Source organism: Lagenorhynchus albirostris, chromosome 11 (assembly GCF_949774975.1).
Source record: "Lagenorhynchus albirostris chromosome 11, mLagAlb1.1, whole genome shotgun sequence".
NCBI classification, from domain to species: Eukaryota; Metazoa; Chordata; class Mammalia; order Artiodactyla; family Delphinidae; genus Lagenorhynchus; species Lagenorhynchus albirostris.
This window is the reverse complement of record NC_083105.1, coordinates 98,839,576-98,983,754: the sequence shown is the minus strand read 5'-3', so window position 1 is coordinate 98,983,754 and position 144,179 is coordinate 98,839,576. Positions and strand designations below refer to the sequence as shown.

The window sequence follows — 144,179 nt, the reverse complement described above, 5'->3', positions numbered from 1 at the left end:
GAAGACCCCACATGCCGCGGAGCGGCTGGACCCGTGAGCCATGGCCGCTGAGCCTGCGCGTCTGGAGCCTGTGATCTGCAACGGGAGAGGCCACAACAGTGAGAGGTCCATGTACCACAAAAAAAAAAAAAAAAGGGGCAGTACCCTGCGGGGTACAACACTTGATTCACATTCTCTAGTTTATATGTATAAAATAGATAAACAACAAGGTCCTACTGAATAGCACAGGGAACTATATTCAATATCCCATAATAAACTATAATGGAAAAGAATATGAAAAAGAATATGTATATATATATATAATATGTATATATATATATAAAAACTCACTCACTTTGCTGTACACCAAAACCCAACACAACAGAAATCCATATAAGTAGGTTTAAGCAAAAATGAGCATCATTGGAAGGATACTGGAGTTCATAGAATCCACGAAGAAGCTGACCTACCCAGCTGTCCAAGAGCTGGAGGCAGCTGAAGTGTGTGGACACACAACCCAGTGCCGTGCTTTTGAGGATGCTGACTCATCCCCATCTCCCAATCCTTGGTCCTAAGGTCAGTTCTTGAGAAAGATGATAGCTCTGTTTCATCTTCAGTCTGGTCGTCACCCCGCATCTAACTGGTGATAGTCGTGGGGTTAGAGTCATGCAGCAGACCCATGGCTGCTGATCGGGCACCTCTGTGGACAGGGTGTTTATCTCCAAACTTACCACGTCCATGAAGCTTCTATTGCACCCTTCGTATCGTCCTTAGCAAAATACCTTTCCATCTCTTCAGTGTTTATCTGACTTCTTCAAAAAGTTACCTACCACCTTTATATCCTTTCCCTCCCACCAAACTTCCCCTGTTAGATAATTCTCTATATTGACTGTAACTCCTATCTGACTAATAAGAGTCCTCCAAGAGGCTTTGCATTTTAAGAGAGCTTAATGCAATACAATCCAACCAATACTGATGGAGCATGCTTGCCAGGGAGGAGTCCTGAACAAAAATTGTCCCTCCTGCTTTAAAGGGATTCAGAGATGGATAAGGCTCAATCTTGCCCTGCAGAAGTGTACAACTGACTGGCTTCAGTCGAAAGAATGAGTCTGTAACTGTAATAAGGGAGATTTGGGGGAAGGAAGTGCCTTTAAAGGAAGGGTTGGCTCCTCAAATCATGCCAGGAGGTGACCAGTTGTCTGAGTTGTCAGGTTCTCTCGGTTTTCAATGATGCAGAATGTAAGATGTTATCCATGACCACAACAAACTCAAAAGACGAGCTTATGTTTAAGGACATGGGTAAAGCAAGGATGTCTAGTTAGACCATGGGAAACAAAGGAATGCCACCCAACAAAATAAATATTTTAGCTGGGACCCCTTAGGAAATATGCCCTTTGGGGCCATTTGGGTCCACGTCATGGAACATTCCATGGTAAAGGCCTTGTCTCCCATGGGGTGCCTGCCAGGACATGGTTCAGTCATTCACATACCCGAGGGAGGCACAGAAAAGTGAGGGAGTCAATCCTCATTCTCATCAGATCTACGACAGTACTGCAGTGAAGGTAGGAACAAGTTTGCTGGCATTAATCATCTTGCCTTTCCACTACACAGGAGGTCCTAAGAAAATCGTGAATAGACTTGGGTCTAAACTGTATCCTGATCTCTACCCGCTGCCTCTTTCTTTTCTCCTGATGATGCTCTCCCTATAAGTTTCTTAGGGCACCTGCAGAAGCATCCTTTCTGGGCTTGTTCAGCTTAGATAGGACCATGATCTGGACACTCTGATGCTTTCTCATTTCCCTCCATAAAAATGCATCGTTTCCTTAACGGCCTGAGTTGTTTACCGACGATAAAGTGATCTACTCTAAAACGTTCGTGACTGACACTCACATCTCTTTTGGGTTTTCAAGTGTTTTATACTTGAAAAAATGTCCAAACTCAGCTTTACAGGTGGTCACCACAACAGGCAGCAAGGGAAATATTTGGAGGCAAAGGGCAGGGGATTTTCATGGTATGTTTCAGAACATATCATATGAGCAACTGCCTACTTCGTTTCAGTGAAAAGCATCTCTACATAATATGTTAGTGACTAGGGAAGTTATGACACGGCCTTGAAGGAATTGTAAAGAGTAAGAGAATCAATCATGCTCTGTTCAGCCTTAAAAGTCAAGAAGTTCAGTTCCACACTTTTGAAGACTTGAAGCAAATTTATCTCTGGATTCTCCCAGCCACCCCCTAATACATTTATAATTAATCAAAAATTCTTCAAAGCTATTTTACAATTTAATTCCATTGTGATTGAAATCATGTTTTGTACTATGTTAACCCTACTAAATATATTGAGACTTGTTATAGGGCCCAGAATATGACTTATTCTGGTAAATGCTTATGTGTCCTGAGTGTGTATTCTGCTGTTGTTGGGCAGAGTGTTCTATAAATGTTAATTAGTTCAAGTTGGTTGATAGTGTCATCTTCAATATTCTCATTTTTTTTCTACTCATTCTATCAATTGCTGAGAGAAGAGAGTTGAAATATCTAGTTACAGTTGTGCGGTTTTTCTATCTCTCCTTTTAGTTCTACCAGTTTATGCTTCTTATATTTTGAAACTCTGTTATTAGGTGCATACCCGTTCAGGATTGTTATGACTTCTTAAGGGATTGATTCATTTATTATTATTAAATATGCTTTGTCTTCATTGCAATCCTTTTAATGAAGTCTACTTTTTGATATGAACAGAGCCACTCTAACTTTCTTATGGTTGGTGCTTGCGTGGTGTATATTTTCTATTCCTTTATTTTATCTGTGTCTTTATATTTAAATTGGATTTCTTAAAGAATATATTTAGCCGAGTCTTGTTTTCCTTTCCAATCTCTGTTTTTTAATTGGAGTATTTATACCTTCTATATTTAATGTATTTAATGTTTGGATTTAAATTGATTATCTTGTTATTTCTTTTCTATTTGTGCCACCTATTCGTGGTTCCCTTCCTCCTCTGTTTTGGTCCTCTTTTGGGTTCACTGAGTATTTTTATTGTTCTATTTCAACTACAATGTTAGGTTATTAGCTATACCTCTTTGCTTTAATTTTTTAAGAGGTGAACTCTAGAGATTTCACAATAATCATCTTCAATTTGTTAGAGCCTGCCTTCAAATAACATTATACCATTTAATGTATACTCTAAGAATATTCTAACATTATATTTCCATTCTCCCTCCTCAACCTTTTGTGCCATTGTTGTCATGTGTTTTATTTCTATACATGTTATATACACAATAAATTATCAACTTTGATTTAAAGCCAATTTTCTTTTAAAGAGTAAATCTATATTTTAATGTAGAATTCCTCAATTTAAAATATTAGCCACCAATTCAGAAAAATCAAACGCAAAGTGCAGGACGCATTCCGTACAAGTCAAACAACATGCTCTATGGTTGAATATTATTATGTTGACTATATCATCTGCAACTTGGTTCTCTCCCCACTCACTAGCAGGAGGTGTAGATCTTCATTCATTGGTACCCTCTCTTTAGCTGTTGCATAATGTCCCTTGGATAGATACACAATGGCTGGTTTAGCCTTCCGCAAGGTGATGAGCAATTAGATGTTTTCAGCCTTTTGCTATTACAAACAGACCTACAATAACCACTCTTATGCAGACCTCTACACACATGAGAGTATATTTCTGTAGGGTCAATACTGAGAAATGGAATCACTGGTCAAGGGGTAAGACTGTTTTAAATTTTAACAGGAACATTTAAATCAGTCTTTGAAGTGGCTGTAGGTAGTTAGATCTCCGCCAGCTGGGACTAAAGACATCTCTACAGTGCTTATGAGGCTTTGTGTCAAGATTTTTACAGTTTTTTAGTGTTACAACACTATAGAAAAGCATTGAATATTTCCTATGGGCATATGAGAATTTCATTTTTGGAAAAGAGCCCTGTAGCCACCATTGCTGAAAAATGTCCATTTGCAGAAATTAGTGGGCAGCCTTCTTAGATATCCTCTGTCAGGGACTGGGACAGGGGAATTGAAGAAGAAATGACTGCTTCAAGCAGCTCTTGGAATATTCACTTTGCAAGATAAGTTTTCAAAGAGTCTGTTCCACCCAATTAGTGATCACCTCTAACTCAGTAATTTTTATAATTTCAAAAATAAAATACATCGAATATTCTTCCTAAGACTGACCTTAGAAATCATGTAATTCATCCTTCCCACTTTTCAAATAAAAAAAATAATGAAGCCTAGAGAGAAGTTACTAGCCCACCTGGATCTTGGCATAATCATACTTGAAAACCAGATCTCACGGTTCCCAATCCAGGGTGTTGATGTGGTGGAAAAACTAGCCCAAATACAGAATCTTTGGGTTGGAAGCAGTCTTAAAAAGGACCTAGACATCATACTCATCTTAATATAGCCTCCCATGCTATAGAGAAATCTTCCCAATAAAATACCAGATGTATCTTACAGCTAGAATTAGAGCATTTTCTTTGAAAATTAGTTCATTAATTTATGAGAAAAAGATAGACCGCTATCGGGTAGCTTTGATTATTAGAAAACCTTCCGTGCTGAAATCTGCCTTTTTGTAATTTCTGGAACCTCTTGAACTTTCCCATTTCTTGGAGCTTCCATGAATCCGATTCCAGGCTGTTCACCACCCCACTTCCGGCCCTCTGCATTCTCTCCTATTCGTCAATGTCCCTCTCAGAATGTGGCATGCAGAACAGGACAAGGCAATAGTCCAGCTGTGGTCTGCTTAGTGCAGGGTGCAGTGGGGCCATTGTCTCCTTTGATCTGCTCTGTATACTTCTATTAATAGAACCCCAACATGTCTGGCTTTCTTAGCAGCTGTAGGCCAGAGCTTATGGTCAACGGGAACACCAAGTTTGTTTGTTGTTTGTTTTAGCTGACGACTATTATGCCCACCCAGCCTCCTTCATCTTCTTTTTATGTAACTAATGGCAGGATTTGGGATTAAAAATTCTACTTTTTAGCTTTAAGTTAAATACTCTTACTTTGAGAATGTTTGAATCTTCATCTTGTTATCTAAAGCGTCCATCTTTCTCTGTGCTATCCTTCACACAAATTTGATAAACAGTCCTTCTATACTTTTGCAGAAATCACTGAAGAAGAGACCAGCAAAGCATGGGGGGGGGGAAGGCCCAGATCATGGCACAAATGACCTTGGTACAAGTTGAATGATGACCCCTGTGAATTCACACCCAGGACACGGAGACAACCTTTATTTCTCTTTTTTTGGTTGTTGTTTTTTTGTTTTAATATGGCTACGATGAAAGACTGTTTAATGCCTTTCTGAAATGAAGATACTCTATATAACTACAGCATTCTTCTGATTTGCTGCCTGGTAACCATTTTTAAAAAGAGGAGATGGGGTTTGTTCCACATAACCCATACTGGCTTTTAGTGATCATCTCTTTGCAAATATTAACTTACAGATCTCCTGAAGGCAAAGAATTAGGGCACCCAATGACAAAAACATAATGCCCAAGCCAGAAAAAAAAGAATTTTTTGGAAGCAGAAGGAACCAGTTTTCTTCCAGTGATTTACTGTTTAAACCTCTTTCGATAGAGAAACACACAGCACTGTGTTTAGGGGAGAGGAGATAGGCAGATTGTATAAGCCAAAGGCTTTTGAAGGTCTTGGGAAGAGAGTGAGCAGAGTCTTTGTGAATAATGCAGGCACCCTGCAGGACAGCCCGAGACAGGCTAGGACTTGCAGCAGCCCTGGCCTTCCCAAAGCACCCACCTCTCCCTCCCTCCCACTCCGTCACTTGTCACCATTCTGCCTGCAGCCCTTGGAGTCAACTCTAGCCTTTTTTTTTTTTTTTTTTTCCGGTACGCGGGCCTCTCACTGCTGTGGCCTCTCCCGCTGCAGAGCACAGGCTCCGGACGCGCAGGTTCAGCGGCCATGGCTCACGGGGCCCAGCCGCTCCGCGGCATGTGGGATCTTCCTGGACCGGGGCACAAACCCGTGTCCCCTGCATCGGCAGGCGGACTCTCAACCACTGCGCCACCAGGGAAGCCCTAGCCTTTTTAATAAGATGGTTTGGAAGAGAAACAAGCCTTTTCAGTTTGAGAGATAAAAATAAAAATGTCAGGGATCAGAATTTCCACATATGGTCTCAAATGATAGATGAAATTTAAAGTTGGCAATCATCCTGAATTAGAAGGACATAAGCAGCGAGGATGGAAAAAACGGTTTAGGGTTTTGTTTTGTTCTTTTCCCCCAACTGATAATGGACCAACCCCAAACACGGCAAGTTCTTTTCCTTTTTGAGGGGAGTGAAAGTTGCCAGCCGACCAGTTCAGACACAGTTTGCAGCCCCTCCTTCACGTCTGTGAATAGGTTTTCCCAAAATTCCAGGAGGGAGTCCTCCACAGACTGCCCATCTGTTCTCAGGCACGCAGGGAATCTGGGTGACAATTACATTTGGGAATCACCTGTTGGAGCTCTGGAAGAGAGACCATACTTCTACTCCAAGCCTTCGGAGATTTTTTTTTTTTTTTCTGCAAGACACTTCTGCTTTGGGGTGTGATTAGAGATTAGGAGGAAGAAGAGAGAGGAAGGGATTTGTACCTCAGCAGAGAAGATCAAAGCACAAGAAAGGTTGGTTTTTACCCTGACACGAGACACGAACATATTTCCAAGGCCAAACCTCCTGGGAACACTCTGATCTATACTCTTAGAGCTCAGAATACGAACCCATGAGACACAGGCTCTGTGAGGAATGTACCATATCTCTGGGCAAATCGTTCCGGCCTCAAGTGACTCACCTGAAAAATGAGGAGGATAGACAATATGATATTTTCAAAGACTTCCTCTTTTTACAATTCTGAAACCACACAACCCAGGTTGTGACTTGAACCCACTGTCTTTTAATTAAAATCACACACCTGGTCTCAGGACCTACTGAAGTTTAGGGTCTTTATGTCTCAGTACAGAAAGAATTTAGTGAGAGACAAAGCAATAGGCAAGAAGTGGATTTATTTAGAGAGATACATATTCCATAGACAGAATGCAGCCTGTCTCAGAAGGTAAGAGAGGCCCTGGGAGAAACACACTCCACAGAGTACGGGCCATCTCAGAAGGCGAGAGGCCCCGAAGTATGGGGCAGTCAGTTTTTATGGGCTGGGTAATTTCATAGGTTAATGAGTGGGAGGATTATTCCAACTACTTTGGAGAAGCGGTGGGGATTTCCAGGAATTGGGCCACCGTCCACTTTTTGACCTTTTATGGTTGACCTTGGAACTGTCATGGCGCTGGTGGGTGTGTCATTTAGCTAATGTATTACAATGAGTGTATAAGGAGGCTCAAGGTATATTGGAAGTCGATTCTTCCACCATCTTGGGCCTAATCGGTTCTAACCAGTTACGTCGTATCTGCAAAGGCTATATTATTCTTTTAAAGATCGTGCCCTGCCCCGTTCCCTCCTGTTTCAATTCCATTCCAGGTTCTAACTTGAAGAATTCCAAGGCTAAAATACGTTCTAAAATATGGGCCAGTGGTTCTCACCTTGAGATCGGTTGCGATGTGAATCAACTGGAGAGTTTGCTAAAACCTAGATGTTTGGACCTGATACATCGATCTATGGTGGAGCTTTAGAATTTGCCTTTCTGCAAGTCCTTGGAGGATACTGATGCTGCTGGTTTAGGCACCAAACCAGGTTAGCCAGCAAACATGGGTGGGACTGAAACTGAAAGCAGGTGAAAAAACAGATGGGCCTCTAATTAGACCGAATCTCCCCAACTGCCTTTTGTAACCATCACGTAGAGAGACAATCCCAGCAATAACAGCGTTAGAGAAATTATCAAATGATCGCTGCTAATATCCTGGAAACATGCTTCTCAGTCTGGGGACACCCGTTCAAAGACAATGTCCTAGAATCACAGAGGGAAAGTGACAATGAAAAGAGGGGAGGGTGAGGCCAGCTGTTCCCCTTTGTGAGGGAGGCAGGGACAGGCAGGGTTATTAAAAGCTCCGTGACATACTTTGGCTTTGGTGGTGAGGTTATGTCTCAGCCCTCGGATCCCTCCCTTCAGAGCGGATCAGGAAGATATCAGGGCCAGCCTGGTGGAGTTATTCATGTCCATGGGCCCTAATCCTGCTACACGTGTTCACTCTTTGATAAGGGTCTGTCTTATGTCTCCAAACTTGAATTCTCCATTCCAGGCGGGGCAGAAAGAATGATTCCTCAGAATCTCGGCAGAACTGGGAAGCTTCCCCACATCCCTTCCCATACATTTCTCCAGGCAACCTGAAGCAGCCTCTTCCTGTCGCCCAGAGCTCCACACTCCGGAGTGAAGTCATTGACTACGTCTCACCTGTGTGCCCTTCCACTCAATGCTTCTATTTTATTTCCTGTAGTCTCGTAATATTTTCTTTCTATGATGAGTGAAATCCCTGTGAACGATTGTACATCAAGAATTTAATGACTGCTTTCGACTTCCGGAAGCATCTTCCTTTCCAGAGGTGTATGTAGCTTTACACACCTATCACTCCAAAGGAGGATTCTAGTAGGGCAGAACTTCTGCCTCTGTGCTAGGTAAATGACATGATGGTTTGGGCCAGATCATACCCGATGGTATCAATGCCTACGTTAGTCCTGCCCTGATCCACCTAACAAGGGATGGCATCCGATCATCTACCAGAAGGTCCAAGTAGGTGTATCAAGCATAGGCTGTGCTCAGCTCCTTTAATGGGGATAAGGCGAGGTCACTAAAATGGCCGCAGCTCTTCCATTTTGTCCAAAGACCAAGAATAGACTGAGAGAAAAAGAGATGGCAGGAAATTTAAGGGTGTGTGACTGCTAAATCCTTTGCTGTGAGAACAGTCTGGCAGGGAGGATGGGAAGCAGGGTTTGCCCAGGACCTGAGCATCCCTTATGGCTCAGACCTGCCTCATCTGTGTCAGAGATGCTCCAACCTGGTTTGGGACTGAGACACACCCATGATACTGCAGTGTTCTCAGGACACACCTGCCCCTTTTGACCAACACACACAACCAGCCACTCTCAGACCCATCACCTCCCCTCTGCTCTACCCAATCCTGAGCAGGGCTGAGTGGCGGAGGATGCCCCAGAACGCACAGAGCGATAATAACTATAATAGCTATGACTTATCAAGTCCTTACTTTGCCCAGCTGCTGTACACAAGGCTTCATGTATATGTGATCTCATCTCATCCTTGCAACCACCCGTTCAGTGTTGCATTGTTATTATTCTCATTTTAAAGATGAGGAAACTGAGGCTCAGTCTAAACAACTTGCCCAACCGCACACAGCTAACAAGTGGCTGTGAGGGTGGAACCCCATACACTAGGAATCCAAAGAAGCTTAGCTTTCCCTTAAACTCCACTCCCTGGGAGCTAGTTCTTCTTCTCCATCTCAGCTGAGTTGGGCCACAACCAGTGTGCCCAGGTGTGCGGTCTACATGGCCACAGGGATCTGCAACCAGATTCACAGTAGGGCCAAAGAGGTCTCAAATCCAGAAGAGAAATAAAGACCAGCAGATATTTTCAGTAGGCTTTAATCCTAAGATTCAGGATGTTTTCCTTTCTAGAGGTAAATGCATTTGATTTCTGGCTGCCTTCTCACCAGAAAACTTGATTTGCAAAGGATAGGAAAAGACCATCAGGATAGATGTGACGGGGCAATCTCAATACTTCCTACATGGCTCCACGGGGGAGGCCCTTTTAGATGCTAATATTCTGTAAACAGTTGCCCTTTCCATCCCAGACTTGGCATCTTCATGAAGCTATGTCAACAGACAGTGGGAGAAACAGGGGCCCTTCCTTCCAATTTTAATGTAAATCTTTACTTGCTTCCTGACTTTTCGTTGAGTGCACCTAACTTATACTCAAGGTCTGGAAGCCAGAACTGGGATTAGTTACTACCAAGAGCAGAGCTGAGATGGTTGTTGCCACCATAACAAGAGAAACACAGTCCAGAGGGGCTGCGTCTCCAGCTCCTCTTTCACACCCACCACCTGACTTCACTCAGCAAAGCCTTGTGATGAAGAATTAAGAATTAAAGAGGCAGCAGCTCCCAGAGGGCTAGAGCCAGAAATGATACCCAGATTCTACCTGATCCATTTATTTATTCTAAGAACTTAAAATTCATCTTGTTGCATTGAGTTTTGGGTGAATGCCAAAAAGTACTGGACATAATCCTCACCCTCAAGGGGTTACTATCCTGTTGCAAAGATAAAAATGTTAAATAAAATGATATAGACATTGGTAAGACCAGGTTATTAAAACATACAAGAGTGGTGAGAATATGGCAGGAGTTCAGAGCGTTCTAGTGTTAGGAGGGATTTCGTGGAAGAGAAGAGCAGAGCAGGACCAAAGAAGAGGGGGACGGGAAAGGTGGTCTTTAACCAAACTCCCTTCCTCAGGCCAAGTTGCTAATTCCATTGTTTTGGGCTTACACTGCAGCGTCTCCTAATGCACTTTCTCCCTCCTTCCCATCTTCCCTCTCTTCTATCTCTTCTTATCTTCCTATCATGTGAGTTGTTCAAATCTTTTTCATACTTCCATACTTCAGCTCAAGTCCAAAGTTGTTCTTGAAGCCTTTCCCAGCAATTCCAGACGGTGCTGAATTTTCCTTTACTTATTTCTTGTAACGGGTAGGTCTGTACCATGCCTTGGGAAAATTAATTATCTGCTGCCTTATATCGTTTGCTTCTTATGGGCAGGGCTGTGTATGGCATTTCTCGTGTACCAGCACTTTGCTAGATACATAGCAGGTGTGCAGGAATGGTGGTTGACTGACTCACCATCCAGGGTCGTTGGTTTCTAGTCTCATTTGAAGTTCCACAGGGGGAGAAGCTGCAGACTGTTCAGACACTTGATGACCCAGGGAGTGATTTTCATGTCCTTCCAGAATACCTTGTGTTTTAGTTAAAGCAACTGCTTCATATGTGTTTCATAAAACCGTTCATGTCTTTGTAAATACCACTAGCTCTCACAGCTCTTTGCTTAATAAACTTGGAATCTCTTGCCCATTCTTTATGGCCCAGGGACAGCTTAAAACGTCATCGTTTCTTCAGTGACTGTTGTATAGTTTCAAATAATTGATTGAACCCATGTTGGCCTCAGTTTCCATTTTGTTCAGATCATTAGCGTCATTTTGGCTCTGGACACACTTGCTCTGGGCAGGGCAGAAGCCTGTGCTTGGGTGAGTCGAGTGTCTCTCTGTGTGCATGCTCCTAGCGGCTCTGGGGTTACCTCTGCAGGCACTGATTTCTCGACAGAGAACCTTAAAGGGCAGAGCTGGTATCTCTGTGCTTCCCTGATCTCTTCATTGTCATCACTGTGTCATCAAACCATTGACCAAATACTCATCTGTAGTGCAGGAAATGGGCTGAAACCACTGGACCTGATGGGGAAAACATCAGATCCGACACTTTAGTCCCAAAATAAAGGACACAAGCAAAAGGATCGAAGACGACTCTGATAAAGAATCTCATGTGAAAAAGAGCTTGTGGGTTTCACAGGTTGTAATATGTGAGTTACCTGTGAATACAGTTGCCACAAAAACAGATGCAAATGTATATTAATAATAATACACTGATACTAATATAATAAGAAGGTACTATCCTGAAGGAAGGTGAAGCCCCTCTCTACTCTGCAGACTTTTCAGTACTAGTGCTAGTATTTAGAGAAGCTGGCAGTGTGAAATGTGTTCATAGCATAACCAGGGTGGCAGAGAACTTGAAACCATGCCACACGAGGAGCTTTTGATGAAGCGGAGGGATCTAGTCTGGAGAAGGGAAGCTGTAGGTAATGCTAGATGTTGGTCTTCAAGCTTCTGTCATGTGGAAGGTATAGTGTGGGTGCCTAAGGGTTTCAGTGAAGTTTGCAAACTTACAAACTTCAGCTTAATACATTGTAGACTTTTTAGGACTAGTCAACTTGTATGGAGACTGGACAGCCACTTGTCAAAACTACAAGGGGGTGGACGAGAATGGGGATAGGATCCAGGAGGGGGCAGGATTTGAAATAGGTGGTGCTAGATGATTTCTAACAACTCCTGTGATGATGGCATTCAGGCAGGAGGGGAATTATTATTCCCATTTTTATAGCTGAGGAAACCAAGTCCCAGAGTGATTCAGTGGCTGGTCCAAGGTCACGCAGATTGTCAAGATACTGGCCTCTTGATGTCAAGTGGAGTGCTCTGGACACCACGCTTCTAGCTGCTATTGTCAACCTTCCCCATGATAAATACTCTCCTCGCTGGATTCTAGAATAGTCTCTGAATCCCTAAAGCACTCAGCAGAATAGAATCAGGGTGACTCCCATCGGGGAGTCAAAGATCTGGCTACCCTTCCCTACAGCATCCCATCCCTGGAAGAAAGAATCAAAGACAACGAACCTCTCCTCCAACCCTTAGCTGGGAGAATATCCAACATGAACTCATGTCTCTGGCTCACTCCTCCTGACTGTGGGAGAAGAACTCAGTGTAAACTTCCTGTCAGGGGTGCAGACAAAAGTGGGGAGATGAAAAGAGAAAACTCAATAGAGGCCCTAAGATAGGGCTGGCTAGGCTGCCCCTGTCATAAAGGCGGCAGAAGCTCACATTAGCAACGGCTCCTGGAGCAGCCTCAGTTTGAGAAAATCACATATTTTTAACAAACAACGTTAAAAAATACATAAATTGTATTGGGAGTACGTTAATTCACTCACCATGCCGCAGACCGGCTGGGCCCGTGAGCCATGGCCGCTGAGCCTGCACGTCCAGAGCCTGTGCTCCGCAACGGGAGAGGCCACAACAGTGAGAGGCCTGCGTACCGCAAAAAAAAAAAAAAAAAGTAAAATATTTGTTTTATGATATATTCATTGCCTGGTTCCTCTCAATAGTCTGTTTTCTTCCTCTTGTGCTTTCTTTCTGCCTGTGATGGCTTTTAAAAAAAATAACAGCTTTATTGAGATATAACTCACACACCATAAAATTCACCTGAAAGTGTACCATTCAGTGACTTTTAGTACATCCACAGTCATGCAGTCATCACCACTACTCATTCCAGAATATCTTTATCACCTCAAAAAGAAACCCCTTGTCCATGAGCAGTTTTCCCCATTCCTCCCAGCCCTAGGCAACCACTAATCTACTTTCTGTCTCTGGATTTGCCTGTTCTGGAAATTTCATATAAAGGGAATTATTTATACAAGATATGGTCTTTTGTGACAGGCTTTCTTCTCTTAGATGAATGCTTTCTAGATTCATCTATGTTGTAGCATATGTTAGTACTGCATTCCTTTTTATGACCAAATAATATTCCATTGTATGGATATATGAGACTATGTTTTGTTTATCCATTCATCAATTGATGGACATTTGAGTTGTGTCCACTTTTTGGTTATAATGCATGCCAAATGGCATGGACCATTTAAAATACTTTCAGCCATGTGTGAAAGTAAACATCCTCACCATGCTTGTTATTTTCTATCTTTTTGACTATAGCCATCCTAGTGGACGGGAAGTGGTATGTCTTTGTGGTTTTGATTTCCATTTTCCTACTGGCTAAGGATGTTGAGCAACTTCTCATGTGCTATTGGCCATTTGTATGTGTTCATTGGAGAGATGTTTAATCAGATCCTTTGTCCATTTCTTAACTGTTTTGTCTTTCTATTCCCTTCAGTGTTTTTGAAATCAAGCTTCATTGGCAAAACCCTTTACAGGAATGGGTCCACTGTGACAACATCAGTCTTAGATCCAAGCATGTCTGGCTTGTGAAGAGGATGATTGTTGGGTACACTGTAGCCTTCCCTAGAGATGGCAGAATAGAACGTAGGTGACTTCTTTTTTTCTTTTCTTTTTTTTTTGGCTGTGTTGGGTCTTCGTTGCTGCGCGCAGGCTTTCTCTAGTTGTGGCGAGTGGGGACTGCTGTTCGTTGCGGTGCGCAGTCATCTCACTGCCGTGGCTTCTCTTGTTGCGGAGCACGGGCTCTAGGTACACAGGCTCTAAGCACACGGGCTCAGTAGTTGTGGCTCGTGGGCTCTAGAGTGCAGGCTCAGCGGCCATGGCTCATGGGCTTAGTTGCTCCATGGCATGTGGGATCTTCCCGGACCAGGGCTCAAACCCGTGTCCCCTGCATTGGCAGGCGGACTCTTAACCACACCACTGTGTGATCCCAGTCCAGACACAGAGGAGCTGTGCAGCCTTCCCCTTCTGTTTCCTGATCTTTTAAAGAAATAAGTAGAATTGAATGATTTCAAAGATCCCCTCCAGCAGTGCCATTCTAGGATGACTTTATGAAATCTTTATTTCCTTTTCCCCTCACTGCTGGGAACAGAGGAAGGAAAGCATAAATGCCCATGGGAAAGATTAACGTTAAGGCAAAGGAAGAACTTTCCAACCTCTGGGGTCACACATGACAGAGGCAGGGCTTGGAGGGGAGCTGTAGGATCTATTTCTCTGATATTTGAAAGAATAGAACCTACTAACCTAAGGTGGGATGCATTTGAAGAGGCTGGAGGCTGAGAGTGCTGTGTGCAAAGATGGCGTTCACCTGTCAATCAAACTCTTTCCTCTCTGGTTCAGCTCTGGACGTGGCCTTTCTGCCTTCAGTTATCTCCTCCCTTTCCCTTCAAACCAACCTGTATGAACTGCTTAGTGCCTTCCTTCCATCATGTCATTTTTCAAAAATCTGACTGTATTTTCACAACAATTTGTCCCTTACAGTATTGCGTCTGATTCCTCTTCCTGACTTCCATTTCTCCATAATGTGCTTCTGCCACTTATAAAAATACTTTTCACTAGAACCTAGTCTATCCTATAAATACACCTGGAACCCAGGTCCTAGACCATTCCTATTGTCATGGTTTTGTTTATTTTTCTTCATATTCTGAATGTACTTAATCTCTCCAAGCTCCACGGAATTACTGCCTTGTCCCTGAAATGTTCTCTGACCCATCTAGCCCTTCCTGAACTCTCTGACTCTCTTTCCCACATACAGCTCATTATGGTTGATCCTTAGAGATTTTTCCCTCATGTTTAAAGCTGTATTGAAACCTAGGGTTAGGTACTAGGAAGCCCTCCATAAAGGCTTGTTGGATTTGAATACACTTGGACCTTTTCTTTTCTGTGATGAGCCTGGAATGGGTCATCAGAGCAGTCTCCCATAAGGCTGGCTTCTCTGTGTATACCTGCCTACATAATGCCTGGGTTGTTCATGATACTTTCGGGTGTCTGCACCAAGAATGGCTCAATTACTGGTCTTCTGATTGCTTGACAGGAAGGTCCTGGTAGAATGGATCTTTCTTGTATGCCGGGTCAGGTATTTCTTACGAGTAGATTTATCCTAGGAAAACAACCTGAGTATGGCTTTGTTCGGATGGCCAGAGTGGTCTGAAAGCTACCCTGGGCCATTAAAATTAGCTGCAACTGCCTGTCTCAAAAAGAAGATTCTGATCCAAAGTACAGGTCTATTTCATGCCATAGAGGTATTAAATCTTCCATTACTCAAGAGGGAGTGTCAACAATGTAGAATGAAAGATTATCAAGTTGAGCAGCATGGGTTCTGCCTAGCTCTGCCACTGGTCCATGAACGTGTTAGGGTGAGCCGGGAAGAACCACAGTGCTCTCAGTTTCTGTACATATAAATAAGAGGTTTGCATGAGGTGGTCACTAATGTCCCACAAGCTCTGACGTAAAATCTGTGAAGTTGTCAGAATGCTGCTCTCCATTCTTCAACAAGAGATGTAGGGAAGAGAGCAGTATCACTCTATAGAAGTGAAGATAAAGTTAGCCCCAGGTCTCACCCATCTATCTATCCATCCTTCCACCCAACAAATATTTATTGAATACCTACTATGTGCCAAGCTCTGTTCTAGGCACTAAGGATTCAACGAAAAACAACAACCAAGTCTTTATCATGGAGCTTACATTTTAGTGATGAGAGACAGACATGAACAAATAAACCAGTATATACATAAGACGTCCTCTAAAAAGAGACCACTGCACATGGCCACACAGGCTGTGCATGGCATACTCCCAGGTGGTGGCTTCACCTAGCTTATAGCCATTCTGGGTGGTGATGGGTGCTATGAAGAAAGGAAAGTGGGTTGGCAGATAGAGAGTGATGGAAGGTGTTATTGAAGATAGAGCTTTGAAAGAAGGATTCTCTACTGAGATTTTATTTAAACAGAGTCTTGAATGAAGTAAGAGAGAAAACCACACACATAATGTAGAGGAAGGGTGCCGCAAGGGCCGTGAGAACAACGCCCTCTGAAGGTCCTGGGGTGGGAGTGGGCATGGCCTGTCTGGGACTCTAAGATGTTGTGATCCTATAACTGTCTCCCAGACAGCGATGGGACCAGCAGTCCATTAGCAAAAGAAGGAATTAGACCTTGTAACAACAGGTGTCAATGCCACGCCCCCTGGCCACCCTCTCACAGGGCTGCCCAGCTCTTGTTTTTTTTCATTTTTTCATTCCTTTAACAAATATTTAGTAAGCACTAACATACTGCTAGGCACTGAGGAGGTTTCCTTGCTAACTTTTTTTCGCTCTCCTAGGGTTACATACCCATTCCATTCTTTTCTTAAGGTCAGAGTATAGAGAGTGTGCTAGAAAAATACAACAAAAAGCAGAGTGGAGCAGGGCCCAGCATACTTGCCTTAAGAAGATCATTTGTCACTTGTCCCCAGCTTTCAACTTGGAGAACATCTTGGGAGGAGATGCTGCATCAGTTTCTAGCTTTGATTTCACCACAGATAACTTTTGCTAGAACCTGGCTTTCCATTTTATAAAAGGTGACTTTCACTGTCTACTTCACAGAGTCCAAGAATGAGGATGCGGAGGCAGTTTAAAATGAGGAATAAAGGGACTTCCCTGGCGGTCCAGTGGTTAAGACTCCGTGTTTCCACTGCAGGGGGCACGGGTTCGATCCCTGGTCGGAGAAATAGGATCCCGCATGCCACACAGTGCAGCCAAAACAAAAAAAAAAAAAAAAAAAAGGGGGAGTAAGGTTCAACCAGCAATAAATTAATCAATGCATGGATTCTGAGGGAGGGCAGAGTCCTTTCCTTAGGTAGGAAGACAACCACAGAGATATTGTCAGTGAATTAAAACATGGTGAATGCTGAAGGGCCAGGGCTGCGAAAACATGCAGAAGGAAGTGAAAGGAAGGAAATCACTGTGATCTGAGTTGATTAGAAAAATATTCTAATATTTTATTCTAATATTTTAAAATATTCTAATGATATAATTATAATATTCTAAAATATTATATTATTTTAAAATATTCTAAAACCTGGGCTTGAGGATGGGCAGGATTTTTTCAAATAGCATTGAGAAGATGAAAGGATGGGGATAAGACGTGCAGATGAGAAAGCCCACGGCAAGTTCAAGGCACTAGAGAAGGGAATAAAGAGTCGCAAAGCAAGAGAGGATCCGGGAAGAGCACTGGGGCCAGAATTCCAATTTTAGATATTCAGTTTGTTTTCATTATGCCCTGGAAAATTCTAGACACCATATCTGAGGTTTCTCTTAGGCAAAGCTGGGCAACCACCTTCTCCTTCATTGTCAACCCCATTAGGTTCCATTCAAGGGCTTTTCTGCCAGCATCTCCTATGGTAACAATAGCAACAGTAATTCATTGTCATCGTATATTCCTCTGCAAATTACAAAGTGCAGTATTTGAAATTTCACAAAGGCAGGGGCCTTATCTGTCTCCCTTTATCTCCTCGAACCTGACTCAGAGCTCACCACCTGGGACACACCCAGTAAACTCTTAGTCAATTGATGAAAAAATAGGGGAAGCAACTACATCATCTAATTTGAGCCTCCTAATAACCCTCTGGGGCAGGAAAGCCAAATGTTCTTATCCTGATTTCACAGAAGAGAGAAGGGAAGCCCAGAGTAGGTACATGGTTTGCCCTTAAATACTGTGTTACAGACTTTGTATTAAAAATTGCACTGAGCTGGGAGCCAGAGGACCAGGAACTAGTGAACTAGGAGCCTAGCTTTGTCATTTACCTCCTCTGGACCCTAGTTTTCCTTGCCTGTTAAATAGGCTTGGAACTAAATTTCATTGATTCCAAGGTACACAGACACACACATTTATTTAATCACATTTTAATGTCTCTGAAGTTGGAATATATCTTATCACCAATTATGTGCCCTATTTTAATTTGCAGCATTTTTCTTGCTTAGTTTCTAGGAAATATAGTAACCTCTGACCTGTCTGCCTGCTGAAATGTGAATGTAGAAGTGTGTTATAAACTGGGAAGCTCTGTACAAAGAAGCAATGGCCGCTGGCCTCCCTCAATCCCTGGTCCCATGCTTCCGAACCACTCTGGAGAAGCCAGCCCCCAAGTGGGTTCTACTTGGAGTCCCTGAGCAGGCTCTGCAAGAGAGGGGATTAAGTGGCATTAATGCAACAAACAATTGCTGGCATCTCTGAGACACCTGGTACAAATCTTCACTATTGATTAAAGGAATTAGTGGTCTGAGAATCTATGAATAGACAAAAGGAAAGGAAATGCAATCCTTTTCCACAAGCCCAAGCACAGACCAGACATTCATTGATTTCTTTTTTCACTGTTTGTGCATACCTGTGGTTCCATAGGGCTGAATTCCCAGAAGGACCCCCTTTGACACAGGGACCCTGCTCTAACAGAAGGCCTCCTCCTCAGCAGAATCTCCTCCCCCTGCCACTCCACACCCTCCTTTGTCTGCAGCAGCCCCTGGCCGGGTGGGCAATGCACGAGGGACCATTCGTTAGAGGGCTGGTGATGTCTGCTCTGAGTCTGCGGCAGGCACGTGGCGTTGAGAGCCACTGAACTGCTTCAGTTGTTTACATTCGGCCTCTGTCACCCACATTTATGAAAAACAAAGAAAATTAAAAATGCTGGCATTTAAGGAGGGGCTGGGGAAGGACGAAATGAGCAGCAGAGTTGAGACCAGGGTGAGCTAAGTGAGATATTTTGGGAGCAAAATTTAAGGGGGAATACACTCTCACTGTCAAGCTTGTGAGTAGCCCAATAAAGGCATTTTTTTAGTTGTTTGTAATACTTTTTTTTCTCTTATCTGATTTAAAAGACAACTGTGAAAACACTAATTATTAACCTGAGTTGATGGACACCCACTGCGTAGAGATGTCACGGTGACTCTAACACATAAGAAGAGGATAGAACTATAAAGAAGCAAAGTCTTTGTATACTATTAAAATTAGGTTGGTATTAATATATTCCAGATTTTTATAAACTAAGATGTTAATTAAAATCCACAGAGCAACCACTAATAACTCAAAAATATATACTAAGAGAAACAACAAGAGAATTAAATGGAATATTAGATAATATCTGTTTAACAAAAGAGAAGGTAGAAATGGAGGAATAAAGAAATAAAACACATAAGACATATATAATACAATAGCAAAATGACAACTATAAACCCTACCTTAGCAGTAGTTACATTGAATGTCAATGGATTAAACACTACAATCAAAAGAAAGAAACTGGTAAATGGACTTTTTTAATGATCTAACTGTATGCCGTCTACAAGGGTCATTCTTTAGATTCAAAGACACAAATAGGTTGAAACTTGAAAGTATAGAAAAAGAAATACCATACAATAAGTAACCAAAAGAGGACTGGAATGGCTTTATTTATATCACAAAAGTAGACTTTAAGAAAAAAATTCCTACTAGAGACAAAGAAAAATATTTTATAATGATGAGAGAGTCAATTAATGAGAAAGAAATAATAATTATAAACACATGTACACCTAACAACAGAGCCTCGAAATGCATGAAGCGAAATGTGTCAGAATTCAAGGGAGAAATAGACAATTCAACAATAATAGTAGGGAGTTCAATAAAGCACTTTCAATAATGGGTAGAAAAGCTAGAAGAAAAAACCAAGAAAATATAACACTTGAACAATACTATAAATAAATTAGATCTATGAAACTTCTATAAAACACTCCACCTAACAACAGCATAATACACATTTCTTCTCAAGTGCATATGGAATATTCTCCAGAATAAACCATACATTAGACCATAAAGCAAACCTCAAGAAATTTAAAAGGATAGGAATTTTTTGAAGGACATTCTCCAATCACATGAAATAAAATTAGAAATCAAAAAAAGAAGAAAATTTCAGAAAGTTACAAATATGTGGAAATTAAACAACACATTCCTAAATAACCAATGATCTGTTATGGACTGAACTGTGTCCCTACAAAATTTATATGTTGAAGAACTTATCCCTAATGTGACTATATTTGGAAATAGGGTCTTTAAGGAGACTATTACAGTTAAATGAGGTCATAAAGGTGGGAAAATAATTTGATAAGACTGGTATCCTTATAAGAAGAGGAAGAAACCCCAGAGATCCCTCTTTCTTCATACAAGTACAGAGAAAAGAACATGTCTTCTGGACAGGAAGAGAGAGCTCACCAGAAACCAAGCCCAATGGCACCTTCATCATGGATTTCTGGCCTTCAGACTGTGAGAAAATAAATTTTTGTTGCTTAAGCCACATGGTCTGTGATATTTTGCTGTGACAGCCCTAGCAGCCTAATACAGAGTCAAAGAAGAAATACAAGGGAAATTTAAAAACACTTTTAAATGAATAAGAACAAAACCACAAGATACCAAGATTTATAGAATGTAGCTAAAGTAGTGATTAGAGGAAAACGTATAGCTGTAAATTCCTATATTAAAAAAGAAGACAGATCTCAAATCAATATGCTAACCTTCCACCTTGAGAAACTAGAAAAAGAAAAGCAAACTAAACACAAAACTATCAGAAGGAAGGAAATAATAAAAAATAGAGTGGAAAAACATGAAATAGAAAAGTAAAAGTAATAGAGAAAATAAAGTCAAAAGTTATTTATTTAAAAAGATTTTTTAAATTGACAATCCTTTAGCTAAACTGACAAAAAGAAAAAGGAAAAGGAAAAGAGTAGGGAGAGAGATTGGGGGAGGGGGAGAGAGAACACTCAAATTATAAAAATCAGGAATGAGAGATGGAAGAGTGGACATCACTACCAATCTTACAAAAATAAAAGTACTATATTATTAATAATATGCCAAAAAAAGATAACCTAGATAAAATGAGTAAATTCCTAGAAAAACACAAACTACCAACGCTGACTTAAGATGAAGTAGAAAATAGGCATATAAAAAAGAGATTGAATTAATCAGAAAACTACTCACCAAAAAAGCTCAAGACCTGATGGCTTTACTGGTTAATTCCATTAATCATTTAAAGACAAATTAACATCAACGTATGTCATAGTTATAGATTAAAGGACAAAAACCACAGGAACATCTCAAAAGATGCATAAAAAGCATTTGATGAAATCTATCACTCTTTTATGATAAAACACTCAACAGATTAGGAAAAGAAGGGAACTTCCCCAACCTGATAAAGAGCATCTATGAAAATCCCACAGCTACATCATGCTTAATAGTGAAAGATGAAATACTTTCCCTGAGATCAAGAACAAGACAAGGATTCTCATTCTCACCACTTCCATTCAACAATATACTGTAGGTTCTAGTCAGAGAAGTTAGACAAGCAAAATAAATAAAAGGCATTCAGATTGGAAGAAGTAAAACTAGCTGTATCTGTACATCATATGATCATCTTGTATGTAGAAAAATCCTGAAGAATCCAGAAGAAACTGAAAACTATTAAATCAGTCCAGCAAGGTTTCAGGATACAAGATCAATATACAAAAACCAATTGGATTTTTATTCATTAGCAGTGAACAATTTCTTTTTTTCATCAAAAAAAGAAATTAAAGAAACAATTTCATTTATAATAGCATCAAAAAAACTAAATAGCAAGGAACTAATATATTAAAAAATGTGCAAGACTTGTTGACTGAAAAATATAAAACATTGTTGAAAGAAATTAAAGAAAACTGAAATAAATAAGAAGACCTCCTATGTTCATGGATCAGAAAACTAAATTTTGCTAAGATGGCAATATTCCTCCAAGGTGAGCTACAGATTCAACACAATCCCAATCAAAATACCACTGCCTTTTTTCAGAAATTAACAAGCAGATCCTAAAATTCCTATGAAATTCAAGGGACCTTGAATAGCCAAAACAGTCTTAAAACAGAACAAAGTTGAAAGACTCACACCGCTCAATTTCAATACTTACTTCAAAGCAACAGTGCTAGTACTAGCATAAGGACAGACATATAGATCAATGGAATAGAACTGAAATTCCCAAAATAAATCCATGTATCTATGGTCAACCGATACTCTTTTTTTTTTTTCCGGCTGTGCCGAGTGGAATGTGGGATCTTAGTTCCCTGACCAGGGATTGAACACATGACCCCTGCAGTGGAAGCATGGAGTCCTAACCGCTAGACAGCCAGGGAATTCCTGTATGATCAACTGATATTCAACCAAAGTGCAAGGATGATTCAACTGGGAAATAATAGTCTTTTCAACAATTAGTGTTGGGATATCTAGCACATACAAAATAATGTATTTGGATCCCTTCCTTGCACCATATACAAAAATTAAGTTGATCATAGATATAAATGCAAGAGCTAAAACATTAAAACTCCAGGAAGAAAACAATGGAATATATCTTTATGACCTTGAATTAGTCCTTGAAAGACTTCTTAGATGTGACACCAAGAGAACAAGCAACAAAAGGAAAAATAGATAAATTGGTCTTTTTCAAAATGAAAAATTTTGTCCCTTAAAGGACACTATCAAAAAATGAAAAGAAAACCCACAGATGCAGAGAAAATATTTGAAAGCCATACATATGATATGGGACTTTTATCCTGGAGATGGATAGATAGATAGATGATCGATAGATAGATAGATAGATAGATAGATAGATAGATAGATAGATAGATAGATAGATCAATCTTGCAAATCAACAATAAAAGGACAAATAACCCATTTTTTAAATGGGTAAAGGACTTGAATAGATATTTCTCCAAAAAAGAAATAAAATGGCCAAAAAAGGCCATTTGATCAACATCTTTAACCATTACAGAAATGCAAATCACAACCACAGTGAGATAGCATTTCACACCCTCTAGAATGGCTATAATAAAAAAGATATACAATAACAAGTGTTGATGAGGATGTAAAACTAGAAACCGCATACATTTCGGGGAGGATGGGAACATGGTGCAGCCAGCTTTGAAAATTGTCAGTTCCTCAAAAAGATAAACACAAATTTACCATATGATCCAAAAATTCCACTCCTGGAGAAATGAAAATGTATGCCCACACGAAAACTTGTATACAAATGTCCGTAGCAGTATTATTCATAATCACCAAAAAGTGGAAAGGGAGACAACCAAATGTCCATCAACTGAAGAATGGGTAAACGAAATGTGATATATCCATACAGAGGAATATTTTTCAGCAATGAACAGGAATGCAGTACTGATACAGGATACGTAGAGGAACTTTGAGAGCGTCATGCTGAGTGAAAGAACCAGACACAAAATACCACATATTGTATGATTACATTTGTATGAAGTGTCTAGGCAGCTTCATAGAGACAGAGAGTGGGTCATTGGTCACCAGGGTCTGGGAGGAGAGGAGAGTGAGGAATAAGTGACAATGAGTATAGGGCTTTGCTTCGGGGTGATGAAATGTACTGGAATCAGATAGTGGTGATAGTTGCACAACTCTGTGAATACGAAAAACCACTTAATTGCACAAATTTACTCAAAATATCCAAAATATTTAAAATACCTTCCTTCTATTTTGAAAACATGTCATATCAATGAGGTAGAACTCTTTCGACTGCAAGTAATAGAAAATCCAGTAACTTGCTTAACGAATAAAAGGTACAGAATTTGTAGGCTCATATAACAAAGGGCTAGTGCTTTAATAGTGACTTATGTCAGGTGTTTTGGGCAGGCCTTATTCTGCCCCCGTTGTGTTGGTTTTGCTCCTTTTTCTTTCTTTCTTTCTTTTTTTTACATCTTTATTGGAGTATAATTGCTTTACAGTGGTGTATTAGCTTCTGCTGTATAAAAAGGTGAATCAGCTATATGTCCCCTCCCTCTTGGGCCTCCCTCCCACCATCCCTATCCCAACCCTCCAGGCGGTCACAAAGCACCAAGCTGATCTCCCTGTGCTATGCGGCTGCTTCCCACTAGCTATCTATTTTACATTTGGTAGTGTATATATGTCCATGCCACTCTCTCACTTCGTCCCAGCTTACCCTTCCCCCTCCCCATGTCCTCAAGTTTAATCTCTACATCTGTGTCTTTATTCCTGTCCTGCCCCTAGGTTCATTAGAACCTTTCTTTTTTTTTTTTAATATTCCCATACATATGTGTTAGCATACGGTATTTGTTTTTCTCTTTCTGACTTACTACACTCTGCATGACACACTAAGCCTTCACAGAAACAGTCTCCAATCATCTGAGGTTCAAGTCTCAAGGGGAAATTTCCCTGCCTCGCTCAAAAACCCTAGCAAAAACCTCACTGGCTGATTGGGTCATATGTTCATCTCAAAACCAATCACTTTGGCCAATGAAATATATGACTGGCCAGGCCTGTGTTACGTGTGTCACCCTCGTAGCAAGGAGTTTCCTGACTGAGAGAGGAAATTCCCAATACTAGTACCAATGGCAGAACAGAGATGAAATGGACACTCAGGAGCCAGAAAACAAGTATCTACTAGGAATAGTTAGAAAAAAAATTGCCAAAATGGGAAATCAGTCTAGGGGCAGCTCATAATCTTGGTAGAGTAAGTACTCCAAAACACATAGCCTCTCTCAATTTTAGCTCTTTATCCTTTGAATCTAAATCCTGTTTGAGTTACAGTCTACATTCAATGCTCATATTCACTTTTCAAAACTTGAAGATGAATCTTCCACCATAACATCCTATTAGCTCACCCTCTGTGCAGTGGATTGGACGGTGGCCCTCAAAATGCTATGTCCACATCCTAAGACCTGGGTCCTATGAATTTTACCGTACACGGAAAAAGTGCCTTTGTAGATACAATTAAGTTAAGGATCCTGACATGAGGTCATCTAGGATTACCCAGCTGGGCCCTAAATCCAATGATAAGTGTCCTTATAAAAAAGGCAGAAGAGGAGCAGACATGGGGGGTGGGGATGAGATGTGAAGACAGAGACAGTTTGGAATAATGCAGCCACAATGAACACCCAAGTCCACCAGAAACAGGAAGAGGTAAGGAACCGATTCTGCCCCAGACCCTCCTTGCTGACTCCTTGATCGCAGACTCCTGCACCCCAGAACTGTGAAAGAATACATTTCTGTTTTTTGAAGTCACCACGTTTATGGTAAGTTGTTATGGCAGCCCTAGAAAACTAATGCACTCTGATAGAGGCAGTCGATTTTGAAAGGATTGGGTCTATTTCACAAACTTTGATTTTTTAAATATTTAAATAGACTACAACATTGATTTAACCAGATATCATATGGCTTTTCTTTTTCTTTTTTCTTTTTTAAAATTTTCTTTCTTTCTGTCTTAACTTTATTTATTTATTTGGAGCAGAGGAGATTTTATTGAGGGGCCAGACAAGAAGAAATGGGCACTCATGCTCAAAACCCCTCAATCTTCTCATATGGCTTTTCCGTAGGAGCAGATAGATGAAAAATCCTGTTTCTTTACTTTTCCATGTCTTTTCTCATCCCTAAAACAAAACAACGCCAGAAACAAATAGCAAATAAAAGACTGGGGGGGGGGTGCCTTCCCTGGTGGCGCAGTGGTTGAGAGTCCGCCTGCCGATGCAGGGGACATGGGTTCGTGCCCCGGTCCGGGAAGATCCCACATGCCACGGAGCGGCTGGGCCCGTGAGCCATGGCCGCTGAGCCTGCACGTCCGGAGCCTGTGCTCCACAATGAGAGAGGCCACACAGTGAGAGGCTCGCGTACCGCAAAAAAATAAATAAATAAAAACTAGAGATATTATGGTCAGGATGGCTGCAGGTATTGAGGTTTCAGATAAAGCGTGAATATGAAACTAAATACAAACAGTAGTCTTATAAATTCTTATGTTAAGATTTTCCAGATAGAGCCACTAAGATTAAATTTCCTTTGGGTGATTTTATTTTCTGACAATCCTGTTCCCAAATGTGTATAGCATAGATCATAAGAGTATAGACTTTTAGAGTTGGAAGAAGAATCCTATGCATTAAGTTTCTAAAAAACTCTCCTTTTTGAAAGAAAAAATCTGAGGTAGAGTATTTCCAAGGGACGAGAAGTCTCAGGATGAGGTCTGGATGAGCAAGGCTGAAGCAGAGTGGAGATTTCAGTCAAGAGAACGCTGAGGATCCAGGCATCTTTCACATCAGGAGGCAGCATAGCATAGGTTTTTCATATAATACATTTAAGGGCACAGACTAAAAGCCAGGCTTCCGGGGTGAGAATCCTCGATAGACCACTTAGTAGCTGTGTGATTTGGGGTTTATACTTCTTTTTCCTCTTTTGTAAAAGGAGAATAATAATGGCACCGACCTCCCAAGTTTGCTCCCAAGACTAACTGAGTGAATATTTGTCACGTCTCATTACAGTGCTTGGCATTTGATAAGCCATTTTTACAAAAATATTGCGTAGGTGATTCTGTATCTTCTGAAGAAAGTTTAATGTGAAGATTTTAGGCATGATTTTAACTCACTTATTTTTGTTGTTGGTTTTTGCACACCGAAATCTCAGAGAAGCAAGTCTGCCTCAGAACAGAAAAAAGAATGCAGGAACTTAGCTCCCAAGCCAGTACCAAAACCCAACGATCACGCAAACAAAAAAAACTAATGACCTCCATCACCCCCGTTCTCCCCACCCTGGGTGCCCAGCCACCCGTATCCCCAGAGGGTCACCATTTCTCAGAACACCTAGCACCTTTAGAAGTCACTGGAGGACCAAAGGAGCATGTTGTTCCTGCAAAGCAGGATTCTGGTGGTCCCAGATCAGAGGCTCTGGGGTCCTGCTGGGGGCAGGGCAGCCCAAAGATGTGGGTTGTTCAGGCAGAGATGAAGGAGACTGTGTCCCAGGACCTTCTCTCTCTGGGACTCTCACCTACAGCTCCTCCCTGCTCTGCAGTCAAACATGTCGATTCCATCAGAGGAAACCCTCCCATCTAATCACTAGGCAACAAAGCCATGTTATCTCAACCCATCACTGTTGAAGGGAAACCATGTTCGGTTCCTGAATATGCTGCCCAGAACCATCTCAAGGGCTTCTGTGGTTACATGTCAGCAAGTGATAGAGCTGGGATTTCAACTCAGATCCCTTTGACTCAATGAGATGACTTTCAAGCAGCCGAAAAAATATGTAACAAGGAAGCATATGAAATAGATAACTAAGGAACCTTCCTGGGAGATGTTCTAGAGCTGGGAAGAGGCTTGAAAGAAAGGACAAACCCTGCTTTCAGGAGAACCTCGGAGTTTGAGGCTTGTTTCGACAGGCTAAGTGGCCAAGTCATCACCCCATTCTACGCACTTTTCTTAGGTAGCGCAGTGCGGGGGTTGGGGGGGCACAGTTTCCAAGATTATCAAAATGATTTCAGTGAAAGAAACAGAAAAGTAACTGGCTCACCATGAGAAGTTTTACTGATAATCAAGAAGATCAGGAAGACCCAGAACCTGGATGGCTCTTCCCACCTAAGAGGTCCTCCCTGCCCCTTCCCCTCCCTGCCCATCTGCACACAAAGGCACCGGCAAGAGATTACCTAGAGGGCCAGGCTTCACCCACGGAGATCCAGTCAGAATTGTTGCAATGACTTGCAAACCTGTTCTCTAAAGCAGGATAATTTTCATGAGGCAGAATAAATCCTTCCCGTGACAATGAGTAATTTTTATGGCCTTTCTGCAGCCATCTAACTAATTGCACATCGTGCATTTTACAATTTTCCCTCCCCCATTCATACAAGAGTAGGAGTTAGCATGATCTTGGGCTCTTCTCCCTCAGAACCTATTCAAAATTGTTAGAAGGGGAAAATTACATATCGCTGGAGGCTACAGAGACCTTTCTCCTGCTGTTTCGCAGTCCTTTGTGGCTAAATCAGCCAGTGGTGGTTGAGCGCATGTGCATTCTCTGAAATGATTGGGCTCTACTGGAGGCAGTTAGCCCTCCTCACCCCCATTCCTGCCATTGCCCTTTTAAAAATTTATTTCAGCAAACTTTTATAAATGGGCTAGGTTTGAAAGATACAGGAATTCACAGACATGGGAGTGGAAGGGGAAGACAGACCCATAAACAAGATAAGTGTCTATTAGTGAGATGAGGATAACTCAGCTAGACCATGGGGCTCAATGGGGATTTAAAGAAGGACACCCGGGCTTCCCTGGTGGCTCAGTGGTTGAGAATCTGCCTGCTAATGCAGGGGGCACGGGTTCGAGCCCTGGCCTGGGAAGATCCCACATGCCGCGGAGCAACTGGGCCCGTGAGCCACAACTACTGAGCCTGCGCGTTTGGAGCCTGTGCTCCCCAACAAGAGAGGCCACGATAGTGAGAGGCCCGCGCACCGCGATGAAGAGTGGCCCCCACTTGCCACAACTAGAGAAAGCTCTTGCACAGAAACGAAGACCCAACACAGCCAAAAATAAATAAAAAGAAATAAAGAAATAAAAATAAAGAAGGACATCCTTACTCTCCCAGTGGGCAAGAGGGGTGATTTTGAGTTGAGTCATGAAACTGAGTTGAAATTCTCCAGGGAGAAAATCCGGTGGAGCAGCAGATGCGATGGTTTACAACAGCTTTGCGAGTTTAGAGGACCGCAAATACTACAAATGATATAGCTAGCTGTCAGGGAGTTGGTGTGGGTGAGACCTTGCAGGCCATCCAGGGAAGCTGGGACTTTCACCCGAAGTCAATGGGAGAACTTCAAACGTTTTTGTTTTTTTAACAATGGAGCAACTTTGTATTTTGGAAGATAACTGCCTGCAATGTGGAGCAGGGGCAAACCAGAGGAAGGTTGTTCCGTGAATAGAGGCTGAAAGGGGGGAGAAGAGGACCAAATCTCAGAGAAATGCAAGTGTGAGAGTCAACAGAACATAGCAGTTAATTCATTTGGGTGGCGAAGGAGAGAGGAGGACGTGGCTTGAGTCCCTGGATGGATGGTGGGACCATTCATCAAGATAAGGAGATTTGAAGAGGGAGATAGTAAAAACAGTTTTAGACGTTAGTAAAAACAGTTTTAGACGTATGAAGTCAGAAGTGTTGATAAGACAACCTACCTGATAAAAAATGAATTAATTAAAGGAGCTCTCATTCATTCATTGCTGGTGGGAATGTAGAATGGTAGAACCACTTGGAAGACAGTTTGGCAATCTCTTACAAAATGTATACTCTTAACGTGTGCTACAGCACCACGTTCTTCAGTGTTTACCAGAATGAGATGACAACTTAGGCCCACATGAGAAACCTATACATGAATGTTTGTAATAGCTTTATTCATAATTGCCCAAACTTGGAAACAACCATGATGTCCTTCTTCAGTAAATGGATAAACAAACTGAGCTACATCCAGACAATGAATATTATTCATCGATAAAAAGAAATGAACTGTCAAGCCATGAAAAGACATGGAGGAACCTTAAATGCAGGTATTGCTAAATGAAGGAAGCCAGGATGAAAAGGCTACTTACTGTATGATTCCAAATATGACATTCTGGAGAAGGCACAACTGTAGAGACAGTAAAAAGGTGAGCGGTTGACCAAGCAGGACCCTGTGGGGTTCCTGAGCACAAAAGCCTTTCTGTGTCCGCCATTTCTTGATTACAGGAAATAAGCTTCGTTCAGCCTTCATGACCTCCCCTAGTTCCTATGGGCAGATTCAGTTGTTAATTAGGGAAGGAAGGGGAAGCGAGACAAGGGAGGAACAGTCAAGAGAAATAATAGTGCAGCCTTGGAGCAGGGTCCTGGTTCCCCCTCAAGGGATACACACAACACTATCTTTGAGCTGTTTTGCAGATACTGAAACCCCACCAGGTGGGAGAAGTTAACTGCATGCTACACACAAGCATGTAGACCCCAGACCGGTTGGAACCAGAAGGTTGATGATGCTGTCTCCCACTTACCTCACTGCCAACCAGTCAGAAGAATGATCATGAGCTGATCATGCCCTCTTTGAACCATTACTATAAAACTCCTCATTACCCACTCCAGATCGAGACACACGGTTTTGAGGGCATTAGTCCGCTGTGGCACCCTTGGCCTGACAAAGCAATAAAGTTATTCTTGTCTACCTCACCCAAAACTCTGTCTCCAAGATTTAATTCTGTGTCAGGGTACAGAGGCCAGATTCAGCATCATGGTTTCCAGAGGAAAAAGAGGAGGAGGGAGGATGAATGGGTGGACAAAGGGGATTCTTAGGGCAGTGATACTATCCTGTATGACACTATAACGAGGGATGTACACCATTATACATTTGTCAAAATCAGTAGAATATATGGTGAATTCTAATGTGAACTATTGACTTTAGTTAATAACAATATAACAATGGCTCATCACCATAACAACTGCACCCCAGTAGTGCAAGATATTAATAACAAGGGAACCCGCAGGGGTGTGGGGGTGATGTGAGAACTCTGTACTTTCTGCTCAATTTTTCTATAAACCCAAAGTTGCTAAAAATAAGTAAATAAATAAAATGTATGTATTAAAAAAAGCCTCAAAAGGAAGGTTTTTTTTATTTCTGGACACTTTTACGTATGCTTTTTTCTACCCTTTTCTGAGTGATGAAGGCAAAGGGCATATATGGTGAGGATTTCACCTTCTCATCAGTTGTAGTTGTCAGCATGAAAGGAGCCTTTCTTCAGAAGATTAATACATGATGTCTTTTTTTTTTAATAAATGTATTTATTTATTTATTTTTATTTTTGGCAGGTTGGGTCTTCATTGCTGCGCACGGGCTTTCTCTAGCTGCAGCAAGCAGGGGCTACTCTTCGTTGCGGTGCGTGGGCTTCTCATTGTGGTGGCTTCTCTTGTTGCGGAGCATGAGCTCTAGGTGCGCGGGCTTCAGTAGTTGTGGCACGCGGGCTCAGTAGTTGTGGCTCATGGACTTAGGTGCTCTGTGGCATGTGGGATCTTCCCGGACCAGAGATCAAACCCAGGTAGCCTGCATTGGCAGGCAGATTCTTAACCACTGCACCACCAGCGAAGTCCAATACATGATTTCTGACCCTATAAATTTATGTTATACTGAAATAGAGAAGAGTCATTACAGAGAGAAATGTAGAATATGACAATTGGAAGGGACTTTATACCAAAGATCTACCTTAAAAATAGAGAAATTGAGTCCCAGAGAGAAAAATGACTTGCCTAGTGTCACCTAACTCTTTTATCCAATATTTATTAAATCCTTTAATAACTAAGCTTGTGTTTGGGGTTGGAAATAAATGGATGAGAGGCAATGACTAAGGTCAGGGTGCTTATAGCCCAGTGGAGCAAGAGATCAATAATCAGAAAGTTACAAAACAATGTAATAATTATGATGACGGAGGTATGCATGGGATGCAAGGTGGGCAGATCCAGGGTCTGGCGTGGTCTCAACCATCAGGGTCCAAACTGTGAGTGGATTTGACAACAATATATCTTCCCAAGGTAGGGTCAGAGCTGGAATCCAGACCACTCAATTTTCCCTTTACTTCTCCTCTTATGCATGAAGAGATTGCTAGGCATAATCCTGAGTGGTTGGTTGGGAAACCAAACTGGATCATTTGAGGTGGTGAAGATAAATGGGAAGGACTCCCTGAGGTGGGTTTTCTACCTGTCCAAGTGATGCTGAGGGGATATCTCCATACAGCAAATAAAAACATTTCCTACCACCTCCACCTTCTCCGGATCCCGTGCTTGGTGGCCACCTGCAGGAGTGAACAGGTGAGCTGGGCTGCCTCTGTGGACCTCTGCTTTGTGAACTCGGGAATATTTCACAGACATGTTTCCCCTGATAGGTTTATGGCTGGTCTTGGCTCAGTGCCTTGAAAACACTCATCATGTGATGAAACAACAATGTCATTCTGCCTACTATCAATAAACCACGTGGGCATTCTCACCTCCACCTCAACATCACCCTACCCATGCTCTTCACCTCCCCACCAGACCATTCTCTCCCCACATCCCAACGATGCCCAGATCATCTCATTAGGAAGTGACACCCAGCAGGATTCATTGCTCTGGATCAGAAGCATGGCCAGAGCTTGTCTTCCAGACACTTAGGTTTTGTGTTAAAAGCTGGAATTTGAAAATGGCAAGATACATCTAAAGGGAAACCAGGGAGCATGTTTGAGTTCAGGCTAGAAAACCCACAAGGTGACCATCAGAGGATCATAACAGACCCTAGAACAAGAAGATCTTATTTCTTGCCTGAAAAGGCATATAATAGACTTGAAAGAGACCTGTTCTCTGGATTCCATCCCAGGGGATTCAACCCAGGGCTTTCCCTACATGGTGGAAGAGTGGGTTTCCCTGAAGAAATTGCATGTGGGCTTGAGTTTCTGGGATGCAGGGTGAAATGGCTGCCCCCTGGGCTGAATCCTCACCACAACCCTGAGAGATACTGGGCAGGAAATAAAGGTTCAATGAAGGCGTCCAGGAGTGTATCAGAGTACTTTCCTAGTCCCTCCATAAATATCATGTCTACCCCTTCCCGCCATCTTGCCCATTCCCCTTGTCTAGGACACAGGCCCTTCCAGAGGTGGAGAGAAATATGATCCCTGAAGAATCAGGAAAAGATATTAAAAGGATAAAACACAGAATGGGAGAAGGGAGTCAAAAGAACCAGATCTCCAGTTTAACTTAAATAAGCTCTGGGGATATATGTACAGCATGGCGCCTGTATTAATAACACTGTGTTACATATTTGTACATTGCTAAGACAGTAGATCTTAAAAGTCCCCAACACAAGAAAAAAAATGTCTTTGGAACCACATGTGGTGATGGATGTTAACTAGACCTACTGTGGTGATCATTTTGTAATATTTGCAAATATCAAATATCATTATGTTGTATATCTGAATCTAATACAATGTTGTATGTCGATCATACCTCAATAAAAAATGAAACAAAAATTTTAAAAATTAAAAAAATATAAGCATGGAGAGCTCTCAGAAAATCATCATACACAAATATTTCTGTTAAACCACATGCCATTAAATGTGATAATCACTAGTGCTTTCTATCTTCTTATTATTGGGTAGTCATAATAAGAAAGAATGCTACTGTATACCTATACCTATCTATCTACCTGTCTGCATTAGAGTTATTAAGTAAAATAATCAAATGTCTTCCCACTTTCCCCTTCCTATTAGTAGAGATAGCTCTATGATCATAAAAACAATAAAATTATATTTTTTTCCAAAAAAGAGGATATATAGCACAGGGAACTATATTCAATATCTTGTAATAGCCTATAATGGAAAAGAATCTTAAAAAGTATATATATATATGTAAAACTGAATCACTTCGTTATACACCTGAAACACTGTAAATAAACTATACTTCAATTTAAAAAAAAAAAAGAGGATAAAGCACATACCTATGCAGGAAGGGAAAAAATACAACAACATCTTGGAGGGAGGAATGAAATGTTGTGTGGGTGACAGAGGCTGAAAGAATGGTAAAGCCAGGGACTCCGAGATTATTAAATTACCAATGCTGTTTTGGACTAGGACTCTTAAACCACACTCTCTCCTATCCAAGCAAATGAACATCCCATCCTAAAAAAAGCTGACCTAACAGCAGAGTGGTATGGAAAAGACTCTGCTTTGGGAATTGAAGGAGGAGGTCTGGCCTCCCAGCTTCCCCCACTTGCTCCCTCTGGGATGTTGGGCAACTTATTTCACTTCTCAGTGTGTCTATCTGTCACCTGCGGATAATGATACAACTCCCCATGATGATTGTTTGAAGCAAATAAAATGATAGATCGAAGAGGATTCTTTATTCACTGTAAAACACCACCCGAGTTGCAGTCACTGTTATTTCCTGTCCATTTCCCATCTATTTGATCCCTTTGATATAACTGTGTGGTTATGATCTATCTTCCATTTAGATTTCATGTCCTTTGAGGGAGGGGCTTGCATTTACCTTTGTCTAACAGGTGCTCAACGCAAGTTTCTGAATGAGTGTGTATAGAAGGAATCATGGACAGTCACGGATTCCTGTCCTCTGCCTGCCATTGCCAGGACCTGGGAGCACAGGCCTGAGTCTGTGTCAGGTCAGATCTGGCTGACCAATCGGATGGGGTCATGCCGGGCTAGAGTCCAGCAGAAGGTCTTTGCTCTGACTGCCCATCTGTTCTGTCACTGAAGCCAGCACTAAACTTAGCCCTAGTGACTCATGAACACAGAGCCATCCCAAGCCCACAAGTCATCTCAAAAAGCCTCGTGGCTGCAGCCAGTAGCTCTCCCCATCCCCTCATTTCTTCACCAAGCTCACTGGGCTGGTCTCCAGGGATGCACGGCTGGGAGACAGCACTCGCAGGGGCAGCCGCCCTATGGGGTTGCTCTTCTTTCCCAATTCATGGTGCCCCAAGCAGAGGTTATTTCACAATTCATTGAGCAAATGTTCAACGGCTCGCTTGGAGAACCGTTCCCTAGGTGGATGGCATCCTTAGGGAGATGGCAGTGCTGTTTCAGCCAGGGTGAGATGGGGGGTAGGGGGCGGGGGAGGCATCATCTGGAGTATGATGGAAACCACTTGGCAAGTACTGTTCATTTGTCCATTCAGTGTTTCAGTCCTGCGTTCAGTATATCTTCCCAGTGCTCCCCAGTGTCTGCATGGTTTCAGGGTAAAATCTCAGATAAATGGAGGCCATGACCGCTTAAGTGGGCAACCAGAGACGTCCGGTCACATTCATTCTGATTTGATTCATTGTGCAGTGAATCGGAGCTTCACCACTTCGTACGTTCGCAGGAAGCGCACAGAAAGGGCTGCAGGGAGTGGTCTGCCCTAGGTGCGGGCAGTAAGGGGACGCACAGTGCGCACAGGATTTAAACACAATCATAAAATGGATAAAAAGTTGATCTTCTTTTTATTATTGCCATGAGCTAAACAATCTAAAAAGGTCAGCGATGCACACTGCTATATTTAGAATGGATAACCAACAAGGACCTACTGTATAGTACAGGGAAGTCTGCCAATATTATGTAACAACCTAAATGGGAAAAGAATTTGAAAAGGATGTATAACTGAGTCACTTTGCTGTACACCTGAAACTAACACAGCATTGTTAATCAACTATACCCCAGGAAAAAATTAAAAGTTTAAATTAAAAACAAAAAGGTCAGTGATGAAACAATCCTTCCTTCCGGGGTGGGTGGCTTCCTCCACTCCCCACCTCACCTCGATACGCCCCTGAACCACACTCTTCATGAATTCATTTTTTCGTTAGTGCATTCAGCCAGTCAGTAATTAACACAACTCACATTTTTGTAGCATCTGTCAGGAGAAAGACATTGTGCTTGATGTGGGGGGACACAGAAATGGCTAGGACACAGCCCCGGTTCTCTGAGTGGGCTCATGGGATGGGGGAGAAAATCAAGGCTACCAACAGCTACAACAGAAAACGTCCACTTCCCTGGACTTGTCAACCTTGCAAGGGAGAGTCACTCTTCAATTCAGTATTAAAGTACCATATTTCAACAATTCTGAGTGACACATTTATTCACATCTAGATGTCTGAAATCAGAATCCATCGTACAATTGATGTCTCACAACTGTAACTGGCAGCATTTTTCTTTCTTAGCGTTGCACAGAGCTGTGGTCATCTTACAATCATTTGGGATTTTAGAGTCTATGTAGGATGGTAACACAGCAAAGTCCCAGGCTGTGCGTCTGCGGGAATCCAGGCTTTGTCAGGTTCTCTTCCTGAGGGTCTCTGGAACACCCCAGGAATCATACGACCAGCATATCTGTCCTGCTTGTCACCTCTGTCTGGGTTCTCTCTGCCCATTCCACTTATCGGGGCTCAGTATCGCTTCTCAGCCTATTTCCCCTTCCTCTCACTGCTTTGCCCTTAATTCCCCAAGTGAGAACTATCTCTGGGCTGTAACAAACGTATCTGGAGGGCAGAACAGAAACGGATAGCCTGACATAGGTAGCAGTGACCACACCCGCTCAAGCACATCCGTCTCCGCCTTCCAGTCCTAGGCTGTGACTTTCCACCCGATGACACCTTCTCTAGCCTTATTCCCCAGCCCGGGACTCAAACCCCCAGAGAAGCAACACTTTCACAATATGATCATGTCTGCTTCTCTGGACAATCCATGCTAAACAGTTCAGCTCAATGGTACCGCTTTTCCATTCCAGAATAGGATCTGACCTATAACCAAAGATGTGTTAAGGAGTTTTTCTTAATAGAATCACGGTCTTCCAGGACTTTCCCGAACCTCTGCTCCAGGAGTTCTGCCATGGCCCAGAGAGTAGGGGTTCCTGAAACTTACTTGTGCCATAGACCCCCTTGGCAGTCTGATGAATCTATGAACTCAGAAAAAAAAATTTAAGTGCATGCAATATGTGGGATTTAAAAGGATACCAGTTTTATTGAGAACCAGTTGTCAAAATAATTTTTAAAAACCAAATGTGTGATACAATAATAGATGAGCTTTTTTTTTTTTTAAATAACACATTAAATAACACGATCTACAGCCAGGTCTAAAAATTACTACAATTTTGAAGTAGTGAAGAATATAAATCATCTTTCCAGATATCTGCAAAATCTGGAATATACATAAAAATATCTTATGGATGGCAATGTCACAGTTACTGCTAATTCTACCTTGGCTTTTTGCCTATTTCATAGTTGAAGGAAATGCTGAATTTCAGTTAGCGTTTAGTGAAAGCAAAGAATGTCATTTTTACCAACTCAAGTTCACTGATCCCCTGAATTATATGAGAAGATTATGAACTTCTACCCTAGAGCAGCAGCCACTAAATACCGGCAGCTTGAGCATTCCATTTTTTCAGTGGAAACTGCTACACGTATACATGCAACGGTGGAGGTAAGCATGAGATGCCTGGTGTGCTGGGGAGCCTCTCTTTGCCCCCCAGATCCACTCTCTGTCCTTCTCTGTAGCATCACCCAGACTCGCTTGCCACCCAGCTTCCTACTGGCACCCGGCAATGAGGGTCCTTGTCTGGAGACTGGAGCACAGGAGAGAGGTTGGATTGTTCCTTCCCCAATAGCTGAGTCTCTCCAGGGTTGGCTGGATTCACTGGGCTCTGGTACCAGAATCAACCAATGGATTTGGAGTCAGAAGACTCAGGGGAGTCCAGCTCTGCAGCTCGGTAGCTCTGTGAACTGGGTAGGTCACCCTGAAACCAAATCTCAGTTTCCTCTTAAGTTAAATGGATCCAGCAACCTCTGTCCCACCTACTTTCAGAGCTGCGGGGAGGGTCAGCTCGGACAGTATAAATTCAACACAAATGCAAATGTTATTATAAAGAAGTTTGGTGAATACAGATGGCAAAGGCAGGGGAGGGTGCTGAACCTTGTGCCATAGAGGAGGCAAGAGGCCCAGAGGGGGAGGGCTGTCCCCCCTCCTCTCCTTATCTCTTGAAGCTGCATGTGCAACTGAGAAACTCAGTTCAGTGACAAACTACGGTCCATCCTTCATGCTGATGGTGGTAGCCTGCTTCTTCCCAATGCTCTGACTGGCTACTGGAGAACCAGAGCAGGGTACAGAAGACCCCGCTACCCCTGAGACCCCATCCTGCAGCTGTCCAGGAGGAGGAGTTACGCTGAACTCTTCGGGGGACCAAGGAAAGAACCCACCAATCAGTCAGCCTTACCTTTGACTTGGAATTCTGAGCAATGGAGCGGGGGAACAGAGTGATGGGGATAGAGAGACAATGTCTTTTGCTTCAGACCCAAGGGTCAGGAGCCAGGTACCAAGCAAGAAAGCCTGGCCTCCTGAAATACCTTCTTATGTGACTCCCTGCATCCCACACTTCCTCAACGCCATCCATTCCACAGTTCAGATGAATCTTCCCTAAAAACCCTTCCAACACACCATTGAATGGCTTTAAGTGCCTCCTCTTCATCATCTGTAAGAGGAGGCTTCTAATCCAACCTCATTCCTTTTACAGAAGAGGAAACTGAGGTCCAGAGAAGGGACATGATTGGTCCAAGGTCATGTGGCTGGTTAGGACAAAGGAAATCCAGACTCTTTAGCTTAAGATACAAGATCCTTGAACTATTTCTGTCTTTCCATCGACCTCTCACTCCGTATTCCAGTAGACTAGACTCTTTACTGTCCCATGCACGACACAACGTTGTCATCCTGCAGGTCTTCTATTTTTCATCCCCTTCTAGGTTGGTTAACTGGATTAAAGTACAACACCCTGGGTAGACATTTCTTCAATGGGAATAGAAGAAGCAGTGGAGATTCCCTCTCCTGGGAATGGTCTGCCCAGCCCCTCAATGTCATGGCACCGTCTCGCCATGTTTTGTGTATGACCAACGTCTTGGAGGAGTTCAGGATGACCTTAGGGAAGAAAATGTCAAAATAGGGGGGAAAATGCATCTGTCCAAAGACCATAGGAAGTCACTTGGTAACAGCCAACAGCAGGTATAGGAACAAATATTTCCTTTCCGAGTCAAAGAAAACTTTTATGTGGTAGCTGGCTTTAAAAACAATGATGTACAGAAACTAACACACCATTGTAAAGCAATTATACTCCAATAAAGATGTTAAAAAAATGACGTGTTTCAGCCTGACGGGGTTGGGTTTTTAGACTTTTTTTAATGATCTCCAGATGTCACACACACACACACACACACACACACACACACACACTTGACCAAAACAATAGCTATGGTTCAGGGTTAAGCCTTGGGTATGAGTCTGCAAATCGACAGCAAGCACGCAATGGAGGACGTTCTGAATACTCAAGACATTGCTATCTGTGCATTCATTGGCTGCAGCAGGACAATCACCAATTGAGGCTTACAGGGCTTATTGACTGGAAATAGAAGAGAGGAAGATTTTCTGTAATACAGAGATGAATTCACGCCTACCCTTGAAAAACTCCAAATCCAGAACAGAAACCAATTAAAAGAGTGAAATCTCGGATCCTATCTCTCCAGGAAGAATTGGCTTTTATGCCCCATGGAAGCTTGCATCCATGTCACCACTGCAGCTCTCAATGGTGTGTATTTCTTGGACCCATCTCCCCTCTTTACAGAGCACAAGTGCACTCCTGAAGAGCAGACGCTGGTCTACTTGGCTTTGATCCCGTGTTCCATGCCATGCTTGATGTAGCGGGAACTTTGAAAACGTTGCTTAAATAAATGAATAAATGAAAATAAACTTCGGTAACTTTTCTGGCTAATTATTTGGTAAGAAGATTATCTGGAACTGTGGTCTTTCCTACCTCAATTTTCTAACCATCTTTGACATCATTTGCTTACTTATTTGTCTCTTTGTAAGGGAAATAGGAACTGAGAAAAACTGTAATCAGTCTACTTCTATCTGTTCACAATTCTTATTAAGCTATAAGGGGAAGTAAGAGCCACTGCTATTGACTCCTCTGGACTATATGAAACACCTCTGGCTTCTATGGTAGACACTCCTGCTGATTGCTTATCCAGTATTCATTTCCCCTTTTACTTACAAATAGACTCTGAGTTTATTCCAGGCAACAAGGCAAATAATACCTTTCCCAGCTTCACTGCTGCTAACTGCAGCCAATAATACGGAAGCAGAAGTTGTCTGACAGGACTTATAGAAGAATATCTAAAAGTAGTACAAAAAGAAGACACAAGCATGTTTGCCCTTTCCTCCTTTCGTTTATTGTAATGTGGACATAATGGTTGGAGCGCCAGCAGCCATCTTGGACCACGAGGCAAACTTTAAAAGGGGAGCCATATACAAAAGTTTATGGAACAGAAGCACAGAATGAGCCAGAGTCCTTGATGACAACATGGGGCAGTCATGCCAGCCTATTAATTGTTTATCTCAGATTTCTTCTCTCTGAAAGAAAAACAGATCTCTAAAATTTTAAACCACTGTTATTTTGGTTTTCCATTTTATACAGCAAACCTAATCATATCATATCTGATTCAGCTTCCAATGTACTGTAGTGCTCTCTTTGTCCTCCCTCTTCTCAAATTACTCCTTTTGGAACCTCTTCCTACTCCTTCTTATCTTCTCCAATTTCTTTTCTCTTTAACTTTTCTCTTTTTCTTTTTTTTTTCTTTTTTTGCCTTTTGAACCATAGCTTATCTAAAGATCTGACCCCACCTCTCCTTTCTTTTCTACTCCATTCTTCTCCTCTTCTTTCTCTGGACTTGTTTTTGACAATCTCAGCCAGCTTGATTGCTCTGATTATAATCTCTATTCTGAAGACTCCCGATTTTGAAACTACAACCTTGCAATTGCAGAAAAAGAGCTGCTATACATGTCTACCTCGATAGCCCAGTGGACTGACACATTCAGTGTTTCCAAAACTGAATATCTGATCTTCCCTCCAAAATCAGCTAGTTTTCTTTTGTTTCCCATTTTTCATAATAGATTCCTCTGATTTCTCCTTCACCATCTGGAAACGTTGAAGTCATCTTGAACTTCACTTCCTCCCTTGGCTTGACAAATGATCAGTGATAAATCCTACCAACCCAGTATCTGAAGTTTATCATCCAGCCAAACTCTCCTCTCCATTCCAACTCTTATTGATGTCATTCAGGTCTTCATCATTTCTTCTGGGCCACTGAAAAAGTATAATAAATGTTCTTTACAACTATTCCACTCACCTGTGTCTGTGAGTGTTGGGTGAAGGACCACACTTATCATATTCTACTCCTCTGCAGCCATCATAATCCACCAAATATGGTCCACCATCTGATACCAACATATCTTTCCAAAGACAATTTCCACTACTTCCCGTCATACACTTTACCTGAACTTCAACCTATATAATTTACCATCCTCAATATTTAACCTATAATTCCTTGTCACTATTTTATCAGGTTCATTTGCCAGTAATCTCTACTACTGTCCATGCTCTCATGCCTGAATCCTCTTTAAGCCCAACGAAAATGTCATCTTGAGACCTCACAAAGCCTTCCATGTACTCTTAAGCTGAACGTTCTCTCCTCAAATCCTATATTATTTTATTTGTACATCTTGGGGCAATGATTTTCCTCTTGGTATAGTAGTAATCAGGATACATGCTGTATCTTGTTAACCAATCCTGTCTTATTCATCTTGCTTGTCCTTCACATGCCAGTATGCCAGGTGCTCAGTAAGTATGTTTACTTGTTGAGTGCATGAGTGAATACATGTGTTAAATGTTTGACTACTACTTATAGTCTACCATTTCATTGCCATGGACACGGCCTCCTCCACGTCCACCTCCCAGGCTTCACGACTTTGGATAAAACCCACAAAGAAAGTAAGGAAAAGAAGGTAAGGGAAGTAAGGTGAGCCAATATGCTCACTTCTTGAAAAATAAATACAACAGCAAGAAAGAGGTTAAGTTTTGATTGAGGTTTGATGGATAAGAGGATTATGAATATTTTTTTGCTGCAGGAGAGACATTTTTGCTCCTTTAAGGCTAAGAAGACTCCCTCTGAATGCAGTCCCACTGCATGTCAGATGCTAGGGGCTCCCTATTTGCAGCCCATGTCACACACTTCACTCTGATCCACTGCAACCCAACTGTTCTTCAGGTAGGCACGTGCCTGCTGACATGATCAATGCCTTTCAAAGACTTCCAGATGATTTTTGGAGGGCAAAACCCCTCTCAGTTTCACTACAACATGGAGGGGAGAAGTTAAGAGCAATGAATCACATGCTGGGTTGTATGAACTGTGCGTGGTGCACAGAGTGGGACATCACGTTCTCCCCCTTGGCTGTGTGGACCACTGTGTCCCTTGCTTGGCACCCACCGCCGTCTCCCAGAGACCATACAGGCGGGTGCTCTCTCTCCTCCCAGGGGCACAGAGATAGTCAGATACAGGGAGGAACACGTGCTTGGTGTCCTGGACCCAGATTGCTGTTTTACCATGAAGCTGTTTATAGACCTTTTGGTTCTCAGTTTTCTTATCTCAATAGAACCTGCATAGTAGACCCTTGTTTACTGTCCCACAGAGAGTGATGCTAATTAAGGAGCATTTTATTTACTTTTTTTCCAGCTGGTTCACAGTCTGAGGGAAGTACTTCTTGTCACCCAATAAGCCATGAAGAGGGTGTGGTTTACACCTGTTAGATGACCAGAGGGTTGGGGTGGAGGTGGAGACTTCCTTCTCTTTCTTCTCTTGCCTTCCTCCAATCTAACAGACTCTGGGACCCAATGAAGCAGCTTCCTACTGAAAGGATCTGGATCTGGTCACACTCATGCAGCCTTAGGGGAAAGGGTGGGACACGGGACTCAGGCATTAAACCCTGGCCTCACTCCCCGGTCCCTTCCCACCTCACAAAGAGGGGAGGCACCCCTCCTGCACAGGTGACCCTTCCTGACCCCTCCTGCACAGGCACCCCTTCCTGCAGCTCTTTTCCTTCAAGACCTTTTCCTTTGCTATCTCTTCCCCCTCCTCTTGCCCAGAATGTGTCATCCTCCTGATACAGTAATGAAATCCCCATCTCTACAGCCTCCTAATGCCTGAAACACCCTCTTAATCCCAATGACCTTTTTTAATACCATCTCTATTACTTTGGTAAAAAGAAGGCACAAGCTCTGGTTTCCAAAGGGTAGGAAGCGGTGGGGTGGGGAGGGAGTTCTAGACGATGCTTGAGGGCAGAGGAAGAGAAATGAGGGCAAAAGGCTTTTCTCTGGACTGTGACCGTTTTTCCTCATAAAGGATCTGAGACTAGCACGTTATCCCATGCTGAGGATTAATGTCATTCTCAAGACTTTTGTCTGACCTTCATGAGAAATTTGTATTCACTTTAGGGGCTTGCAAGATAATAATCCCACCTTATCATGCTAAAGGAGTGCGTGCCCCTTCCCTGCCCTGTGCATTATTACACGATTTCATCACATTCACTGGCAAGGAAGAGTGTCTTGCCCAGATCACTTCTGTTGAACTTCCCAGCTCCTTCTGCTATTGTGGTGGGAGGGAGGGCCGTTTTCATCCATCCACATATAAACACGGCTCTGGGCTTTAGGTAGACGATGGACTGTACACCTGTGAAGTAGCCACCTGCATTATTAATGAGCTCCCAGATGACATGGAAGGGGCCCTCTTCTGGACCACGCTCCGAGAGCACGGATGGAATGGGTTCCTCCACCATCCAATGGGAGCAGCCCCCAAGTCTCAGGAGATGAAGGAGAGGCTGCAGGTTCTGCCTGGACCATTTCAAGTTTCCGTGAGCATGTGTTCTCCTACAGTCACTGTTTCAGACCAGACTGTATTCATACCCAGGACAGTTCACAGAAAGCTATTAAACTGATCATCATTCAGACATTTTCCAAGCATCTATGAAGGGCCTACCATGCGCCAAAACATTTAAAGTGCTTTCATGATCAGTGCAGACAATGATGAGAGGCATGACGAGATGGGCGGTATGGACTGAAGTGCTGAGGGAAGTCTTCCTAACACAGTGGGAACCAACGTTCCGTTTAGAAGAGGGTAAACTTCATTTTCCCAAAGTCATCAAGAGCCTCAGCACCAAAGGTCCAGGTATATTTATCTTCTGTTGGTTCTCGGTCCTGAAACACCTTCTTAGATGTTTCCATAGCTTGAGACTATGGAGGAGAGGTCGCTGGGCTGGGATGATGACAGTGCTGGACTGCAGTCTGTCCTAGTTGTGGGCCTGGCTCTGCCACTGGCCGGCACGTGACTGTCGGGCAGTTGCCTACACTCTTATAACACATGTCAAGAGTCAAACCCCGGGCTTCCCTGGTGGCGCAGTGGTTGAGAGTCTGCCTGTCGATGCGGGGGACACGGGTTCGTGCCCCGGTCCGGGAAGATCCCACACGCCGCGGAGCGGCTGGGCCCGTGAGCCATGGCCGCTGAGCCTGCGCGTCCGGAGCCTGTGCTCCGCAACGAGAGAGGCCACAACAGTGAGAGGCCCGTGTACCGCAAAAAAAAAAAAAAAAAAAGAGTCAAACCCAAGGACCTATTGATTCCATCCCAAGATTTTACCCGAAGGCATGTTTTCTCAGTCTTACCACTGTCGACACTTTGGACTGGATAGTATTTGCTGGAAAGATGTCCTGTAAGTAGGGTGCTTGGCAGCAACCCCAGCCTCTACCCACTAGATGACAGTAGCAACCCTGACAACAGCTTGTAATAATCACAGTCTTCAGACACCGCCACATGTCCCACCCCTGGTTGAGAACCACTGTCATAGGACATCCGATGAAAAATAGCTGCTTGAGCAGGGAGGCCTGAGGCAGCGTTCCTTATAATAGTAAAACATATTTAAACCATTTGCATCAACAGTAAGAGAAGTTAGGAAATTGTGGTACTTTCATCTGATGGCATAGTATGTAGTCATTAGAGACAAATAGATGAAATCATATACACAGTCATATAGAATCACATTGAACATAAAAGCAGAACATTAACTTATAAGTGCATAATGCAGGTGAGTAAACATTCTCTGAGTTATAAAATCTGAGGATGAGAAAGAACCTTGACAGTCACACAGCCAAACGACCTGCTCTTCTGATGCTCAGGTTCCGCTGGAGATAATCCTCACCAAGGAGGCGTAATCCCCTGCTTGATCCCTCTGTATTAGTCTCCTATAGCTGCTGCAAGAAATCACCACAATCTTGGAAACTTAAAACAACAGAAATGTATGCGCTCACAGTTTGGAGCCAGAAGTCTGAAATCAAGGTGTCAGCAGGCAGGTCCTCTCTCCCTCTGAAGGCTCTAGAGAGAACCCTTCCTTGGCAATTCCAGCTTCTAGTGGCTCCTGGCATTCCTTGGCTTGTGGCCGCATCACTCCAGTCTCTGCTTTCTCCCCCATGTCTGGGTCCCATACCTCCCACTCCTTTCTCTTATCAGGACACCAGTCATTGGATTTAGGGCCTCCCTAAAGCCAGGATGATCTCAGCTTGAGATCCTTAACTTAATTACATCTGAAAAGACCCTATATGCAAATAAGGCACATTCACGGGTACTGAGGCTTAGGATGTGGATATATGTTTTGGTGGTGATGGCGGGGTGCATTTGAAACCGCAGTACTGACAAGTACTTCCTTCCTCCTGAAGAGGGTCTTCCATTCTTGGACAGCTTTGAAGGAGAACGTCCTTCCTCGTGTTGTATAAACATCCTCATGAATGCACAGTCATTAGACACGCTGGAGAAATGTAAGCAGCTGGAGTAGGTGGATGTTGGGACTGAAGGATTCATTTTTCTTTAGCCATACATTTTTCTAATTAAAAAATAAAAACCTGCTTTATCTTTCCTCATAGAATCCAGTCTTATAGCATATGTGAAATAGCTTTGTACAAAGGAACACAAGGACGCTCACCAATGACGTCCCCCTCATTCTGCTGACACTCACCTGTTCGGTGTGCTCTACCTGATAAGCCTGTACTTGGAGCACTGACAATGGAGGGTCATCGAAATGTACTTTTTGGAAGAAGATAATGTTTACTATTGTAAAACCTCATGAAATCCTGTTTGCTATTTTTAAAAATTCTTCATGAAAAAAACCACAGAACTTGGGTGAATTTACTTTTTATTATTATCTTTATTGTTGGAATGACATGGCTGGGAACATCCTACATTTTTTGTGCTTAAGGTTTCAAAGAGCATCCTTCCAGGGGGATGTGATGGTCAAAGGCCACCCATCCCTGAGAGCAAATCAGTCAAGGATCACCCCGTTTCCCATCACACAAGAACCAGCCACTTTTTTCTCTCCTTTCACTCTTCTCTCCCTTCCTTTTATTTACCTTTCTCTGTCTTTCTCTGGTTGACCCTTACTCCCCCACCAATTTCTCTTTCATCCTCTCCCTCTTCCGCCTCCCCCCTCCCCCTCCGCTTCCCTTCTCAGCTCCACTTTCCCTCCCCCCACCCTTTCCGCACAAACACATGTCAGACATCTGCGTCCCAGCACAGAGAGGCAGCTCCTCCAAGCCGTGAGGGGCTGGCTGGACACCTCACTTGGATACTGCAGAGCCTCTGAAATATTCCCCGAATCCCTCTCCTGACACATGCAACACACTTATGCTAACGCAGGCCTTCTTGTCCACTTACCCAGGTGCACTCAGTGACCACTGCCCACGGCTTTCAGGACACCTCCCACCCTATGGCCACGTGGAAGGCAGCACCAGAGCCCAGAACTCAGGGCCTGCTTAGGCCAATCACAAATGTAAGACATCACTACCCGCAGGGATTGGCGGTGAGCCCTGAAGGTGGCCAGCAAGGAGGGGCTCCAGCCACCAGCAGCCATTGCACCAGCCAGCCAGGAACACTTGAACCCTTAGCTCTCTGAAAGCCAGGAACCAAAGTTTTCTTTTGGCCAAGGTTATTAAAACTTTTCGTTTACTTACAGACATGTGACCATGGCCATCTGCTAAGGGTCTTTTAGCTAAGGGTTTCTGAACACAGGGTACTGGGTCAAACTGCGGTGACAGCAACTGGTCTTGAAAATCAGGAGAGGAGATGCCACTACTATTTCAGTTAGTCTGGAACCAGACACTGTTTCAATTGGTAAAGAAATAGGTCCCTCACTCACTCACTCACCCCCCAGCCGGCCAAAAGTCTAGCTCCAGAGGGTGGAACCATGGGGTAAGTTTTCAGGGTTCGGGCCTTTTTCCTTCATCTCTATAAAGAACAAGGACCATCCCTTCCTTCTCGACCCCTTGCCAGACTGTTGTGAAAAGCAAATAAGACAGTGGATGGTAAAGCGCTAGGAGATGCCATAGCCACACAGCTGTTGACTGGGGTGAAAGGGGAGGAGATGTATCTCAGAGCTTCTGGCCTCCGTTCTCCTTCCTCAAGCTCCCTGGAGTAGGCTGAGTAGCTCCAAAGATCTGTCCACCCAGAAACTGTGAATGTGACCTTATTTGGAAAAAGGGGTTTTACAGATGCAATAAGGTTGAAGATCTGAGGGCAAGGTCTTCCTGGATTAGGATGGGCCCTAATTCCAATGACATATGTCCTTATAAGAGATGAGAAGGGGTGGAGACACAGAGGTACGGCCAGATGAAGACGGAGGCAGAGATCCCAGGGAGGCTGCCACGAGCCATGGAATTCCTGGAGCCACAAGGAAGGATTCTCCCCTAGAACCTTCAGAGAGAACCTTGATTTCAGAACCAGAAGAGAATCCATTTTTGCTCTTTTATTTTTTTTTTTTGCGGTACGCGGGCCTCTCACTGTTGTGGCCTCTCCCGTTGTGGAGCACAGGCTCCGGACGTGCAGGCTCAGCGGCCATGGCTCACGGGCCCAGCCGCTCCGCGGCACGTGGGATCTTCCCGGACGGGGGCACGAACCCGTGTCCTCTGCATCGGCAGGCGGACTCTCAACCACTGCGCCCCCAGGGAAGCCCCATTTTTGCTCTTTTAATCCACTGAATCTGTGGTCATGCATATGGCGGCCCTAGGAAACTAATATGCTAACAAAACCTGGCACATTGGTGGAGAATTTCAGTCTCACTAAAACCCACCAACATGCCTATATGCTGTCATGGCACAGATCTGGGTTTCAGATAGACCTGGATTTGAATCTCAGCTTTCCTGCTTTGCAGCTGAATGTCTTGGGCAGGTATATAACCTCTCAGGTCACAAGGTCCTCAGCCGCAGAAACCAGAGGGTAAGACCTCCCTTCCCGGGGTGTTAGGAAGAGCAAGTGAAATGAGGTCCAGAGGGCTAGTTTTCTGCACCTTCCCCTTCAACCACGTCTCTTCTTCTCGCTGCTCAGAAAGTGCTGGTGGTTCTTTCTGGTGATCTGTAAAGTTAAGCCCAAACTCCATAGCGTATGATAAAGATCCTTCATATTTTACCTGCTACTCACCCACCTGCCAGTCATTGTTTTCTATCAAATTCTCCCTAAAAACCTCCACTCTTGGTAATAACTTTTCCCTGCAGCAGTCTTCTGCCTAACTCCCCACATCTTTATGCACGCTCTCTACCCATGCCTCCCCCAAGCCAGCTCCACCCACCCTCCCTCAAGCATCCTTCCTGCATCTCTCCCTGTGTTTCTGGGCCAGGGCACTGAACCCTCAAATTCAGCCATAGAGCACTAAGCTTGGGGTGATAGAGAAGACAACAGTGATCAGCTTCTGGGGTCCTCAACCCCATTCGTTCCTCATCATCCTCCACTCATATCCCCTAACTTGCTTTTTCCAGGTATTAATTTACTCTTAACACCTCCCCTCCACCCACCACACCACCACACAGCTCATTCACATTGTGGCGTAAAACAATGATCACAGTTTAAATTATTGCTTCCCACAAGGGACTCAAAATCCTAAGCCTAAGTAATGAATTTCACGCGTCATCAAACGTGGAGATGCCAGGTCCAAGGGGGAGACTGGAAGGACTTTCTTAAGTGACACCAGCGCCTCTGCCCTGGGCTGGACCAGCTGTTGGGATGGGTGTGCTACAGGGACTCCCCCCACCTCACCTCCATCTCTGTTGCCTGGTGTATCTGCCTTATTCTGAGATCCAACACCACCAGGGGTTTTCTCTCCCTGACTCCTTTTCTCGGTCCCCACCCAGCTTTTTCCTTCCTCTTTCTTCCTGCTACCTCAAGTTCTAATTGCTCCCTGGGGGGAACCATCCATCTTGTTCTCTAGGTATTCAATTAGAGCAGACCTCAGCCGCCCGTCTAGCCCCATCCCTCCCTCCCTCCCTTCCTCCCGCCCTGCCCGCCCCCAGTGTCACCCTGCAGGAAGCAATATATAACACTCTCCATCCACTATTGGCTACCCGCCATCCCAGCCTCAGTCCCCATTAACTCTGCCAAAGCAAATGAATAAATAAATCTCCGAGGGGGGAAAGGGAGAGGAGGAAAAGCTGGTTCAGAGCTAATGAAGGTCATTCTCAGGCAGGGCTCCCACTCCCATTTCTATGCAAGGAGCCCAGGACTGGGGACAGAGCTTTGTCCTCAGACAAGAAGCCGTGTGTGCCTGTCCATGGTGTGTGCCCCGGCTCAGTTCCAGGAGCATGGGGTATCGTCAGAGCTCTGCTGTCCCTGATCACCTTACTTTGATCTTCACACACCACGAGGTCTTGGGGCAGAAAGCCACAGTGCCTCTTGTCCAGCTCAGATAAAGACTAAAATGACCTGTGCGCACGTGACACGGTGAAGTTGGCCACTGCAGGTGGGCATATGGACAGTATTATCGTTGTTCGAGGGATGGGAACAATCTCACCCAAGACTGGAGATGATGGTGAAGGCGTACCTACATGTTCCTACTCTGATTTTTATTCATTGACAGTCATATTTCTCAGAAAGGGAGACACATACCTCAGAAAGTGCCTGGCTTTATGCCAGGAGGTAAATGAAACCAAGGTATAAATGAGACACGTTTTCCTGGATGGTCAATTTCACTTGATTATAAGTAATTGGAGACATAATTTAATATTAATAATATTAATCTCATTACAATAGACATTATATACACATACATGTATATTACACATAAATACAGGTATATATTATGGAATAGAAAAAAAATTCACATTAGCTTTTATGAGAAAACAAAGGACAGAGTAATTTCGAGCCTGTTTTCCCTATCGTATGTGTCCCCTGGGGTACCCTATCACTCTCCCCAGACTTAGGGTCATTCCTTGATGAGTATAATTTAAGCAGCTCTGCCCACAGTATCCCTGAATTGATCTGGTGAACAGACTTTCACCCCCAAAGAGCCCCTCACCGAGGGATTCTCAATGTGCCTGTGTAACCTGCATGTAGAATGATCACCCAGAGCCCCAGGGTGGGTCTGACCTAATTTTGTTGCCCCTTGGCCACCATACTTGTTTCAAAATCTTCGCCCGTTCTGCTGATCACCTTAGTTCATCGCTTCAACTAGTCCTTCTTTTCGTCTCTCCCATGTCAGTTGCAGGTACCACCATCCACCAAGTCTCTCAACCAGAAACCTGGGAGAGTCATTTCTTTCTTAACTCAGTTCAGGATCCCGTCCCCTCCACCAGCTCCAATCCAATCCATCACTCAACCCCAAATGGATCACAAATCCACAACACTCCACCCCCACTCCCCACTCCGTCGTCCAAGCCACCATCATTTCTCACCTGAACCATTACAATAGCTTCTCAACCTTTTTCTCTCTTGATTCTCCCCCTCCATTTTCCACAACAGGGGTCTTAGTAAAATACAAATAATTCATTTCACTCCTGCCAATGTCCCCGTGGAGTAAGATAAAGCTCCAACCTCCTTAACACAGTCTCCAAGGCTCCTCCTGGTCTGACCTGGGGCTTCCAGAGCATCCTTATCTCCTATGGGATTTCCCCACCCGCCAAACTCCAGCTAAGCTGGTCCCCTGCCCGTGCCTTGAACATGCCAAGTTCCTGCTTGCGTCAAGGCCTTTCCAGGCTGGTCCCTTTCCCTGGAGACTTCAGCCCACACTCTTTTCATGCCTCCTGTTCACATTTCATAGCACAGCTGAGATGATGCTTATTCTGAGAAGTCTTCCCAGGTCACTGTGTCTAAAGTAAGTGCTTCCTCCCGTCGTTTTCTCTTATGGCATTTTCTTTATAGTATATATTTACTACCAGTTTTAGTTGTGGAATTATAGGTTGTCGTTACAGAGTTAAGGACCATCTCCTTCTCTAGTTTATAAGCTCCTTAAAAATCAGACACTATGTCCAATTCTCTCAGCATCGAATAAGCAAGTGAGTAACCTCAAACCTGCTCCCTAGAAGGTGTCCAATCTTTTTTTCCTTCGTGAATGAATGACTGAATAATCTCTCCGTGAATGCCGCCTTGGATTGCTTGTACATTAAGTATAATTAACAGAATGGTGGGGAGTGGATATATTCCTTGTTTGACTGAGTGTTTTAGGTTGCCTGGGCCGTCCTGTCACATAGGAGTTCCCAGCTTGGAATTCAAATGGTAGGGAAGAAGGAAGTATAGCATAAAAGTTAAGATCACGAACTTTAAGTGTCAGCTAGATTTGAGCACCAGTCTTGGCTCTCCCTTACTAGCTAATGTAATCCCAGCCTGTTTCCTTATGCAGAATGCAGGAATAATAATAGGACATATGTTGTAGGTTCTTATGAGCATTAAATAGGACAATAGGCATCAACGACTTAGCCTAGACTTTGCCCTTCAGTATGTAGTCGATCAAGGTGCACTATTCTGATTTCTCTCCTTCTTAGTAAGGCTCAGAGTGGAACCTGGCTTTTTAGCCCTTGTGCCCAAGACTGCTAACTGTCCCCAGCATTTATTTTCCCTTCTTTCTTTTAATAATAGAACCACTCCTCAACTCACAAACAAAATTAACTACACGCACGCCCACTCATTTACAAACTATATTTCTCAGGATTTCACAGATCGAGGGAGCCTTATGACTTACATTCTTGCCAGTAAGAAAAAGTGACAGGTTGTGAATTTCATGTCACTTGCTTAAAGGCAATTGCTTGCTTCTCACACCCTAGGGAATAGATGCACAGCATGAAGGGAATCTAGGTCCCTGTACAACCTCTAAGAGCAAGGCTTCCTGCCTGTCTGAGCTGCTCACCTCAGACTGTTAGGGAGAGAGAACAAACTTCTATCTCATTTAAGAGACTGTATTTTCAGGTTGCCTTGTGATAGCAAATGTCCTAACGTATTGTTATTGGAGTCTTAGGAAGAGAGCTAAGAACATCAGTGCTGAGACTCACAATTCTGTCAACCTAATTCTCACTCTCCAATTGTGGTGACTGACGTGGAAGGCAGGCGATGTTCCTGCTGAGGTCGGCCTAACGAATATCTATCCACTTTAATATCCTCTCATCGATCCATCACCAGGTACCGGAGTCCTCACTCCATCATAGCCACTGCAAGACCTGGGCCAAGTCGTCCAGTTTCTGAGCCTCTGTCTGCACGTCTTTAAGAGTGTGCAGTATATTCTTAGATAACAGGAGATGTACGAGCGTCACATGAGAACAGTAAACTGAGACGTACCAAGTGTGAGGCATGATGCGACACTTGTCACCCAGTCCTTGGCCCCAGTCCTCAGAGACTCTTGTGGAGCCCCATGTTTCTAAACCAGTCTCAGCTGAGCTGGGTGGTCCTTCAGGATAGAGGAAAGGCAATGTTTATCCTTCAGTGTAGGGGATAAGCCATGCTTTGCACACTTACTGTTATGCCAACTTTCTTAATGAGGATGTCGTCTCGGAGCGCATCGTACGGTGAGCATGTAAAGCGGCTCCTGGAACACATCTTCCAGGTTAAGAGCCAAGGTCTGAGATGTTCCTGGGGAGGACAAGTGAATAGAAGGAACAGAGGGGCAGGGAAAGCTTACCTCCTGCACCAGGAATCACAAAAGCTGGGATTCAGTCCCAGCCCCGACACGGAGTCACTCTGTGACCCTTCCTTGGGCACGTCATCTGTTCTGGAAAGGGACTGGGTTGGATCTGGTTATCCAGCATTGCCTTTCTGAAAAGTCCTTTCTCAAAATCTGTGATTCTAGGCACTGTGGACCAAAGGACAAGGACACCAGGGAGTGAGGATGAAGAGAGAGGAACTCCAACAGGTAGGAATCAATTGGTTCCTTTGCTCATTTATTCCTTCTTTCAGCAAGATGTCACCGAACCCCTGCTCCAGGAGGGGCACTATGGAGACCAGAAAGACAGAACTGCCTGCTGTCCTAAGTCTTGAGCTGGGAGGAACGCTATCTGTCCGGCACCCAGTGAAGCCAAATGGTGTGCACTGTGTAGTTAATTAGGGCGGAGCTGGCAGCAGCCAGACAGAGGGCTGAGAGCTGCATTCGCTGACTCATTCATTCACTTCTCCCTGCTTTTCAATGTGACCTTTAAGCAATGGTAGCTGAGATAAGGGTCCTGAGGAGAATCACCAAAGTTTGAAAATAAACAATGAAGACAAACCTCACCCTATGGAATTCCAAAGACCACAGAATTGTTGTGCCAGGAGCTTATCAGGCAGCAGCACAAACTAGAAATGGGAGCTGTTGCCTGAGATCCGTCACCAGCTGCAGTATCCGTGTCACTTTGAGCAAAGAGCCTGCCCTCTCTGAGCCTTCGTTTCCCCTTCTTTAAAGACTAGGGTTGAACTGGATTGTCACCAGTGACTCTCCTCGGTCCGATGTTGCCCTAGTCTGTCCCCGACTATTCCATAAAGTAGTGTTTATTCCCTTCTCATGACACGGCACAATGAAGACCCCCAGAGCCCAATGCAACACCTCTGTTCCCCCCGCCTGGCTCGTTAAATTAGTGAGGCCGTGCAGCCCTCACTGGAGGGAAACTGATGGGGGAGATTTCCAAGTGCATTTCCAAGATGATGAGCCCATCATCACCCTTGGCTGGATTCTGCAGCCCTCCGGAATGTTCTCTGAGTTGTGATTAAGCATGAAGTAAAGAAGTCCAGCTATGGAGAGAACAAGCCTGAAGCTTCCCTTGACAGAAAATGCTTCTCAACTAAGGGCTCTTTTACTGTTTGATGCAAGGAAGTGCACTGACTCTTTGACTCGTTTTTTTCCAACTCCATAATCATGTTTGAATTACACAAAGCTACAGAAGCAAATCTGAACAATGTCTCAAGGTTCACCGGGCACCGATCAGTAGTTCAGAGTGTACGTGCTAGAGGCCGCATAGGCACACTTGGCAATGGCCTTTGAGAACCCAAAGAGGCAGACATGATGTAAAGAAGGAGAGGCCAGTGTGGCTTAAGTCAATTCTCAGGACTGAAACGTGGAAGATACAGGAACTGATAGTTACTGAAAACCTACTATGTTCTGTGATAAACACTTCATAGGTATTTTCTCTTTTTTTACAAAACACACATAGGTACACACCAACTCTTTGAAGTAGGTATAATTATCTCCATTTCAGAGATGGTGGGAAACAGGCCTTAGAGAGGTGAGGGAGTTTACTCAGACTAGAACACTGAAATCCAAGTCTTACTAATTCGGAAGTTTGAGTTGTTCAAAAAACCAGTGGTTTCCAAATTGCCTGAGTTGGGGAGAGACCCTTTAAAATATTGCCCTTTTTCTTTGCACGTCTATAGGATGCTAGGTTTTTAAAAATCAGTCCTACCACTAATGCTTGGGACCCATGAATCTGGAGGAACTGCAGGATCCTTGTATTAGTTGTGCAAAAAAAAACCCAAACAAAAACACACAAACAGGGCTTCCTGAGCCCAGGTGAGAAAGTGGCAAGAAGTACAGAAGTGGAGTATAAGACCTACATGACATAGGGCATGCTTTGACCCGGGAGACTTCAAATTGGAGCCTAAATTTGATTCTTTCTTCTCTAGCCATTTATGTCTAAGAATAACAGATTTGGACTTTTCTATACCTCCAAGAAGATGTCAGAAGCTCCTTGAGAAACTCAAAACCAAGCTGCTTTGTGAATAAATATATGCTGAGTGAATGAATGACCATAAGCCATTCATTCTAGGCTTATTAATTAATGTCACCTCATTCATCAGCTGCATTGTCCAATAGGGGACCCGTTGTCTTCAGCTCTGGATGGCTTACATGGGTTTGAGGTTGTTAGTCTCCATGCACCGAAAGACGAGCAGAGACACAGTGTTGCTTTCTTGCAGAGTTGTACACTGAGGTGCTGGGAATCAGAATCTAAATGAGTTATCGACTGGATACATAATGGTCAGATTGATCCATATGTAAATTATAGCATTGCATAGAGCTCTAAGAGAACAGGTTTTCCAAAGTAGATAAGATGTCCCCTCACTATACTAAAGACTTAAATCTAATAAGGCTTCTCGCCAAACCCTTATCAAAGGAGAAATTCTGCAGCAAGCTGTCTATAGCCCAACGTGCCAAGCAGAGTCAGCTTAAAATACAGGAAACACCTGTGGCGTCATCTAAGGAATCCCCTTCCCCTTAAAATAATCTCTTCCCCATTGGCCTTCTGGCAAGACTTGGCATGCCACCATTCATTTCTTTGGGCTAATACATTTCTTTTTCTGGAATCGGTGCAATTGACATGACAAGAGCTGAGATTGGGCAGTTCTGGTAGGATCGATAAAGAATTAGCAGCCCAGAGCATGAGACCCTGTTTACTTATTTATTTGTGTGTTTGATTATTTGCAGCACCGTGCAGCATGCGGGATCTTAGTTCTCCCACCAGAGAGTGAACCCGTGCCCCCTGCAGGGGAAGTGCAGAGTCTTAACCACTGGACCGCCAGAGAAGTCCTGAGACCCTGTTTAAAGGCAAGCTTGGGAGAAGACACCCTGCCAGGCAGGTGCAAGCTTGACAACTGCTATCAAGAAAAGGGAGTAGAGGGGCTTCCCTGGTGGTGTAGTGGTTGAGAGTCCGCCTGCCGATGTAGGGGACGCAGGTTCATGCCCTGATCCGGGAGGATCCCACATCCCATGGAGCGGCTGGGCCCGTGAGCCATGGCCGCTGAGCCTGCGCGTCCGGAGCCTGTGCTCCGCAACGGGAGAGGCCACAACAGTGAGAGGCCCGCGTACCGCAAAAAAAAAAAAAAAAGAAAAGGGAGTAGAATAGAGAATTATTTGTGCGTGTGTGTACGTGTGTGTGTGTGTGTGTGTGTTTGGGCATAAGGTAGAGGTAGGGAAAACAAGGTCATCTCATTCATTGCTCCATACAGACATTTGTAGAGCATCTATGGGCAGACACTAAGCCAGGCAGTCCTACCTTGAAGCAAAAGCTTTGTGAACTTGGTAAAAATATATATATACTAACAAGTATAAATTGGAGGCACTCACAAGACTATGCAAGTGAATGTGTTATGAGGACATGGGTAAAGGAACTTTACCATAGGTAGGTTGAAACGGGAACATTAATCCCAGAAAACTGTCTGGAAGTGTCATCATTGGAGGAGGAAGAGAGGGAAAAGGTCAGGCTGGGTATAACTTGGCTCCAACATCAATTTTTCCTTAAGTAGAAAAGAAGTTGTCTCTGTAAAAAGTCCCCACTCTTCCCCCACAAATGGGCTGAGATCTTTCGCCAAAGCTCAATTATGCATTGGACATTCTCTTACTATATTTATATGGGAAAGAAAGAAAAGCAATTCACAGCCTCCCAGCTTCTTTTTCTTGCTGCTCTCCATTTGTCTTTGTGGCTGGCATGTTATTTCACTAAACAGGAATGTCCTATTTTTCAGAGGTGGAAGGCAGTATGTGGGGTGGAGGTTATACTAATACATGCTGACGTGGAAAAAAAAAGACCTTCTCTTGTTCCCTTATGATAAAGGAAAACCAAGCCAAGAATCTGGAAACTCACTGTCATCCCAAAGGGATATGAAGGTCTTCAGGAGGGAAGAGATGTCTTCAGAGGGTCCCTGAGCATGTGCTCGAATGGTGATATGCAATGGACAGCAGTGCCCTGGACCCCTATCATTTTTATTACTACCCTAGACTCCCAGGAACATCCCAGATCTCTCTGCAGCTGGATATGCCCTTTCCCCCAGAATGTGGTGCTTACATCCCAGCCCTGTACGGTGATGCCAATCCCAGATTCTTTCTGCCATTTGATATACCTTTATTGATTATCTGCTACGTTCCAAGAAGCTCTAAGCACTAAGAATTTAAAGAATTCAAAGATGAATAAGAACATTTTGCTTGTTACAAGTGTATTAGTTTGCTAGGGCTCACATAACAAATTACCACAGACTGGGGGGTTTAAACAACAGAAATTTATTTTCTCACAGTTCTGGAGGTTAGAAGTTCTAGATCAAGGTGTCCGCAGGTTTCTCCTGAGGGCTCTCTCCTTTTCTTGCAGACGGCCACCTTCTCACTGTGTCCTCACACGGCCTTTCCTCTGTGTGCGTGCAACTCTGATATCTGTGTGTGGGTCCAAATTTCCTCTTCTTATAAGGACACCAGTTGGATTGGATTAGGGTCCACCCTAGCAGCCTCATTTTAACTAAATCACCTCTTTAAAGGTCCTATCTTTAAATATAGTCACATTCTGAAGTATTGGGACTTGTGACTTCAACATATGAATCTGAGAGACACAATTCAGCTCATAATAGCAAAGCAGCTCCCTGTACTCATAGTAAAACAGATATCATAAGCCAATTCACATGAAAAAAAAACTTCAATTTTTGTAAAGGACCAACAGATTGAATGCATCTTCTGGCCAGAATAGGACCTTCCTACAAGTTTGCTGAAATGAGCTCCTCTGAGTACCTGGGAAAATCCCCACAGCTGCAGGCTCTGTTTCTTATTCCAGGAGAGATCTAATATGTAACGTAATTCCAGGCAGAAGGAACAGAGGATGCAAATGCACGAGCGTGGCAAGGTCCTAGTGAAACAGTTGGGTGTGCACACAGTGTCTTATGGGGAAGGGTTAGGAGATAGAACAGAAAAGGTAGGTTGAGCCCAGAGGGTAGAGAGAGGCTGGGGTGCATGTGCTGTGGATCCTGATTTCATCCTGCAGCCTCAACAGCAGGAATGATGCTTGGAGAAGGGAAGCTATTCTGACTTGATGATCTTTGTTGTTTTAAGCATGTTCCTGAAACAGCAGTGGGGACAAAGGACCAGCGTGGGGAGAGGTGCAGACGGAGAGCCCACTTAGGAAGTGACCACAGCGATTCAGGCCATTTTAGGAAATTAGGGAGGCACTGGGGTGGGAGCCCAGGTTGCCCTCATTGTAAAGATATGGGATCCGTTCAACACTTCCTTAATCTCTCAGAACAGACAAGTGACAGTGAGGTTAGATTTGGGAGAAGGTCACTGGCTTACAGGCACAATGCCATTGATTTCCCTTGTACTTGAGCCAAAGCCACGCTGGGGGCAGAAAGGAATGAGATCAGAGGTCCCCAAAAGTTATGGGGAGTCTCCATGGACGTGTCAGCTATTGGATAATTAAATTCCTTATTGGAAAAGTGAGATCTAGCTCCTCTCTCCCATCATAGTATTCTTGCAAGAGAGGCCTGCACCTTCTGCTGGCTGCCTGGTGTGTCCCGCTGTAAATGTCAAGGCCTAGCCCTGTAAAGTGCTGGAGACCTTCCATCTGAGAAGTGAGTCAGGTGGGTCCGCCTGCTGGACCAGATGAGGTTTCTTCACTGCTGGGGTCAAAACCTTGCCTTCTGCGAGTGGAACATTTTCCTGTTTCAAGAGGACCATATGACTGGATGTTTTTTCTTATATCTTTTCATTCCCTCCCTCAGCATTTGTCAAGTACCTTGTGTATGTTGGGCTAATGACAGACACTGGTGGTACAGAGATGACTACGACCCGGTCCAGAGAAGTCTTGTGCTATCTGATAGGGACCAAGCAGATACAAGTGGATGACTTAAAACATCATATAACATACACCCTACCTTAACTATGAGCTAAGGGGACCACAGAAGAGCCACAACCAAGTGATTACTCTCCTCAGGCAGAGCGCCCCATGTTGTACATGGTGTGATGATTTACCAGGACGCTGGAGTCAAATGTATGGTTCACTGGCCTATAGGGGTACCAGGAATTCCCACATTCATTCATTAATTCTCTGGGTGAAGGCCTATTTAAATCCAAGAATGTTTTTATTCTAATCATATCCTACTATTTCAGCTCAATCACTTAGAATAACCATTCACCCAAATGATATGGAAAGACAGACAACTGACAGACCATTAGTCACGCAGACATTTATCAGCCATCTCTTACCTAAAATGTACTGGATTTGGGTACCGCAGGGGGATGGAAAGGCATGTAAAGGGGTGAGAGGGAAGCAAGTGAGGGAGTTAGCCTCTGGTGACGGCCAGGCATTATACTGGAAATGTGGCGTATAGTACGTTATTTATTTTTGAAACAAAGATATTATTATCTCTATGGTACGGGTCAAGATACAGGTGACATGAGTTGCTCAAGTTCACAAAGACAGCAAGGGACATTGTCATTGTCATTCCAAAGCCCATGTCCAACTGACAGTTCCCTAGTACTCTGACAACTGTGCACAGGGTATGTTTCATAAGGAAAGGAAGGGGAGAGAGAAAAGCCCTAAGGTGAAATGAAGCAGTAGTCCTGGTATCCGAGTGGGAGGGGACACTCACTGCAAAGCCCACCACTGCCTGATTCTTCCAGCGGGGCAGGGGCAGAGCATACTCCCGGCTGCCTCAAAGCACACGGGGAAATAGGACCCTCCACTGCTGCACCTGTGGTCCTCCTGGGTCAGCATTACGGGCTGCTGAAGACATGTGTTTTGCACATCTATGTGCTACTATTTTTCAGGGGCATGGGCATGTTAGGATTGTCAAAATAAACATCCCTTTGAAAGAACTGTTGACTTTATATCCTTCTGTCATCATGAATATTCTCAGTTAATGGGTACTAGACAGGCAGTCACTATTGTGTGTAGGGTATGATGACATTTTTGCTTCTTGGCATGAAACCAGGGTCCTCATTTTAGAATAGGTTATGTGTCAAAGAACTAGAGAAACTGTACGGTTTCCTCTGGTGAACCTCTATCAAGGTTAGAGCTCATACAAGCTGCCAGACATTATGATAAGAACTCTGTACATCGTCTCACTTGAGCTTCACAGCAGCTCTGTAGGTGGGTAATATTAGCATCCCAGTTTAACATATGAGAATATCAAAGCTCAGAAATATCAAGTGACTTGCCCAAGGTCACACAGCTGTTTAAGTTCTTGAGCTGAGATTTGGCCCTATTCCTGGACTTGACTGGCAGAGCCCCGCCCTTAACCACTGGCCTCTCTCCCTTATTTGATGAGCTGTGATTCTGCCTTCCTTCTCAAAGTTGTCTCAGACTCCAGACTGGGACTGCCTGCCAGAATCCAGCTTCATCTCACGGGTGTGAAACAGACCCTTGAGCACATTCTATGAGTGATAAAGCACTTTGCCTCTAAAAGTTCTTTTGAGCTGCTGCTAGAATGCTTTTAAACGGAACTATTCAATAAAAGGGGAAATTTCGGTGCAGTTTATTTGTCATGCTAATGGGCTGGTGCTCTGGACATAACCATGTACAAGATAAACTATCCAGTGGAGAGAAAAGGAAATTCCTTGCACTCGGAGCCAGAAGGCACCAAGATGAAACACTGCACTGGGACTCACAGGGGTTCTTCTACTGTCCTTTGCGAGGGACTTTGGACCCTGAGCACGTCTGCCAATTCGATCTCCCCTCTACCTCCAGGAAGTCTGACCTGTTTCCCTGGGATTAGCCCCCTTGAAATGGAGCTAAAGTTCATGTGATGCAGTCCATGGTTGCATCACCATCTTGGTTCTGTCTGTATTCTACTGACCTTCCCACTCTGGTCCGCAGGAACTACTCATGCTCATGCCCAATCGTTGAACTCTTATCCTGGTAGAATTTCCTATGCATCGAAATGCAGGACTTGAAATTGTTGTCCTTTTCCTTCGTTTTTAATTGGATATTGCGAGTTTTCACGTAGCATTACAGGTCTCCAAATTCTTTGGACTATTGTTTCTGCCATTGGAAATATCAAGAAATATTTCCAAGATTGGAGTAATACACAAATTTGGAAAGCTTGAAAGTTTATCTTCTTCCAAGTCGCTGATGGAAAATATGGAACACAGACAACAGTCCTCTGTTTATGCCTCCTGGGACGTGACTGCAGTTTGACCTCAACCCACGGAGACAGCCTAATTCCTTGATGACCAGCCCAGCTCCTGTAGCACATTTTCAGTGAATCCTTCCCAGATCCTAGAGACTGTCACCTTCCAGCCTAAGAACTCAAAGCCATCGATTTAATAATCTCTAGAATGTTCAGTTTCATCTATAGTGTCCTGAGCCATCCTTCTAACCTATTTTGAAAATAAACACATTTGCCCGCTGCCAGCATCTAGTCCCTTTTTCCATGAATCTCAAATGTTATAAACAATTGTCTAAGATCATAAATGCTGATTCACTTCATATGTTAATATGTAGTTTAGTGAAGCCAGAAGATTTGACTTTAAAGTGACCGAGTGTCCTCTTTGTGTGTCTTTGCCTCTTCCCCCACAGAGGCTGCATATAGATTTGGAATCTATTTATTTCTCCCATATATACACACATGAAAACCTCTCCCGTTATCTGTTTACCAAGGAGAAGAGAAAACTCCCGTTATTCACGCAAGACTCAGGATGGGGAATGGGAAAAATGTTCCATGAGGTCAGCTGGCCGCACCATCTGATCATGACATGTTTGAAACCCATCCATCGCCTCAGAGCCTGAAACTGATTGGCAAATTAAAAAGGGTCATAAAATTTTAGAACTGGGAGGAATCTGGGGATTCTCTAACACAGCCCCTCATCTTGCAGATAAAAAGTGAAACTCACAGTGGGGGGTAGGGAGTGGCCTAATGAGTACTACATGGTGTGTTCATGATGGAGACAAGCTTAAAACCTGTCTTCTGACTCCTAATCTCATGCTCTTTCCATTTCCAGGATCACTTTTCTAAATTCTAAGTGGCTTTTCGGAGGAAACGGTTATCAATGGCGCAAATTATTTTGGCAAATCAGTAATGGAACTTTAAGCAAGTTCATGGAAGGACATTGTAAGTAAGGAACCGGAAATAGAAGCAAACACGACTCTTGTAGAAATTCCTTAGAATGGTCCTTGTACTCTACTCCCCATCGTCCTCTGCACCCACCCAGCATCTCCCTTTTATGAAACTGAGGCAGGGAAAAAGTTCAGGCATTTCTCTAAACCTGCAGAACTGCTAAGGGATTTAAATCCAAACAGAGTGGTTACAGAATTTGTGTTCTTAGCCATCGGACAAAACTGTCTCTCCTGCTCACCTGTGGCTCCTAGGGGTACACCAACCACGCTGCCCCACTAAAGGGGTAACTGCTTCTTTCCACAGACTGGACCTTCCTTACTGACCCAGCTGATCTGATACACTAAGCGCCAATGAGCCCAAATGAGCCCAAATCGCCCCTCTCAATTTGTACTTTTGGACAAGGGCCCTTCTGGAGATGATGTCTTTGCACGAACTTACTTCGACAAGCCCTTTTGGAGTATGGACCCCGTGAGGGATCGATTAAAGATTTTCTCAGGAGAGTTTAATCTTGCCCTTCCCCTCATCAGCCTGGTGTGTGATGAATAACAACACCCTGTGCCTGAGATCACTTCTTCCCTCTTAATCCCTTACTGAAGCATCAGAACCCATAACTTTGTGGTACCCGCATCCTAAGCACTGTGCCAAGGGCCTCGCATATGTTATCCTGCTTAATAGTCATGACAGATGAGGAAACATTGGCTCAGAGAAGCAATTACATGTTAATGATCTTGCCAAAGTTCTCCAGCTAGAAAGTGGCTAAGAAAGTTGGGATTCGAAACAAGTTTGGTTCTAAAGCTCTTGCTTTCTTTTTCCTTTTCTTTCTTCTTTTCTTTTTTTTCCCCTTCCTTCCTTCCTCCCTTCCTCCCTCCCTCCCTTCCTTCCTTCCTTCCTCTCTTTCTTCCCTTCTTCCTCTCTTCTTTTTTTCTCTCTTGAATTATCCTAAGCTCTCTCACATATATTAGCCTGTTTTAGGATGGAGGTCATCCAAGATGGATGGCTGAAGGGATATCACAGAAGGAGGACGGAGATATATGTCAAATTCACCAAGCGTTATTGAAATTTGAGTAGAATGAAGGCTAGACTAGCAACTGGAGATGTTATATAATTTAAAACTTCCCCTGTTTCTTAATACATTTGCCCTCAAAATTAGAGGAATCAAACAAGACGATCTCTAAAGTGTAATGTGGCCATGCAGGCAGCAGAAGAGTGAGGGGTTGGAAATACCTAGAGTCAGGACAGACTGTCTTTTGTCCTCAGCCTAATCAGACACCAAAAAGATAACAAAAAAAAAAGATGAGAAATGCAGAACATAAGTCGCCACAAGTTCAATATTTCCCAAAGTCTGTCTTTTGCAAACCACATAATGATTTTCCCATATATGCATATCGCTGAAACTATTATAAACTTAATTTTTCTTTAAATTGATTCATTTGTTTTATTTAATTAAATGGATGTTTCCTTTTTTTACAAAATAATATTGAACTGTAATATTTATGCAGAGAAGTGCCCCGATGATAAATACATGACAATAAACTTTTGAAAAGTAAACACTCATGTAATTATCACCCAAACCAAGAAGTGATCACTAACACTCCAGAAGCCCTCATTCTGCCTCTTTCTAAGCACGACATTTTTTTGTCCTCAGAGGTAATCACTATCTTAACTTCAAAAACCACAAATTAGTCTGGCTTCTTTTAGAAACTTATTGAAGATGAAATTAGATATTATGCAATCTTTTGTATCTTTTTTGTTTGTTCAACATTTTGGTAGCCAGATTCTTCTGTTTTTGCATGCAGCATTAATTCATCAGTTTCATTTGCTATAGAGTAATTCATTGTATAAATACACTACAGTTGATTTATTTCTACATCTGAGGGGCACTTAGGTTGTTTCTAAAATATTGCTACTGCATTTTTGCACATGTTTTGGGGGCCAAAGTGCAACATGATTCTGTTGAGTATATACTTTAAAGTGAAATTGCTGGGCCAAAGGTAATTATATGTTCAACTTCAATAAATACTTATATAATAGTTTTCTAAAATGATTGTACCTATTTATGTTGCATAGAGTTACTAGAATTATTCTTGGATACAAATGTTTTTATTCTATTGAAAAGGTATTTTTTAGATTTCATTTTCTAATCATTTGCTGCTTATAAATAATTAGATTTTTTGTGTGTGTGGCAACCTTATACCTACTGATCTTACTAAATTCACTTTTGAATTTAAATAGATTAGCAGGATTTTCTTTTGAAATTTATACATACACAATAATGTTATCCATGAATAATGACAAGTTTATTTCTTCCTTTTCAACCCTTATTTTTATTTATTTGTTTATTTATTTGTTTATCATCCTGAGTATGACTTCCAACTAAGCAGATAGCCTTGTCTTGTTAATGTTCTCAAGGCAAAATCTTTCAAGTTTTCACCATTAAATATGTTGTCTGCTGTAGGTTTGTAGGTAGGTGTGTATGTGTGTGTGTGTGTGTGTGTGTGTAGATGCCTTTTATCAGATTCAAGAGATTTCCTTCTGTTCCTAGTTTGCTACATTTGCTGGTTTCATCATGAATGAGATTTGAATTTTATCAAACAATTTTTCTGCATCTATTAAGATGATCGTATGGTTTTTCTTTTTTGTTCTCTTCACGTGGTAAATTGCATTGATTGGTTTTCAATATTAAGGTAATTTTGCATTCCTGGAATAAACAAAAATTGGAAATGATTTTATACTTTTAAAATATCCGGGATTTTACTTTCTAATATTTCAAAGTTTTTGCATCTATATTGGTAAGAGATACTGACTTATACTTTTTTTTCTTCTTGTAGTGTCCTTTTCAGGTTTTAGCCTCATAAAACAATTTAGGAAGTATTCCTTCATTTTAGTCACTGATAGATTGCGTGTAAAAACGATGTTATTTCTTCATTAAATACTTACAAGTGTTCATTAGTGAAGCCATCTAAGCCAAGCGAGTTCTTTCAAGAAGGTTTTAAATTTCAGATTCAAATGCTTTAAGAGATACAGGAATATTCACATTTTCTATTTATTCTTATATCATTTTGGGGAATGAGTGCTTTTTCTAGGAATTTGTAAACTTTATAGAAATTTCCAAATGCATCGATATAATTTGTTCATAATGTTCTTTCCTTAAATATTTTTATTTAAATTCTTAGAATCTATGATTCTTTTCATTCTTGATATCAATATTTTGTGCCTTCTATAATTTTATTGATTAGCTGTACTAGGATTAATTATAATCTACTATTAATTAGATTAGTCATTTATAGAGACATTTGAAAGGAACAACTTTAAAATTTATTCCATCAATAGTAATCTTATTTTCTCTTTCACTAATTTCAGGTCTTATGAGTATTGTTTTCTTCTATGTTACTTGCATATAATTAGCTCTTCATTTTCTAACTTCTTGAGATGATAGTTAAATGATTTCTAGCTTTAATTCTTTTCTAATATGCTACATATGCTACATGTATTTTCCTTGAATCATGGCTTTAGCTGTATCTTACAAGTTTTGTCATATCATATTTCACTGTCATTCAGTTCGAAATATTTTGTAGACCTTGCAATTATTTAATTTATGAGTTATATAAAAGTACGTTCCTTAATATCCAAATATTTAGGTGTTTTCTCACTGTTACTGATTTCTTAGCTTTACTGGGCTGTAGTTAGGGAAAATATTCTGTATGATTTTAAACCTCACAAACTTTTGGAGACTTACTTTACGAATCGGCATGTTGTTAATTCTGTTAATTACTACATGTGCACTGGGAAAAATTTATGGGTGCAGAGTTTTAAATATTTGTTGTCAGTAAGTTCAAGTTTGTTTACCATGTTGCACAAATCTTATATAACCTTAATAATTTTTTTGTCTATTTGATCTACCACTTATGGAGAAAGACGTATTAAAATCTCTCACTATGATTGTGGATATGTCTACTTCTCCTTTGTGTGTGTGCATGTGTGTGTGTGCTCTATTATACATGTATAATATATACATGTTACTAGGTGCATGGAAGTTTAGATTTTACTGTATGGAAACTTAGTATTTTTAGATGTCCCTCTTTATTTCCAGTAATGAGTCTTACCTTATTCTCTATTTTACCTGATATTAATAGAGTTACACTACTTTCATTCTGAAAATATTTTCATGGTATATGTTTTATAATCATCTTGCTTTTAAAGTTTCTTGGTGTAATTGCCATGTACTGTTTTTTTAATCCAGTTTGTTCTCTTTAATTGAGGTAGTTAGATTACTTTATTTCAATACATTCATTCATAAATATATAAATAGACATATTTGGGTCTAATACCCTACTACCTTACTATTAGTTCTCTCTCACCTGTGCCACGTTCCTTTTTTTTCTCTTTTCTGGCCTTTTTTTGGAATTAATGTTTTTCCCAAACACCACATTAGCCTCTTCATTTGCTATATTCATTTTGTGGTTATCATAGAAACTACAACAGGTCACTCTGACTTATTAAAGTTTAATGTACATTAGTACTAATATGGCTTTCCAAAGAACACAAGAACCTTGGAACTTATACCTAGTTACAATGTCCTGCCTTTTGTGAAGTTTCTGCCATGACTTTAATTCTACAAGACATTTTGTGGTTCCATAGTGTTAGCGTTCATTCACATTTGCCACACATTTAACTTTTCCTATATTTCCTCACTTTCATAGGCAGTCTTCTTCCTCATTCAGGAATAAGTCTCTTTAATATTTCCTTTAGTGTAGATCTTCCAATAATGAATTATCTCAAATTTTCATTATCTGAAAATAACTTCACATATTTTTCAAGGATGCTTTTACTAGCTAAGGAATTCAAGATTGACTGTTCTTTCCTTCTGTACTTTGATATTCTCTTGTCTTCTGAGTCCCACAATTTCTGTTAAAAAGTCATTGATAAGTCTCATTGCAATCGAAGGTAATGTGTCTTTTCTCCCTCTAGTACTTTTACTTTTTTCTGTTTGTCTTCGATTTCCACAGATTTATTGCAGTGTGCCAAGTGTGGTTTCCTTTCTATTTATCTTGTTCAGGTACGCTGAACTTCTTGAATATGTGGGTTGGTGTCTTTCATCAATTTTCAAAAATTCTGGACCCTTAAATCTTCAGACATTGCTACTGCACCATTTTCTATTTCCTCTCTTTATGGGACACTAATCATATGTGTATTAGATCTTTTCTCTGTGTATCATATGTTCTTACATCCTCCACAACATTGTTTCAAGGTAGTCTTATGCCTGAATTTGTCCAGTGACTTATAGCTATGGAGGCAGTTGATTCTAATTCTGGAAATTCTGTGTGTCAGAACTATCACTTTCTCTTGACTTAAAATTTGCACCCCTGCAAATTCCATTCATCCATCCTAGTTCTATCCTTTGGGGTCTTCCACAACAGACACATTTTTAAAATTTACATCATGACCTTCTAGATATTGGGGTCTTTGCAACTCCTGGTTTTTGGATGGCCCTAAGCTCCTGAGGTCCGTAATGCCAATAACAGATATTGGTGTCAGCTCTTTTACAAAGAAGGAATTAGGATGTAAATAGGAGAGCAAAGAACTTGATCCTACATTTTATTGATAGCTTTATTGCAAGAATAAAATAAAATTAAAAATTCTACCAAAGAAACATTCCCTTAGCAAAGATAGATACTTTTGCTGTCATTCATACAAAGGAAAGAAGATTTTTTAAAAAGATTCATTCAGGTGAGAATCTTAAAAGGTTATTTATAATGTTATTGAAAAATAGAGTTGGTCTAATTAATCCTCTCTTCAGAAAGGACTGACCTTATGTCATCAAAAATAGGAAAGTGTCCATTCCACTTCTGAAGCTGTCTTTTAACCTCTATGTGATTAAAACTCTTTTCCATTTCCTACTGAAACCTTGCCTGCTGCATGTTAAGTTAATTTTCTCTTGTCTTGCCAGTAGTGCACAATGGGAACAAAACAAAGACAATGAAATATTAGAATAAGTGGAAGTAAATAATGAAATAGAGGAAAGAAGTAAAGGTAAGGAATTAGAGGGAAAAGGGGCATTTTCAGAAGGAAAGCAGGAGTTGTGTCTATTTCCTGGGGGTTGTATAGACAGAGCAGATGGAGAACAGCCTCCTAGCAGTCATGAGTTTGGGTTCCACACTCTCACTGACAAGTCTCGTTTTTTGTGTGCTCTCTGGCTGGTCCCTTCATTATCCTGAGTCTTGATAATGTTCTCTGTAAAATGAGCAATTGCACTAGGGGAATCTCAGGCACCTCGCAACTCTGAAAGAACTTAAGTCATTCGTGCATTGATGCTACATTGCAGCCAGTCTGTTTTCCAGTTTGAGATACAGAGTGTGGACCAGTGATTCATACTGTAAATCTCCTGCCAGTTATGAGTCCATTCCTATCTTAACCACGGATTCCCTGCTTACCCTGGGAAAAATCGATGGTTTGAGGTTTATTAATATTCATGTATAGAAAGAAGGCTATTTCCAACTTTGTCATATATCTCTTTAGTTAACTTTATTTTTAAACTGTCCATAAAGTCAGTGGGGGGAGATCGCTACAGGTGGAAAGATAATCACAGTCATCATTTGCAAAGTTATTCTTTCTCTTTGCGCCACAGGAACTACTTTCTAACTTTTGGACTCATCGTTGAAAACTTTTGGCAAAGGACCTTTGAAGCAGTGGGAGAAGGACCAGTGGAATTCTCTTATCCTTGTTTGGAGGCAGAGAGGCTGGACATGGTGGAGCAGTAAAATACAAATCTGATGCCTCATGATTCCTTTGTTGGCAGCAGCTCCAGACTTTAAAGCTCATTCACAGGCAGGTTTTGACTGCTGGCTTGCCTGCTGTGTCTGAGCTCTGAGTGGCATTCAAGCCTGGGTCTAAACTAAAGGAGGAGATGTTTGCATGAGTGTACTTGTGACTGGATGGGATTCAAAGGCAACATATGTAACAATACATCAGTTGTCCATAATGTTCTAATCCAGCATTCTATGGTTTTGGAGTGGGAATTTACAGACTTAGTACTTATTAGAGACTCAAGGCTCAACTTTTTTCCTGTATGTCTTGATGCTGTCAGCACTAGTAGTTTGGATTAGAGGCCTTTTAATCTTTTGAGCAAAGCCAATTCCCTGCCCCCTTGGAAGAATTTCATAGTAACCCGGCACTGCGTGGGTTTGTCCTGCTTACTTGGGGGATTTCTCTTACCCAAGGCTGGCATGTTGTTATCTAGGCTGTGTCCTGGCAAAGAGACGTGCTGAGGAGCTGGGAGGGTGCTGAAATCAGTCTTTCTTCCAGGTACCAAGTCACTGTTCTGGAATGAGTTCTCTCCATCTACAAAGGCTCACGAAGGGCCAGGCCATGGATGGACTTGACCCTACTGTACACTATCATCCGTCTCCTTCCTTCTCTCGCTGCCCTAGGATGACCTTGAGCCCAGGAGAATTAACCCTACAGATATTGCAACCCTGATACTGCTGGTCTAGGCCCTGGACCAGAGGCAGGACACCTCACTCACATCTGAGCTCCTCTGGATGACCCTATAGGGAAGTTGCTCGTCTTCTTCTAGGCCTGTTTCCTCATCTGTAGAAACACCACCCTCTCAAGGTCGGATGGTGTAGAGGTGACGAGCGGTTAGGGTTCAAACTTCTGTTTTGCAACTCTTTCACTACCCAGGTATACTTGGGCAGGTTATTCTTTACACCTGAATATTTTAAATCAATAAAATGGAGATAATAATCGTACCTACTTATATATTATTTAATCCTTAGAAAAACCCTACAGGTTGGCACGATTATTATCTCCACTTAACAGATCTTTTACAAATGAGGAGTAGGAAGGGATAAGTAACTTGCCTAAGGTCACACAGGAGCTCAGACATGAACCAGGTTTTCTGTCTCCTTGTCCAGTTCCAGGACATGTGATATACATATATCTATAACATATGAATATATGCTGGTACAGGTACACGCACGTATATGTACATATATACACACATACACACCCACAGTGCTTAAAAAAGTACCTGGGGGCTTCCCTGGTGGCTCAGTTGTTGAGAGTCCGCCTGCCGATGCAGGGGACGCAGGTTCGTGCCCCGGTCCAGGAAGATCCCACATGCCGCGGAGCGGCTGGGCCCATGGCTGCTGAGCCTGTGCATCCGGAGCCTGTGCTCCGCAACGGGAGAGGCCGCAGCAGTGAGAGGCCCGCGTACTGCAAAAAAAAAAAAAAATTACCTGGTATATAATGCTAATATTATTAACAGTACCTGGTACCCATTAAGCACTCAATAACCTATTGTTAATAATAATAATAAGATGATGATGACGATGTTGATGACAGTCGTAAAGAAGGTTCCCACCTGCTACATTTCTCCCTGCGCTGGGAGTTTATTGACTCTATGGGACCCCAGCTTGGGTATTCTTTGTGGCTGGAGCGTTCCTTGCATTCTGAATGGGGGCCTGAGGACAGCCTGCTCTCAGGGTGGGAACAGCGGCAGACCTTACGGTGAATGGACTGGTAAATATAGCAAAGCATCGGAGGCGTGCCTGCAGGGGTGTGTCTGTATATATTTGTGTGTGTTGACGAGAGAAGTGGTTTGTAAGCTTATTTTAACTCGAACTCGGCTTTCCTTGGCCCCCAAGAACGGCTAACATCCCTTCTGAGTGTTTCGTGGGAAGTCTGGGCACAAGGTCTTTAAAGGAAAGGGCTCAGTGATTAGTTCCCTGTCCTTGGTTTTGTAGACTGCTGGAGAGAAGAATGTTTTCAAGGAGACGTGGACAGCAGGATGAACCTTCCTTGCCCCCCACCCCATCCTGCACATTTTGAGCCTGTCCTTTCGGTGGTGAATGAGGATTGGCCTTGGGGGTGGGAAAATGGATGAGGTGACCTTTGCTGGGTCACCCAGCCTGGAATTCTGAGGAGAGACGTACAGGAAGAGAGTACTCATAGGACATTTTATTGTATGTCGCTGTCATACTCATGGCTGGTCCGGACGGGGCTCCTAATTAGGAGTAAGGAGACCTGGGTTCCTGCCTACTTAGCCTTAAATCCTTGGGAAAGCTGTACCTTTGGATTGCTATAGATTTGCCTCCTAGACTTTCCCCGCCCCTGACTACCCAGTAAGCATAGTAAACGAAGGGTGTGGCCAGAAGACTTGTCTAATTCCTAATCCCATTCCAGTCCCCAGCCAGAGGTATATCTCCAAATGACTTCAACACCCAGTGGAAGGGATCGTGTGATGGAAAGGGCTCTGCTTTTCTAGTCGTCTTTCTAGACAAGAACCTGTATTTTGTGCCATTTGGTCAGCAAGCCACGGAAAGTGCAAAAAGCAGGCTTCACTCTACGCTGTAGTAATGGGCAGGGACACTGCAGCTACAGGAATCAGCAACTCGCCAAGCTTTGCAGAGAGCAGTCACCTGGTTGTGGCTTGGAACCAGCCGGAGTCTCACTGTCACTCGAATTACTGAAGGTGGAGGAGAGCAGATAATACAAAACTTCCACTGTACCCCAGTCAGTGTGTTTTTTAAATTTTCTTATTTCTATTCCCCATTATACAAGAAAGTGAGGCCAAGTCCCTCGCATACATGGTAAAACCAAAGAGCTGAAAAGTTCAGTGAATTCCCTGAGCTCACAAAGTCAGTGGCAGTGTTGCTTTCTCTCTGTTGTTCCTGGATTCCCTGGATGGTCTGTCTTTCAGGATGAACCAACATTCTTTCAGCATAAATGGAAACCTAAGCTCCTCCTACAACCTTCCATGTCCTCCTATGCATTCACGGGATCTTTAGCAGCCAGAGCCTTCCCCAGATGCAGCAGCAGTGAAAAGACCACCAGGCTGGAGGTTTGGAAATCGGACGTGGACCCTGTCCATTCAACCCGTGGACCCCAGCCTTCCCCTGAGGCTCACAGCCCTGCTCCAAGGGGCTCAGAGTCTATACTGTCACATATGCATCTCCATCTCTTGAAACATCCACACTGGCCCTGGTTTTCACTTCCAGCATTTGGTGATGTCTAAATACCCCTTGGAGGGCTCAAGAAACAGCTGGCTGGTGAGTGGACATAGCTCAGCAGATGAAATTACTCTCAGAATCTGTAACTCTGTACCTGGACCAGAAGATGCTGGCTCACGTAATGAGGGGATAGTCTAGCGAGTATTTTATTGTCTGAAGATGGAATTAATGGCAGTGCCACAGCTATGTCAAACCCAGCTAATAAAACCTTATGAGTTCTTACCCAGGAAATATTTTGTTTATGTCACATGGGTCTAATCGAAGGGTTTTTTTCTCTTTCTTCACTTCCCTGCCCCCGCCCCGTTCCCTGCCCCCTTTGTCTCCTGAGGCCTATGCCCTCTGGAAGTGCATTAGTTACCTAGGAAACCTTCATGTCAATTTTTTTTATGCATGGAGTTTGGTACAACATAAAGCAAATTTATAGGGTGGTGAGGGATTCATGTCATGACTGGTGAAATAGGAGACTTTACTATGATTTCTATATCCACCTGTGTGGTAGGAATCCATACCTTCCCTCTATTATTCTGGGTAATTTTTTGAAGCATAATTATGAATCTGCAGACTATTTCACAAAATGAGTTGATCAATTATTGTTCAGTGTAACTCATTATATTGTTCAGTGTGAGCTCTAGAACATAATTAGCAAGAACAACAAACCGAGAACACACTAGGCAGAGTTAAAGGACACTGTGGAATTTCCTTTAAAATGAGGTGATTCTGTTTTAGAGGCAAAGAATGAAAAGATGAGATTTTTAAATTCTTCAGCTATGCCTTCCATGCTCATTGAGGTCCATATTAAGAAGCTATTAAAATTCTAAATACGTCCACTACTTCGTTCTGCTGATTTCTTTCTGTCTTCGTACAAAGGGGAGAATATATACCCATGGAGTTAGATTAATGAAATGTTTAAAGACAGCTTACGAAAAACAGGACAGTCTTTCTAAAGGCTGATCCGCCACCAGTGGGGTGGCAGGATTTCAGTGCAAGCACCATTAGATTGGGAGTTGGGGCTTACATGGTACCAGGCACTGTGCTGAGTGTTTTAAATAAATAAGTTCATTTGATCCTCATAACACTCCAATGAGGCTGGCACTGAGACGCTCAGCACCTGCCCAAAGACACACAGCTGTGAAGTGAAGAAGGACGCACGAAACTTGGGTTTGGATGCGTCCAAAATCCCCTCTTCCGATGAGTCGTAGCTCCTGATCTGTCACCAGGCTTTTTCTATTTCCCTGGGGAGAGTCATTGTCAGGTTGGAGCCTCAGTTTCCTCAACTATTCAATGCGGGGTGAGGACACACAGAGGCTCAGCGAACATGACCTCTGGGATCCCTGCTCCGCCAGACTGATAACAGCAAAGCCGCACTCTCTCGAGATAGAAATTTGAGGGAAGACCTGGGCACACGGCTTCTGTGGACAGCTGCACCTACTTTGCAGAAAAGAGTAACGCCTCACACAGGACCCTTCAGGGCCTTTGGGCAGGGTTGCTAATGGGCGTGATGTTCACATGGGTGTGATGTTAATAACGCTGTGGTTAGGACCTGTGCCGTAATGGTTGAGCAGCGGGGAATCTTTTTCTTTTTTTTTTTTTTGCGGTACGCGGGCCTCTCACTGTTGTGGCCTCTCCCGTTGCGGAGCACAGGCTCCAGACGCGCAGGCTCAGCGGCCATGGCTCACGGGCCCAGCCGCTCCGCGGCATGTGGGATCTTCCCGGACCAGGGCACGAACCCGTGTCCCCTGCATCGGCAGGCGGACGCTCAACCACTGCGCCACCAGGGAAGCCCACGGGGAATCTTTTGAGTGCCAGGAGCCAAGGGAGTGCACGGTCTTCCCTGACCCTTAAATTCCCAGTCCCTGTGCAAGTACCTTTTGCATTCACTTAATTGTTTCACAAACAGAGACTTTCAGGCTCCCTTGGCAAAGCAGTCTGAGTGAGTCGGGGTGGGGAGGGACAGGGTAGGGCCCAAGAAAGGAGTCACGGGCATCCTGCCAAATTCTCCGCAGTGCCCTCCAGCCGCAGACCATACAACCTGCAAATATTTGAGGATCAGATGAGGTGTGGAGGAGGGATCTCCAAGGCGGGACGCAAAACAAACAAACAAAACAAGACAAAACAAAAAACAATGAGAGAAGACAAGTGTTCAAGGCTGGCTAGCTGATCATGGGGAAAATCACCCTGCTTGTCTTTGCCACGAGGGGTCACAGAGGAAAGGGTCCTTGAGGCCACTCAGCCCAATTCTCTTATTTCCTGGGTCAACATGTCACAGTGAATTAACCACAGGCAGCTAGAGCACAAGACCACATGCTGGGCATCCCACCCCCCCAACACACAGTCCGCTTGACTCAAACATCAAGGCCATAAGCACTGCTTTTTACAAGGGAAAGGCACACTTGAGGCCAACGTTTTCATTCTGTTTCTATTCAGTGTTTCAACCACAGAGTGGTGCTGTTGCAAAAGAGAAGAGTGGGCAGGAGGCTGGCTCTAGAAATTTGCTTTAGGAGAGAGTTTTAAAACGACCTCCAAACACCAGATCCAGTCCCCACTCTCACAAACCGCTTTCAGGAGGAGGGCCTGACACCCAGATGCAGCCAGGAGAAAAAGAAAGTTCAGCAACCTAAAAATACAGTCAACAGATGGACAGCCAAGGCCCAGGCTGCGACCACAGGCTCAACTTGGAGAAAGGGATCCAAAAAGACCTAGTTCTGGATGGACTGCCCTGGACCCAGCACCGCCTTTGGGGCACGAACTCCCCAGCTTACTTCCTAGCTCTGTTTTTTGCTTTAGCTGTCTGCAACACTCAGATCTGTCTCTATTTCGAAAAATGGATTTGCTTAGAAGTCACAATGCTCCGCAGTTCTAACACGATTCCATATTATATGCAATAATCTTTTACTCTATCTTTTAAAAAAATACACCTTTCTACTCCTTTTTCTGGCCACCCTATTTCTCCATCACCTGGTCACTCTCTTGGAAGCCAGAGGGAGGACCTGGATATCAGTCTTTAGAGCGGGGGAAGAGGACACTTAGCTCTGAACTAGAAAGGATAGCAGTAAGGAAAAGGCAGTTTGCCTGCTCCAGGAAGATTGTTTGAAAAGGACCTTCCACAAAGGAAGTGGCTCTCCATTTGGGAAAAAGTGAGCAAAGGGCATCTTTCGGCCTCTGCCAGTTCTCTCCTCTTCCTCTCTCCTCCCTCAGCCCCTTCCTCCCTTCCCTCCCCCTCCCTCACAAGGCACCACGCATATTTGGCAAGATTAAGGTGTCACCTCTCATATTACAAGGCGTGTTGATTGCATGCAAAGACAGACCCACCAGCTCAGGACAAAACCCCCTCGAGTTGGGAAAGGCACAAACTTTTCCTGGGGTCGCCTAGGTCCTGGCAAAACGAGACAGACAGTCAGCGCCTGGCATCTGCAGAACAAATCGGTCTTAAACTCCACGCTGCCTCGTCTTTTTTTTTTTTTCCTTCTGACTTTTTTCACATTTAAGCTTGCCCCTCTCCCTTCCCCGCCTCCCTCCATCCTGCTGGTGACCGAAAAGCCGCAGACAGATCAGCCGGGACAGGTTTTTAACCCATTCCTCGCTGCAGCGGGAGCCAACCCCCTCTTTCCTTGCAGTCTTTGGGTTACCGGAGGACCTGGAGCTCCAGAGAAGAGCCCCTAGAACGTGGCCAGTGGGCCTGAATCCCGCCTTTGACTGCGCGGCAGCGGGGGTGGGGTGGGGGGATTGGGGCGCAAGTGCGGGCAGTGGGGGAGGGCAGGGGGGCGGGCCAGAGCAGAGCGAGAAAACCGGGACCCAGCAGAGCACGCCCAATCCAGACCTTCATGGTGCCGTGCTCCGGGTGGAGGGGACATCTCCGCAGCCTAATCTGGCCCGGAGGAGGACCTGAACCTTTTGGCGCGAGGGCAGCACGGAAGGAGGACCCTACTCTCCCCAGGGACCACGGGAGGTGCCGCCCCTGGGCCTCAGTAGGCGCTTCTGGCCGTTTTCCATGTGGCAATCTCCAGCAGCCAGGATAATGATGAGGCAGGTACAATCTACCTAGTACGCAGCCCCCAGCCTCCCCATCCCTTCCCACCTCCCCTCGGACTGGCAGCCTCCTCTCTGCGTCGGGTTCGGCCTGATCTGGTAGGTGCGGTGCCCTTATTTCTTGGTGTTTGACTAAATTCTCAAACAAGTCAAAAGAATTTGGATGTTTTTGTACTTGGACGCCACCAACTGAACTGCTTATTAGACGCCCGGAACGGCAGGGCCGCGGGGAGAAGCGATACCTACTCACTCCCCTCTCCCAAGCGCGCGCGCGTCCAAAGGTCCTGGAAAGAGATGGGGTTAGGGGTGACTGAGGTGGCAGCGAGGAAGAAGTGGGGGGGGGAGGGGGATCGGCGATGAGATCCCCCCACGCCACGACCCGGGGAGCGGGTAGGAGGAGGACAGGAGGGCAAAACTCCGTTCCGAGACTCTGGATTTCTCATTGACCCCTCAGTGACATTCCCCCCCCCACACTTCTCTCGACGGCAAATGGGCTAAAGCAAAATGCATTAACTAGGGTAAATTTAGAGAGACCGAGCTCACCACAAGCGGGGTCTAATGGGCGGCTAAAGTTATCTCGAAATAAGAGATTATGTCCCCTGCACTCCCCCGTCCTTTCCTCGAATAATCTAAGGGTGGGGAAGTGGGCGTCACTCCTTTCGGAGCGCTTAGAAAGGTTGGTCTGTCGCTTGCCTTTCTGCTTCCCGCGCTGTCCCCGCGTGCAGACTGGTGGGTGCTGGGCGGGAGCTCGGCTGCAGGGCCCGACCCTCATTTGGAAGGAAGGGGCTTAGGAGAAGTTGAAGGCTGTGTGGGGTGGGAGGCTCCGATTCATCACCCTCCTCTCCCTTCCAGCTCACACACAAGCGCGCACACACACCCGCCCTCCCCCCCCCAACCCGTGCCTCCCCCCACCCCATCCCTCTCTGGCTTGATCCGCCTGGACCGCCAGCAGCGCCTTGGGTGCTGGTCCCGGAGCGGCGGGCAGCCTGGGAACGGTGTCCCGGGGCGTGCTCCGGTGGTGGGGAGAGGGAAGGACGGACGGGTGCTCTTGGGAGCGGCGGGTGGGGAGAGATCTGGAGCTGAAAGGGTCGAAGGTTCGGAGGAGTTTGCACATTCGACCCAAGCCTCCCGAGGCAAGGGGCAAGAAAGGCCCTTCTTCTTTGTAAAGAAAAACCTTAAATGAAAAGCAAAAAGAAGATCAAAAAGAGATTTTTCAAGGAGAATAACAAATAAGACAGACTAAAGGCATGAATGTGTAAAGCGCAGTGAAAAGTTAAACATTTCGTTTTTTCTTGGAGATGGAAAAATCGGAGATGGAGGGGCAAACTGAAGCATACTACCAACTTGGAGGTTGGGGATATTTTTATTTAAGAAAGGACAGGGGAAATGACCCGGTGCCCCCAGTGGCCCCCGGCCCCAGCCGGAGGGGCGCTGGGGCGCAGGCTTGCGCGGCCGGCCGGGCGCGGGGGCGGGCGGCGCGGCGCCGAAGGGGTTAAGGCGCTGAGCGCGGAGCCATCTGGCCGGGTTGGCTGGTTATAACCGCGCAGATTCTGTTCACGGGACTCAGAGTTGAACGCTCCTCTCCCCACCGTAGCAGCTCCGCGCGAGGCCCCCGAGAGAGCCCGGCGCAACTACTTTCTTCCCTCTCCTTTCTCCTTCTCTTTTTGTCCCCTGCTGGGGGCTGGCGGCGGCGGCGGGGTGGGAGAGACTTTGAATGACCGAGCTCGCGTCCACCTTTCTCTTCATGTCGACGTCCCTGGAAACAGTCACACGGATGCCATGGTCACTTCTGCCACGGTAAGCGGAGGCGGGCACGCTGGGCGGGCAGGTTCGGGGCCGGGGACCTGCGCGCAGCCCGGTCCGCACCCCGCCCTCACCCCATCGCGCCGCGCTCCCGCACTCTTCTCCCGCTCGTGCCTTCCCGAAGTTTGCGCCCGGATCTGCCCAGGCCGAGGTGCGATCACAGCCACCCGCCCGCCCCCGCGAACGGACACTCCTCCCCACCTCCTCCCTCCCGTGCCTCGGCTGCTGGAGAAACCGCCCAATATCTGGGAAAGTGATCAGGTTTAAGGGACCGGGATTGGAAATGGGCGGGGGGGGGGGCGCGGAGGCGAGGGGAAAGGAGGACGACGGAAGGGCAGGAAAGGGCTTCGGAAAACCGCCGGCCCCTCACCAACGCAGCCGTCTACTCCCGCAGAGAAGGCTCCTCGCGCATCCCGTAACAAAAGGGGGTGGCAGTCGTATCCGGGGCGGCGGGGAAGCGAGGGTGCCGCCGCCGTTCCCCGCACGCGCCCCCCGCGCCCCGCTCGCCACCTCGCCAAGCTCTCCGCTCTCCTCCCCCTCCCGGGCCGGGCGGGAGCTGCGGGGGGAGGGGACGCAGAGCTCCGGCCCCCGCGGAGAGTCGCTTCCCAGTTTCGGGAGTTGAGACTCCGTGCGTGGAGTGGCTACCTGCTGGAGTCCCCCTGCCTCCGCTCAAAGCTTTCTCGGAAGCAGCCCCGCACCCCGGGCTCATCCTGGCCGGCGGCCACCCCACCCTGGGTCTCTGCGCAGATGCTGGAGCCGTGCGCGCGGCCCGCGCGTCTGGGTCGCCGCCGGGAGCTGCGGACACGGGGGCCGAGCGGTCCCTGGGGAGCTCCTCGCGGTTCCTCCGGGCCAGCTCTAGGAATCGGAGGTACCGGGAGGCTGGGAGGCCCGGGGCCCGGCGTAGCTAGGTCGGACTTCAGAGGACCCTCAAGGACCCAATTTCTCCGTGGCCCCTGAGCTAGAGCTCGGGGTAGTTGACTCACACTGCCAAGGGAATTTGGAACGCCTGGGAGTTGAAGGTTCGGGAAAGGCGGGCCTGGGGTGGGGGAGGGGACTCTGCTTGTGGCTTTCGGGCGCGAGTGGGTGCGCGGCGAGGAGACGCTGCTTCTTTGGGGGACTTTGGCTGCTGCGTTCCTCAAAGGTACAGCACTGAGACCCCCGAGCCGCACCGGGTGAGGGCTGCTGACTAGTAAGGATCCGTCTCTCGTTGGATCCGTGGCCGGGGGCTTCCAGGTGGAGGAAACACCGAACTAGGCAGCCCGGTCTCGACCTCTGGCGGCGGGCGGCACGTTCAGAGTCTCAGTGCAGGCAGCTGCCTGGACGCAGCCCTAGCGCTGAGCTCGGAGTTGGAGAGCTGGCGACTACACGTCTTGGACTTGTTTATGTGCGCCGAGGAGCAGGGGGCGGGAGCTGGCGGGGGGGAGGGCGGGCTAAAAGGGGGTGGGTGTCACCCCGAGACCCTAGTCGCTTAAGGGCTGTGCTGGGCAAGTGCTCTTTAATGAGGAGATGTCCTCTCCCGCTCTGCAGAACGGAGAGCCAGGGACACATCTAAACCCTCTGCCCCCAATGTCAGGATGGAGAAAGTTGGAACGGGAAGGAACTTTGCAATCGGTTCTGTTTTCCCGGCACTGAGAAGTTCTCCCGTGTCCTCAGCCTGCCCCCCTCCCGCCCCCGACACAAAGAAGGTGGAAGGGTGGGATTCAGGGGATCAAATCCAACCGCCTCTGCCTTGGGCTCAAATGCTCAGACCTGGGTTTGGCGTTGGGAGAGGAGGAGATGAAAAGAAACCAAGCTCTGAACGGTGTTGGGGGAGAGTAGGAAGTCTGCGGGGTTGCAGGAAGGAGCGTGTAGGGCTCTGTGCTTGTGTGGACTGTTTTGTAGCTGGAAGTGGAGGCTGTGGCTCTGTGTGAACGGGTCTGCCGGCCTGTGGAGGGCGATCAGGACCCCTGGGCGCTCTGTTTGGTCAGGGAAAGAGGTTTTTTGGAAAGTGTCTGCATGAGGGTGTGCAAGGGGGACGGCCAGAGTGCGGGAGCGCCCCCTGCTCTGTGGGCAGGTGGAGGTGTGTGTTTCTGAGGCTCTCTAGCACGGGCAGCAGGTGAGAGCATGTGGGAACAGAGGTGTAGCTGATGAGAAATCTGTGCCTGCGAAGGGTGTCGGAGCGGGAGAGGTACGGTGTGTTGCAGCAGATGGCTTGTGCGCGCCTGCACAGACACACGGAGTGGGTGTGGCATGGGAGGGCGCCCGTGTGGGGGACGTGTGTGGAAGGTTAGCCTAGGCGCCTGCGGATTACCGAAGGGATGGGGAGGGGAGATTATCTGCAAAGAGCAGAGTGTGAACTTTATGAGTGAGTGCTAGGAAATTTGGCCAGGAGGGCATTGGGGTATGTGGGGAACAGAAAAGTGTGGGTTCAGACGCATTACAGAGAGATGGGGCATCTGCAGAGAAGGATACTCCGACCCTCCCCCCGCCCCACCCCGGCCCCTCACCAGAGGGGAGGGAATTGGAGAAGGCTTAGGATGAGGGATGTACATTTAAGGGGAAAAGTCCTCTGTGTGTTGGTACCGGCTGGGGATGTGTGCGAGTGAGATCTGAGTGAGTGGAGAAATGTGTTTTGCATGCCAAGTGGCAGGGATGCGCATAGTATTATATTGTATAATGGGTTTCTTATTTAAGAAATAAGAACTGGAATGCCCACTGGACGCTCAGCCTATTGCTGGGTACTGGGGCGTGGCATGGTGCCCTGGAACAATTTCTTCCCAGGGCTCAGCGGACTGCCGCAGTTTTGCCAGGAGAAACGAGGAGAGCTCGGTGCTAGTCGAGGTTTTTTCAAGAACTATAATTCAGTTTCTAGAGATGTTTATGGATCTCGGAGGCCAAAGGGAAGCTGATTTGAAATGTACCTGTGGTTTTGTAAAAAGAGCGCAGAAAGATAGGGGTGATGGGTAGTTTTGTGTGTTGGGAAGGGAGCTGAGGGCTGTTCCTGTTTCTTGTAGGGGGTGTGGGCTGGGAATGGGGGGTGCAGCAAGCCAGGTCAGAATGCAGGTGCGCATACACTAGAGGCTCGAGTTTCTGAGAGCATGGCAGGGACACGGCTTCATACATGGAGCTGGAGAAGGGGCGAGGCAGTGATCAGGAAGATGCCAGGAAGATGCAGGTTGGGAGTGTTTGTTAATCTTTGATGACTTCTGGGCTGTGAGTTTAAAGCTAACGTGTGTGTGCGCGCGTGCGTGTATGCGTGTATGCATGCAGACACGCCGTGGGTCTGGAGTGAAGTGACTGGGGGGAGGCTAGCTTGGAGGACTAGAAGGGTGTGTATGCTGTCTCTAGCTTGGAGGACAGGAAGTGGAATGTATGTTTTTGCAGGAATTCTTTGTGGCCGAGGAAGGATGAAAATCATCTTGGATGCTAAGATGTGTATCAAAGTTTAAAAGGTACAGATAAAAGAAGGGTTGCAGGTTTATTAGGAAGCATTTGGGGAGGGAGGGGCACGTGATGTTGGTTGGGTTCATACCAGCAAGAGCTGGGGAGGTAACTGGGACAGAGCAGGGGGAGGGGTATGCGTTGGCCACACACACCTGCTGACCAGGAACCTCCTTTATTAGGTCTGTTCGTGTGAGGGCATATGTCTGGGGGGAAGAAACCTCATCTGTTTGACCCATGACACTTTTGATTTCCTGAAATGATGTCTGTGCCATTTTGAGGTTCTGCCTTATTTGTAGGGGAAATTCATCTGTGTAAGAGTGTTGATGGAGGGTCTGACCCTTGGTCAGAGGATCTTGCGGCAGTATCTCAGAGGATGGCGTGGTGGAGATGGAAGGTTTCCCATTGGGAATGGCTCGGTTCTAGTCCAGTTCTGCCACTTTGGAGCAGGGTGACCTCAGGAAAATTTTTTAATCTCTCTGATCCTCCATTGTTTCTCTGTGTAAAATGGCGTTGTCTGCCATGACTGAATGAGAAGGAAAATTCACTCTGCTTCCCTCCCCTTCAAAGCTTGGTGTGTTCAGGGGTACAAAGCTTTACTCGAATGTGACGCCGAGTTGAACACAGGCGCTAGCATGGATGTGAGCCGTTGTAGAAATGAGTCCCGGACCTCCTTCTCTTTACAGGGCAAGTTGGTAAAACAGTCTGGATGCCCGCTGAGTGTCTACTGCTCACCCGTGGTGCAAACAGAACTTTCTAGAACTGCCTCAGTTTACTCACCCATAAAATGGAGGCAGCCAAGCCTGGATTACTGTTGATGGCAACCTGTTTTCCTAACAGGTCTTTGAACCATTCAGAAGAAAGGTGGTCCACAAATCAATATTAGTAACTGTCCGACGCGGACGTTTCCCTTTCCTGCAGGCCACAATGCCTAAGGAAACGTGATTTGAGGACAGAGAAAATAGTCATGTCTTCGGCATGTTAGAATAAAAGAAGAGCAAAGTCCAGCCGACCCGGGTTACTACGAAGGTCTGTTTTTCTCTGGGCTACGCGTCCTTGGCAGGCAAGAGCCTGCCCGTGAGAAGAGGGCATGGGCTTTGGGTCTTTGCAGACACCCAATGCAGCAAGTGGGTGCAGCCGCTTCCCCAGAGACAAAAGTGGAGACCAAACAAAAAAGAGGGACCAGGAAACCCACCCAAGCCTCCGAGTCCTCCCAGAAGTCAGCACATGCTGTGAACTGCTGGCTCAGAGTCAGGCTCCCATCCATCCTTGAGTTCAGTGGCCATAAATAGTCAGGCGCTAAGCTATTTCCATGAGGCACTAAACCAATTCTGCTGCTTTTCTTGGCGAGATTGGGCCAATTAAGTTGATTGGAAGAGGTCACTATTGATGGCTCTCACATTCCCCAGGCGGGACAGGCCAGCAGAGTTTAATTACATAACATTTCCCATCTCCGCAGCTCCCCTCCCAGACAGATCAGGGGAGCAGGCCTCCCCCTCCATCCAGGACAGCGAATGCAGCCGGCAGCCCCTGCTTCGGGCTTCTCCAGACTGTTTCCTGAGCAGTTCCAGTACTCCCACCCCAACTGTGAGGAATATAAATCCAGTGTTGGCGGGAATGAGAGCGGGGAGTCGGGCCGGCACAGAAGATCCTTCAAACCCCCCACCCTGCTTCCCAACCCCACCAGCTGCTCTTTAATGAGGCAGTTTCTGTTGGGGGGGGATGCTGAACTCATGACCCTTGCTAGGGTTTTCCATTTAGTTTTCTTTAAAATTGAGTTTGTTGGAGAAGGACCAAATCTACCGGAGACCAGCCTAAGACCCGTGTGGTGCTGTTGATAAGCTCTGTGGATGTACTTTGTGCGTGGATAGGTGTGTGCAGAGAGAGAGGAGAGCAGGGCTGTGTGTGTGCTGGGGGACACAAGAGCACAGGAGGGGCCCTGGCTGGGCAGGAGGCATTCCTAGAGCTTGTGTTGTGGGCGGCAGGTATATGGGCACCCGGTTCAGACTGGACTGCCACCGTATTGTGTCTTGAGGAAGAGCCAGCTTGTGGAAGAACTTGGGAGCAGCTTTTTTTCAGACCATTTGTGTTTGGGGATGGAGGATGTGTGAGCGTTTAGGAAGTCGGAGGCCAGTGCAGATAGAACCTCATTCTTGCCTGAGCAGATTTCTATTAAAATCAAGGCTGGGCAAAGGAAGCTTTTCAGAGGACTCGTTTTAGAACCTATGAAAGCACATGTAGAGGGACCAAGATCTTTAAAGTCTTCTCGTGTTGTTGACAGTTTTCCGTAAGTCAGCCTTTCCTTCTACCTAAAAATACCAAGGGGCTAAGTGTGCACGCACCTCTGGGTGGTGAGGATGCGTTGGCTGTTTCGTGTCCACATCTGTGCCATGGTCCTTCTCAAGCTGTCCTAACTGGGAACCACCAGAGGCTGTCTGTGGCTCTGGGCATCCCTGCAGGACTAACCTCTGCCTGTCCGCGTGGTTTCGCTGGAGAAGGATTTTGACGTGAGCTTTGGTGTGGTCTGTTGTGATTGCTCACTTTTCAGCCACATCTCCGGGAAAGACTTCGGTTGAGCCCCCAGTCTTCTATGGATTTTGTTCAGTCAGAGATTTTTTGAAAGGGTTGAGCTTCTTTCTCATTCAAGACCAGAGCTGTAGGCGTAAATGGCAGCTTACTGATCTCAAAAGATCCCAGGCCCAGGTCATCTTCAACAGCCTGGGGCAGCAGAAAGCCTGCTGACTTAGAGGTGGGGCACCAAGCTTGCCCCTGAGTTCTGTCACTAATAGGTTGCTGTTGTGTGACCCTGGATGGTCTCTCCAGGCCCTGACGTACCCATCTGTAAATGAAGACCTTGAACTAGAGGATCTCAAAGTTCCATTCCAACTGCGCCATCTGAGGATTCTCCAGTAGCCCCATCCTCCTACTCGCTCAGCGCTAATATGCTTTGCTTGGAGTGCATCTTGGCACACCCTCAATGAGCTCCTGTTTTTATCTTTGGGGAATGGCTGAGTCAAAGGCAGAAAGGCATGCAAAGAATTTGCCATAGAGTTTTGTTTTTGGCCAAGAATACTCTTGAAGTTGGCTTCGCCTGCAGAGTGTGTACAGAGTTCTAAGGGGTGGGGTTTGGCTTTCTGGTAGACCCGATGCTAGTCATCCAGCTTCCACATGAACGCCTATTAGTGTTTCTGACTAAGAGAAGGACCCCCCTTGAAGATGACTGATGATGATGATAGTTAATATTTGAGTACTTACTGGGCGCCAGGCATTACTGTAAATATCACATGGTGTTATCCCAGTGCCCCAAATAATCTCTTTTGCAGGTGGGGAGACTGAGGTTATGTGAGGTTAAGGGGGATGTTTACGGGTACACAGCTAGATCTCGATGTGCTGACATTCTAGCCTGAAGCCTGTGACCATCCCAAGTCCATCACCTGCCAATCAGGTTCTGTTTCTGCATTCTGTGATGTCATCCAGATGGGAGATTGCTTGATAGCCCTCTCCAAAGTCTGTCACCCCACAGGGTAACCTGCTCCACCGGAAGGTTCATTTTCACGTGCAAGACAAATGCTGAGGCTTTCTGGCCACCTGCTGGAAAGCATGTGTCAGATCTGTCTTAGCTCCCAACGCCCTCCCCCTTTACTTCCCGTCCTGTTGACAAGGGAAGCTGCCCTTCCAGAATGGGGGTGTTGATTTAAGTCACAATTGCCTCCTTGTAAACTCTGTAAGATTGGAGCTGGACATCTGGTTTTGATGCACTTGCCCACGAGAGGTGGTGGGTCCCAGGGTTCTTGAGTCCTGTGGTGAGGGTTGCACAGAATCAAAGTAAAAGAGAATGGAGAATGTGAGGGCTCTTCAGAATTTGGAAAATGGCTTTCCTTGAAAGGCTAGGGAACTCCCTCCATGTATACAGGGGCCATGTATTTCTTGCTGAGAGGTTGAAGGCAGGAGTTGCTACCAAGGACTGGGGTCCCCAGGCTCTGTTTGATGCAGAGCAGAGCAGTTTTAGAGTCTTCCAGCCCTGACACTTGCTAGCTGCGTGCCCTCCTGGGCAATACCAGAAGTAGGGAAGCCAGAGGTGTTCTCGGGTGCATGTTGCCACCATCTCTGAAGCGTGTGACTGAAGGCTCTTGTTTTTTCTCCCTCCACTGACTTTCCCGTCACCACTACCACACATACATCTTCAAAGCAATGAATGAGAATGACTTGGTTCTGTTGCTGGAAAGTATTTGCAATGTGCTAATAAATGGACAGCATTAACCTCATGCCTGTGAAATTGTGGGTGCTCAAAACATATGTGTTTGCTTTGTTTAAAACAACATTCCATGTGTAGGGTGATGCTTTCCTTCTTTGTAAGAGGACATAGCCCTATTATTATCATTTTTTTTTATGATAGACCGGTCTTGCCCTGCCCCCCCTCTGTTTTTAGGTCTGAGCCCCTGGCATTTAAAAATATCCTCCCCCTCTGGCTCCAAACCATCCCTCAGGGAATATAGTTCAAGATCTCAGTCTGGGATTATTTCCATTCTGTGTCTAGCAGATCTACTCCTGATGGATCATGGGGCACATCCATCCCCTGCTTCCACTGGGTCCAAGAGGGAAAGTGCAGCTCTGGAAATCACCTGTTTCCCAACATGTGCGTCCTGTAATTGGGAAGGAGCCCAGCTCTCCTGACACCCAGCTTTTGCTCCCCAAACTGCTCACCTCACCACTCTTTGCAAAGGACTCAAACTAGCTGTGCGACCTTGAGCAAAGCCTTCTCCCTCCACGGGCCTCTGTTTCCTCTTCCGGAAAAAGAGGGAATGGGATTCACTGGAAAGTCAAAAGGACCCTGCCAGTTCACATATTCCATGACTCTGCTGCTCCCTAAGCCTCACCGTGGCCCATGCCTGGCATTTCTGGGTATCCCTGCTCCTCTGGAGGACTTATGTGCAGAGATGTGGAGGGGGTGGAGGAGGAAATGAAGTTACATGATGCCAGATAAGTTCTTGAACACATGGAGGAGTGCATGTTCATGAAGTACTGAAGAAGCAAGCTTGCCAGATCGGTGGCAGGTCTTGGATTGGGAGTTGAAAGCACAGGGAAAGGTTTATGTGGGATAAAATTCCCTTTGGGTAGCTGAATTTGGTGAGTGAAATCGGAAGGATCCTGAACTATGAACAGAGATACCAGGCTCCACCCCAAACTGTCCCAGAGCCTCACTGTGCAATTTGGGGAGTCTCTGCTCCATGGAGAGTGAAAGGCTCCTGGCTTAGATGATCCCCCATCAGTAATTTCCTGACTCATCAGGAATTATGGGAATCGAGGGCTAGTAGAAAAGCCTGGATGGATGGATTGATAAAGGGCTTGAATGTAGAGGGAAACGTCCTCTGATTGCAAGAGGGTAGGAGTAGCAGAAATATACATCTGTTCTTAAATTTGAGATGGTCACAGAGGGCTTATTCTGTGTGTATATTGGGCTTAGAAAGCTCTCCCTTCTTCACCAGGGATATTGAAAGCATCCTTCACATCTTTGCTTCACCATTACCTTCTCCTGGAAGCCTCTCTGCATCCTCCAGGGAGCCTGGGGCTCCCTCTCGGTATCCCTGTGTTACACCACCGGGTATTCTGTCTTCTCACTAGAAGACGGGCTCTGCAGAGAAAGGGACCTGGTCTTTTCATCTCTGTGTCCTCAACACCTTGATATGTGTTGGGTGAGTGAATGCATGACAGGTGAGTTATCAGGGAGTCCAGCGGTGAGAGGCTGGGCTCAGAGAAGTGATACTCCTTCCCAAGGGTCCAGAGCCATACGTGTTCTCTGTGTCCCATTTTGGCCTGTCCCGAGGCTGATGTCATGAAGCTCACTGCCGGCGCACTAGGAAAGCCTGTTCTTGATCTCTTTAGAGACCCCCTTCTCCCCTGTGTCTTAGTCTGCCAGGTCCTTCTGCAAATGTGGGTTTTGGTCATGGGAAAATTGGGTGCCACTGCACATGAATTAGGTCCATCTATCTCTAGACATTCAGAAAACACATGTTTAAAGATTGTTCATTAAGCATCCTGTTGGTGCTGCCAAGTCTCAGGCCCTGTGCTCGATGCTGGAGAAGATGCAGAGATGAACGCTGAGCTCTGAGCTCCAGGGTCTAGGAGCTGGTGAGGGCAATGGGCCAGTTCCATCATTGTGCTCTAGGGAGGGGCCGTGTGAGCACGGAAGTTCAAGCACAGGGTTCCTGGATGGAATGTTGTGTGTTGGTGTGAATAATGATGGGGAATCCTCTGGACCAGCAGCAGGCTGGAGGGTCCATGAACTGCCTTCACTTTTTCTCATCCCTGAGTTCCCAAGGCCTGACCAAGCCTCTTGTGAAGGATGCTCAGAGCCCGTTGTGATGGGAGCCATTGGTTCTTCCCAGAGAGAGTTTGGGGAAGGGGCGTGATGTACAGGTGTTAGGTCTGGGCGGATGTGTAGGTGTGTGTGCTTTCCAGAAGTAGCCCTGCTCTTGGCTGTAGTCAGCCCAAAGGGGGGAGGTGCGTCTGCCCGAGGCTTTTAAGCGCTGCTTCTCCCCGCTGCCCTGTGTGTTGTGTCTGTGACCACTCCTGACACAGGGACAGACTGCCATCTACTGTCCACTCTTGTCCTCTATGAGTCCCTCCTGCTCAGTGAGCTCCTCGGCATTTTTGTCACATCCTGTTTTTAATGGGTCCAGATACCAGCAGAAAGAGAATAGACATCAGGTCCTTGTTAAGTAACTTCGTTGGAATTTGGAAGGGGGCCTTTAAAAAACATAACACATCTGTTAGATGTTTTTCTTATCTGCTTAACGAAAGTGTTATTTGAAGGGGGCCTCGTGCCTCTCTTGACTGTTCTTAATTACCATGCTGGGTACCCGGGTACCGTGTAGAGTGCAAAGACCAAGAAGGCTAAGTCCTGTCTTCAAGAGCCTTGCAGTTGGAAGTCGGGACAGACCTGCAAGGAAATAGACCACAGGATGTGGCAAGATATGTTTGGTATGTGGCAGGTGAGTGGCAGGGACCCCAGAGGCTTTGGGGGTTTGGGGAAGGAGGAGTCCTTGTAGACAGAGTGATTGGGAAAGACAAGTATGGGCAGCTTGACTGCGTCTGCTTTTAGCAGCCCCAGGGTTTGGTGAGCACCTCCTAAAATCGCTGTGTGGTATCGTGGAACAGGCTCTGAGCTGGGAGTTCGGGGACCTAGAAGGTCCCTGTGACCCAGGGGGGCTGGTTTCAACGTCCTAGGGCCCACCCATCCCTGACCCGGCATCGCATCCCACATCTGCATGCAGAGGGAGGTGGTTCCTTGTTTCCATCTTGTCAAGGACCAGTAGAGCCGGAGTCCCTCTTGCATCCACTGCAGGGAGGGCATCTCAAGGTGTGTCCTGTCCTGACAACCCCACACACAGTGGGAGGGAGGGAATGTCCCCAGAGTAACCTCAGGTGCTGTACAGCTATGAGGAGGTGTCTGCCTGCTGCTTCTCTCCGTATCTCCCCCTGGACCTTCCTTCCAAAATACATATGCATAGTGCTTGAGTCGAGGATAGTTTTTCCAAAAGGAACTGCATTAGTATCCTAGTGTAGATTATAGCTCAGGTCTAGGATGCCTTCATGTTCGAATTCATTCTACCATTGCTTTTGTGGAGCTTTTTAAAAAAGTATCTAAGACTTTTGATGACTGGGGATTAAAATGGGGGAAACGTTGCTTTTCATAACTCACTCACATTCTTTCTTTTTCTCTCTCTTTCTTAGCATTTAAATGACCATCAAGGAAACCTTCAGTGTATTTATTCCATGTACTTGTCTTATGGTGCATGTGTATGTGTGTGTTTGTGTGTGTGTGAGAGAGAGAGAGAGAAAGAGAGAGAGAGGGAGGGGAAAAGAGAGAGAAAAGGAGGGAAAAAGAGAGAGAAGAAGAAAGAGAGACAGCAAGAACAAGAGAGAAAGCTATTGTAGACTGTGGTCTATTAGCGAGTCTAGGAAATCAAGTTGAATTGGAGTTGGGTTACTGGTAGAGAGACCTCAGATTGTCACTCTAAACCTCTGACATTTCCCTTTTACTTTTTGGCTCTTGTACGAATCAGGAATGTCTCTTCCCAGTCCCCCTTCCGTGTTTACATCTCCTTTTGGGGCTGCTGTATTAAGTTACCGTCTGTCTGCAGAAAGTCTCCTGAATTCTTGGGGGACCTCTCAACAGAGGCACAGTCAAGGATGGAGCCATTAGAGAAGGTCTGATTTTTTACTATGGGGGGAACTAAACCCTTTTACTAAAAGGGTTAGGGGTTGTTTATCATGTGTTTTCCTGTGGCACAGTGATGTCTGTGACTCCTGCCTAAAGAGAGAGAGCGAGCAGAGGCTGGGACAGAGATGGAAAGGTAAATTCTTCCAAGAGCAGCCAATGTGGAGGGAGAGACTCAGTTCCCAGCAGTTTTGTGGGATGTTTTCTGATGGCCTGTGACGTGATTTGTAATCGTGGGTGAAAGTAGGAGGAGATGGGGGGAAGAGAGTTCCAGGTGAAGGTGCAGATGGAAAGAGGGTCCCAGGTGAGGGAAACCGGGGGTAAAAGAACCGAAAGCCGCCCAGGTTGTGGTTCACGGGGAGCCGCGTGGGGTGATGTGTCCAGGGAGATGGGAAGAAGGAGGGCCCACACTGAGCCCCCTCCCAACCTCAAGGGCAGCAGGAGCCAGTGGAGATGGCACAGGGGAGGGTACAGTCAGTCTTTTGTTTTAAAAAAAGATCACTCTGGGGCTTCCCTGGTGGCGCAGTGGTTGAGAGTCCGCCTGCCGATGCAGGGGATGCGGGTTTGTGCCCCGGTCCGGGAAGATCCCACATGCCGCGGAGCGGCTGGGCCCATGAGCCATGGCCACTGGGCCTGCGCGTCCGGAGCCTGTGCTCCGTAACGGGAGGGGCCACAACAGTGAGAGGCCCACGTACCGCAAAAAAAAAAAAAAAAAAAGATCACTCTGGTTCAATATGGGAGGTGGCTTTTCTGAAATAGTTGTTCAATGGGAAAAAGACTGTTGGTTGGATGGATGGAAGAATGAATTAATGAGCGAATAAATGAATGAAATGCAGGGGGGACTTGATCAAGCCAGACTTGGTCACTGGTTACTCTGACCAGTGCTGGCTCCAGGGGAGATGAAGGACAGGACGGGCTGGGGGGATAGGTGACAGGTCATGGATTAGTGTGGCTCTGGCTGTAGGGAAACAGGGACCAGCATAGCAACAATGCTGAGAGATCAGTTGGCCGTGGGAGGATCTCCCAACCTGTTTGAATTTTCTATACATTTCCATCCAAACTTGATTTCATTCCGGATCAAAAATGAAAGTGGCTTTTGGAGTTGTACCCCAGAAAATTTAAAACTGTGATGGTGACTTTCTCCAGAGGGGGCTGCTTGCTCACAGACCTTTTCATCGGCTCAAAGTGGGATGTGGATAGATGGTGAGTTTTCTGAGGCATCAGGCGGGTCCCAGATTCTGGGCATCAGATCCATCTATTGATGATTCCTATGGATTGTGTGTGTGTGTGTGTGTGTGTGTGTGTGTGTGTATTTCAAAGTCTCCTGAAAATTACCAAATTCCACAGACCCTCTTTTGCTTGTAGTGGATCCCTATAGAGAGTCACTTGCAAGGTCACGTAGGTTAGCACAGATAAGAAGAGTGTGTGTGACAGTGACCTAGACAGACACCTGGCATGCCCTCCAGCAACTTGGCCTGGTAGAATGCAGGAATCCCCCTTGGTGGAGGCAAGGGAACCAAAGAGAACATTCTGTGTCATCTCGAAGGTCTCTGCTCAACAAAGACCTCACTGTGAAACCCCCCTCTGCACTGTCCCTGCCCCTCTGTGGCTTTGCCGTGGCATCTGTCCCATTCAGTGAGGTCCCCATAAACCCATCATAAGTTGAAAATATTGTTGGTCGAAAATGCATTGAATACACCTCACCTAGCAAACATCACAGCTTAGCCCCGCCTACCTGAAATGTGCTCAGAACACTTCCATCAGCCTGCAGGGGAGCAGAATTCTCTCACACAAAGCCTGCTTTATAATAAAGTGTCGAATATCTCATGTAATGTATTGAATACTGTACCGCAAGTGAAAAACCGAATGGCCATCTGGGCACAGAATGGCTGAAAGCGTATCGTGATTGCGGGCGGCATCACGAGAGAGGCTCTACGCACATAGCCAGGCCAGGGAAAACGATCAAAATTCGAGATCCGCCAAGTACGGTTTCTACTGAACGCGTATCACTTTCACATCATCGTAAAGTCCAGGAAGTCTAACTGTCATGAGGCGGGGGCTGTCGGCCCTTGCTCTGAGGGCTGCTCAGCTCATCTGAGCTGAATCTCCTTCTCCCTACTCATCCGGCCTCTGCCTCGGAAAGTGGAGACCAGGAAGGCAGATCACAGGTGCTCAGCAGATTCCTAGGTGCAGCTCAACTCCATCTCCTGAAGGCGGTGTTGAGGGAGAGGGCAGGGAGCAGGGCAGAGAGAGAGGGACAGAGACCAGTATTCCTAGGGCCTGAATGCTGTGCAGGTACCTTTTAATTTTTTGTTTTATTTTGGCCACACCGTGTGGCATGTGGGATCTTAGTTCCCCGACCAGGGATCGAACCCTCACCCCCTGCAGTGGAAGTGCGGAGTCCTAACCACTGGACTGGCAGGGAAGTCCCTGTGCAGGTACCTTTGTACAGGTCTTCTCATGAATTCCCCCCCAACTGCCCCCGAGAGACAGCTCCATCCCAGGCTGCAGGGCATGGCGTCCACAGTGCTTGCAGAGTGCGGAAGTGTTTGTGGTCTATGCGTGATCAGATTTCCTGCCCTGGTTCTCCCTGGGAACTTGCGTACCAATAAGAGGCCCTGCTCTTGGTGCAGTTACGGAGCAGGTCTGCCGTTGATGTCCAGCACCGATGGCTCAATGGGAAAGTCAGCACCTTTCTTCCCTCTCGGGTCCGGGAGATCCACCCAAGCGCCAGGCTTAGGACAACAGTGCTCCCAAGAGGCCCACCCTGAGGACCCGCTTCAACCAATGGGCCTCCTTGGCAGAAGGCAATTGTTTCCTTGCTGTTTTCCTGTTAGGGAGCCAGGACTTGCAGGAGGGCAGAGGAGTGGGGGTCAGAGAAGGAAGCTGAAAATCAAGGTCTGAAAAAACTAGTGAGGTCTGAAACAGTTGTATTGCCAACCACATGTTCCCAAATCGTAAAGTGGACCATGCGGAACGGTCGCAATCCCTGGGTTTCTCGTTACAAGAAGTTATCCCTGTGGATGCTGGCAGTCGTGATGGGGCTGGATGTCCAGTGCCCGTGGCTAAGTGCGTGTGTCTCTAAGCCTTTGGATTTGGGATTCTCCAGACTGCTGAGTGCCCTGAGTGCAGTTGGAAGCTATGATGGAGAGAGCCGTGCCAACCAGATGTAGGGCCCGGGATGGTGGTTCCCCGGGGCGGGGTGGGGCGGGGGGGTGGATGGTGGTGTGGGCAGGTGTGGGGGGTGTCTCGTTCTGCACGAGTCACTGTTGGGGATTCCCCGTCGGAGACAGAGACAAGCCCTGCAAAAAGCAGTGGAAGCAGAAACCCACAGGGCTCTCTGTTCATATCCTACAGGTGGAACTGAAGTCATTCCTGACAACAGGTAGGCTCCATCCCCCATCCCCCGACCCTGCATCACACAGCCGTCACCCTCAGCAATGGCTTCTGCTTTTAACTCAAGGAGTGGGGCAAGAGATGAGCTGAAGCATTTATATCTGGGTTCTTTTTTAAATTTTTTATTGAAATACAGTTGATTTACAGTGTTGTGTTAGTTTCAGGTGTACAGCAAAGTGATTCAGTTATACATATATAAATATGTATATATATATATATATATATATATTCAATTCCAGATCCTTTTCCCTTATAGGTTATTACAAAATATTGAGTATAGTTCCCTGTGCTGTTCAGTAGGTCCTTGTTGCTTATCTATTTTATATATAATAGTGTGTATATTTTAATCCCAAACTCCTAATTTATCCCTCCTCCCCCTTCTCTTTTGGTAACTGTAAGTTTCTTTTCTGTGTGTTAGGTTTGAAGCTGGTATATTCTGATGCTAATAGCACATTGTCCTTTTTGGTAGGCAGCTCTCCTCCAAGTCAGTCTGGGAAAATGTTCCTTAAAAGACATGCTACAAAAAAAAAAAAAAAAAAAAGACATGCTACAGCACTGAGAGTTGGGGAGGGAGCCTTCAGGGGCACCGTGGGAAGAAATGTTACAGCTGTAGCTTGGAAGCATCAGTGTGTTCCTTTACCTGTTTCTGATGACGTCGTCTGGGGTGTAAGCTCACGTGAGGGGCGGATGGGACAGCATGCTGGGAGCGGACAGGCATGAGGCATTCAAGATGTGGTACAGGAAACTTGAGGTTACGTTGATGTGGGTTCCTCATCCCTCCTGCAAGGCCATCCCCCGAGTTTGCCTCCAGCTACTTGCTCTCATTCTCCTCTGTCTGCACCATTATATCTGCATCTGCGAAACGGAACTTCCCTCCCAGCAGCGTCGTGGATCTGGTTGCAGAGCTCATAGATGACCTCCCCTGCCTTATCGTTTACTGTCTCATCATTATGCAAATACCCTTGAAACACCCCTATTCTTGTTGTGTGGATGCATCACCTTATATCTTTGAGATTATGCAATATTCAAGGTCCTTTTCTCTTCACTCTCTTAACTGCCTCCTGGGGGTTGAGTTGTTCCGGTAGTAGAGTTTGCTGTTTCTTTCCGTGGTGCTGGTTTTCCTCGGAGGGTGGTTGGTTATTCTTACTGCCAGGTCATCTTCCCTGGCAGATTCTTCTACATTCCTTGCACGTGGATTCAGTGCTTGGCTTCAGCTTCTTAAATTATCTGTGGCTTTGTGAACGTGTACCTTCTTTTAGGGATTCCTTACAGTTCCTAGCCAATGAAAGCCTCTCTTCCTGTTTTCCAGCCTAGGCAATGTATAACTGCCTAGGCTGGAAAACAGGAAGGGAGTTTTAATGTGTTTTCTGTTGTATGGATGGACTTGATACAGGAAGAGGAGGAGAATTGAAGTGGGTACTCAGTCCGCCGTCCTGAAATGGGAATCCCTTCAAAGTTCTTAAGAATCCAAGTGAAACATTTAAGCCTCGGTGGAGATAATGGTAATATAACTCAGACCACTTCGCACAGTGCCTGCCCCATAGCAAGGGCTTATTGTAGATAGAACTGTTCTGTTAGCTGCATATTATTGTAATTAAAATAGGGCCTCAGCCTGGTTTTAAATCCCATCTCTGCTTCGTCTTAGCTGTGAGATCTCGACAGTATTGCTAAGATTCAGTCAGTTCCCTTAAGTGTAAAAAGATATTACATTGTTTGGAAAGACTAACTAAGTTACAGCATGTAGACTCAGAGAGTCTGGAACATGGTCAAGGTTCAATACATGTTAGCTGATACTATCATGATATTATTAATTAACCCAAAGGGGGAAATAACCAGATACTGTGCCATCTTAGGGAATCCAAGGGCAGGAACTGCAGCCATGCTTCATAAGAGACTAACCAGGAGCCTGGAGGCGCTCCTCTGTCTACAGGACCACATGGCCCTGTTCTCTCTGCCTCTGAACCCCGCTTCCCCACTTCTCATTCTAGGCCTACCAACGGACTCTCCCAGGGCTCCCGTTTCAGATTCCTTAGGGTGAGATCTGATTGGCCCAACTGGAGTCAGAAGTTCATGCTAGTTCATTAGTTGGGGACCGTTGAGTATGGTCATGTCATGCGGCACGTAACTTCAGAGCACTACCCTTTCAACAAAGGTGCAGCTCTTCTCAGAGCACAGGCCTGTGGGCTGAGCATTCAGCCCCAAATTATCGAGCTTCTGTGAGTGTGTGTGTGGCGGGGTGGTAAAGAAGCAGGGATCAAAGGGCAGACTCATGAGTGACAAATAAGCAGGCCTCACGGAGCACCCCCTTAGGATGAAGAGGACAGGTTTACGTGTCCCCACGAGACTCTGTGTCTTGCTGAGTTTAGGGCACGTTCGGCACCATCCCTGGTCTTTGTCTTTGGGTAACAATCCAGTGAGGGTCTTCACCAGGGTAGATGGGCATGAGATGAATTCTGCACGCAGTTTGGGGAAGCATGGTGAGGTCTGGTTGGGGTACTCTCACCTTCCCCACATGCCCTGTGTAGCTCAGGGAGCCCGGAGCATGCCTGCCATGGAAAGGCCACCATCCCTGGCTCAGCTCTTTTCCCCAAGTGCAGATCTGAGGCTCTTCTCTAAGAACGCACCCCCCAAGCTGTGCCTCTTACATTCAGAAGGTGAGATCCTCATGGTACACATGCAGGTCCTGGTTTGTGTGAGCTTTTTCCCTTTAATTCTCTGCCTTTTCCAAGCTGAACCCAAGTTTAAACAATGAAGGCCTTAGGAATATCTGAAATGGTGAAGATTCAGATCCTTAAATCCTAGGCAGATAGAGAACAAGTTTCTGATCCAAGAGGAGGTTCTGAATGTGATGATTTTTGAAGATTTGTTCAGGATTTATTGGCTTGTTTGTTTGCATGTGGGGTCATGACACTGGGTATTATACTGTGCTTGTTGCTTTAGTGCACAATCCCATCCCCTTAGCCACTCGGCAAGATAGACATAATTTCCCCCATTTCACAGATGAGGAAACTGAGGCTCAGGGAAGTTCAGCCGCTTGCCCAACAGAGCCTTGATCAGCAGCCAGAGCTCCCTAACTCTACAACTCACGTGTTGCCCACAGACACCACCTTTCCTCATCTGCCCAGGTGCCTTTAAAGATTCTAACTGTATCCACCAGGAACTAATACAGTGCGTAAGAAACGTTGGTTACACTGAACTGAACGCCAGCGGCATGAGGGGTCCCAGAATTTGGCAAGGCTTTTCCAGCACTGATGGATCTGTCTCGGTTGAGTGTATCTTTAAAGCTGCGTTTTTTTTCCATGGGAAATTTCAGCTGGGTAACTTGAAAAAGCAGCTGCTTCATTCCTGGCCAGAACTATAAAGTCTTGGCTCTGCCGGCAGGTGATTCTTACATCAGTGTCCAAAAAGAGCATTCTATCCAGAAATATTTAGTTAGCTCCTGCTATGTGCTGGGACACTGTTGTTGGTGCAGGAGACAGAGCACAGAACGAGAAAGGTCAACCCTCTGCTCTCAAGGAGCTTAGATTCCACTGGAAACAGTCTTCAATGCAGAAACAAACAAGTGGATGGATGGATAGATAGATAGATAGATAGATAGATAGATAGATAGATAGATGATAGATAGGCAAATGAAATTTTCCTATGGGGATTAGTGCCAGGATGGATAATAAAATCAAGTGATGTGATAGACAGTGGGAGAAGGTATTTTTTTTTTTACCTTTTTATTTTATATTGGAGCATAGCTGATCAACAATGTTGCATTAGTTTCAGGGTACAGCAAAATGACTCAGTCATACACGTACATGTATCTATTCTTTTTCAAATTCTTTTGGGAGAGGGTATTTTAGATCGTTATGTTCATGACACAGCAGAAGGCTCGTGTGGCTGGGACAGAGAGTGAGAGAGGCCAGCTAGATCGTGTAAGGCCTGGTAGACCACTTACAGAATTTATTCCTGTGATGAGTTGAGGTGTGTAATTAGAAGCCACGCCCCCCTCCAAATACGGTGGGAAGCCAGAGCTTTTCCCCTGCGAGAGTATTGGGAAGCCATTGGACGTTTTGGAGCAGGGAATAGTGTCATCTGCTCAACATTTGTAAAAGGCTGCTCTGCGTGCTTTGTCGGGGGCAGGCTGCAAAGACAGTGAGACAAGTCGGTTGCCAATACAGCGGGCAAGAGAGAATGGAGGCCTAGATTCTGTGGTCGTGAGGGGGTGCTAAGGAGCCAGAAGATTTGGGATCTGTTTTGGAAGTAGGACTGGAAAGAATTGATGGACAAGTGAGAGAAGAGAGTGTAAGAAAAAGAAACCTGTCAATAGAAGGAACAATCCAAGTCCGGGAAGGGAGACACGCCATTGACCTCGTTGGGTTCCTAAGACCCGGGAAGGGAGACATGCCATTGACCTTGTTGGGTTCCTAAGACCCTCAGAAAGAGCTGACTTTCCAGCCTGAACTCTGTGTGTGCTGTGGCCAAGAGCACAAGAGAAAGAAAACTAGAATGTTCACTATGCTTCTTTTATCTAAGCTGAAAAACGAACTCAGGTCGGTGACCTAAATGGGCATAAACTCCGGTGCTGAAAAGACCACTCATCCAGCCGTAGCTCGCGAGCACCTGATGTCGTAAGGCATCATGTCCTTGCTGATGGGAAATACAGAAATTCACGGCTCCTCACCTCCATGAACTCATGTTATATCTGGGGAGATAAGACATCCCCAACTAAACACAACTCAAGCTAGAAATGATTAAGGCCATGGGACTGTTACCCACAGAGGGCAGTTGGAGTCCCAAAGACTGCTGGTGGGTGATGAGGAAACCCCCTGGATTGGGCAAGAGAGTTAGCAGGTAGCTCTGGATGGCGCAGACGGAGGCACAGAGGTGGGAAAGGCACGGAGCCTTGGGGGCTTGACTGATGCCTGGGAGGGAGAAAGTCTATGCAGAGCAGTAACAGAAGCTGCAACTCAGCAGCTTCCTCCCCCACTCCAGGGCATCGTGGCTTGGGGGAAAGGCTCTATTACGTCCCCTCATGGCTCCTCTTCCCTTTTGCTGTTTTTGGTTTATGTTATTTCCCCTTCAGAGCATTCTTTGAACTTTCTGGAAACTCCCCTTGGCGGTCTCCTCATCTGTTCCCAGTTTAACCCTTTGCTCCATCTCATGGGTCCTGCTTTGTAGGTTGTAGTGTTTGAGATGCTGCCTTCCTGAAGTGTTTCTCTGAATTAGCATCGGGTACCTGTTCTGCTGTTTTGTTGCCATCCCATTACTCAGGAAAGGAAGGACTCCCTTCGGTATAGGAGCGGGGCTTCCGAGAAAAACCTAACACTTCCAGCTCCTGAGTTTACAGGGCTGTGCCAAACCTGGTTTCGTACAGATGAGGAAAAGCATCGCAAGTTACCTTCTTTGGTGTCAAGTGCAAACAAATCCCTGAGCCCCTCTGAGGGGCACAAAAAATAAACCACTGGTTTGTGAAGCCCCAGGATAATCCATCTGATTAAAGCCTTGCATCCCATTACTTAAAACATTCTCGCACAAGCATTGGCTGGCATGTGCACGTACAGATTCACACATCTATCTCTTCGCGCCCTTTTCTGGCCTCTGATGACTTCTTTCCTCTCCAGGAGGCTGGAGTCCGCGGCTTCTAAAGCGTGACTTCTGGAAAGCTTTTCCTTCTGCCTAACAAAGATGGCATCTCTTTCCTTCTTCTCCTGGGGAATCATTGGCCATTGGACAGTGGTCAGGGCATGGATCAGAAGCACCCTTGATTTCTGGGGGTTCATCCCTAACACCTGGGTGGGAGGCTGCATTGTGCTCTGTCATCTGGCTCCACCTGGCTTTTGTTTTTTTGTTTGTTTGTTTGTTTGTTTTTTGCGGTACGCGGGCCTCTCACTGTTGTGGCCTCTCGCGTTGCGGAGCACAGGCTCCAGACGCGCAGGCTCAGTGGCCATGGCTCACGGGCGCAGCCGCTCCGCGGCATGTGGGATCTTCCCAGACCGGGGCACGAACACGTGTCCCCTGCATCGGCAGGCGGACTCTCAATGACTGCGCCACCAGGGAAGGCCTCCACCTGGCTTTTGGAGAACCCCATTTGAGTCTTTAATGATCTCATGACTCCCAAATGGCCCTGGGAATGTGTGCGCTTAGAGGAGCAAACAGCCTCCTTTCGTCCTGGCCTCTGCAAGAACAGTTTGCTATGTAGCATCCTTAGGAGACACAGGAGCAGGTGAAACTCCCCAGATCTTGTGTCTTTCGTTAAACTCTATCCTGAAGTAGGAGAAACCAAAGAACAGATATTACCTTTATCAAAAGAAGGTCAGGGATTCCTCTGACTTCTTACGAGGTTGGATACAACCAAAGGCAAGGAGAATTTTGCTCTTTGTTTTAGCCATTAGGAAACCCAATACCACCATGTGGTTGGTTTAATTTTCCCTCGTCACATGGGGTTGAATCCCCTTTGCTTCTGCAATTTCTGAATGGTAGCAATCATTTCTCATGATACTCTTGTGTCGTCACTCAGAGTAGAAGAGTAGATTTGACTCTTAATCTCAAAAGAATGGGGACCGTTAATGTTGATTGAACTGGGAACCACGCTCAGTACTTTACGCGCGATCTCAGGAAATCTCCCAAGTTCAGGAAATAGCTCTTTTACTTCCATTCCATTTTGCAGACAAGGCAGCTGAGGCTCGGACAGGTTTTCCTACATTGCTCCTAAGATCATCTGAGAAACTGTATATTTCACTTGTTTTTCTAATGTATTTTCTTACTCTCCCTAGTATTAACAGATCCCATGGAGTGTAGGGCTTTTCTGTATCCTTGCTGCACTGCCGTATCTCTAGCACCTGAGATGCTCTGCAGCACGTGGTACTTGCTCGGTTGGTACCTGTGGAATGACTACCTAAGGTGCCCAAGGTTAAATGGCTAGGAAGTGGTGGCCGAGCGTGGAATCACTCTTTTCTGGTTCTGGAGTCTGTGTTCCTAACCACTACTTCACACTGCCTTCTTGTTTATTTATAAACAATTCCCCTTCTCCCCCTCTACCCCTCTTTTCAGTGCTTTTCACCTTTCTTGCTGGAATTGAACAGCACAGTTGTCATTTACGAGACGCAGTAAGTGGCAGTCCCCCTCTGCCTGGTGTCCTCATCCCCCTCTGCTTCTAAACATGGTCCTTGTTTCATCCTCTCTTAAATCACCAGGCTTAGTTCACATATCTGGTCATTTTATCTAATCAGAAATGCAAACCATTCGTCTCCTTAATTCAAGAGTTTGGGCTTTTCCTAGGTTAAGATCAGGGCCAAAGAAGTACCACATTGCTGGCTGGGGTTACTCAAAGTCTGCTCTTTCCTGCGTCTGGTCAGTGGGAAACAGAAAAGATGACAGCTGAAGCTTTGGGGGTCCTTTCAGAAGTAGTAATAACGTACGACATTGTTGTACGATTATGAAATAAGTAGCTGTTCTAAAATATGTCCATTTTAGAGAATTAGGAAACTATTAGAATAGAGGAAGACAGTTAACCAGAAATCCCATCAACATTTTAGGATATATCCCCTGAAGTTCTTTCCCGTGTGTGTGTGTTTGAGTGTGTTTTCATGTGTATGTGACTCTGTGTGTGTGTTCCCTTTTTTAAATAAGGGGGCTCATCATACTTGATGAACAGTTTTTAACTGGAATTTTCCACTTAATGTCGCTTTGGATGTTTTCTTCCGTGTCTTTAAGTTTACTTACAGAAGATCATTTTCACTGCGTAATATTCCGTCATGTGCCACCCTTTAACTGTTTCATGACTGTGGCACGTTTGCCTTTTGGCCACTGTTTTTATACTACAGTTAGGCATCCTTTGATGTAAATGTTTATGCACAGATGTGGTTACTTTCTTAGAGGAGATTTCTAGAAGGTACGTTTCAGCAAAGCGCATGTGTCACGTGGTGCAGTGGGAAAGCGCTTGGGTGTGGGAACCAGGCCAGCTTGGCTTTGAATCCCAGCTCCCTCACTTACTAGTGGGGTGACCTTGAGTAAGTCATCTATCATCCTCAGATTCCTGTGGAATGGGAGTAAGAATCTAATTCATCGAATTGTACAGGATGAAATGATCATATCATGCAGAATGCTTTAAACAATGCGTGGCACAGGGGAAACCTTTAATAAAAGGCAGCTTTAAGGAAATAAATTTTAAGCTGGATAAATCGACAACAGATTATTATGATTCCTATTTATATTCATATTGTTTTGATGTCTAAAGTGTCTCAAGGTTGTCAGCACTCTGGGACGTGTGGACTTACTGGCCAGACGTTTCCTCCAGTCCCAGGACAGCTCTCTCTCTCTCCTTTCCTGTCCTTCTATCCTTCCCTCTCCGCTTCCCTGAGACACTGTTGTTTTACAGAGTGTGGCTTTTCTCAGCCTCCCCGATCTGCCCACACGTGTTTGCTTTGCTCTCCCATCCCATTTGGACTTTCCCTCCTTGTCAGTTTATTTATTCCATTTAGGAGGAATTGGAGCCCGGCCTCAGCTTTCCAGTTGGCTTTATCAGTGTGCTGCGTTGTCAGACTGTTCTCTCCGTGACTTAGCAATCTCTTCAATCCTTGTTGAGCTGGTATTTGTTCTCCTAACAAATGTTTGGGGTGGTTGGAGGAAGCCTCCTGCCGCTTCAAGCTGCCCTGCTTGTTTGGAATCTTTACCCGGCTGACCACAGACCAGGGACATCTGTCCAGAAGGTCTCCCTTGCCGGGCAACACTGAGAGTTGCATGACGACTGAGATTTTCTGGGGAGCCTTCTTGGCAGGAGGAGTTGGGGGGGCTGCTGGGGACCCTGCAGGGTCCAGTTTGAGTTCCTAGACACGGTCCGGGAGCATTTTCGATGCACAAGATACATGACTCAGCTCATCCTCTGTGTCTTGTTAACAAAACTCAACCTTCCGTCATCTGCTGTGGACACGAAGCTTCGGGTATGGCAGGCAGCCCAGGAAGACCACAAGGGTGGGGAAGCATGTGAGTTTCCTGGGGCTTCCATAACACCCTGGGTGGGTAAAAACATGGGGAATTTATTGTCTCACGGTTCAGGAGGCCAGACATCCAAGATCAAGGTGTTGGCAGGGCCACACTCCATCAGAAGGCTCTAGGGAAGAAGCCGTGTCATGCTTTCCTCCCGGCTTCTGGCAGCTTGAGGTGCTCCTTGGCTTGTAGACAAATCCCTGGAACCTGCCGCCTCACCTGCCTCCCTCCCTGAGTGTTTCCACCTCGTCTTCTGAGCGCCTGTCTTGGCCCAGGTTTCCCCTTTGCATAAGGTCACCAGCCGTACTGGATTGGGACTCACATTAATGACCTCATTTTAACTTGATTATCTCTGTAAAGACTCTATTTCCAAGTAAGCTCACATTCTGAGGTCCTTGGCAGGGCGGGGGTGGTCAGGACGTCAACATGTCTTTTTTTGGGAGACACAGTGCAACCCAGGGCAGGAAGGCAAGACACTGGGGGTCTGTAACCCCTCTGTGCACTCACCCTGGGCAGTGCAGGCTGTGTGCAAACATGCAGTCAGCTCTTTTCAGGATTAAGATGAATGGGGCCAAGACTTTGAGTGGGGTCTCTGTAGCAGCAGTGATGGCCAAGGAGGACGATGTCTTGCCTTCCTTGTCTCAACCCAGACATTTGTATATCCCACGTGACCTCTGCCTCTGTCTCCCAACACATTGGGAATTTCTGGGGTCCTGGGATCCGGAGAGAAAGCAGCCCAGCCGGAGGCCAGCTGGTCAGGAAGGGAGGAAAGGGATGGCGTCTGGGAGGGCAGAGTGGAAGGGGTGGTGGAATCGGGAAGGGATGTGATAGAGCACCAGGGTGGTGGGGAGGCTACAGGAGCTTCCTCCACAGCCGCGAGTCATGCCCCAGCTCTGCCCCTCGGCTGTGTGCCCGTGACCTGGGCATGTAGCTTCTCTGGACCTCAGCACCTCCACGGGTGAGGCTGGGAGGCCGATGGCTGCTCTCTAGGCCACCTTTCCCTCCAGAACAGAATTAGCTAGAGCCTGATGTGTGGAGCAGATGGGAGCTCTGGGGCCGGGCCCCTGCAGGGAGAGCAGCCCCTCTTCCTGTGGAAATATCTTCCGCGTGGCACCCCGGCCCAGGGTCACCCGGCACACATCTGGCTCCTAATTCCCGCTCCACACACACCCCCCTCACGCCCCGTCCAACCCCCGTCTCTTCCCACATGGAAGCCGGCTACTCCTTTTCATGATTCCTATTACTCTTGGGCTGCACACTTCTGCCTTCCATCGTTGTCAGCCCTGGGAGGCTATTACAAGCTTCTGGTACACAGCCCATGCCAACCTGGGCTGGACCCCGTGAGTGAGCTGGGAGCAGGGAGGAAGATGCCTGCAGCTTGGGCAGGGGGCCGAGGGCCTGGGCTCTGACTCTACAAGTGCTGCCTTAACAGATTAAATGAACCTTTGGGTCCTGATCGCCTGTGATCGCCTCAATACCGAACACACACACAGACTCACCAAACACACACACACACACACACACACACACACACACACACCCTCCCCTGTATTCAGAGGAGCCCGAGCCCTGCTCATGCCCTCCGGTTTAGTCTGCCTGCACCCCGGGCAGCGGAGGCCCAGGTCTGCATCCTGTTTAAATGGGTGATGTGGAAGGGGATGGTAGGTGTGGCTCAGGGAGGTGAAGTCTTACTCAGAGCATGCAGCAGCTGAGCTGGGAACTCTGCTGACTCAGAGATGTTGATGGGCAGGAGGCTGTCTCTGTTCATCCTTCTGCTGAAGTCCTTTCCATGATTGACAGAGAGGGTGAAGGGTACCCTGGGAGAAGGTTCGGGCATAAAGGTCAATGGTAAGAATCACACGGTCCACAAAGTCTAGGCAAGCACCATCTGTGGCAAGCTGGGGGTCATAGTGGCCCACTGGATAAGGCTCAGTGCTGCAGGGTCCAGTGGAGAAAACGAGGGTGGCACAGGGCAGGCAAGCTCTTTGCTTATCGATGACGTCTTCCTTCAAGTATCCTGGGAATTCTGCAGTCAGTGGGCGGTCTCAGGTGTTCAGGGGGTGCTGTGTTTTTCTTAGCAGGGATACTGTGATCACTTGCACAGGATGGTTTTCTCGGGGGCTTGGGATGCCCCGCAGGCATTAACTTCTAGTAGCCTCTTCCCCCATCAATCACCATGAAAACCAGCAACGCCTCCCCCGATTTCCAAATGCCCTTTAGGAGAGGCAGTACCAGCCGTTTCTGAGAATCACATAGACCCACGTGGATTAAGCTAGTCGAGAAGGAACGAATGATATCCTCCTTTTGTGATTTTGCAGCAAACTCCAGCTTCCTCTGCCCCAGGTGGAGCCTCGCCACCATTATTGAATCTATCTCCCCGCTGCTGGGGCCAACTGCACCCCACCGCCCCAGGCAGGGCTGTGCGTGCTCTGCAGAGAACTCGCTCGCTGGGCAGAGGTGGCCCTACTTCTGCTTCGGTCCAGCTGGGAGCTCTGGGGACCCACCTCCACCTCCACCCCTCCCTCTTGGAACGGTGATTCGGGGTGGGAGCCCCAGCATTATTCTGCTAAGTGTCTGGCTATCGGAAGAGAGGTTTGTGTAAGATTCCCTCTCAGCAGCTCGGCACAGATGGCTTGGCGAGAACCAGATTCAGTTTCTGATACTCCCCAGCCTTTTTACCAGGCTTCCCGGAACAGACAGGGAAACAGAGTGAGTTCCTTGAGGTCAAGTGATTTGGACCCAAGTTCCCCAGAGTCCCCGAATGACCCTGCTGGTGGCCCCGTGTGCCGAGCACCCCGCAGCTGCTAGTCGGAGAGATGGGTGCTGCGGGAAGAGGGCACTGAGCTGCCATCCAGCCCTGCCACCCACCCATGGGGCACAGCACTGCCTCTGCCTGGGTTTGCTCACCTGCAGAATGGGGAAGATGGTCGTCTTGCCACTTTTGCTACACAGGCATGGAATGGGGGCAAAGGGGAAGTATTTATGAAGCGTTTTGAACTCCAGAGAGAACAGGCACTGCACCCATCCATGGCATATTAGGATGTGACGTAGGCACGGTCAGAAGGTGGAAATGAACCTAATCCAGTCGTGAGTGTCATTGCCAGGAAGATCCAGGGGTCTGCAAACCCGGTGCCCCTCTCGCCACCCTGGGAGGCCTCCCTTCCCGCTCCTGCCTCTGTCCTCTTCACGACCAAACTTCTTTCACAAAGGTGTCATCTCCGTGATGCTCAGGCGCCCTGCAACCTCGCTCTTACCACCCACATGCCCCAGAGCCTCCACGGCCCATGGCCTCGTCTCTAAAGCCAGAGAGGCTGGCCTCCTCCTGCTGGGCCTCCGAGCACCTTTCCGTGTTGTCACCTTCTTGAAATTCTCTCTTCCCTGGATCTCCCACACGGTCCTGCTTTACACCCTGCCTCTGGCAGTCTCTTCCCACTTTTCTTAGCTGACTTTTTCTCCTCTGCCTTGGGCTCTGCCCTCTGCGTGCTCTCCATAGGCAATGGTCTCTCTCAAGCATTCCACTGGTCTCTCACATCTGCATGGGGCTGACTCCCAAACATACAGGGGTTTTCTTGTAAGCTACAGACCCATATACCCTGCTGCCTGGTAGATACGCCACCCAGATGTCTTGCGGGTACCGAAAGCTCGGTGTGTCCCAAACTCCACATGGGGTCCCTCTGTGCTACAAACCGCCCTACCTCCAGGGAATGTTATCCGTGTTTCCCAGCTTAGTCAATGAAACCACCTCCTGCTGCGTTTGGTCGAGTCAGAGCCTGGGCACCATCCTCGCTCGTCTCGCTGCTGATTCCCACGATCAGGCAGCCTCCACGCCATCTGAATTCATCTCCACACCACAACCCCAATCCAAACCGTCTTCACCTCTTGCCAATTCCCCACACTCTGCAAAGCTAACTGGGTCATTTTTTCCTATTGGAATCTTATCATGGGTCCCCTTGACATGACCTCCATCCTCTTTGTACTGCCTTCTCTCCCTCTCCAGCCCCTCCCCTCCATTCCCCTCTCTCCTTCTCCCTGTCTCTCCTTCAGCCTTACTGGATTTTGTAGTGGTTTCTGAGGATACACCATGTGCTGTCTTGCCTCTGAGCCCCAGGACTTAGGTATTGGTTCCTGCCACCTGGAACAATCTCTCTGCCCACCATGCCTCTTGCCTACTCTTGTCACCCTTCCGGTGTCAGCTTCAGCACCACTTCCTCTGAGAGGGTGTCCCTAATCCCCTGTCTTTCACAAGGGCTCCCAGCCACGTGCTCCCAAAGCACCCTCGACTTTTCCTAACACCCCATGTTTCCTATTCTAACTTCTGGTTCCACATCATTCTTCCTATAGACTCCTTGAGGGCAGGAACTCTTCGTAACATCATTTCCGTCCGCACTGAACACAGGGCTTGGCTTCAAATAAACAGTCAATACACAGTTGTCGAATGAAAGGGTGAATGAACAAAAGGGTTGCCCGGCAGAAACCTGGAATGGGATCAGAGATCAGACCTGGGATTAAGAAACCAACTTCCTCAGCGTGGCATTAGGCATTCCCAGCACAGGTGACTGACCCCATTCACTTTAGCAACAGTCCGTCCATGCCACACAGCCAAGTAAAATGTTGAACGAGGTTTAATCTCTGCCCACAAGGAGCTTATTCCTTTTTTTGAAAACCTCTGAAAACAAGCTCTGAAATGATTTTGGCAGTAGACGGACTGGTTCCTTCTTTCTCTGTGACCAGTGATGGAGAAAAAGGGAGTGTGCGGCACACACACACGCAGACGCACACAGACGCACACAGACATCGTGCCCACACATGTGCACATGCCCAAGCCCTTCCTCTCCTTGATGAGACAGTACTCACTCTTCTGTCTGGGCTCTTGGCATGCCAGGGACCCCATCAGCCCGCAAGCCGGGGAAGCAGCTGTGACCATGGCAGTGAGGCTGGAGGTCAGGTTTGCTGGTCCCCTTTATGCCCCCCACTTCTCATTTGGTGAGCGCTGCTGTTACACTGTCCTTCCCCCCAAAGTTAGCACCTGATTTGGCGCCCCCAAAACTGGCTCTCTGTGCTTGGAATTCATCTTCGCGTCCTCTTCTGGATTCTCAGATGGGATGAAATCAGAGGATGGAGACTGGCCACACCCTTCCTCCTCGACCCCCATAAAATTTCTTGGAGGCTCCCCAGAGGCAGCCAGTTCCTGCTGGGGAAGGAGCATCTGACAAGAGGCCTTGGGAAGCCCCCGGGCCCTGTTAAGGATGCGTCTGTCCTTCATTCTCAAAGACCTTGCTGTTATCCCCTTGCTTGAGTGGCACATGGGCACTGGCTCTTGCCTTTACACACTCCAGCAAGTGGCTATTTCCCGGACCTCCTAGAAGTGATTCCATCCTCTTTGGAGCTGTTTCGTAGTTCAGTTATCTTCAGGGAGGAGCGTATGTCTGGGGTCTTTGCCTGGCTGTGAAATTTCATTTCCATTTCTTTACACCTGCAGTTGCAGCATGAGAAGACAGAGCCCAGCTGATGTCCCAGACAAGGTGCTTTTTTTTTTTTTTAAAATCAAGGTGCTTTGGTTGTTGTTTCCCAGAAGGGGCTGCGGTCTGAGAGCTGATTTCATCAGCAGGGCGCTTGCGGGGCCACCTTTTTTCCCTTTGGGGTCTTGGCCTCTAATTCTTCTTCCTGCCCAGGCATGAGCTCTTGGTTTCCGTCTTTAAGGCTGATGTTGAAAAGATACTTGATTCGCTGTTCCAGATGCTCATTTCAAGTTGCAGTTTGTCCTGAGGGGCCAGCTTATCCTCTGGCTTTTGCCTTTTCCTGATCCCACCTGTCAGTTCCCCTTTGGGACCTCCTGAAAACAGAACTGGTCTCCGTTTTGTTCTTTTGTCACCACAAGGCCTATGATCCCAGGGATTTCTCCATCTTTATGTGTTCCTTTCTACCTCCCCGTGGGCCAGTGCCCGGCAGATAACAGAGGCACATTTAGCGATCATTCCCTCCCACGATTGGGGCCACCTTCCCAAGGACGACAAAAGAGGGCAAGGTCGATTCCAGTGCCCCGCTCCTGATTTAACCTCATTCCCTCTTTCTACAATAAACTGGATCAGAACCAACAGCCCTGCAGAAGTACATTTCTTTGCCTCAAAACCAGGCCCCAGAGAGCATTTGATTCCTTGGCAGAGACAGGGAGGCTTAATTAATTTTTCCCTTTGAACCTCTTGGAATACACACACATACTCACATTCATGCACAATTGGGTGTAGAAGAATTTTAATGGCAGGTGGTGTGAGCAGTTCTTTTCCTCCTGATATGACCAGGGTTTTTCCATCTGGACTTTTTAGCAGGACCTAAGAATATTGACTTTCTAACCACTTGGGTGGAGTGAGCAGAAGGGGAAGGGGGGTGGGGAAGGTTCAAGGGGGAAATATGCTTATATATAAATCACATGTGAAGGCAGTTTTGAAGTCATTATTGCTTCAGGATGTGTGAACCGTAATTGTTTTTTAAGGTCTTGATTTGCCCAATGAGCTTTCCCAGGGTTGCTGCTCCAGGCATGACGTCGTTGCTGTCAGGGTGTCCGGCCCGGTCTGATAGAAGTTTAATCATTTTAAAGGGGGCCCAGGGTGGGATCTGGTTTCTCCCAGTTCTCTGCTGCGGTCAGTTCTGCCTGCAGCGTGATGTCCACATGACTTTGACGATTAAGACAAAGGAGTTAAAATGAAGAAGAGGCGTTTTCTCCCTCTCTTTTCCTGCTGATTTTTTTCATGGTTGGCTGCACAAGGCACTGCGTCACTTCTAGGCTGTATGCTATTGATCGTAAAACTTTCCCTCTGCCTTCATCAGCTCCCCGCTCAAAACAGGCAGTGCCGTTTTGCCCAAGCTCTGAAAGCCACTTCTCAGCTGCCCACATTCAGCCTTTTGACCCCCGAGGCTGCCTTGTCATCACCCCCCTGCCCTGTCGGCACACCCACTCTCCCAGCCTCCATTCCTCGTGTCCTGGCAGCTGCAGCCCTGCATCAGTAATGGTCATCCCAGGGAATAGTTGTCAAGGGTCATGTAAAACATCCCCCCCGCTGTGTTTTGAGAAAGTTTTCCATCCCTGAAGGGCCTTTCTGGATAATCAGGAAGGTCGAACTGGGGCAGCCTACAGGAAGAAGCCTGGAGAAGGGAAATCTGTGTCCATAAGCCATGCTGATCCAAAACTTATTTTTTGGGCAAGTCACTTAAAGAGACATGTGGAGAGCTCAGAAGACCTGGGGGAAAAAAATTGAGAGAATGTTGAAAATGTTTGAGGTGTATGTGCATGGGAACACTTTAAAGGCTGTGGTGGAGAATTAGACTTGTGGTAAAACTTTGTAACAGAGTAACCTGTTCTTTCACCGAAGTGTGCTTTAATGTGAGGGTGACAAATTCAGCACATGTACTACCATTCTACACTTTGCCCAGAGCAGATATCACTAATCAATCACAGCACTCCTTCCCACTGTCAGTTCTTTCCCCATAGCAGACATCACTAATCAATCATTACACTCATTCCCACTGAGCTTCCCAAGGGCTTTTAATCCTCAGCACAGGTCTCCAGGGAGCCATATATCAATCAGTTGGATTTGGAACTTAGACTGAAACCCATTTGGCACCTCTCATTTAATGGAAAGAACATTAGGCTTAGAGTCAGAATATCTGAATTCTACTCTGCAACCTACTACTTGTTGGTAATTATTAGTAATGATTATCTAATTTTAGTTTCTTCCTCTCTAGTAAGAAAACAATGGTTATCACAGAGGTCTGAGATAAGGGTTAATTAAGGTAACATGTAACTTACAAGATAATGTATGTGGTTGTGTCTAGGACAGAGCCTGGCACATTGTAACAGCTCAACAAGAGGTGACCAAATATGAGTTTGCAGTGGGACATGCCCCCTCTCCCATGTGGAGGACAATAGATAGTACTTCTCCCACCCTTGCTGCTACTTTGAGTGTCCTCGGTGAAGGCAGATGGGAAACAGCCGGGGCTCTGTCTGCCACCTTTAACTTCACATCGTCAAGACTCCTATTAAATCTCTCTTTCAAGGACTAATATAATGGTCCCTTGATACCCTGGGAGGACAGAGTTCACACCCGGTGTCAGGACCTGCCATGCTGCACGTGTAGCTGTGTGCCGACGCCAGGTCTGCTTTAGACCTTGGCTGTGCAGGGCCTCCTCACTGTGACTAAGGAAAGCCCTGGAAGAGATCTTGGTTGAGATATTTGTACAACTCATTGTCCTAGTGTTCGGAGGCGTTATTTTCAGAGCAGCAACCTCAGGGGACATTCTTTGAGCAAACTGAACCCTTAGGGTCATAAATTCACACATCCTGAGATGCCAGTGACTTCCAAATGCCTTTCGCATTATATATATTATACGTAGTGCATTTTACTTCCCATCCTACTGATTTGCAGTGAAAAAGGCGAGTGGAATAGAGCTCTTCCATGTGGCTTCAGATTCTCTTTGGACTTTTCCTTGTTTATCTTTCCACTCAAATGTGAACAGTTCATACCAAGGATTAGTCAAGGCCATCAGGTCCTTCTTTTTCTGGAATGAAAGGGGCAGGATCCAGATCCCTGCATCAAGGCAAGATTCATTGTAATTAAACAAATAGATACTGATTACCTGCGTGTATGCCAGACGATATGGGAGGCATTGAAAAGTGCAAAACGTAGTCCCTGCCCCTATACAGCTTAAAAACTGTCATGAGGGATAAAGAAATACACAAAGGGTGTGGCAAAATAGAAGATCGTCAGAATGTCCTGGGAGTTTGAAGGAGGCAGATAGATCCCCAAAGGCTTCATGGAGGAGGCGGCAATTGTAGCCCTTGAGATCAGTCTTGCAGCAGCTCTAGATGAATGGGCTGGGATGGGGCAGGGGTGGGGCAGTAGAACTGAGAGGCAGGAGAAGGCACCAGCATGAGGATGCGGCCATAAGAGCCCTGAAGGGTGCAGGTTGTAGTGAGGAAGGGTCTACGTAAGGGGCGTGGCCTAAGAGACGGGACTCTTTCTTGTGCTGAGGTCGGGTTTCAGAAGCAGCAGTCGGTACATATGCTTTCAGAAGCATACGTATGTATGGCTCTAGGACAAGTCCTGTGTGGGATCTTGGCAGGTCTGCAGATGCTTGGATAATTGCAGAGCTGGCTTAGTCCCTTTTCCATTATACCGTGCTCCCAGGGAACCAACTTGCTGTGAGGACTTGTCAAGCTACTGCCTTTCTCTGGGCTTCAGTTTCCACACCCGTAAAATCAGGAGATTGATTTAGCCGATTCTAGATCTGACATGTATGATTTTGTGACGATAATGAAAAGGTGATGGGAGCATCTTTTCCTTCTTTCCTCCTCCCTTCCTTCCTTCCTGCCTTCCTGCCTTCCTTTCTTCCTTCCCTCCCTCTTTCCTTCCTTTCCTCCTCCCTTCCTTCCTTCTCTTCTCCCTTTCTACCCTTCTTTCTTTGTCAGTCATGCCTCTTTGAGATGGGAGTGGGAACAAAGTGACATTCGATCCCACAAGGAAGTCAGGGGTCCAGGTCTGGGCTTGGTCTGAGCTGGGCTTGGTTTTTTCCTGCTCTGACACAGGTAGTCAGCACAGCTGCTTCTTCCCCATGGGAGGTCCCAGTGGGGTCTCTATGGCAGGTCCACCAACTTGGAATTTCTGCTCAGTTCAGCAGACACTTTCTGAGCAGTACCCATGCTAGGCGTTGTGTGGCGTTGCGTGGGATGGAGATTCCTGTCGATCTCAAGGCAGACAGGTCAGCCTGGAGGGAGCAGTGGGTCGCAGACCTCATGCTTATCAGAGTCACCATGGAGGAGTTTTCTCAAGCGTAGATTCTTGGGCCCATTCACTAATGGTATTGCCTCAGCAAGCCTGGGGTAGGGCCTGAGAATCTGTAATATTAGCTGCTTCCAGGTGACTGTGATGCTGGACCAAGTTTAGGGAGCTCCAGTCCAAGGAAGATGCTCAGCTGTCGCTACCCAGAATGACCGTGTTCTACCATACTTGTATTTATTTGAATTTATTGAGTATTTGTTGATTTTTTTTTCCTATATACTTGATACGGACCTCCACATCCCAGAGGTGGGGGGTGTAGAAGGACTCTAAGTTAGACTATTGTGAGACCTCCACTTCTGAGCTTCTACACAGCTGACGACCTCATTAGGAAGGCAGGTCATTCACGTGAAGTGATGTCATCATTCCCATCCTCACCATTCTCTTGAGTATTCATATAAAACTCATGAGATTTATCCGTTGAGATTGGAAAGAGCCCCCCTAGGGTGGACAGGTTAGGTGTTTTATCTCTTTCTTTTCAATATGGAGACCGAGGCTCTGAGAGGTGAATCGATATATCCAAACTCACAGAAGTAGCAAGTGTAAGACCCAGGATGCAAAGCTAAACTCCTCCCTCAGTTCACTGCCGCTCCCCACTCCCCACTGAGAACTATATCCTCTCCCCGCAGAGCACTGGATCCTGGAGCTGGGAGAGGCCAGCGTGGGCTGGGATGGCTGGGGAAAGGTTCAGGGAGAGCTGAATTCAAGGTGGCAGAGGACTCTGGCTGGAGCCTGTCCCGGGAGCAGGGGGGTAGACACAGCTTCGATCTGGGATGGTCCAGGCTGCTGAGAGTGGCAGCTCTTTCCATCCGCCTTGTAAGGCAATAGCACCGTGACAACGTATGTTTATGTTATTTCATCTGCGCAGAATTCATGTGAGGCAGAAAGAAGGCAGGGCCTGTTACCCCGTACCAGTGGGAAAGTTTAGGTTGAAGACAGACATTTTCCTCAATGAATGGAAAGACTATTTATCGAACGCCTACCATGTGCCCTCTGGGCGCATGTCATGCGATGCCTCATCGATTCCCGTAACTGCTCTGTGGGATAGGCATCGTCAGCCTGATTTTACGGTTGGAAAAACTGAGGCTTTTACAGAAAGTGTGTGAATTACTCACTGTCAGACGGCAGGGAGATGGCAGAGCCAGGCTCTGAGTGAGGGTCTGTCTGACCTCCCAGACCACCCGCTTGCCCCAGAGTCCCCTCTGTACCACTCACCTAGTGGAACTGAGCTGAGTCTCGGACCAGTGGCCCCACTAAACTTCTCCATCAAGGGAACCCTCGTGGTACGCCGGCCGTGTCGCTCAGGCCAGCGTCCCTACTTATCCATTAGGAGCTGTGCACCAGGTGGGGCTGCTTAAGAAGCATTGTCACAGGAAACTTAGCTCCCTGTTGAGGTGACAGGAGTTGCTCAAGACCATCGGACTTGTAAGTGGCACGGCTGGGATTCAAAGGCAGGTCCCTGACTCAGCGGTTGGCCCATCGTATGCAGCTCGGTCTGCCTAAAGGATGCTGAGCGTGGCAGGCCGTCTCCCAGCCAAGGTAGCCAGAAGCAGGGCCTGGTGGGGATCTGTGGGCATCACGGGGACCGTGCCCCAGTCTCCAGGCTGAGCTGCCTCTAGCCTTCCCCAGGCAGGGGTTGATACTAGAGCTTTATACGTCTTGAAATGAGTTCTTCCGAAAGGCCCGCCCAGCTCTGTCCTGGCCAGTGGTGAGATGCACGTGGTGAGGCCAGCTCTGGGTAATCTTTCCCGCTGCCCTCCCTGTGCTTCAGAACCCAGCCTGCAAGGATAATGCCAGAAGAATGTACTGCCAGCCCCAGGAGGGCCTTTTACAACAACTTCTGGTTCCCTCGTAATTCTTCTGACAAATGCTCCTTTTGATCCAGACTTTTTTAGCCATCAGTTCATTCCAGAAGTGACGTGTGTGCACACATGCTTGAGGGGGATCCAGGAAAGGGGATAAGAGGAGAAACAGGGGCTCCAAATCTGCTCAAATGTGGTAGAGAAACCTATCCAGAGAGTGCTGACTGCTCACCGGAATGTTATTTGCCTTTTTTTGTTCTCGGAGTAGTCTCTTGTTCAGACTTGAACGTGGAATTCCTCCACTTCAAAATGAACAGGGGAGAAAGCCTGCAGGTTGGGATTTCCCAGGAGGACTGGCGGCTGTCTGCCCTGGGACAGAACAGGGAACTTGAACTCTCTGTACTTGTTTGTTTTGTTCATGGGAAGCATGGGGGAGGGGAGAGAGCAGCATGACTGCACTTTTCCTCTGTGCCCTTGAACGGGACGGGGGCCAGGCGTGGGGTGCTGTCCACCAGGCTCCCTTTTTGGAGCATTGGGAAGTGTTAGGAAGAGTTGGTCCTGGGTTTGGGGTCTGTGATCTTCCTCAGATCATGTCACTTGTCCTTCCCTGTGATGGGGATAAGAGCATTGTAGCCAAAGAGAAGAGTTTTGTTCTCCAAGTGTCAGCATCCTAGTGCCTGGAAGGAAGAAGCCTTTCATGTGCTGGTGGGTCCTCCTCCATATTTAACTCTCCTATTCTTAGGCCGTATTTCCTTGAGTGTCTTCCATGGTTTAATCGATCTATTGGGGGTTGCAAAGTTGTCACAAGAGCAGCACAAAATTTGGGAAAAAAAACTTTAAAAAAACGTAGAATCTTATAATTGGGGGCACAAACCCCAGTTCTGGCTCTACCATTAACTGGCTGTGTAGCCTTGGGCAGCTCATAACTCCTTGGCCTTGGTTTTTTCATCCGTGAAATGAAGCCTGAGGGCTTAGATGATTTCCAAGTTCCTCTGAATGCTAAAATCCTGCTCCTGAGGACCTTGTTTAAATGTCACCATCATTTCAAAGCATGTATTTGGGGAGGTCCCCCAGGTGAGCATGGCCTTGTGTTGTATCTGAAGGGGGTTGTCATTCGGTCCGGCTGTGGTCACCTGCTGCTACGGGGGCCTGGGCTCATTCAGAAGGTAGAATTCTGAATTCTTCAAGGGATTGGCCAGATGCCAGACTCTTCCCTCTCTCACCCCTCCTCCGAAAAAGATTCTTTTGATCCTTGCTGCTAGACCTGTCCATTAATCTCGCTTCTTTCAAACCTGCATGTGATGAATGTCCATCCTTAAATTCTGACAGTTTGAGATGAGGTATGTTTCACTGTTCAATCACCCAATTGGAGTGAATTTATTTCCCAGCACACGGCTGCAGAGGGATAGACCGGCCGGTCCTTCTTGGCTGCCTTTCCTCCCCTCCCCCTCCCTCCCTGCCCAGATTCTCTTTGTCCGCCACCCTCTCTGCTGGCTCCAGCATGCCGGGTATGCTGTACACCGTGAAAGTGGAGAGATGCGTGCGCCCTTTCCTTTCCACTTTCCCAAACTCTGCCGTGAAGCCACTGCCCCCTCCTCCCAAGCCTGCTCCCCAGCCCCCAACCACGGTTTCCTCTGATGAGATTTCCTCTCTGAGGGAATATTTTGGTCCCGTTCTCTGTTCCCAAACAAATTCCCCTGGTTCTTTAAATCTGGTTTCAATCAACATAATCACAGTCTGTTCGGTGATATCAACTCTGCCTTGATTTGCTCATGTAATTCACGCTCTGGCCTCCACCCCTCAGGCTGTTTTATATACACACACTCAAATGCATATATATATGTATATATTACGTATAATGTATGGATATCGTGTATTGAAAGAGGGATACATTTTCCATCAGGCCTGTAATTTCTTTTCATCCTTCTCCAAGTCAATATCTTAATGCACGTCACCTCAGCTGGACTCATTGTGAGAACGCTAGGGGCTCTTTTTTATTTTTTAAGAACAGCTCTGTAAACCTGGGTGACAAACGAGTTACAAACCGAGGGCAGACTTCTTCTATCTGCCAGTGTAAATCCCATCCGCATAACGGAGTCGTGAAGAGTGAGGTGGGAGATGTGCTCGTCCGTTTGACACACACCTCCCCGATACCACGGAGCATTTTCTCCTAAGTCTTCATTCGTGTTTCTGTTATAAGTCCTTTCTGTATGTGGAGGAAGAGAGGTGAGGAGGTCCTGGGAAGGCGTGACGCACGGAGACCATAGGAAACAACACAGATAGGAGCTCAGAACTGGCAGCTCAGGGGTAGAAGCTCGATACCCCTCACATACTGACTTCTGCTAGCCTGCTAATTACACTGCCCTGTTAATTCCAGGAGGCAATGAAACGGGACACTAGTCTGGGTCCTGGTGAAGCCCCCCTCCCCAGAACAAAACAGAACGAAACCTATTGGGTCATCAACCTCAGAGAGGAGGGTGGAGGCCACCTAGAAAAGAGAAGTCTATTGAATCGCTGAACCAATGTCGTAAATCCGTGACAATAATGGCAAGCCATGGCTTTTCATTGCCAGAGTAGCGGCTACTCAAGGGAGAAAAGTTTTTGTGAATACTGAAAATTTAACTGTACCCTCTTAGAGCCACAGTTTAGAAGATTCAGAGCATAAGGACGTCAGAGCCACTTTCCCAGACAGCAGGCTGGGAGGGGAGGGTTTGCAGGGGAAGGGGCAAGGCTTAGACGGGGAGAGGCTGGAGTCTTCAGAGGCCTAGGGAGGGGGAGGCTTCACTGTGGTGGAGTCAGGGATGCTTCCGGGTGCAGCGATCATCTTAGAGTGCACCGGACAAAGGGGAAGCTTGCACTTCTTCTCTGGCTTAGGCATGAACATAGAATGGGATTCTACAATTAATCTAGAACTAACCCTGACCAACAAGGCAACATGTAGAGACATTGGCCAGACTCACCTTGAAGGTCACAGAACTTGCTGAATGTGTGTCTCTTTCACGCTCCAAAATAATATAAAAATAATTTTGGAACCGTGCAATTAATTTCTTTTTAAATGTTGAGATAACATCGATTGTTTTTTTAATTATCCCTGGCTTTGATTTATTGAGACCCTCCCCCCGTATTTAAAAACCAGAATGAGAGGAGCCCCATTTCCCTTTGGCGCTGTTACTTGTTCACAAGTTCATTTTAAGGGGAGACTTGTAGAGGTTTTCATGGGGGAGAATCACATGGCTGGGATTCTTCCTCTCCTCTGATACGGGGACAAGAGCTCTTTCTTATCTCTACTGTGAGCAGGAAACTGGATTAACGGCCACGGGCTCCAAGAGTGAGCAGCTGGTACATTCCAGTTTTGCAGCCGGAAAACACCCCCTCAGCCTGCAGTTGAATTGCTGAATCCTGTGTCACATCTGGATGCCCAGGTGGAAGCAGGGTCATCCTTGATCCTGGGGCATGAGGTTCCTGGAGACTGAGTGGCCATTTGCGCAGCGGATGAACCTCCATCACCACCCACCCTCCCTTAGCTACAGGGCAGGGGCTGTGCTCTCCTCTTTACTCCTGTCCTGGAGAGCACGCCCTGCCTTCTCCAGGGTCCCCGGTGCAATGGCTGGAGAAGGGGGAGCCGGGGGCCAGAGATTCATCTCGACACCGTCCCTCCTTCCCCTGCCTCTGCCCACCCCCACCCGACCAGCCGCGCTGTGAGACCAGAAGCCTCATCTTCCCCTCCCAGGCGAAGCCCCAGACATCCTGCGAGCACGCCGCCCAGCCTGGAGGCCTCTGCCCCCACAAGTCTGGCTGTAAGATGAGCGTGTCGCCCAGATGACTTCTGATAAAGGCTGTTATTTTGAAGTGCAGAGTGCGCGTCTCTGGCTGCTGGGGTTCACGGGAGCCGGGCGTGTTGTCAACACCTGCCTGGAGCCGCTTCCGTCCCCACCCTTCCTTCTGGCAACGTGAGTGGCAGTTCATTTCCTCCATCCCCAGGCTCCTCACCGCCCTGTGACTGTGTCCTGCAATCGACATAGTTATTCAGCCACTGGTATAGTCTGTGTCGAGACTCACTGACTTGAAGGCACTAAAACTTCCTCTGGTTTTTATAGACTGTTTCACAGGCTATTAATGTGGAGCAGACGGCCTTCGGAAACAGCAATTCACAAGGGTTCAGGACACCTGGATTCATCAGCTGGGGAGGGACCTTAAATGGGTCACTTTCTCATTGGGCTTCCTCATCTCTCACCCAGAGGACCTATGTGAGTTTGGGAAACTCATGAAATCGTGTATTGAGATTAGAAACTAACGCTGAAATACAGAAGCATGATCGTGTGGGCACTCTTTTCCCACCAAGACCGTACCCAAAGAAAAGGGACTAAAAGTTGCAGTCGGAAGATTTGGGATAGAGGATGGGGGAAACCTCGGTGCACAGGGGCATGGATGGCGGATGGTAGCCGTGGCCCTTTCCAGAGGCCTTTCAGAAGAGTCAGCTTCGGTATCGGCTGTTCATTACGTGTGTTTCCTTCTGTGGCCGGACTCCTTGGGAGCTCTTCTTGGAGATACGGAAGAGCGTCTGATGGAGGCTGGTGGAGAGGGTAGGAAGTCTGCCCAGAGAGGCGTTGTAGAGAGGGGAATAGTGTTGCATGAGACTTGGATTTGCTCCCTGGGGATAGATCTCTGGATCTCTATAGAATTCCAGGATGGATCACCTGGTGGGAAAGTCTCTGCCTCCTAGTGGAAAGAAAAAAGTGAGCACTAGGCATCCTGCAGGGTCGGAGAGATGGGGAAACCCTCTCCCCAGTGCAGCGCACGAACCCTGCAAGTCTGGTGCAAGAAAGCGTTATGTACAAGGCAGAAAACCGAGCTGGGGGCCAGGAGCTTTGTCTGCATATTGTCAATGTTCACCTGGTATCAGTTTGATAAATGTGATCTCTGAGATCCTGTCCAGAAAGCATCACCTCGCAAGAGGTATGTGATTACCTAAGGGTCAGGTTGCCCTCTATACGTAATCAGGCTCTAAAGAGGGAATAACTTGAAAGTATTTTTATAGGTAATAGGTAAGAATCCCAGGACTGTGTTGACGGAAAGAGAGCTGGGGGTTGGTGTGGTCTGAAGGCCACACACGGTCGGGCACAGAGTGTGTGTAAGTATTTAGGAAAAAGAATACATGTCAGAGGATGCGGATGGAGGCCTAGCTCTGTCCCTTAGTGGCTGTTTGCCATTGGACAAATCATTTCATCTTCCTAAGATTCAGTTTTCTTCAACGGCAAATAAAGAAAATATTGCTCCTTATATCTCATTGAGCTACTACAGAACAGTGTATATGTTTGGAATTGTTATTGTGACATCTGGAGGCACCAATGCCAACGCCCTCACTTTTTCCCTTTTGTGGTTACTTACTCTCTGCCCCTCTTTCTGGTCCGTTCTTCCGTTACTATCATTTGAACCTGCCTGGGGTTGGGGAGGGGAGGTGCCGATCTCCCATGATGCCTGGCGACTGGGCAGTTTTTCAAGGCCAGCGTGACCATCATGGCTGGTCTCTTTTCCCATTTGTACCTGTCTCTTCCCCGCTGGTCCCAGGGTTCCTGGGAGGCTGATGTTGAGGGAGAAAGCCACGGCAGTGGGAAGGGGCGGCATCAGAGACCAGGAGTCGGTCTCAGAAGCAGGCTTTTGCTTTCTGTTCTAGAGGATCAGTGACCTCAGATTTCTATGCTGATGCCTGTGTTAATTTTCCCCGCCGAGCTGTTATTCAGTGAACTTTAAAAAAAAGTTCTCCAGCCTTGTTTTTCTCTGGGTGGCGAGAGCACCCTCTCTGAGGTTCACTTATCAGGTGTATGTATTCCTGGGAGGGTCCAGCAGAGTTCCTGTCCTGCTTAGTTCAAAAACGGTCTCCCCTCCCCTCAGAGCTCTTGCTAAAGACATGACCCTGAACCTTCTTTTTGTCACCGTGACGGAGTCAAGCCTGCTTCCTCTTTCCCTTTTGCTTGGCCAGCTCTCCCCAGATCCTTATGTGTCTTTTGGGAGTAAGTTCTTTCTGATCCACGCATGCCATCCTGTAGCCCACATTGTTCCAGGCACTGTGTTAGGGGCTGGAGCTGCAGAGCTGAACGAGATGGGCCCTGCCCTCCGGCACAGTGCAAGCCAGTGGTCATGCAGAGCCCCACGGGGGCCTCCCAGAGCCTTGCCCCAGCCGGGACTTGGCCTCCGAGGCAGCAGCCTAGGGGCATTTGGGGCCAGCCCTAGTCTCACCTTCGTGAGTCCTGCTGGGTGCTGGTTCCCACGTGCTTTCATTTGCAGGTTCTCCAGTCTCGTGCATTCTCTCCAAGCCCCGGGAATTCCCGATCTAATCCTGATCCTGCCGGAACTGTAGGTGGAGTGTGAGAGAGGAGACGCAGGTCCAGAGGGGCTTCGGACTTGCGTCCCTTCCCGTCTCGGTGCAGGAGCCCTTCTCTGTACCTTCCTGCTCGCCTCTCCTTCCTAGAGAGAGGCTGCAGCGCTGCTTCCGGGCAGTGGGCCGGGACTGCTGGAAATGGAACTGACTTTCCTCTTGGGCGTCCGAATCCCTCCTCTGCAGCGGTTGGCACACAGGTGGTGAGAGATCACCCGTGTCATCAGCTCCCAGGACGCCCGGGAGCTCCTTCCCACTACCCTCACAGCATCCTCAGCTGAGTCGTCCTAGCCACTCTGTTGCTCTTGACTCAATAAGTATCTTTAGAGGGTGCAATTAGTCCATGTTAAGGGCCTTTGGAGACAAGTGAGCATGAAAGGGAGAACTAATAATAATTCTACCAGGACAAAATCATCAACGATCACACTTCTCGAGAGGTCCATCCCTTTGATCCACTGACTATGTTTCTTGGAGCCTTTTACTGAACACCGACTGTGAGCCTGGCACCATTATAGATACTCAGGACATCAGACTTAGAAGGAGAGCTTACAGTCCGGTGCGGGAGAAAGACAAGGAAGAGGAGGGTTATAAAAGAATGCGCTGAAAGGCAGTGTCTTTAGGAAGGTGGTGTAGGAGCAGGGTCGGAGGGACACGCAGGAATCAACCAGGTAAAGGGCGGGGGTGGGAGGGATACTGCCGGCCAAGGGGGTCATCAGAGATCCTTGAAGAGGTGAGAGCACTTGGCGGGTTTGCAGAACTGCAGCCCTTCCTGGTGAGACACGCACCCAGGACCAGACTGGGAAGGGCCTCATGCCAGGCTGAGGAATTTGGGCTTCACCTCGAAGGTTTTAGAAAAGAACAGAAATTTCTCCAGCTGGGGAGCGATGCAGTTAGGCTCCACTTTAGAAGATCCTTCCGTTCCCGTGTGGAGAGGAAATGAGAGGGAGTCTGGGAGAGGGTGAAAGTGGGGTCTCAGAGACCACCTAAGGGTCCCCAGGAGTAATCCCGGCAGGAGAGGTAGTACGGGCCGTGGGGAAAAGGGGCGTTCATTGTGAGAAGTAGGAGGCAGAATCAACTGGAATTTAATGGGACTTCCCTGGTGGTCCAGTGGTTGAGACTCCGTGCTTCCACTGCAGGGGGCACGGGTTCAATCCCTGGTCTGGGAGCTAAGATCCCATGTAGTAACGGCTAGACGAAAACTGTGGGAGAGCCACAGAAGCTGAAGGAGGCAGGCCAGGGGCTAAGGAAGGAAGAGCTGCAAGGCATCTACCTGATTTTCAAATGAGGAACCCAGGGCTCTTCTGGGAGGGTTGCTTCAGGAGGGCCCGGTGCTGGTGGTGAGGATGGATGGACGGAATTCTGCCCTTTTCGAGGGGGTGGAGGAAGTGGAAGTAACCAGTGCAGGTGCTTTTATATGAAGCTGGACTGGGACCAGCTAGTCGTCCTTAGGGGAGAACTATTTTCTTTTCCTTGTTTAGGGTTGGTAACATGCGAACATTACGGGCACACCTCGTTTTATTGGGCTTTGCTTTATCGCACTTCCCAGACATTGCCTTTTTTACATTTGAAGGTTTGTGGCAACCCGGCCTGGAGCAAGTCCATCGGTGCCATTTTTCTATCCACGTTTGTTCACGTCTCTGTGTCACATGTGGGTAATTCTGGCAGTATTTCAAACTTTCTCATTATTATTTGTGATGGAGATCCGTGATCAGTGATTTTTGATTTGACGATTGCAAAAAGATTACAACTGGCTGAAGGCTCAGATGATGCTTAGCATTTTTTAGCAAGAAGGTGTTTTCTAATTAAAGCATGTACATTTTTTTTAGACACAATGCTACTGCGTATTTCATGGGCTACAGTATAGCGTACACATAGATTTTATATGTACTGGGAAGGCAAAAGAATCATGTGACTTGCTTTATCATGGTATTTGCATTATGGCAAGTGGTCTGGAACTGGACCCGCGGGGCAAGCAATCTCTGAGTTCTGCCTGTGTCTACTGAGGAAAGGAAACCTGCAGAGAGGGGCAGGTTAAAGACAGGATTGGGATGGAGGTCCTGATGGAAGGAGGCTTCTGAGTGAATGGGAGGTGGTGGGGCCAGCGTGTCACTGTAGATGCTATTGGAGAGACGATGTGACCAGGACAACCCAGACACTCAGAGGAAATTATGGCTGGACTCAGTGTGAGTGGGGAGTCCTGGTTGATCCAGGGCAGGCCTGCCGTGTAACCATTACTCCAACCAAATGATCAATAGCACCCCCTTTCACTTTCACAAGTTTACTGGTTGGGGTGATAAAGCATCTGGCCACTTCAGCTGTGTGCGTTCAAGGAGATGTGTGTACAGAGTGAGGAGTTCTTACCTGGGGGACCCTCTCTTTTTTTTTTCTCTGAAGTAGGAGGCAAGCTTTCTGTGCTCTGAGACTTCAGGAGATAAATGTGGTTTTGAGAGAGCTGTTGTGAGGAATAGAAGAAAGACCTGACATAGGAAGAATAGCAAAAACTTGATCGACAGCAAGGGCTGAGACAAACTTGAGAACATAAATTTGCTTGGCACCAAACAGTGCCCATGCCACCCTTCCCCATCTCCACAGCCCGAGTATCAGCCAGAGAAATGGGTGCTTGATTGACCTGAGGCTGGGGAGGTGCAGGGCAGCTGTGACCAGGGCGGGGGTGGGTGGGGTAGAAGAAGGGCTGAAGCAAAGGACCGTGGGAACAACTCAGACCTACAGTCACCTCTGCACAGGAAGATGTCTATTGCAGCATTATTTATGAGAATGGAGAATTGGAAATAATACATTTCCTACAAAGGGGGTGTAATCCAGTAAATTACAGCACTTTCTGGGATGGAATATTAATTATGTAGCCATCAAAACTTTGTTTATGTACAATTTTAATATGATGGGAGAATGCTTAGATTATAAGATTAAGTAAGTCAGTCGAAGAAGGATGTGTATTCCACAATCTCAACTTTGTAATGCATAGAAAAACTTTGCACGTGTTTAGAAAAGGCTGGGTACTGTGGGAGTTGATAGATTTCTTTATGTATTTTTGTATTTTTAGAATGCTCTCCAATATGCTCTTATTACTTTTATAACACGGAAGAAGAATCTCTAGAGAAATTTATTTAAAATTCTTTAAACATAAAAAGGGTGTATGCAACCACGAGTTAATCCGTATTCTCTTGATCTCTTAGATGGGCAGCATCACCCAGATAGCATGGTGTTTGAGAAATGAGTTTTGGTGTCAGACACACCTGGGTTTGAACCCCAGCTCTAGCATAGCAGTGGTGTGATCTGAGGTGAGCTGTTTTCTCTGGGGCCCTATTTCTTTATTTACGAAGTAGAGAGAATAACGCACTCCCGCAGTCTCTTCTGTACAATTCCAAAACCCACAAAGCTCTGAAAACCCAGAGTCCCTTCTTAAAGTTTCAGCAGATTTATTTGGCCGCAAAATATGACCTGAATTGGCATAATCTTTATCTCTCTTAAGTGAGTATTTATAATTTTGCAATAGAAATATTACCTTGTGTAATCACAGGAGCTGCTCCAGACCTATGGAGTGTTAGGTAATGTACAGTAATACACAGGGTTTCAGATAAGTGACTGTCGACTGTGGGACCTGCCTCAGACGGTTGTTGCAGAATTAAATCTTAGCGAAGTTCCAGGCAGGAGCAAATGCTATCATCATGATTGATATCATAATTATTCTTGAGCCTTCGCTACGTACAGAATGCTTGATTTCTGCTTGCTTTCTCTTCCTTCTGTTCCGTTCCTTATTGGCATCTTTGAGAAGAAGACAGACATGTCATTTTTTATGGGCACTTAAGTTGACACTGTTTAGGACACGGGAGTGGAAAAAATGGGAACTTCCAGCAGAAGATTCTCCTGCCTCTTTCCTTCTTCCCAGTTCCTAGTTTCCTGAAGAATAAGCCATAAGGAATAATGCGTGTTAACAGGGCACCCAGATAGTTGAAGAGCTCATCAAAGGATTAAGTCTTATTCTCTTGGTGAAGAATTTAACGTCAAAGCACATGTGTTCGTTGTGGAATTGTGATACATTCACAGCATAGTCGCTCTACATTTAAAGATGTACTTTGCTTTAAGCTAAAACTAGTCTGATATATATATATTTTAATGGAAGAGTGGTTATTTACTGCTTTCCATAGGAATTCACAGTAAGATTTTTTGTTGCAAACCCTCCTAGTATCTTTAAAACACAAATCAATTCACAGAAATGTGATTTGCACTCAACGTTTTCAGAGGCATAAGTAGGGCATAAACTGAGGTCATTCCTTCCTGTTCTTGGATGAGTTTTGCTTCATAAATTCTGTCGGTGTGGCACTAGCCAACTGCGTTATTAACATCACCAAGGGGAATTAAAACATAAAATGTTATAGGATCAAAAGTTCCACATTCTGAATCAATGCCAGTATATTTCCAGACCCTTCAGTTTGACTACAGTCTGCAGCCATCCCCTCCTCTCCACCATGTGACTCATCCACTTCAGGGTGGAGGTCATTGACTGTTCCCACACATCGCTATGGCCCCATCAACGTCCCCATGGTGGAGCATTTTGCCTTTACATAGAATCACAGAGCCTCAGGTCTGGAAAGAACTGTTTTGCAATCCTCTCTATTCAATCCAGTGAATCTGGCCATTTCGACGGCATGCCTGGAAACTCACCAGAGCCTTCTTTCTAGTAAACCAAAATAGATCTCCCTGAAGTAGACGACTCAAACTCTGCAAATTAGTCCAGAGGCAGAAGAGCTGGTCTGTTGGCTAGAAATGCCGGCCTGTCCTAAGGTCTCCAACCCTTTTCCACTTCAGCTCATCAGGTCCTCAGTGGCCCTCCTACTGCGTGCCCAGCACAGTGTCAGGACACATTCCTGCACATTCTTGGGTTCCAGCTTACCCTCTATGTTAATGCATTCATTAGCACCAAATTGCAGGGTTCCTTGCCAAAGCCCTTCAAGCCTAATTGGAGCTTCTGAAGTGAGATCCCCCAATTATATTGGTTCAGTTGTCTCATTAGTCTCATGCCCATCATCAAACACATTTTCCTTCACGATTGTTGTCATTTTCTTAAAACAGGTATTGTTGAGAAAGATTGTTTTTAACACAGACTTTTGCTTAACCGGTTGTTTGATCTGCAGAATACAATAAATCTTCAGATGAAATAAAGCCAGGAATGGGGGAGGGGCGACGGGGGGAGGCTTAGAAAGAAGCAGGTGCAGAACCTGAGCCAAGGACGGGCCCCACCCGGCTCCCTGCACAGCCAGAGGTGGCCCACCTTTGGAAACGATCCACTTCGTATACATTGGCGCATCAAAGAGGCAGTGGGCCTAGAGAAAGGTGCAGTCTGCATTTTGTAGCTGTAGGGACTCTCCCAAGATTCACAGAGAGCTGGGGGATCTGTACGTCCTGGGCAGTCCCAGGCATATGGTCTGTCCTCTGGATTCTTCAGGGCTTTTTTTTGTGTGTGTGGTACGCGGGCCTCTCACTGTTGTGGCCTCTCCCGTTGCGGAGCACAGCCTCCGGACGCGCAGGCTCAGCGGCCATGGCTCACGGGCCCAGCCGCTCCGCGCCACCAGGGAAGCCCTTCAGGGCTTTGAGAATAGAGAGGTTATCTTTTAGGAAGAGTGCTGGATCAGGAGTCAGGAAGCACGGTTCTGGTCCTGGCTGTGACAGCTTTGAGCCCATCACTCACTTACGCTATGCCCTAAATTTCTCAGCTTTAAAATAGCAATACCCTCTCTTTATAATTTTCCTAACTTCATGTCCACTCAAAAAGCTAAAGACAGTAGGATGCAAGTTTTAAGTTGCAGTCCTTGGCATATAGTAGGTGCTTAGTGTAGCATCCTTCCTTCCTTGAAGAGATCAGGGGGTTCTGCCATGTCCCCAGATGTTTTCTGCCCGCGCCCTGTGTCTGTGAAAGCTTCGAGCCTCTTGTTGGATGCTTTGCCCACTTCTCCTGGCTGTGTTTGTTAGATTAAAGGGTTGCCTCACTGCCTGTCTCAAGGTAGCCTCTTCTTGCTCTCCAGGACACCCATGGGGGCCTGGAGCCTTTAAGTACAATTGTGCTTTTGAGGAAGAGGAGCTCCACACGGTTCTCAGGCTCCCTGGTGCTTATTTGAGGTCATCTTCAGCCTTTCCAACTCAACCCCTCCAGAGGGGTGAAGACCCACCTTCTTCTGTCTTTTGGGAAATCCACCAGAACTAGCGTGAAGCCATGCATTGCATTTTTCAAGAGTCAAACTCAATCACCGAAAGATCCATCAGAGGGGCCGGGGGGTGTGGGGTAGAGGTCAGGGGAGGAGGTATGGAAGGTGTGCTCACATCCCCCCCAAAAAGCATTGGAAGTTGTGTTGGAAAAATCCTCAGCTTTTGTTTACCACGGTGGGTAGCCACAGGAGAGGGGGAGCTGGGTGGGAAAGGAAAACAATAGAGGGCTGTGTGCTTTGCTGCAGAAGCGCGCTCTCACCAAGTAACGTGGGTCAGCGCTGCTCAGTTGGCCCCAGAGCTTAAAGGAGGGTCTGGTGCAGCTGTCAGCGGTGGTGGGCAGGCTGGGGCCAAGGCAGGCCCCCTCCAGGCACTTGGAGGCAAAGCTGCAGGAATCCCCAGGTTCAGCGGGCTCCGACCTGCTGGAAGCCCTCGCTACCTCTTGTTCTAGGGAGGCTTGTGGGGAGACCACAGAGGAGGTGACCAGGAAAGGGAGTGCTCACATCGCATGCAGAGAGTGACCGACATATGGAACATGTTATCCGGAAGGGTTACAGGCTGGAGGAGCTCCTAGACTTTTCCAGGGGTGGGATGGGGGAGGGGACAGCCTTCAGAAACCCAAGGAGGTTTCTAAACAAAAGGAATTTGAGAAGGGTTGGAGGAATAATGAGAAATGCAAACTTGACCCAGAGTTTCTCTTTCTATCTCCCGGGCTTCTCCCCGGCCTGTCCTTACATGTTTCCAATTCCTGGGGACCCGAGAGGGCCACTGGGGCCATGTGCCTCCCTCCTTACATGGGCAGAGCTGGCGGGGGGTGGGAGCGGGGTAAGCAGGACCCCAGAGCCGGCTCCCACCCCACCCCCCTTGTCCCTGGGGACCAGAGAGAGAGAGAGCAGGGAGCCCAGAGCCTTGTCTCTGCCCCTCTGTGGGTAGGCCGACTGCAGACACTGCGAAGATCTTAGGATGATTTACCCGGATTCCCTCACTTTGTAGAAGAGCAAACTGATGCCTGGGAGGTAGAAACAAGGCTTGTCCGAGGTCCCGTGGAGACTGACCGGGAAAGCTGCAAGGCGCATCCAGCCTGCGCTCCTCCAACCCTAGGGCCGCCTCCCCTCCTCGGCACCCCTCTCCCAACACACTGCACACACGTGCACACAGATACACACACACAGATACACAGACACACGCACAGACACACACACTAAGACGCAGACACACACACACACTCAGACATACACACTCACATACAGACACACACACAGATAAACATGGACACACACAGACACACACACTAAGACGCAGACACACAGACATACACACACACACACTCAGACATACACAATCACATACAGACACACACACAGATAAACATGGACACACACAGACACACACACTAAGACGCAGACACACAGACATACACACACACACTCAGACGTACACACTCACATACACACACAGATACACATAGACACACGCACAGACACACACACGCACTCAGACATACATACATACAGACACACACACACAGATAAACATGGACACACGCATAGACACACACTCAGACACAGACATACAGACCCAGACATACACACACACAGACACACACAGTCATACACAGACATACATACACACACAGACACAGAAATATACTCATTCACACACAGACACATTCACAGATATTCACACACACATACAAATAAACACGTTATACTCTCACACGCTCAGACACAGACATACATGCACACGTACACACATACTCACATGGACACACACACAGGCACACTCACAGACATCCTCACGCTCACACGCTCTGCTGGCCTGTTTCCCAGCAGCTCGTGTCCAGGTTGGAATTCCTCCTCCTCCTGCTCTGCTCGGATGGCAGAGAGCCGTAGGCACTGCCCCGCCCACTCTGCGACAGGGTCCCAGTGGCCGCAGGGGCGTGGCCTATTCTGTGTCACCACCAGGAAGCCCTCTTTGACCCTGAGTGCTCATACCCTCGTTCTTGTGTCCGTGTCCCTGGCTGCTAGGAAGAAAATGTCAGCTGGGGTGGGGTTAGCCAGCTCTGGCTGCTGGTGCGGTGGAGTGGCTCCTAACACGGGTGGATCTAGATGCAGACACCCTCTGGGCGGCAGTCGTGGTGGTTTGGGGGGACAGTCTCTCCTCCCCCGTTTTTCCCTAGCCGTTTTTCCAAAAGCCACCATGCAGGGGCCTTGGACTCAGCTGAAACCCTGTTCAAGAAAGCCTTGTCAGGGCTTCCCTGGTGGTGCAGTGGTTGAGAGTCCGCCTGCTGATGTAGGGGACACGGGTTCGTGCCCTGTTCCGGGAGGATCTGAGCAGCTGAGCCCGTGAGCCATGGCCACTGAGCCTGCGCGTCCGGAGCCTGTGCTCCGCAACGGGAGAGGCCACAGCAGTGAGAGGCCCGCGTACCGCAAAAAAAAAAAAAAAAAAAGCCTTGTCTGCCTTCCTCCCTCCGTCCTCTCTTTCTCTCTGTGTCTCCCTCCCTCCCTCCTCCTCCCCACCCCCCACAATCACTTGCCCTGAGGTCCCCAGGAGCAGAGGTGGCTCTGTGTCGCCCCTTTGTAGTCAGACCCTCGGCTGCAGGCCCTCAGGTGCCTGACGGCTCGCCTCTTCCGTGGGGACGGTCCTATTCTTCGTGGTTCCCGAGGTCCATTTTAGACCATCCTCCGGGAATGTACTCAGACTCTTCGAGCAAACTTAGTGAGACGTCATCACTGGCACTAAAAGGTGACCCCTCTCATCCTCTGTACTTTTTCCAGCTCTGGGTGTTTGTCCATCTTTCACTGTGTAACAAGCTCCCCCAAACTTGGTGGCGTAAAAAAAAACCCACTGTTTTCTCATTTCTCATGACGCTGTGGCTCAGGGAATCGAGTCGAGCTGGGTGGGTCAGGTGGCCTTGACAGAGGTCCTTGGTGGTTTTCAGTTGACTGACGGGCTGGCATGGGTCACCCAGGCCAGTTCACCCGCAAGACGAGTGCCTTGGCAGCACTGGCTGGAAGGCCATGGTGAGGGGGGTCTCCAACATGGTGGCCTTGAATGTCAGTGCCTCCCATGGCAGCTCGGGGCCCCAAGAACAGGCAGAAGCCACATGGCCGCTTACAGCCTAGCCTTGGAAGTCGCATACTGTTACTTCCTCTATACTGCATTGATCAAAATGGGCACAGGCCACCCACCTACAAGAGAAGGGCACATGGACCCACCACTACGTGGGAGGCGTGTCAGAAATCAGCGTGTTTTAAACTAGCAACCTGCCTGTGCACAGTATCTGATCCCAGTGTATCTTCTGGCTACAGTGTCTTCCAGAGCAATGAACTTAGGCACTTTTGCCCTCTGATATAGAAGAGAGCCTCTACTGGTGCTTAAGCCTCCTCTCTCAGGCTTCCGGGGTGTCCCCCTGGGCCATGTTCTGTGACTGTCCTGCACCCCTCCCTCCTCCAGCTTCTCCTCCTGAGACAGCGTGCAGCCACGCCCACACTCATCACGCCAGTCGGCTGGAACGCAGAGAAGCTCTTCAGAAACGGCAAGGGTTTCAAAGACAAGGGAGAGCATTGGTCTTGAGTACGCTGGGGAAAGGGAAACCAAAGGGATGGAAAAGCCATCAGGTTGGAGGTGGAGTCATCCAGCGTGGTGGCAGGACCAGAGATGGAAGAGAAAAGGCATGACATTCCAAAGCTCCTGAGGAGTGCAGATGTCACTAGACAATGGTGCTAACGCCACACAAATATTTGTAAAAGGAAGGGAAGGGTTCTGCCTCATGGGCTACCGTTTGAGCCGAGTCAGGCTGCGAGGGCTCCAGCCCTCTCACAGCGTAGCGTTCCACATGCCGTGCCGGTCCTGATTCCGCTGCACCTCCCGGAGAAGCCCTTCTGCAACCTTGTGGGCAGGTTTCCCTCTGGGTGTCCTTATATTTATGGCTCTGCGTTGGTTCCAGATGGGCAGCACAGCTCTGCGCCTCTGGAGAGCCGGCTTCTGGTTCTGGCTGTTTCGTTAATTGATTGTTGCATTGGAGGCAGAGGTCACTTTCCTGCTGTAACCTTCCCATTGTCTGAGAATTCTAGGTGATGAGAATGCCAGTGCCTGGCTCTGTAGCTTCAAAAGGACACGGAAGGGCTTCCCTGGTGGTGCAGCGGTTGAGAGTCCGCCTGCCGATGCAGGGGACATGGGTTCGCGCCGCGTTCCAGGAGGATCCCACGTGCCGCGGAGCGGCTGGGCCCGTGAGCCATGGCCGCTGAGCCTGCGCGTCCGGAGCCTGTGCTCTGCAGCGGGAGAGGCCACGGTGGTGAGAGGCCCGCGTACCGCAAAAAAAAAAAAAAAAAATAGGACACAGAAAAGTAGGAAGGACCAGAAAACGAGACCAGTATTGAGGATCATCTGTCTGGTGAAGAAATGGCCCAGGGTTATCAGAGGGTCATAGAAGCACAGGATATTAAAGCTGGGAAGAAGCTGTGAAAAACTGTTTAGTTCAAGAGTTCTTCACCGAGGATCTATGGGTCTCTGGGTGAGGCTTTGGGGAGCTGGTGAACTGCCTCGAATTTTTTTGCAAACTGTTTCCGATATGTGCACATGCGTTTTTTTAGGGGAAACTTTCTTTAGTTTTTATCACATTCTAAAAAGGGTCAAAAACGGCTGAGAACCACTTTAGTCCACCAGCATTATGTTATGTGATTCTTAACCAGGAGGGATAAGGCCTCCCCAGATGGCATTTGGAAAAGTGTGAGTGCCTTTTTTTGGTCGTCACCATGACTGGGGACATGATTGACATTTAGTAGGTTGGGGGCAGAGCTTCATGTGTGGGAGACAAAACTGAATAATGAAGAACTAACTCTCCTGCCCAAAATACCAGCATCAGCCCTATGGAGAAAGCCCGTTAGGAACTGAGACCCCAGGATGAGCAGTGATTCTCCCGTAGCCGCAAAACTGATCAGTGGCAGAGATGCTTTTCATTCATAAATCAAAGAGGGAGACGTGCCGAGAGTCCGCATTATTTTATTTCTCCTTGTCAATACGCTAAAAATCTATGAAAACCAAAGAATCAGAAATCTGTCTCGCCTTCAAAATTCCAACAACTTTCAAAAAGGATCCCTGGGTTCTTGGTCTTCTTTACCATCCAATAAGGACAGAGGAAAGGAATGTGTGACATTTGGGGAAACTAAGGCATAGATAAGTGAGCCCGTCAGCCCCGTGTTGCATAGATATGCTTCTCAGCCACTGTGAATTGGCGATGCCCAGCCTTGGACGGGGAAATGTTCCCTTTGCACTTCAGAGCACCTGTCTTGGAGATCTCTTTCTCAGAACAAGGAAAGAAGCATTAACGTATCAGTGTGGGGCTTGGTGCCCCGCTCCCTACAAGCAAGTCAGAGGTGCCTTCAGCTCTCTGGAACGAGTTGGGAGGTGGTCTGCAGTACTGGCTAAAAGTACAGCCTGGGGGCCACACAGGGGTCTGCCTCCTGGCTCCACCTCTCAAATGATGCGTGATCTCGGACAAAAGAACTTAATCCCTCTGAGCCTCAGTTTCCTGAGCTGACAAGTGGGCATGATAATCGCATCCGTGAAGATTAATTGAGACAATCCATGGAAAGTCTGGAGAAGTGCTCAGCATATGGTGCGGCTCAGTAAATACTCGCTGTTATTACAAGCGGTTAGGATGACTGTGTCTGTGATGAATGACAGCTTTGGGTCCACAGTGTTGGTGCCAAAATTCAGAGGACAAACTCTGGGTTGGTTTCTCGTCTTGCCCAGCTGCCCAGAGCGAGAGTCGGTAGATGGTTTGGGATTGGATCATAATGTTTATGAAGTACCTTCCACACACCTGGGTTCGGGTGGAAGATGGATTTTCTTCCTGTGTGTCCATTCCAGGCTCCCTTTGCAAGGGGGCGCAAAGAGGCTCTGGAAATCTTCCGTGCAGACGTCTCTCCTGCCTTGCTTTCCCGGCGTGGCAGGGGATTCAGGTGAAGGACGGTGGCTGGGTGAGCCGTGGAAGGAGGTTTTGGCCCTCCGAGTCCCCAGACAGCATGGTTTCCTGGAGAGGGTGTCCAGACCAAAGGCAGCCATGGACCATCTGCTAGTCCCTCATCCTCGTGGAAGGAGGCTGGCTGTGGGCTGGGGGACGTGTGAGCGGGAGACACAGGCCCCATCGCCAAGCCTGGAGGAGAAAGGCTGCCACCTGACCACATTCACCGTGGCCAAGTCCTCGTGGGGCCAAACCAGAGTGGTTTGGGTTGACCCCGGCCTCGCTGCCGCTGCCCTGGAGGTGCAGTCCCAGGTCTGGGCGTTGCCAAGCCAGCTGTGGTCTTGGTTTGGAAGAGGCATCTGCAGAGTGAATGGGAGTCCTGATTTGGGATTTCCCTTCGCTCCCAGCTCTCAAGAGAAAGCCAGCTTCCTTATTCTGCCATTTTGAGAGCCATCCTTGGCTGGGTGGACAAAGTAGATAATTGATCGTCCTCATCATTATTTATTATAATTATTAAAGATGGAAGGTCAGCAGCCTTCTGATACAGTTAGCTTACAGCTGGGTAGCACTTTACGGGTAATACATATGCTTGACCCATCAACCCATCAAACCCATCAACCCATCAACCCATCAAACACTAGGACCACATCTAGGACAAGAAGTTTCATTTGCTTGGGGAGGTTATTCTCTGACGCTAAGAGTTGAACACCAGCCATACCCGCAACTGTCTGTGTAATGGAAGCAGCCTTCCCTTGTGTGTTTCCACACTTGGAAAAATGGAGTTAATCCAGATGCAGAAAATGAAACCAAAATCAAGACGTCTCAGAATATTAAATGATATAATAATTTGGAAATAACTCGACCGTAACCCATCCTCATTTTGGGAGGCTACAGTGTGTGTGAGGTGTGTGTGTGCGTGCACGCATGCACACACAAGCCCACCACAAACCCATACATGTACATCTTCAAGCACAGTGGTGAATGAGCATCGGTGCCCAGAACAAAGAAAACGGAATTTCCTAGATAAACACAGTTATGGCCAGTAGCTGGATTGACTCAGATTCTCTCTGCAGATCCTTCCTTGTCTACCCTCTGGCCATGAAATGAGAGTTGATAGTATGTAAAGGATAAAGTAAATCTGGGTTTCCTGGGGCTTGTGTCGGCATACCAAGCTCCTTTCAGATCTCTCTGCCAAGATGGGGCCAAGCCAGAGGGTTCCCTGGCCTGGGGAATAACTGCGCTACCTTCTTCTGGGAGCTGTGGTGCACATTGTTTTGACATGTGCCGTACCTTCTGTCTCTCGCTACCTTAGGGCCCGATGCGTGGATGCTTTGAACAATGTAAAATTCCTCTTCCAACAGCTGTGAAAAAGAAACTCCCAGCTTTTTACTTCCAGCTCAGGGTGTTTAGCTTGCTTTGGGGAGACCGGCTCCTTGTGATTTCAGGGGTCTCTTGTCTTCATTTTCTGGCCTCCAAGAGGAACCAGTTTCAGCAGTTCCTTTCTGAGGGAGGTGAGTCACCCTTCTGAGGTCTCTATGTCATTTTGTTTCATCCTAGAACACACCTTCCTTGTTGATAGGTTGTCTTGTTTCCACCGGGAAGCCAGCATCCCCTGAAAACCGAGGACCTTGTCCTATTTCAGATCTTGGGCCAAGCTGTCTGTGTCAGTCGGTTTCAGAACCCTGAGTTAAGTAAGTTTCACTAAGAGGAACTATGCAGAATGAGGGGCTTTCAGAGAACAGGGAAGGAATCCATCTCCCTGCCTCTGCTGTCACCTGTATGGACTCTATGTGATGCAGACCTGCCCAGGGATCAGGGGTCTCAGATGAGGTCTCACCAAGTACAGCAGCGAGGTGATGCTTTTTGGTTGCGGGGGAATTGAGACCATGCTCGCCGGCATCTTTGATGACAGTCGTTGACTAGTTCTCTGATCTCAGCTCGATTTCTTACCCTCTCTAAAGCTCAATGCACGTGTTCTTGTTCTGCCTAAGACTGGGAAGAGTGGCCACCCTCAGAGGTGCAATGAGAGTGAGTGAGGTGTGTTTGAGGGATGCATGCAGGGCCGTCGGGGGGAGGGCGCCACGAATACCCACACAACCCAGTTCTGGTGAGTTCATTTCTAATCCGCTCCTTCCAGACACCCCAAGTCGCTCCTTCCCTCCATCCTTTCACAAGCGTTTCCCTCCCTTGTTGGTTTTGGATCCACCAGTGAGTTAAGCTACGTGTTTCCAGTCTAATCTCACCCTGCTTCTTCCAGGCTGCCCGCCCACACGGGGGCTGGGGAATAATTGGTTTGTCCTCATCGGTGTTTGTAGCGCCTTCCCTTCAAGCGTCATCTGTGCGTTTCAATTAACCTGCCACTTTTTCCTCTTTCCTGCTTCCGGATCATTATTAAAGAGATTAACCAAAACCAGAGCCGTCCCCAGCGGCGGCTCCACCGGGACCTGTCTCTCCCAGCCCCCAGCCTTGTCAGGGGTCAGAACATCTTCATGTGGCCCCAACAGACTCATTCTGAGGCCTCAGGACCCATATTCAGAGCAAAGCCAATTTGAATTAATTTTGCAATTAAGGCAGGAGAACAAGCCCGGCCAGTCCTTTTATATGGCCTTGGTTTAACGTTTCCACCACATTCCTCTCCTTTTGGTCATTCTGCTTTAACTCTTTTGCCTCCCCACCTCTCACTCTTTCCATTCCCTGAACAAGATATTAGGGTTATCTGGCAGGATGTGGTCTTTGGACATCTTAGCATTCATCAGAGACCAGGTCATCGCTGCAGAAATTCTCCAAAGAATTAGGTCCTTATGGCTACAACTGGCCAGTGTCCTCGAGTGCACTTGCCCCCGGCGGATGTGGCTGCCCTGGACATAATGAAAGCTCTAGAATTTGCATATTCAACACTTGGCAAATTAAAAAGTGCTTCCACCTTTGCTCTCACACCTCCTCCCCTAGGAAAGCTAGAACAGAGCCTTTATGCCCTCTGTGCTATTCACCCCATTTTCCAGCGCTGGGGCCAAACCCAGGGTCTGAGGTGGTACATTCTGTGCTCTGTGTGAAGCAACGCGTGGGACAGGCACCTGCAGGGGCCTGACCTTGGAGGGCATCAGGCCCAGGAAGGACGGGAGGAAACGGAATTGTGTTTCCTTTCATGGGGGATCTGAGAGGAGGAAACAGGAGTGGTGACCTCAAGCCCCTGGAAACTGCTGAGAGGTGCCTAGAGGCTTCCTGGGGGGACGCTCAGCCGGCCGGGCTCAGCTGTCCCGGCTCCAGGCTTAGAACCTGAGTTTCCTCTGGACGGTGTGAGAGCCGGGACAGAGAAACAGCACAGGGCCTCTGCTCCAGAGGCAGACGGCCATCCAGTCTGGGCTCTGCTGCTTGTTAGCTAATTATTAAACCTCCCCATGCCTTGGTTTCCTCATCTGAAATGGGAAATGTAACTACCTACCTTCGAGGTGTTGTTACCAAGATGAAAGACGCAATGTATGTCATTTCCCGGCAAGAACATTTTTGCGCTTGGTGACCCCACTCTGCCCAGGCCACAAAATTCACTCGGTACACGTGCGACACACAGGGGCTGGGGGTTCGTGGCCAGGCGGTGGCTCGCACGTGCCAGGGAGCTAGTCCTAGAGAGGTGACTTGTGGAACTCAGCGGTGACGGCCCCCGTCTCCTGCGTGCGGCAGGACAGACCCTGGTCGCTGTGGCCTCAGACCCTGTACCACCATCCTCACCGGCTTCTCTTCCATTTCAGCTGTTCCTCCCAGACCCCAAACCCTCTGTGTGGATTGTACACTGAGCCAAAAAGGAGGAATCAGAAATTGCTCTCTTTTGAGTATTTTGAGGGATGGTGAAACCTTGTAGGAATGTTGCTCCAGGGACTGGGAAAGCACCATATGTGGGAAAGCATTTCTAAGCGAGCAAAGTAGCATCTGCAAGCTGGTCAGGATCTTGGACAACTCTGAGCGGGGAAAGCGGGCACTGGGGAGAGTGCAGGACGGGGTCCAACGGAGGTCTTTAACAGGTCTTTTTCCAATTATAGCCGAGAAGAGCCTGGGGACACTGGCCTGCTTCAGAGCCAGGCCTGTATTTTCTTTGGGAGAAGAGGCAGAGTTGATTGGCTTCCAAACCAGGCTTGGCAGAAACCCAGACAGAATCCGAGGCCAGGAAGCTGAGTCTCGGTAGGTCTTGCTTGTAGTAGGTGCTCATTCAGTAAACGGACCTGGAGACTCGACAACAGCGCAGCCCTGTGCCGGACGTCAGAGATGGGGGGATGAGAAAGACGTGGCCTGGTCGTGCGGGAGGAGCCATTCAGACAATGCTAACTCGGTAGGATCGTTGCTTAAACGGGGGTCTCTATAAACTGCAGTCACCACCAGCGAAGGAGCATAGAAGTCTCTCGAAATTGAAATGTTCACTGATGCGCCTTCCTGGTACCGCCTTTCCTCTTCCACACCCCACTCCAGGGAACTAGTCCTCTGCTACCTGGCGTGTGTGCACGGAGGGCAGGCGTGCAGTGCCTTCTGCTGCCACAGATAACTGAGGTTCATGTTCATCTAACCCGTCCAGTGGATCATGATGTGCCAGGCACGGTGCTAAGTGCTTTCATAATGATATCACTTTTCACCCCGACAATGACCTTGATTTTGCACCGGCCATGCGATCTCCGTTACATTTAATCACCGAGGGTCCCCTGTCGCTCTCTGTGTCATGTAGCAGTCAGACCTCACACGGCTCGCTTTACACTGCTCCGGGTCTCAGTGCCCTTAGTGGTAAAAATGAGGTGGTTCCCTATGGCCCCTTCCAACTTCAACATCTGCGTTTGGGCGAATTTTATTAGCGACATTCTTGGGCTTGCTCTGAAAACCTGAAAGCAGATTATCAAAGTGGAGTCCGCAGGAAGCCTGCTGGGTTTTATCGCAGCCTTGCAGATATCTAGAAACTCTTACCAGCCCGCAGATGATTTACTCCCAGGACTTATTCCAAAGTATCATGACGAGTTTTTGGACTTGATGGTAAGCAACCATCCAGATCCAGAAATGAGTAGGACCCAGGCTAAGGGGCATTTGGGAATTTTTTTTTTTCTTTTGCGATACGCGGACCTCTCACTGTTGTGGCCTCTCCCGTTGCGGAGCACAGGCTCCGGACGCACAGGCTCAGCGGCCATGGCTCATGGGCCCAGCCGCTCCGCAGCACGTGGGATCTTCCCGGACCGGGGCACGAACCCGCGTCCCCCGCATCGGCAGGCGGACTCCCAACCACCGCGCCACCAGGGAAGCCCTGGGAATTTTGATATACTTCATTTTGTTCATTCGTCCCACCACACCACCAGCAGTACTGGCCGGATGCCTCTGTGCTGAACTTGCGTGCTTGGGACCCGAGGGGTTACTGGGGTTTGCCTTGGGGCTCCCACAGGTAGATGGGAGGGTAGGAACAGTCCAACCTCTACACTTCTCTGTAGAGAATTGAAAAGCAATAATAAATCAACTACAAGTCAGTCTGCTTTGTACGATCTGATCACTGCGCTTTGGCGATTCTTTGCAATATCAGTGATGAAGCCTTCCTCTCTGACAATCCTGACCTCTGCCCCAACCCTACCCAGGGGAGCAAGGAAGGCGGTCTCAGGAGCCTTTCTCATTGTCCACAACCCCGGGCCCTCCCTGCCGGGTTGCACTAAAGTCACAGCTCCCGTCCATGGCCCTGCACGCTGCACCCTTCCTCGCAGCGCCCTGTGGGCTTTGCACATCCCGTTTGACCAATGATAACTTTCCACCCTTACTTTCAAACAATTTCACCAGGACGAACTGTCTTCGTTCCTGCTAGCCGGGGCATCACACAGAGTCTGGCGCTCAGGGAGGGGACCTCAAACTCAAGGTGTAACGCTCTGTGGTTACCATCTTGAAATTCGGAAGAATTTTATTTTTAACTGTGGGTTTTCTAAGTGAGGTCCCACAGGACCATGGAGCAGGCACCTGGGGGCTCCGAGCATTGCCTCAAACGTGGTCACGCCTCCTGCCGCCATCCCGCCTGTGAGAAATGTTTGCCCTGGGCCCTGCAGACTAGGAAGCCAGTTCTGTGCGTGGAGGGTAGGCATTCCAGCCACCCTCGGTCCATCTCTGACTCCCTGCACCCACTTTGTATTCACTGTGGTGTGGACTCAGGGGAGAGGCAGACACAAACAGGAAGGAAGGGGCTCCTGGCCTTGGGGGAGAGAGTCTAGGGAGTAAACCACGTCGTGCCATGAGGGCTGTGACACCTGCCAGCGTGCCATGGAGATGCAAAGGAGGCCGGGATGCCGCTTTCGGGGGAGCATCGTGGAAAAGTTAGCTTCCGAACCAGGCACTGAAGAATGAGCAAAATTTCAGCAGGAGAGGAGGCTATGGAAGTGTGCAAGGTGAAGGGTCACATGGGCCGTAAAGCTTATTCAAGCGGTTCGCGAACAGTGAACAGGGCTTAAGGGTGGGGCGTGGGAGCCCGATCATGATGTGATGAAAAGGAATGCTGGACCCGGAGTGTGGAGCCCCCCTCTCTGCCCTTGTGTGCCTCTCCTCTTCTTTAAACTGCAGTTTGGGTTTTCCTCATCTATAAAATGAAGGACTTGGATTAAATACCCTTCTCCTTCTTCCATCCTTTGGTTCCACATACAGGCCACCTCCCATATAGCAGCTCAATCCATCAACGTTCTCCCTACCGACTCACCCTTGCGATGACCTTACTAATCTAGGTGTGACTCTTACTGGACCTGGGACCTCCCTCCACTCACCACACTTGATTGATCTCCCTGTGAGCAGGTAGCCTGCTTATTCTTAGTTGATAGTGGCTGGGCTTTTGGGGGGTTTCATAAATTGTTTTCCAATAGCCTCTCCATCCCAAATTATTTTATTGCAGCTGTACTCTGTTTGGGAAGGGAGAAGGGGGTGTAATTCTAGTTGCATGTACACCACACTTTTTGTGTTCATGGTTGATTTTGTTGGGCCTGCAAGATTGAAGGGAATGTCACTCTTACGCAGAGTTGGGGGGGAGATCAGTTATCCTGTGGGAACCTTTTTCCCAGGATAATACAATTCCTGGAGGCAATCTCTAGAGGTGGGCAGCACAGCTAGAATCCTTCTCTCAGCCCTGACCTTGAAGGAGTCAGTTGTCCAGAGAGTGGTTCCCATGCAAGGAAGACGGTCCCCTTATCAGAGAGACAGGCTGGGCGCCAGGAGGAGGAAGTTGGAATAAAGTGACAGCAGTGCTGTTGGCCTTTGGGGACAAGAGCACAGTTCTTCCACCGAGATGGGGAAAGAGGATGTCTCTGAGTCCCGGGAGCGAGTTAGCTTGGGCAGGCTCAGACACGGGTACTTGGTAAGCAGGGCTGACTTTCTATGTCTTGTGCCACATTTGTTTATTTCCCTTCTCTTCTCCCCCTGGGTTTCTCGAAATACCAAAGGTGAACCAAGGGAAGGATTTTATTTTCCATGCTTAGAGCTTTAAGGAGGGAACGAGAAAGGCCTGGGGACCGTAAGGTGGCTTCAGTGGTGATTACAGAACGAGCACCTCGAGGCGAGTGGTGGGAAGCGCGGAGCACTGGAGGGGTCATTAGTGCAGCCAGCCCTCCCCACCGGAAAAATCTCCGTCCCGTGCCAACCCTCGGAAAATCAGGGCTGTGCTCTAGTGAGGGAGAGACCAGCAATGAAGGTATATCAGGATCAGCCCTCTAATTCCCCGAGGACTCAGCAGAAACCCCAGGTCGAGGCTCTACTATGGCAACAGAATGAGAGTGTTGATAGGTGAAGATGCCATTGAAACAAGGAGACAGCAGAGTTAGAAACAGAACCATTAAAAGGAACGTTTCATAGTGGAAACTTAAAAAGTCAAACATGAAAAATTAACAGGGAATCTTGCACTTCAGGGCAAGTGTAGCCCATTGCTTTGAGCTGTGTCTCCATCTTCTACAGGTGGTGCTTTGGGGGCCCTGCTGTCTTGTGAAGAGGGTCTCTGGGGATCAGGTGGGCACCTTGGCGAGCATGTCCATTGGAGAGGTCGGCAGAACACCTGACACTCAGGCCCTCTCACAGCACAGGTCGCAGCCCACATGGTCATTTACAAGGGCAAGAGAATAGCTCTGCCAGGCTGGCCAAGAACGAGCCATCGTTGATGCTATGGATATAGAAGCAACTGGCCCAACCCCCAGCCTTGGGGTATCTGTTCCTTTGAGAGATCTCAGGGGCTGCAGTGGAGGGGGCAAGAGAGCTATGATTCTTGAGGCAATTGCAAAGCTACTGCCACTGATTTTTTTAAATTAAAAATGTATGTACGCATTTATAATTTTCAGGTTCCATTTCTTCACATTTTGCCGAGGTGGAGCGGGATGTGATCTTTTCAGGCTTAAGGGACCTTTAAAGGAGTGGCTGGAGACGTCCCTGGCGGTCCAGTGGTTAAGACTCCACACTTCCACTGCAGGGGACACGGGTTCCATCTCTGCTTGGGGAGCTAGGATTCCACATGCTGCATGGCACAGTCAAGAAAAGAAATTGAATAAGTAAATAAAATAAAGAAGTGGCAGGACGTCATCTACACACAGCAGAAGGGCTGCAGATGGTAGACGTCAGGTGCAAAGGTGACAGGTGCTATCTGTCCAGGAAAGAGATGGAGGTTGAAAGCCTGGAGTCAAGCACACCTGCCTCTTTGCAACCTGGGTCTTCGGGAAAGACCTGACTCTTCTAGGCTGTAGTCCTTCCGGTGATGTTCTTGGTTTCCTTGTGAAAAAGATGATCTTGCCCTCTCTCTCTTACACACACAGACACAGACACACACACACACACACACACACACACACACACACACACACACCCCTCTTTCCCTCTCACACAGCCACGATGCTGGAGGAAAGATTGTAGTGGTGAAGGCACTTGGTCATCTAGGAGAGAAAGGAGGGCTCGTAAAAGGCAGTATTTCCCAGGGGAAGGGGAGAGAAATAGACAGCCTCTGTATCTGGCCAGTACAGGGGCGTTTTGATGCTCCCCTAGGATGGTGGTACCCTGCTGTCTCTCTTGCCTCACAGGGATCCTCAGCCTCTGGTTCAGGATGACAAAGACCCAGCGGCCACCACCTTCTGTTAACACCTATGTTTCCTTTTCAGATCTTACAGGTGAACAAGGTGATGTCCATCTTGTTTTATGTGATATTTCTCGCTTATCTCCGTGGCATCCAAGGTAACAGCATGGATCAAAGGAGTTTGCCAGAAGACTCGCTCAATTCCCTGATTATTAAGCTGATCCAGGCAGATATTTTAAAAAACAAGCTCTCCAAGCAGATGGTGGACGTTAAGGAAAACTACCAGAGCACGCTGCCCAAAGCAGAGGCCCCCCGGGAGACTGCCAAGTCGGAATTCCAGCCCATGACGGCCATGGGCCCCGAACTGCTGCGGCATCAGAGACGCTACAACTCCCCCCGGGTCCTGCTGAGTGACAGCACCCCCTTGGAGCCCCCTCCCCTGTACCTCATGGAGGATTACGTGGGCAACCCTGTGGCGACCAACAGAACGGCCCGGAGGAAGAGGTACGCGGAACACAAGAGTCACCGAGGGGAGTACTCCGTGTGTGACAGCGAGAGCCTGTGGGTGACTGACAAGTCATCGGCCATCGACATTCGGGGACACCAGGTCACGGTGCTGGGGGAGATCAAAACCGGCAACTCTCCCGTCAAACAATATTTTTATGAGACGAGATGTAAAGAGGCCAGGCCTGTCAAGAACGGTTGCAGAGGCATTGACGACAAACACTGGAACTCTCAGTGCAAAACCTCCCAAACCTACGTCCGGGCACTGACGTCAGAAAACAACAAGCTGGTCGGCTGGCGGTGGATACGGATAGACACATCCTGTGTGTGTGCCTTGTCGAGAAAGATCGGAAGAACATAAATTGGCATCTCTCCCCATATATAAATTATTACTTTAAATTATACAATATGCACGTAGCATATAAATGTTTATATTGTTTTTATATATTATAAGTTGACCTTTATTTATTAAACTTCAGCAACCCTACAGTATATAAGCTTTTTTTCTCAATAAAATCCGTGTGCTTGCCTTTTCCCTCAGGCCTCTCCCATCTGTTAAACCTGATCCTTGTAAGTTGGCTCTTGTAAAATCTGTGTACACCAGTATTTTGCATTCAGTATTGTCAAGGCCATGACTGTCGTTTTAGTAAACTTGTTAAAATCGGCTGATGTCAGAGTTGTGTGTAGACACAGTTATATCTCCCCTTCCCGGATGCCTCACGGTTGGTTCATTACCTAAAAGAACTGTTACCGCCTCCGTTGCAGTGATGCTGGGCAGCTTGGAGCCGCACCCTTCATTCTGACCAACAAGCTCACTGCCCAGAACCTACTTGCCTTTCTCTGCTGTCAGTTTTGCCAATTAGAGTTACAATGTTACAGTCCTGAAAACAATGAACCTGGCAATTTTCGTTTGGGAAGTCTCTTTTCAGCACATTTGTTGTTTGGGGATTTGAGATTGTTAAGGGTTGAATTTTTTTTTTTTTTTTGGCTTCGGTTTTTTGTAAGTGGTTTTCTGAGGCACATAGGAAACATTTTTTAACTATTTGTAACAGAAATAATTGTACGGGGGCTTCCCTGGTGGCGCAGTGGTTGAGAGTCCGCCTGCCGATGCAGGGGACACGGGTTCGTGCCCCGGTCCGGGAAGATCCCACATGCCGCGGAGCGGCTGGGCCCGTGAGCCACGGCCGCTGAGCCTGTGCGTCCGGAGCCTGTGCTCCGCAACGGGAGAGGCCACGACAGTGAGAGGCCCGCGTACCGCAAAAACAAAAAGCAAAAAACAACAACAAAAAAGAAATAATTGTATGGGTGCCCGGAAGCAGAAACGGATCATGAGTCACCCGCACACAGAAGAGAAATGTGCTCCTAAGAGATTCTCTTGGAGCCCCGCCTCCCCTTCCTCTGCTGGTCCCTCTTGGTGCTACAGGGCGAACTGAAAAAAGCTGGTGCTTTGGAGTCAGACCTAGGTTCCAATTCCAGCTACCCCCTGTGACTGTGGGCAGGGTTTCGAAGGCTCCCTGAGCCCAGGTTTCCTGGAGTCAGAGATTCAGATGTGGGTATGGGTCTTGCCTACCCCACAGGTTGACATGATTCAGCTATATTACTGCAGTAGGCGTCCCAACAGAGGGTAGACATTCAAGAATGGAAGTTCCTCATCCCTTCCCTCCCTCTCCTTACTTAGGTATTGTGTTCCCCTGTATCATTTTGGGGTTTTGGTGGGTTTTTTTGTTCTCCCGCCCCCCAGCTTTATTAAGATATAATTGACGTATAGCATTGCATAAGTTCAAGGTGTACAGTGTGATGATTTGACACGCATATATATTGCGAACTGTTTACCGCAATAAGGTTAGTTAGCACATCCTTCACCTCACACACGTGCCATTGTTGTTCTTATGAGAACATTTAGAAGCTACCCTCAAGGCAGCTTTCAAGTGTACGGTACAGTATTGTTGTCTATAGCCCCCCTGCTGTACATTAGCTCCCCCAAACCTATTCCTCTTAAAATTTGAAATTTGTACTCTTTGTACAGCCTCTCCTCTTCCCCCATCCCCAGCGCCTGGCAACCAGAGTTCTACTCTTTGCTTCAGCTCTTTTAGAGTCTACTATACATGAGTTCTGTATCATGTTTGGTTGATTCATCCCCTTAGATGTAAAAACTCCAATTGGAGGGAAATTTCCGGGTGCCTACTGATCCCAGGAGGGGTCCACCACTGCCGAGGGGTCACTTGATGATGGCCACACCTGTCCTGCCAAGGCAGACCCTAGTGATGCCCTCCAAGTGTTTTTCCCCTGGGAAGCAGTTCACCCTCCAGGGTCTGGAGCCTAAGGACTCCCATCTCCCATCTGGTCGGAGACGCGAGGTACCCACCTTACCACTATGGACCCTGCATTACTGCCCTGAAACCCTGTCTGTTCGCTTCTCTGGATTGCCCTGCCTCCATCCGAGGCCCGTGTGTGCCCTCGATATCTGGAGCAGCCTGTGCCCGAGATCTGGCCTCCCATAAAGGACACACATGCCTAATAGTGTCTGTGTCCCTTATGGGATGTGACCCTTTCGAAACAGGCTCAGCAAACAGCCGTGGCTTTGGTGATGAGCATATAGTCAGATCGCACTCGATTCTGCATGCCCAAAACACGAGGGCAGGAAATGAGGAATTTACCACGTACCCACCCCATGCTGGGCGCTTTCAAATGCTGCCACCCACCGTAAGTTGTCACAGATCCTTGGAGGTAGCAATTGTCATCTCCTGTTTACAGGTGGCGAAACTGAGGGTTGAGGATTTACCTGCCCGTGGCCACTGAGCAGGTAAGTGGCAGAAGAAGGGTGGAAATCCCCGTTTGAGTGCTGACGCTGTCCTGTCTCCTCCTCTCTAGTACCTTCCCATCCCCTTCCTGCAGCCTCGCATTTCAGAATGAACCACACAGGCCTAGGGAAATGGAAAGCTTCGTTCTCTGTGTGGAAACCTTTGGAAGCTCCTGCTTCATGAGCCTATGTCAAGAACACAGTAAACCTGCCAGGAGGATACTGGGAGTCTTATGATGGACCCAAGCCCCGTTCTCAGGTTGGACTTAAGGAACCTTCATGTTCCTCTTCTGGAACTTCTACTCCAAATGAGTTTAGGGCCTGTCTGGACGGTCTGGCTGCCTGGGGAGACGGGCTTGGGTGACGGAG

The 144,179-nt window shown here is 47.0% G+C and overlaps 1 protein-coding gene across 8 annotated transcripts; it reads left to right on the top strand.

The window, feature by feature from the left end:
- Positions 1-77,023: 77,023 nt before the first annotated feature.
- On the top strand, positions 77,024-141,674 carry NTF3 (neurotrophin 3). 8 transcript variants are annotated; one of them, XM_060167147.1, is made up of 3 exons: positions 136,249-137,861; positions 138,115-138,258; positions 140,592-141,674. In XM_060167147.1, exon 3 carries the CDS (start codon positions 140,613-140,615, stop codon positions 141,369-141,371), a length of 759 nt encoding a protein of 252 aa, XP_060023130.1. In that variant the 5' UTR covers positions 136,249-137,861; positions 138,115-138,258; positions 140,592-140,612; the 3' UTR covers positions 141,372-141,674. The 8 variants fall into 8 exon arrangements, with proteins under 8 accessions (XP_060023129.1, XP_060023135.1, XP_060023134.1 ...); XM_060167146.1 differs by lacking the exons at positions 136,249-137,861; positions 138,115-138,258 and adding an exon at positions 77,024-77,264; XM_060167152.1 differs by lacking the exons at positions 136,249-137,861; positions 138,115-138,258 and adding an exon at positions 77,821-78,138.
- The last annotated feature ends 2,505 nt before the right edge of the window (positions 141,675-144,179 follow it).

Bases quoted from the DNA above. Each gene is read 5' to 3' on its own strand.
- NTF3 (XM_060167144.1), top strand. From the start codon at position 138,746: ATGGGGAAAGAGGATGTCTCTGAGTCCCGGGAGCGAGTTAGCTTGGGC. The intron at 138,815-140,591 runs GTAAGCAGGGCT...TTTCCTTTTCAG, and splicing joins GGCTCAGACACGGGTACTTG to ATCTTACAGGTGAACAAGGT.